The sequence below is a fragment of the Salvia splendens genome, chromosome 15, assembly GCF_004379255.2.
Source record: "Salvia splendens isolate huo1 chromosome 15, SspV2, whole genome shotgun sequence".
Classification (NCBI taxonomy): Eukaryota; Viridiplantae; Streptophyta; class Magnoliopsida; order Lamiales; family Lamiaceae; genus Salvia; species Salvia splendens.
Genome location: NC_056046.1, coordinates 14,697,086 through 14,809,194, shown reverse-complemented (window position 1 = coordinate 14,809,194; position 112,109 = coordinate 14,697,086). Strand labels below are relative to the sequence as shown.

At 37.1% G+C, this 112,109-nt stretch overlaps 10 protein-coding genes and 1 pseudogene across 17 annotated transcripts; 5 read left to right on the top strand and 6 right to left on the bottom strand.

Moving 5' to 3' along the window:
- Positions 1 to 2,373: 2,373 nt before the first annotated feature.
- LOC121768260 (puromycin-sensitive aminopeptidase-like) lies at positions 2,374 to 10,692 on the top strand. Of its 2 annotated transcripts, none has more exons than XM_042164699.1 (33): positions 2,374 to 2,556; positions 3,415 to 3,489; positions 3,593 to 3,637; positions 3,742 to 3,882; positions 3,980 to 4,055; positions 4,816 to 4,892; positions 5,101 to 5,214; positions 5,334 to 5,408; positions 5,491 to 5,598; positions 5,673 to 5,885; positions 5,977 to 6,038; positions 6,134 to 6,161; positions 6,237 to 6,323; positions 6,437 to 6,462; positions 6,548 to 6,611; positions 6,699 to 6,779; positions 6,903 to 6,950; positions 7,095 to 7,113; positions 7,278 to 7,282; positions 7,389 to 7,400; positions 7,547 to 7,603; positions 7,707 to 7,816; positions 7,896 to 7,976; positions 8,056 to 8,239; positions 8,518 to 8,666; positions 8,749 to 8,887; positions 8,979 to 9,125; positions 9,232 to 9,313; positions 9,411 to 9,586; positions 9,791 to 9,901; positions 9,992 to 10,108; positions 10,217 to 10,288; positions 10,378 to 10,692. In XM_042164699.1, exons 4-33 carry the CDS (start codon positions 3,820 to 3,822, stop codon positions 10,456 to 10,458), a joined length of 2,664 nt encoding a protein of 887 aa, XP_042020633.1. In that variant the 5' UTR covers positions 2,374 to 2,556; positions 3,415 to 3,489; positions 3,593 to 3,637; positions 3,742 to 3,819; the 3' UTR covers positions 10,459 to 10,692. The 2 variants fall into 2 exon arrangements, with proteins under 2 accessions (XP_042020633.1, XP_042020632.1); XM_042164698.1 differs by lacking the exon at positions 2,374 to 2,556 and adding an exon at positions 2,690 to 3,019.
- A 1,779-nt stretch (positions 10,693 to 12,471) lies between these two features.
- Positions 12,472 to 17,361, bottom strand: LOC121768724 (110 kDa U5 small nuclear ribonucleoprotein component CLO-like). Its single transcript, XM_042165264.1, has 11 exons — positions 17,181 to 17,361; positions 15,934 to 16,689; positions 15,773 to 15,841; positions 14,464 to 15,657; positions 14,276 to 14,374; positions 14,037 to 14,195; positions 13,797 to 13,882; positions 13,530 to 13,728; positions 13,162 to 13,272; positions 12,869 to 13,075; positions 12,472 to 12,741 (listed from the first exon to the last, which is right to left on the bottom strand). The coding sequence occupies exons 2-11, from the start codon at positions 16,675 to 16,677 to the stop codon at positions 12,643 to 12,645; spliced, it is 2,967 nt and encodes a 988-aa protein (XP_042021198.1). The 5' UTR covers positions 16,678 to 16,689; positions 17,181 to 17,361; the 3' UTR covers positions 12,472 to 12,642.
- A 7,888-nt stretch (positions 17,362 to 25,249) lies between these two features.
- Positions 25,250 to 27,086, top strand: LOC121769319 (BTB/POZ domain-containing protein At5g41330-like). The gene has a single exon (XM_042166088.1). It carries the CDS (start codon positions 25,494 to 25,496, stop codon positions 26,880 to 26,882), a length of 1,389 nt encoding a protein of 462 aa, XP_042022022.1. The 5' UTR covers positions 25,250 to 25,493; the 3' UTR covers positions 26,883 to 27,086.
- A 9,191-nt stretch (positions 27,087 to 36,277) lies between these two features.
- On the top strand, positions 36,278 to 40,110 carry LOC121767977 (annotated as a pseudogene).
- A 7,752-nt stretch (positions 40,111 to 47,862) lies between these two features.
- LOC121768943 (cytochrome P450 86A22-like) lies at positions 47,863 to 49,981 on the top strand. Its single transcript, XM_042165560.1, has one exon. The coding sequence runs from the start codon at positions 48,070 to 48,072 to the stop codon at positions 49,681 to 49,683; it is 1,614 nt and encodes a 537-aa protein (XP_042021494.1). The 5' UTR covers positions 47,863 to 48,069; the 3' UTR covers positions 49,684 to 49,981.
- Positions 49,982 to 52,679: 2,698 nt separating this feature from the next.
- On the bottom strand, positions 52,680 to 60,461 carry LOC121768942 (short-chain dehydrogenase TIC 32, chloroplastic-like). Of its 3 annotated transcripts, XM_042165558.1 has the most exons (9): positions 59,986 to 60,461; positions 59,790 to 59,908; positions 55,919 to 56,150; positions 55,740 to 55,819; positions 54,875 to 55,028; positions 54,438 to 54,516; positions 53,316 to 53,400; positions 53,177 to 53,223; positions 52,680 to 53,084 (listed from the first exon to the last, which is right to left on the bottom strand). In XM_042165558.1, the coding sequence occupies exons 3-9, from the start codon at positions 56,083 to 56,085 to the stop codon at positions 52,923 to 52,925; spliced, it is 774 nt and encodes a 257-aa protein (XP_042021492.1). In that variant the 5' UTR covers positions 56,086 to 56,150; positions 59,790 to 59,908; positions 59,986 to 60,461; the 3' UTR covers positions 52,680 to 52,922. The 3 variants fall into 3 exon arrangements, with proteins under 3 accessions (XP_042021492.1, XP_042021493.1, XP_042021491.1); XM_042165559.1 differs by having other exon boundaries at positions 59,790 to 60,461; XM_042165557.1 differs by lacking the exons at positions 59,790 to 59,908; positions 59,986 to 60,461 and adding an exon at positions 57,086 to 57,428.
- LOC121766738 (probable aquaporin PIP-type pTOM75) lies at positions 59,786 to 60,451 on the bottom strand. The gene is made up of 3 exons (XM_042162994.1): positions 60,315 to 60,451; positions 60,065 to 60,212; positions 59,786 to 59,908 (listed from the first exon to the last, which is right to left on the bottom strand). Exons 1-3 carry the CDS (start codon positions 60,449 to 60,451, stop codon positions 59,786 to 59,788), a joined length of 408 nt encoding a protein of 135 aa, XP_042018928.1.
- An 8,825-nt stretch (positions 60,462 to 69,286) lies between the features above and the next one.
- On the bottom strand, positions 69,287 to 74,008 carry LOC121769376 (UDP-N-acetylmuramoyl-L-alanyl-D-glutamate--2,6-diaminopimelate ligase MurE homolog, chloroplastic-like). Of its 2 annotated transcripts, XR_006043541.1 has the most exons (6): positions 72,099 to 74,008; positions 71,368 to 71,484; positions 70,787 to 70,962; positions 70,044 to 70,189; positions 69,714 to 69,896; positions 69,287 to 69,603 (listed from the first exon to the last, which is right to left on the bottom strand). XR_006043541.1 is itself a non-coding variant. In XM_042166168.1 (5 exons), the coding sequence occupies exons 1-5, from the start codon at positions 73,933 to 73,935 to the stop codon at positions 69,878 to 69,880; spliced, it is 2,295 nt and encodes a 764-aa protein (XP_042022102.1). In that variant the 5' UTR covers positions 73,936 to 74,008; the 3' UTR covers positions 69,287 to 69,877. The 2 variants fall into 2 exon arrangements, 1 of the variants encoding a protein (XP_042022102.1); XM_042166168.1 differs by having other exon boundaries at positions 69,287 to 69,896.
- A 6,186-nt stretch (positions 74,009 to 80,194) lies between these two features.
- On the top strand, positions 80,195 to 83,246 carry LOC121768796. Its single transcript, XM_042165348.1, has 7 exons — positions 80,195 to 80,342; positions 80,425 to 80,556; positions 80,664 to 80,704; positions 80,855 to 81,953; positions 82,038 to 82,150; positions 82,246 to 82,423; positions 82,609 to 83,246. The coding sequence occupies exons 2-7, from the start codon at positions 80,430 to 80,432 to the stop codon at positions 83,193 to 83,195; spliced, it is 2,145 nt and encodes a 714-aa protein (XP_042021282.1). The 5' UTR covers positions 80,195 to 80,342; positions 80,425 to 80,429; the 3' UTR covers positions 83,196 to 83,246.
- Positions 83,247 to 83,283: 37 nt separating this feature from the next.
- Positions 83,284 to 86,570, bottom strand: LOC121768797 (transcription factor EGL1-like). Its single transcript, XM_042165349.1, has 9 exons — positions 86,414 to 86,570; positions 86,170 to 86,316; positions 85,762 to 86,016; positions 85,399 to 85,495; positions 85,226 to 85,240; positions 85,069 to 85,125; positions 84,148 to 84,969; positions 83,614 to 84,054; positions 83,284 to 83,499 (listed from the first exon to the last, which is right to left on the bottom strand). The coding sequence occupies exons 2-9, from the start codon at positions 86,289 to 86,291 to the stop codon at positions 83,431 to 83,433; spliced, it is 1,878 nt and encodes a 625-aa protein (XP_042021283.1). The 5' UTR covers positions 86,292 to 86,316; positions 86,414 to 86,570; the 3' UTR covers positions 83,284 to 83,430.
- Positions 86,571 to 88,639: 2,069 nt separating this feature from the next.
- Positions 88,640 to 92,629, bottom strand: LOC121769559. Of its 4 annotated transcripts, none has more exons than XM_042166409.1 (3): positions 92,494 to 92,629; positions 89,792 to 91,390; positions 88,640 to 89,532 (listed from the first exon to the last, which is right to left on the bottom strand). In XM_042166409.1, exons 2-3 carry the CDS (start codon positions 91,355 to 91,357, stop codon positions 89,209 to 89,211), a joined length of 1,890 nt encoding a protein of 629 aa, XP_042022343.1. In that variant the 5' UTR covers positions 91,358 to 91,390; positions 92,494 to 92,629; the 3' UTR covers positions 88,640 to 89,208. The 4 variants fall into 4 exon arrangements, with proteins under 4 accessions (XP_042022343.1, XP_042022342.1, XP_042022340.1 ...); XM_042166408.1 differs by lacking the exon at positions 92,494 to 92,629 and adding an exon at positions 92,058 to 92,393; XM_042166406.1 differs by lacking the exon at positions 92,494 to 92,629 and adding an exon at positions 92,063 to 92,393.
- Positions 92,630 to 112,109: the final 19,480 nt, after the last annotated feature.

Genomic DNA, 112,109 nt, shown 5'->3' with positions numbered 1-112,109 from the left:
AGTTGTTCTCTATTTCTCGTTGTTGATCTTATACATAAATTAAGATAGAGAGAGTACTCGTTAATACAAGTGTTGCGAATGAAAATGACGTCCAAAGCGCGTATATATAGTGTTTCGAAAAATTTTAAAAAAAAAATAAAATTCTGACGCCGATTCGGGACCTACAAATGGCGCCGTGAGAGTCAGCGTCAGAATCGGCGTCAGTCCAAGAATCGGCGTAGGCGCGCCGATTTTGACGTCGGTTTCGCTGACGCCGGCTGCAATGGTTCGGAGTCAGCACCGGCGTCTGCGAAAAATCGGCGTGCCTACGCTGACGCCGCCATTAGAGATGCTCTTACTATTTGATGATGATACAATTACAAACAACATACTTTTTCAACATTCGCCACTCACTCTCACTCATCATCTCTTTTTCCAATTAATTAGCTAGTGGACTATTAGTACTTTTTTTTATAAAAAAATATGTAATAATTATATTATTTTACTGATCTTAATAGTTTGTGTGATGATTTTCTTATTGTCTTTATAATGAAATTCGATCATTCCCTCATTATCCTTGACTATGTGTTGAACGTCATCAACACTCTCGCCAGGAATTACTATCATTCGATTTGGAATATGCAGTAATCAATTGGAAGAGCTTGTCGTTGATGCTAAGACAACAGTGGACCTCATAAACGTCTCAATTATTGAGAAATAAGTCTACATGTAAGTATTTTTTTCAATAGATGATCACGGACAATGTCAATGCTTGTTGAGATCGGCTCTCCTCCCACACTCTATACATTGTCCAACATTCTCATTTGATGTTTCTACTGCAATTATCTTCTCGCCTAAATCATTAATACAGACTAGTGTTATTCACCAGTAGAAGTTCAGTTACTTGAATTTGGCCATCACAAAAATAATCAAAAGAATATCTCGTATTTCTAATTGCATCGGATATTAACAACCGAAAATTTATATATAAACATCACTATTAATTAATGAGATAAACAATATCATCTAGTCATGAAAAAAAAACTTCTTTAGTTGAAAATTATCAACAAAGCATTACACGTAATTGTAGTCTAAGTGTCTATCATTAATTCCAGTAGTCAATCTCAATCAATTAATTTAGTGGATCATTTAATTTCATTAGCCAAACCAATTAATTAATTTCATTAGGGAAAGCCATTTAGGATAATTAATTACAATTCATCGATCCACGTGTAAACAATTTAATAGCTAATTTATGATAAATTAAACAACCAATGTTAGGTTCATTTTGGCTAATTTATCACTACTATGTGAATATGTCTATATGAATTCAAAAAATAAATATATGGCCCGAATAAATAGCCTAATATATTCACCCTTCAGAGCTTGCGCCGCTAATTTTTTCTCGTTTTGTTCACTTCTTCTTCACCCAACTTTGAATAAGCAATTTCTATTTATTTTGTGTTTGTGAATAGTACAAGCACAAAGATGCATTTTGTGATTTGGCAAACGGTTAGGGGAGATTTTTCACTGCAAAAATGCGTTTTGAGAAGGGTCGAGAAGAATTAAGCTAAAGCAAGAATTAAGAAGATGGTGTTAGTAAAATTTAACAAAATAGATATACACTTCGACAATACAAAAAATTATTTTTCTTTGGAAAAAGATACTAGTAAGTAAAGTATATATAATTATTTTATTTTATCTTTATTAATTATTCCATACAATATTTTCACAAAAACTATAGTATTAATTTTTTTTTATCTAAATAATTTTAAATAGAAACCAACTATATAAATTTAGGGACATTTCAAGAAAGGAAAATTTTAGTGGAGACTGGAGATGAACTATTCAAATCGAAGACGCACTTAGAACAAAAATATGTATTGAATTTAATTCATAAGTTAGACAATTTTCTACTTTGAAATAGCAAAGGCATAATACATCTTCCGATTCCTACATTTCTATTAATATTTCGTTAAAGTCTTTATTCATTGTAATAGATTCTCATACTTGTACTTTTTATCAATCAATCAGTCAATCCTCATTAAATAAAATTAAAAGTGCAAATGATTTTTTTATTATTCAATATGAATCTATTATATGCTAATTTCAAAATTCTTGGGTAAAAAATATTTTTAAAAATTTTGTGTCATATTAGGACTAACGGAAATGGGCCTTTTTCCGCCTAATATAATGTAAATGGGCTTAAATCTCGTTATGCCTGTGACCTTTTTTTCATACAATTGGAGTGGAAAAAATAATGTATTGAAAACATTATCTGGAAACTAAAAATAAAAAATAGAAATATAATCCCGCAAAATATCAACAAAATATCTGGGCTGTTGTTAATAAGGAGTAGTATCCTTTTTGTATTTATAAACATATCTAATATGGGAGTTTTTATAATAAATTAATGTTTTTAGATAAAATCTCAAAGATAGCATTATCTTTTATTTTGACTATTTGATTTTCCATTGTTTTCCATGTAGGTAAACATATATAATAAGGTGTTTTTGCTGTGAGATCTTCTGCTTATCAGTCATCTCAGATCTTTGATTTCGTCCACAAAATTCCAAGGTAAAAGAGAGTAGAAGAGCGTCAATTTCGATTCAAAAATCATTTAGTTCTGTATTTCAAAAATTATTATTCGTCAGATAATTTGAACCCTTTGTAACCTTAATATATGTGAGATATATACACTCTCTTTACCACTCAACCCTCATTTCATCTCTACGGGTTGTTTCAGTTTCTTTAGCTGATTTGCCTTTTTATTGAAGTTTTCTAGTTTTGAGCTGTTGATTTTATTTTGGTGGAAGCTTGAATCTTTTATCGTAACTCACAGAACTAGTAAAAAATAATCGAACGATTTTAAGGGTTTATACAGATTTGACCATCAAATTGGTATTTTTGTTATCTTTATTAAAATTAGATTATTTAGGATTCAAAGTTTTGTGATTGTAAGATGTCACGATTGATTCTACCCTGCAATGCTTCGAGCTTGTCGAAGACATGCCTCTTGGGTTTGGTCTCCTCTGCACCTGTGACTACTTTCTCCCTTAATCCTCTCATTCTCTCTCACTGATGTGCGTGTGTTATAGTAAAAGTTATCGTTTGATGCTGTACGAACTGTCATTGAATTGTTGATAATTTGATACCTTTTTTGGCATAAAGTTTCAAATTTGAGCACTCCTAGGTGGAAACTTTTATAAAATCTTTATATTTTAATGATATAGATATTTAAGAAATTAACAGCTAATCAAATAGAACTATAATTCGCATGCAAAAATTGGATGTTATAAACCTTATTTTTTTATCTTTATATTTGTATAAGTTTTGTTTTAAAATCCATCACGGATGTTTCTTTGTTTACAGCTTTATATGTATAATGCCTCCATAATATGTGTAGCTTGTTTTAACGAGCATCTTTGGTTTCAGCTGCGACAGAGCGCCCGTGCAACTGGCAATTCGGTAAAGAAAGTTTATAGATACAGACCATTTCTGTGCTCTGAGGTTTGCATATTTCCAGATGTTATATCACTCTTCTATACTTTAGTTTCTCTGTTAAAGTTTATGGCATGGGTTCTTTTAACTTTCTATTTTTTGTTTTCAATAGAGTATCAATCGGAGAAATTGTCAGACACCATATTACTCACTGCCTGTAAGGCCACTTCTTGTAAAGATTATAGTTTTCCCTAAACTATGACATTGTTTCATTAATAACTACAAGCATATTTTAAATGAGCTTTTGATTCCTTTTGGTAGAGGCCTAGAAATATTGGAAGGAGGTTCATCTGCTCTGTGGCAACAGAACCACTAACGAAGCAAGTCGAAGAAAATAATATGGATGCACCAAAAGAGATATTTCTGAAGGATTACAAAGAACCAGATTATTTCTTTGAAAAGGTAATTACATTCATGTCTTGGTTTCTGGACAAAAGATTCTTAATTTTACAAAATAATATTTTAGCAAGCTTCTAATCAATGATATGTTTCGTCATAGGTGGATTTGAATTTTCAGTTGGGCGAGGAAACAACTTTAGTTTTTTCCAAAATTTTTGTGTCTCCCAGGGTTGAAGGTACTTCCTGTTTCTTTTTGTTATAAATGTATTTTTGTCTGTGACTGTTTGTTGGGTGGGAATTGATGCCAGAATGGTAGAAGGAAATTTCTTATATGGAGTTTGTTAGTGTTCAAGGTGAAATTATCTGATCAGTGCCTTCAAATTTTCTACAAACGATATCAAAGAATCACGGTTCAGATAGTTTAAGATCTTACTTGCCAATTTACATGTGACTCGATACCATATACTTTAAGCCACGTAGGTGTTCAGGCTGACCTTTTCTGATCACTTACAAGATGGACCGATTTCCATTATATCCATCAAGGGTGGAATTTTTCATGGATTAGGTTTATCTGTGACCATGACCAGAATATTCTGCAATTTCTCTTGATATAATTGAATGACACTCCATAAGAACTAAAACATGAGAGTTAATTGCTATTATAAAATGAAATTGGGCTTATTAGTTACTGTATAAATCCCGATTAGATTAATGTTTCTCTGATATCATTTTTTAATGTATCGGAGGCACTGTGAATCTGTGATAAGGCTAAAACTGAAAATGCGAAGGTAAAATTTAGTCATTTGCTCACTTGTTGCAACCAATATGTATTCCAGTTTAAGTGTCTTTCAATATATTTCTCCTATCTGAACACCTCAGATATGTGTATCAGTTAATTACTTAATTTTCATATTCAGTTCTGGTGCTACAATCTGTCCCTACCGAATACCTTGACAATCATTTAAAAATAAGTTGCATCTTCATTTGATCCTGCAGGTTGTTCAGCACCTTTAGTCTTGGATGGGGCAGATCTGAAACTGATTGTTTTGAAGGTGAATGGAGAGGATGTGAAGGTATGTGGTGGAATATTTATTTCCTAACCTTTGTGCAAAGTAGCATTTATTTCCCTAGATCATGCGTATAGTGTCCAGTCTTCCTAATTCCATTTTAGTTTTCAGTACTTAAATATTTCCAACAACCTTACATATTATTTGCTGTAACTTATTTCCGGTTCCTTGTCTCGCCTATCTGTCACCTGTCAATGAGTTCTATTTATTTCAGGGAGATGATTTCCATGTTGATTCACGGCATCTGACGCTTACCTCTCCTCCAAGTGGTAAATTTACTCTTGAGATTGTCACTGAAATTTGCCCACAGAAGAACACATCTCTAGAGGTTAGTACCTGGATTTTATATTAATCATTTTGTTCCACGAAACAACTATACTAATGTCTTGCAGGGATGTATAGTTGTTTCGATTTCTATTCCACTCTGATGAATTATACTTGATGCAGGGGCTCTATAAATCATCAGGGAACTTCTGCACCCAGTGTGAGGCAGAAGGTTTCCGCAAAATTACATTCTATCAGGTATTGTATCTAATACTTATGCAGCTTTGATGATTGTTCATCTTTTCCTGGGCATCCATCTGATTTGTGGCTAAAATTTTAGGATCGCCCTGATATCATGGCGAAGTACACTTGTCGTATTGAGGGTGACAAGTCATTGTACCCTGTCTTATTGTCTAATGGGAACCTGATAGAGCAAGGAGATCTGGAGGTAATTTTTTTCTTCCTTGTGATTGGAAATTCTTACAAACTATTTCATCTGAAGCTCAAGATGCATTAATGCAGGGAGGGAGGCATTTTGCTCTATGGGAGGACCCTTTTGTGAAACCATGCTATCTTTTTGCTTTAGTTGCAGGACAGTTGGAAAGCAGAGATGATACATTCATAACTCGTTCTGGCCGAAAGGTGTCACTCAGAATCTGGACCCCTGCACAAGATCTACCAAAGACAGCTCATGCCATGTATTCCTTGAAAGCAGCTATGAAATGGGATGAAGATGTAAACATCTCATCTTAGTGTTGTGTTTTTGGTGTTTTTAATTGGCTCGAATAACTTTAGAATTTAATATTGTTCTTTTTCTTCTATATAGGTTTTTGGGCTTGAATATGACCTGGACCTCTTTAATGTTGTAGCTGTTCCAGATTTTAATATGTTAGTTCATATTTTTGTTGCTGGATCTTTCATCCTTCTGATATCTACTATATTTTTTCATATTACTAAATCTGTTTCGTTGTGCTGATTGACAGGGGTGCTATGGAAAATAAGAGTTTGAATGTATGTATAAAGTTATGACATTATTTGATTATTTAAGATTGTTTATAGTTCTAAATTGTAATATTCTTCGGGCAGATCTTTAACTCCAAACTTGTCTTGGCATCTCCCGAAACTGCCACAGATGCCGATTATGCTGCCATATTGGGTGTGATTGGGCATGAGGTGTGTCATCTTTGCATGAGTAGTTGATTGAACTTTTTTTTGGATTAAGTTCTCTTTTCTCTTTCCTCCTGTTTGAAGTTTTAATTGTATTGATCATGTGCCTGCATTTGCAGTATTTTCACAACTGGACAGGAAACCGGTAAGCATATGTTTCCTATTGTGTTTGTTTTATTTTCCTATTCTCTGTGTAGTTTTTGTCAAATTGATATTAATGTAAATTTCAGAGTAACGTGCCGGGATTGGTTCCAGCTTAGTTTAAAGGAAGGTCTCACTGTGTTCCGGGATCAGGTGGGCTACATACTAGCTGGAAAGGAAATTACCATTATGTTGGTATCATTTACATAAATATTTGTTTTCACTGACTCTCGCTTGCAGGAATTTTCATCTGATATGGGAAGCCGTCCAGTAAAACGGATTGCTGATGTTTCAAAGCTTCGTTCGTATCAGTTCCCGCAGGTGCGGGGAGCAATCTTGTCCAATTGTTTGTCATTTAGTATTAATGCAGTGGCATGCATCACGACAGTTTTCAGTTCGACTATTCTTATCTTGTATTCACAAACCATTATCTTAATTTTCCAGGATGCTGGGCCCATGGCTCATCCCGTGCGTCCCCACTCGTATATTAAGGTTAAGTTCTTTCTCTTTGTCCTCATCTGTCACTGAAAATTTCCCTTTTAATAATTTGTATCTGTGAAGCTTGTGCTAGACTGCAAGCCCCATTTATTTGGAAATTAAGCTAATATACATTTTTCCTTTTTATTTTATGGGCAGATGGATAACTTCTACACAGGTGACTGCTTTGTTTCCATTATTTGATAATAGAAGTTTCCTTGGCATGTTGTTTCATTTTATATTATTCACTTTTTATGATGTGTGATTTTTTTTACTTTCATTTTGGCTGTTGCTTTACTGATGCTATGGATCTGATTGGTGGCCTTACTCGATAATTTGCAGTCACGGTATGCCTAGAGCAATTTTTATCACCTGTCCCTTGTTTCCCTCTAAATTTTTTCTGAAATTGTATAAAGTACTGACTTTGTTTTTTCTTGGTTTCTTAACTGACAGGTATACGAGAAGGTTGGTTTTTTCCCTTGTTGACGAGTTTGTTCTTGGCTAAGGAGTGGTGTTAATACTCGAATTCCATGTGCTTTTATGAACATTGGCTTTCAGAGTACTAGACTGTTGCTATCTTATTCATAACTTATCTCATATTTCTGTTTTAGGGAGCGGAAGTGGTTAGGATGTACAAAACCTTGTTGGGAGCTCCAGGATTTAGAAAGGTCGGTTAAACACTGATGCTTGGCTTATAACAATAAGTTAATTTTCTTTCCACTTCCCATCTTTTATACAGATAATATAACTGGTGTGTCTCTTTATCTTTAGGGTATGGATCTATATTTCAAGAGGCATGATGGACAAGCTGTGACGTGTGAAGATTTCTTTGCTGCTATGAGAGATGCAAATGGTGCTGATTTTTCCAATTTCTTGCTATGGTATGTCACAAGGGAGCTGATGAAATTTTCAATAATTACTAATTTCTGGTGGTTAAGTTCTTCAAACTGAATATTTCAGGTACTCCCAAGCTGGGACTCCTCGTCTCAACGTTGTTTCCAACTATAATGCTGAGGCCAAAACTTATTCTCTCAAGTTTAGGTATGATCTATTCTCATGATTTGCGCTGGAAATTTATTTCATACTACAGGATGTGTGACCTAACATGATTACCCTGCAGTCAAGAGGTCCCCCCGACCCCTGGTCAACCTGTTAAAGAACCCATGTTTATTCCCGTGGCTCTGGGCCTGCTTGGATCCGATGGCAAGGACATGCCTCTATCCTCAGTTTACCATGATGGGATATTGGAGAGTATTTCAAACAATGATCAACCAACTCACACTACGGTCCTCAGAGTTACAAAGGTTAGTAGGAATCATACAAATTACAAAACTCGTATTTACTATGTATTTATTAGGTTTGTGTCAAAATTATTGCGAATGATTCTTATGATGTTTGGGATAGTTTTGTCAAACAGTATTAAGGTCAGTGGATTAAATTACTAGTGTCTTCACATTGCAACATATCCGCATTAATAATGTGTCTTTTAATATTTAATGTTTAATATCGGATTGGCTGATGAAGTTAATGTTTATCCTTCTTCAATATTCTTACTGATCAAGTAGTTGTCTTTTCCGTGCAGAAAGAGGAAGTATTTGTGTTCAATGACATGCTAGAACGCCCTGTACCATCTATTCTAAGGGGTTACAGTGCTCCCGTTCGCATGGATTCTGATCTAACTGATGCTGATCTCTACTTTCTTCTTGCTAACGATTCCGATGAGTTCAACCGGTATGTTATCAAGAAAGATTGAACATGTATTACTACCTTTTAAGTATTGGCAGAATATATGACATCTCTCATGCTTCCTTAGTTGGGAGGCGGGACAGGTACTGGCGAGGAAATTGATGCTCACCTTGGTATCGGATTATCAACAAAACAAACCGCTGGTTCTGAACCAACAGTTTGTAAACGGAATCAAAAGTGTACTCTGTGACTCGAGCTTGGATAAGGTATGTTTGAAATATATCTCGCAGTTGAAGGGGGGGGGGGAATAAAAGGTGAATTTACTAATTATTCTTTAATCTGTTAATGTCTATTCAGGAATTCATCGCAAAGGCAATAACTCTGCCCGGTGAAGGGGAAATCATGGACATGATGGAAGTTGCCGACCCCGATACTGTCCACGCTGTTCGATCTTTCATCAGAAAGCAGCTTGCTTCTGAGTTGAAAAACGAGCTACTTATCACAGTATGTAGTTATTTTGGACGCATCTAATATACAAGCGTGGATCATTTTCATCATTTTCTGTTACTGTCTTGATATTTTTATGGAATAACTACGTATTCTTTTACAGGTGGGAAACAATAGGAGCTCGGAGAAATATGAGTTTGACCATCAAAACCTGTCAAGGCGTGCTCTCAAAAATATTGCCCTTGGTGAGCCTTTTTTTGCCTTGTCTTAACGCCAGCTGCGATTATTTCTTTTTCTCTTTCGTCTTTGTTGATTAGTAACATGTTTACTATTTTACTGCAGCATATCTTGGCTCACTTGAAGATGCTGAAATAACGGAGCTTGCTTTGCACGAATATAGAACTGCTACAAATTTGACTGAACAGTTTGCAGCACTGGTAGCCCTTGATCAGATTCCTGGTAAAGTGCGGGATGAGGTTTTGGCTGATTTCTATGACAAGTGGCAACATGAGTACTTGGTATGTTTGCCATCTGATACAATCTTTGATTCGCTTGTCTATATTTTTTTTGCTATATGCGGAAGAGATTAAACACATGACAAAATGGGTATAAAAAACTTAATAAGCCCGGTGTCCTAATTAGAAATCGCTGATAGCTAATCTACGAACATTTAGTTTTTAGGATATCTACGAATGTTTAGTGGTTATCTTTTCTGTTTCCAGGTCATTAATAAGTGGTTTGCCCTCCAAGCCATGTCAAATGTACCCCGGAATGTTGAAAATGTTCGTAAACTGCTGAACCACCCCGCTTTTGACTTGCGTAATCCCAATAAGGTCAGTGAAGTTTATTTCTTTAGCACGCGACAGTTTCATTCTAAATAAGGTAACACATCTTTCAATAACAATATATATAATTGTAAATAGGTGTACTCACTGATTGGAGGATTCTGTGGATCACTGGTCAACTTCCATGCGAAAGATGGGTCCGGCTACAAATTTTTGGGAGAACTGGTGGTACAGCTTGACAAGATAAATCCTCAGGTACGCTCAAGACGAACTTTTCCTCCAAAAGCTGATCTTGTATTAATTTTTATGTGCCATCTCGATCTCTTCCAACGATAATCATAAAATGTGCTTCACGTTGAATAGGTGGCTTCTAGAATGGTATCAGCCTTCTCCAGGTGGAAACGCTACGATGAAACTAGGCAAAATCTTGCCAAGGTAGTGTGCCTAACGCGATTTGAGATGTTCGAATTTCTGGTTCTCCTTTGGCTTTATACTAAAATTTTAGTGCTTGTTGATTCTGGTAGGCTCAACTGGAAATGATACTATCTGCAAACGGGCTGTCCGAGAACGTGTTTGAGATTGCATCCAAAAGTTTAGCAGCTTGACGCCCACTTTAAAACTTGTCTGTTTCCTGCAACATTGCTCTACTTGGATTCACAGTGACGATACAGTATTCCTATATGATGATTTGTTTTCTTATTTATGCTATAAATCTTACTATTCATATATGTATGCTTATAACGGCGTGCTTAAATTTTTGCAAAACATGACCATGTATATATTACTATGCAGGAAGGTAACCAACTACATTTAATAACAAGAAGTTTATTAGTATAAAATGATGTATGACTCTAATTATACGAAGTATTGATTGGCAATGGCCAACAATAGATTTGGATTTAAAGTGTTTTACAAAAGGTAAAATACCATGCTAGAAAGGCACAAAACAATGGTTGTATCTAAGAAAAATTAAAATTATACTTCCGTCCCATATTCTTTGGGTTGGGCACGAATGCTTGATGAAGTAAGACGGAGGTAGAAAGAAAAGTAATTAAATTATTGTTAGTAGATAATGAGTCCCACTTTTGAGAGAAAAGAGTTTTTAAAATTGAAAAGTGTATATTTTTGTGGGACGGTCTAAAAAGAAAAGAGTGCATAACTGAATATTCTTGTGGGACGGATGTAGTATTTCTCAAAAAAAATAGATTGGTTACTATTTTGGGTTGTTTTCCAAAATTAGACCATGTCTAAATATGGAAAGTTTTTAACCAGTTACATATCACTAATAAGGTGGATCCTACAATTTACTGCTTCCACTATTTTTACCTCCCTCTTTCTTACTCCTTGTGTCCGCCATTGGGAGTCTCATTTGAGTTCGACACGAATTTTAAGAAATATGAAGAAAAATGGATTTCAAAATGTAGTAGAATATGTGATCCATATTTATATACTCCTTCTGTCCCACTCTAAGTGAACCCTTTTTATTTTTGGGATGTCTCTTTGTTTTGTCCATTCTCTTACTTTATTCTCTCCATTTAACTCATAAAACACTACATAAAATTTCGTGCTGAAATAGAAATGTTCCACTTTAAAAGAGTAAACTACAAAAATGGTCCATGGACTATGGGTTTATCTCGCCTACAGTCCCTGGACTTTAAAAATATCACCAGACATCATCTCAAATTTGGTCCGTTTGCCATTTTTTGATACGAAAATACCCTTTTGAGCATTGGGCAATTTGGTCTTTTTACACTTTTAACATTTTAAATCTAATATTATTTCAAAATTATCATTCTTCTTCTCTTTTGTCATCCATCACTTTGTTTCTGTCAATATTAGATTTAATTTTATAAAATTAAATTTAAAATTTCACTTTTTAAATATCAATAAATTTTTTTAATTAAAAATATTAATTCATAGACACTATAAATATTAATTAAAACTATTAATTTTTGTTATTTAATAATTTTAACAATTAATAAAAATTTATTGATATTTAAAAATCAAAATTTAAAATTTAATTTTATAAAATTAAATCTAATATTAAAATAAAGAAACAAAGTGAAGGATGAGAAAAGGGAAGAATGATAATTTGAAATAATATCAGATTTAGTATATCATTAAAATAATATCAAATTTAAAATGTTAAAAGTGTACAAAGACTAAATTGCCCAAATACTCAAAAGGGTATTTTCGTATCAAAAAATGGCAAAATGGCCAAATTTGAGATAAACCCTTAGTCCATGAATGTCTGACAATATTTTTAAAGTCCAGTAGCTATGGACGAGATAAATCCATAGTCCATGGACCATTTTTGTAGTTCATTCATAATAAAATGTGACTAGAATGAATTAGTAGAATCTAAAATCTACTTACCATTTATAGTAAACGTAAATTATGACCCCTAATGACGGATAGACTAAAATGGTAAACCGAGATTCCTAATAGCAGACAAAGGGAGTACTTTTTTATTATCCCTCTTAATTTACCAATTGCACATTAAAACAAGTTGCCTTTTTTTTCAGAAAGGAGGAAGTATAACGGTTGTGCTATATGATAAGGGATACTTATGGTACAAAACCCTTGAAGTTTAAATTGAGGTAAAAGTCAAAAAACCATTGAGGTTTAAATCCTTTTAAAGTCATTATTAATTTGGGTCGATGTTTGCTTGACAAAGCACACATGAACTCATTAAAATCGCAGAATTTGAAGTATTACAACAAAATATACGTAGTTAACAAAGTGTAGCATCTACCAAACCGCGAAATCGAGTCAAACAAATGAAAAGTTCAGATCATTTGTTGATGGAGATCGGCAGCCTGCTGAGCCAGTTCAACAACCATAGCCTCATCGAAGAATTTGTTAATGCTCACATCTTCCGACATTCCCTGTCAAATCCATACAAATATTTAAGGAATAAAATTACTTCAGGAATATATTCACACTCAAATCAACACATTTAACCCTGTGAATTTCAAGCCGTAATTAAGTCGAAAATGAAGGGAGATGCTGTACCTTGCGGCGCCTCGTCTTCACCATAAATTCACGAGCTAAATGTTGAATTGGGGCTGGCTCCAACGGACGTAAAACTATACTTTTATCCAAAGGATCTCCGGGGACGATAGCCCAGTGATCAAATATGGATACGCAAAATGCCTGCCCTTGAGTATGATACCTCAAGTCTGTCTCAAATCCAAACGACTCTATCACTGGTAAAAATGCCTACAAATTTTAATAATGGAAGTTATGGTAAAAAGAATAATGAACATCACTAAGACACCTGGCTACTTGAAATAAGCGCCTCAAACCTTAACAATGTAGGCTGGGGTCCCTGCCTGTGGAACGTCGGCAGTGACGTGACCACGCCTACGCGATAAAACTGTGTATATTGCAGAAACACAGTCTATTGGAGTTTGTATCTGAAAATAATACCCATTAGGATACAGTGATGAAGAGAGAAAAAAAAAAGAGTTGCAACAGGCAAGAAATTAGTGGTCCGGAAGCAGTAGGTTTTTGCTTACTATTAACCAATCCCTAAAACCAAGCACTCAGAATACATATTATTTCTGTGTATGTCAGTGGGTGTAATGGCATATACATAACCAACCAAACAATGCTAATCTTGGTTTGACTTAGGGTTTCCGTAACACAGCAAAGGGTAAGAGAAAAATATTACCTCCACATAATACACTGGTTCCATGAGCCTAGGTGTAGCCATAAGGAAAGCCGAATAAGCCACGCGTCGAGAAGTTGGAATGATCTGGCCGGATTGACGGTTCAGTGGCTCAGGAGCAACCTTGGCATCCACTATTTTAAATTTAACATTTCTGATTGGCTCGTCGCATAGAGGGCCTTCTCGAGCTCCCCACTGAAACCTGTCCGGCATACATTAGTGCAACAAGAACACATAAATTACAAAAGAAAAGCCACCAGAAAAACTTACCCTTGCACAATAGAATCTTTAACTGCACTGAGCAAACTCTTGTCAACTTCACTAGACAGTGTATCATCCAACAAAATATTAGGACCCTGTTAACGTAAATATGTCATGATTTTAAGTAAGAACAAAAATTTCAAAGGAACAGCTAGATCAAGGAATTAAAGGAACATAATGAAGTCTGAAATGGTGCTATTGTGGAGCACATATGGTTGGCTAAACACATTGGACGGACGCATTACTTACCTGCTTCTCAGGACCAAATGCCCAAATAGACCGCGCAGCTAGCAAATCCCAGTCATACTTTGTCTGGAAGAAGTCGCCAAGCTTTTTCCTTGGCCAGTCAATGCTTACAATGCCATTTTCAATGTCCTCTGCAAGTCCTCTCTCCAGTGGCTCAGCAATCTAGAATTTCAAATAATGACCAGAGATATAAATAAGTAAAATTTTAGATAGTGAGTTTCTAAATTAAAATAAATGCTTACCATTGTAATTTTATTTTTTTTGTTTGGAGTTTCAGCAAAGCATTTCATTGAAGAGGATTCCACAACTGTTTCACAAAATGAGACGACAGGATCTGCCACCTTTTGACACAGCCAAAGCAAGTTAGAAAGCTTGAAACCCTCAAACATAACATAATCTGTAAAAGTGGGACGATGAAAGAGATACAAACCTTTACTTCCACTTCTGAATAAAGCTCCCTGAGGTCCTTCATTATGGAATCCAAGTACAACTCTCCAGTACCCAAAATTGTATGCTCCCCAGATTCTTCAACCTTTGTGATAGCTAATGGGTAGCTTTTGCTGATCTTCCTAAGACCCTCCACCATTTTTGGCAGCTCACTGGGATTCAATGGCTCGGTAGCAGTTTTCACCACAGGAAGAGTGTTGAACTGAAGGGGTCTAAATATATACACATCTTCATTATATTCCAAGTTGCAAAGTGTGGCAGTCTTCATAATGGAAGCATCCACACCTTCAATTAAAACCCAAGAACCAGGAGGGGCTCTGCTAATAGCAATCCTATAACGAGCTTGGTAGACCCATAATTTGGTCGCTTCTTTCACTGTCATGTCTTCTTCATCATCGGGAGAATACCCTTCTCCCAGTACACGTACCGTCTGGCCAGCCATAATTTCTCCACTGTAGACCCTGCCGAAGGCATCAAAGACGCTGCAATCTGATTTAGGGTACAGTTTGGTAATATTAACCATTAGAGGACCTGATGCATCACAGTTCTCCATGGCCTCATAAATTGGGGAGTCCTTAGGACCAGTATAGATGTGCTCAACCTTCCGCGGTGCAGCATCTTTTGCAGATGGGATGTGTTGAACCAGCATGTCTGTAAACCCTGTGGCACTACCAAAAACAGAGCTACACGCCAATCTTAACAGTGGCCTAACATTCAAGCGATAAGCTGCATTACTCAAAGTCACTCCGAGTTCAGAGAGTGTAGCCTCTACACTCTTTTTATGTTCTCCAATCACTTGACTATATAATTTATAAAGAGGTTCAAGCACAAACTGAACAAAGGACCGTTCTGCTCCACTTACAGGAGGTTTCTTCTTAAAACTTCTGGTATCAGGTTCGTAGTAATAATCACCCCAAAGGCGAGAGGCAAATTTGTTAGCATCAAATGGAACACCATGGAGTTTAACATATAGCTTAGCAAATGATTGCAAGGTAAACGACCATCCAGCACTGGAACTTGCGAAACAAACATTTCCAAGGGCAGGGTCAATAACTTGAACATTTCCAGCAGTTGAAGATGCAGCCATAATGTGGTTGTTGATGACTTCAATTGTGTGCCTTAGTTTGTGGTACGCGTCCTTTGGAGGCAACTTGAGCTCAGTTATTAATCTGTCCACCTGAGAATACATAAATCAGACATGTCAAAGAAAAAACCTTCCAGCCAGCATTAAGTGAAATAATCAGAGAGAGTACCAACATTACAAAACTTCACCACTGGGTTTGAGATATCACCTTGTTTATCACAACTACAATGGGGATGCGGTCTTGGATTGCGTGGCGTATTGCCCTTTCTGTGTTTACCTATTAACAAATGGGAAACTAAATACACATAGATAGAGGTGGAATCCAAAGTTTGAAAACACACACACCTACAATAAATAAGATAAGCTTACCAGAACTCCTTCTCCAGCATCAACAATTAACACCGCACCATCAGCAAGTCTCAGAGCAGCTGTCATCTCATCAGAAAAGTTAACATGACCAGGAGTATCCATAACATTGCAAAGATATGATTTCGAATTGCTATCCTCTAGAACAAGTGACATTGGCACCGCCTTGATGGATATCCTCCTCTCCTGCTCATCAATTCTAGTATCAGTATATCGCATATGTTTCTCGCTGTTCTGATCAAAGGTTGATATGTGATGTGTCTGCTCGACCAACATGTCCATGAAAGTCGTCTTCCCACAGTGCAGGTGGCCTACTAAAGCAACATTCCTCACCAGCATAGGGTTTGACATGAGACCCAAAAGGAACTGTGTTGATACATAGGTAGTTGAATCCTTAACCCCCAACTCAAACTTGAGATTTCGCACAGGCTTAATAATAGGCTGTTCAAGTGGCTGCTCATCTTCATCCATAACTAAAGTTTCGACTTCTTCGCCATAGACCTCCTCAGCAGTTGGGTAGTATTTTTTGTCCTCGGCTAGGACAATTTGGCCATCCATATCAACATCCTCAGTCGTTGTTAGCCACCCATTTGGTTTTCCAGGGCCATGTTCATCATCAGACATAGCCTCCTCATCCTCGGTCCGGTCAGGCAGTTCCTCCTCTTCCTCCTCCCTATCACTCTCCTGATCGGAATCGATTTCAGGTCCAATATAGTTGCCAAACTCATCGTAAAGATTATCATCCATAGCTCTATAAGACTGCAAAATGCAATCCTAATAATCAGCCAAATGTAGCAAGCTTGCAGCTCAGTAGATAAAATTGGAAAGCAGTTCATAACTATTTTTCATACGCAAGCAGAAAATGAACAACTCAACCCCCAATAATATCTATCTTTGAAGTTTTTAGAAACCTAGGCTATCTCACACAAAATCTATACATCTATATCTATTACATACACAAAAACTGAATAGTTGAAAGAAAATGCAACTATGCGACTTTCCGGCCAAGAGCAATACTATCATATTTTCCACCCCAAAGTTCCTATGTAAACTCCTCTCGGTAATTTACTGACATTTTAAAAAAGTTTACTGAGAACTCTATTACGCCGAATTGCGAACAGCAAAAACGAGCATTTGCAATTCTAAGATCAATTCGAAGTTAAGACACTAGCCTTTGGATCCAAAATTTAGCTTAGTTGTCTATAAATAACAAATTAGGGTTTAGGGTTTAGAGAGAGAGAAGGGAAAACCTCGACGAAGACGCGCAGGACGGGCGGGAGGCGAGAGGCTGCCTCGAAATGAGGACGGAGAGATGCGAGAGGTGGCGTTTGGCGAGGAGAATCGGTCGGGAGGAATTGAGATTCGCCGGAAATGAAAGAAGAAGAAGAAGAAGAAGCGGGAGGAATTTGAGCGAGGGTTGGATGAGGTGGGTTGGGCCTTTGCTGAATGTAGAAAATTAGCCCATTTTAAAATTGGGTCTCTAATAATTACTGACATTTGATCATCTAAAATCCACAAGTAATTAACTTAGCTTTGCTCTTCATTAGTCTATATATTTCTTTCTGTCATATTGTATAGCTTTGTAGTGTATCACAATTTAGTTGAGTAATCTTCAATAATAAAAAACAAAATATCTAATCAATCTTACTTTATTCTCTCTTCTAATTTATTCTATCTTATCTTTCTTACTTTTTTTTATCTCCACTTATTGAATTTAACACAATTTATTAATCTTTGTGCCCAAAAGAAACGCTACAACTAAGCTGAGACGGATAGAGTACTATTTAAGCTACCGTTCAATTTTATTTTGAATCGACGGTTTGATTATGGAAATGAACGAATTTTGAATTTGTTTCCTTTGTCTTGACTTTAATATAATCTACATATATAAGCAAATTCTTGGGGAAAAAAAAGATCCTTATGACATTTTCCCGTTCAACTGGAGTGAGCGCAATAAGATGTACAATTTTGCTCGATCTAGGGGATTGAAAGTTGATAGGCCAACAGATTGGGAAGTGCACGTAGATGTTGTATCCCCTACGTTGACGGGGCCAACGACAGAAATTGGCAATTGTCGGCGGTAAATACCGACGACTATGAGGTTTTCGAGATAGAGACAAGGTCAAGTCGGAGGAGGGGCAATGGGAAGAAGCCAGCATGTGGGGATGGGCCAAAGCCCAAAGAGTTTGCTTTGGCGCAGTACTACATCCACATACCCATCCCGACAAACATGTTTTAGAATTTAAAAGTTTTTAATGATTTTTTGAATTTTAAATTATTAAGATGTGTAAATTTAACTATTTTCAAAGGAAGTAATTTTGCTATATATACTGTTCTTTTGTATTTCAATTATTTAAAATTAAAATATTGAATATAGTAATGTGAGATGTTTGACTAGAGGAACAGTGAATATAGTAATGTGAGATGTTTGACTAGAGGAACGACTCATATTGTGTGTTGTAGTCTGGCACACATAATGTTGTAGTCTGGCACACACAGAAGAGATTGGTTATTAGAGGGAGATGATGAGAGGTACCTATTGCGGGTGGTTCTATCAATCCATTTGGGTTTCACTATCCACTAAAGTGGTGTTTGGTTGCCTAGATAAAATAATACTAAGATATAATTTAGGATCGAATTGTGAGATTATTTTAGTCATAGGAGGTTAGCTATGACTAATAATCTCATGATTATCCATCTAGGATTGAGTTGAGAACTAAATCTCATGAACCAAACACATTACTAATTTAATCCGGGATACAATCTTGCAAACCGAACACCCCATAATATTACTTTTAATCTTTCTTTTACTCTCTTATTTTACCAATTTTCTCTTAATTTTCATGCCATATCACATCCTCATATTTTCATGGGACGAAGGGAATATGTTAGAGCATCTCCAATAGCTGCGAGCGCACCGGCTAGCCGATTCTTGGCGCTCGCCGGTCAGCTCGCTGAACCATTACAGCCGCGAGCGCCAAATCAGCGAGAAAAACGGCGAGCGCACGCCAATTCCCGAGCGCTCGGTGATCTCCTGGCCGCCATTGCAGGCTCCAATCGGCGAGCGATCGGCGAGCGGGATTTTTTTTTATTTTTTTAAATTTTCGAAACACTATATATACGCGATCTGCACGTCATTTTCATTTGCACCACTTGTTTTAACGAGTTTTCTCTCTATCTTAATTTATGTACAAGATCAACAACGCAAAATGAGTAATGCGGGTGGTAGTAGTGGTGGTAGTGGTGGGGATGCTGAGGGGTTCGAACGGCGTTTTAACGAACAGTTGGAGGCCTATACGTCCTGAGAGATCGACCGGCTGATACAACGGGCCTTGCAGTCGGTGGTACCTCGACCTCGACCCGTTGTCCACCGCCGAGCAATGATTGATCGGGATCACGTAGCTGCACATCAGCGACTATTTGACGACTACTTCGCACCGGAGCCGCGGTTTAACGCCAACATTTTCAGGCGGCGTTTTAGGATGAGCAGTGCCATGTCTATGCGTATTGTTGACGCTTTGGAGCGTCGATATCTGTGTTTCCGCTTCAGGCACGATGCGGCTGGCAGACCCGGCCACACACCTATTCAAAAGTGCACTGCGGCAATGTTAAGGACCTAAATCCCTAACGATCCGATAAAACGGACAATAACGAGATAAAGATAATCCGGCACCCGTGAGGGTCGGCGGAGATAAAGATCTGGGCGGCTGTGCGCGGGTTCCAACCCGTCGGGCAACGGCTACAGATCAGATATACGTTCCGGCTGTGCGCGGAGACCTTCCGTCGGGCAGCAGGTAGCGTAGGGAATTACGGATTCAAAGCATAACTCGGGGCATTCGGCCAAAATAATAATATTCATTAATTCATTGTTGGATGATTAAATATGATAACAAGCTCTCCTATTTATAATAGTAGAATACTACCCTAACTTATTGAATAAGAAAACTAAGATATGGCGAATCAAAAGATACTAAATAATTGAGATTTCCGATCACGATGAAAGCACCAGTTGTTAAGGACCTAAATCCCTAACGATCCGATAAAACGGACAATAACGAGATAAAGATAATCCGGCACCCGTGAGGGTCGGCGGAGATAAAGATCTGGGCGGCTGTGCGCGGGTTCCAACCCATCGGGCAACGGCTACAGATCAGATATACGTTCCGGCTGTGCGCGGAGACCTTCCGTCGGGCAGCATGTAGCGTAGGGAATTACGGATTCAAAGCATAACTCGGGGCATTCGGCCAAAATAATAATATTCATTGATTCATTGTTGGGTGATTAAATATGATAACAAGCTCTCCTATTTATAATAGTAGAATACTACCCTAACTTATTGAATAAGAAAACTAAGATATGGAAAAGATATGGCGAATCAAAAGATACTAAATAATTGAGATTTCCTAGATGTTAAGGGGATCGTATCAGGCAATCAGGCAGTTGGCCTACGGAGGCGCGGCAGGCATGTGGGACGAGCACCTCCACATCGGCGAGTCGACTGCCCTTGAATGTATGAAGTATTTCTGTTAGGGCGTGGTTGAAATATTCGGTGACCAGTACCTTCGAAGCCCTACCCCCGAAGACTGCCAGGAGCTGATGCATATGCATGGGGCGAAGCATGGGTTCCCGGGCATGTTAGGCAGCATAGATTGTATGCATTTTGAGTGTAAGAACTGCCCCGCTGCCTGGAAAGGGTTCTACACGACCGGCTACAAGGGAAAGAATCTCACGATGATCCTCGAGGTCGTAGCTGATTACCGGCTGTGGATTTGGCATGCATATTTTGGGGTAGCCGGGTCGAACAACGACCTCAACGTCCTCAACTCGTCCCCCCTTTTCAACGAGCAGTGCCAGGGCGTCAGTCCGGCCATCAGTTTTGTCGCCAACGGGAACCAGCATGATATGGGCTACTACTTGGCGGATGGGATATATCCTAAGTGGCCCGTCTTTGTGAAGACGATCAGATACGCATCAGATGAGAGGAAGGCCTACTTTGCGGAACGGCAGGAGTCGGCGCGCAAGGACGTGGAGCGCGCATTTGGTGTGCTCCAGTCTCGATGGGCGGCAATTAGGGGTCCAACGCGTTTGTGGCATGTCGATTGCATTGCTGATATAATGTACGCATGTATTACCATGCACAACATGATTGTCGAAGATGAAGGTGTACAACTGACTAGTTGGGCCAAAGACGATAATGAAGCCGGTCCAAGCCACGGCGTGGCCACTCCCAGCGTACGAAGTGGGGTACCTCACGATGAAGTCGGCCGCCTCCAAGCACATGCCGACATGCGCCAAGTGGAAGCTCATATTCGACTCCAAAAGGATTTAATTGAAGAGTTGTGGTCGCGGAGGACTGCACGACGTTAGTTTTTTTTTGTAATTTTGTAGTTTTTTAATGTATCTTTTGTTAATTTAAATGAAATTATTGCATTTTCTCGTATCTGTGTCATAAGTTGAATTCTGTATTTTGTGTGATTGTTATTTTTATAATTTTTGTTTATGATGGCTGGGCTATGGCTTATCCAGTTGCTTGCCCTGATGATGTGACGGGAGGAGTTTTAGTGCTGATGATGTAGTAGGAGAAGTTTGTGGCTGGGCTATGACTGGGCTATTGCTATTGGAGATGCTCTTATTTTTAATTTGTGATATTTTTCGTTATATACTAGACCGATTCTTCTGACCACCAAAACATAGCAATAGCAGATAGAGATCACAGAGGGGGGGTTTATTCATAGAGACAGAACTGCCCATGTCTCGTTTAGCTCGCTTTACATTTTCTTGTATATGTAATATAAATAATATATATAGTTGTTGCATATTATAGTTGTTGCATTTTTTCTTTGAACGCTGCTGCTATTCGACATAAATATGAATAGCTTTATTTCTTTGTTTTAATTAGGTTTGGTGTAACTAATCGTAGTAATAGTTAATAAGTGAGCAGGTGCAGGCGCTCGGTTTGACTAATATTTTTCTACTAATTTCTTTTTCTGATGTTTCCCCTATATTGTCGACTGAGCATATATACACCTGGTTTATTACAAATTGAATCAAAATAAAATCTGAAAAATATTTCTTATTAAAACTTGTGCAGTCACGAATAAGACTATTTATTGTTACGAAGAGGAAGGGAGTATTATAAGAACTTTAATATCCTTGTTTGAGAATTACTGTTCTTTTTACTGCTTTCTAGCGTCACCTTGTGATGATACACTTACGAAATGTACATTGGGAGGACCTTTTTGAATATAAAAAGTTTTGAACTCATTTTACCTTAAAAGGCCAAAAGGTATAAGTGGTGGCTGATATGGGAATCAAATTAAATGAAAAAAGAAGAATGACTACAGTAATGAAATAAAGATGAGAACTCTTTTTGCGATTGCTATTTTTGATCTTTTGTTCTATACATATTCTTCAAGCAAGTGATTAAACATTTTCCCTAGGGTTAGTATCATGGATTTTTTTATTATAAATATTCAGTGAAATTGTTTTATTCGAACAGTTTCATACTACTCCTACTATAAAGTATAAGCTCCAATCCATTAACTTTTGAGACTAACAATTTTGTAGAGTTGCATAATTACACGCACACTAAATGATTCTAATCTCAAATTTATTGATTAAAAAAAAGGTTTATCAGCTGAGATAATTAAATATAATAGTAAAATAGTAGTAGTAACTAATTAACACGAACAACTAATCTTATACTGTTTCAAAGTTGGATGATTTACATAAAATAAAAAAAACAATACAGTTTCTTAACTTTGAAATAAAGTATTCCAATATTAATTATAAGAATTAATGTTGAACACAGATCTACATTCTCATTTGAACCAAACAAGAATAGTTTCATATCAGAGATTAGATTTACCAATAAAATTCAAATACACTTCAATTTTCAACTGTTATTGCTTATAAATTGTCATCTTGCGTTATGACTAAAGAAATTGGTCTTTCCTGTTCAAGTCTTTGACCCTCTATTTTTTGTACTCCATTTGTAAGAGCATCTCAGGTGGTCGGCGAGCGAGCGGCTCGCCGAACTATTGCAGCCGGCAAGCACCAAATGTTAATTATGGAGCCTAAAATATCTCCTACCATATTTAGGATTTGTTTCCTTGAAGTATATTTCCTTGTGATAGATTTATTCCTTAAAAGATATTTCCTTATGGAATATGTTTCCTAGTTTGACTAGAATTAGGGCTCTCTAGTTACTTATAAATAGAGGTGCTCCCTCATTGTTAAATCATCCTGAAATTATATAGTGAAATCCCTGGCTTGGCATCGCCCCCAGACGTAGATACACATTGTATCGAACTGGGTAAACAACTTCTTGTGTTCATTCTCTTTCATATTCGTGATTGCCTGTGTTTATTTCCCAACACCAAATCGGCGAGAATTTCGGCGAGGGCACGCCGATTCTCTCGTCGATCGGCTCGCCGCTATTGCAGCCTCCCGATCGGCGAGGAACCGGCGAACCAATTTTTTTTCGAAACACTATATATACGTGATTTGCACGACATTTTCATTCACACCATTTGTTTTAACGAGTATATGTGTCGTAAATTTAAAATTTTAATATTATTAGAGAATTCTCTCGTATATGTGTCGTAAATTTAATTCTGTATTTTGTATGATTGTTTAATTATTTGTTTTTAGTGCTGATGATGTGGCAAGGCTATGGCTGGGCTATTGCTTGTCTAGTTGCTTGTCAAGCTGATGTGGCAGGAGGAATTTAGTGCTGCTGATGTGGCATGGCTGGGCTATGGCTTGTCCGCCGACCACTGGAGATGCTCTAAGTGAGATTCATATGAATTAAGTTAGCAACAATGTTATTAAAAAGCGGCCATGGCGCCATTGCGTGGCAGGTTTCGGAAAAAACGCCATCGCCACGAGCTGCCACAAAACTTTTTTATGGCGACCGCCATTTGCCGCCATGAGTGAGGCGCCATGGCAGTTATGGCGTCACTTTTGGTTTGGCTGCCCCAAACCTCAGCCCAATTACCAAATAACACGGCCCAAATGATTTTTAACCCTTAACCCGGCCCAAATTCGGCCCAAATAATGAAATAAAATGCCAATTAAGTCAAAATCTAGGGTTTTTTTCATAGTATCTCTTTCCCTCTCAAACAAACCCAACCTGCTGCGCCCCCAGTCCCACTGCCCTAGTCACGTCGCCGCCGCCCGCCGCCGCTGGTCCATCTAGAGCAGCCCACTGCCCAAATTTTGAAGGTAACCGAAATTGTACCAGATTTTCTAATTTGCATGCCCTTTTAATTATCAATTTTCTAATTTGAATGCCATTTTAATTAGGAATTAGGGTCAGATTTTTAATTAGGATCAGATTTTTATAATTAGAGTTGGATGGTGTTGATGGTGAAGGCAGTGATAGAGTTTTTGATGGAGATTCACTTGATTGGGATACTCTCTACGAGTCGTCGGGGATTGGAGAGCCTATCACATGTACTAGGTCTAAGAAAAGAAAAGAAGCTTTTACATCATCAAGTTATAGGAAAGCCTCAAGAACCACAACCACATCTAGAAAATGGAAAGGCCAATTAGGGAAAGGCAGATTGGCGACAGTGGTTGAAGAAAGAGAGCTTGTGGATGAAGAATTGGAAGATGAAGAAGTTGGGGATGAAGAAGAAGGATCTACTTCGTTGGAGGTCGATGATATCGATGAGGATGAGGATAACTATCTGGTGGAGGATGACTATGTTGGGAATGGTGATGATTGAGAATGGTTTTAATTTAGATTTGATATGTATTATGAATTTGTGAAGATGACTTTATATTTTGATTGTTGAACTAAAACTTATTATGGTAGGCATATTATATAATTGCTTATGACTTTATGCTTTATTTATTGTTTTAATAGTTGATAACTTGATATATTATAATTTTTTATTATTTTCTAATTTTTTAAATTTATATATACATATATTACTAATATTTTATTAATTTATTTATCGACCGCCATATCCCGTCATACTGATACGCCATATCCTGTGGCGAATTTTGGGCTCACTGCCATACGCCATCCATAACATTGGTTAGCAATCATTACCCTTTCGGACAAAAGATTCAACACACCCAAATATCAGTCAAAATTGAAATTTGACATACTTGAACAACATTTAGCAAAACTCGATCGGCCAAAAAAACGGTCCAATTGTGACTGCTGTTTTTTATAATTTAATATTATTACTAAACTCATGTTACATTTGATTAAATATAATTATATATAGAGAATCAATTGTCTCCTACCTTCGTTGACCGAACCCATTGCTGACCTTCTAGATATTCTCATTTGTGATTATTTTCAACGACTCTACCCTATTCCTTTCCTATCTCTTTACAAAACCAGGCTGCCATACTTTTCTTCCTCAATTCCCCTTCAAAATTTTATTCTTATTTTAAACTTTATTCCATAATCAAAGTTTTCCTTTTTCCAGTAATCCCGTTTTCTCAATTCACAGTCATCCTTTTTATCTCGCCAAGTTATCATATATTCTTGCTGTAGCTTTACCACTTTCTGCAAATTTTCTGAAAAAAAGAAACAGAGAATCATGCCGCGATTTGAAGGATCCAAGAACGGAGTGCACCACGATTCCAATTTCAGTTCAAACGTCGTGACAATCGATGTTGGCGGCCAGCTTTTCCAGACAACCAAACAAACTCTATCTTCAGTCGGCTCCAAATCCTTCTTCTCTAAGATCATTTCCGACTCCAGCGCCGCCATCCCCTTCATCGACAGGGACCGCGAGCTCTTCTCCCTCTTCCTCTCTCTCCTCCGCACCGGAAACCTCCCCTCCAAGGCCAAATCCTTCGATATGCAGGACTTGATCTTCGAGTCCCGCTTCTACGGCATCGAGGATCTCCTTATCACCTCCCAATCAAACCCTAACCAGTTCGACGCCTTCAACCTCGAGAAATCGCTAATTCTCCCGCTCAACGGCCGCGATTCGCCCTCAGCGATCGCCACCACGCCCTACGGCTCACTCCACGTCGCCCACGGCAGCAAAATCACCTCCTTCGATTGGTCGCTGCGGCGGAAATCCACAATTCTCACCCAATTCATGGCCGTCGACTCGCTGCTAGCGCTCTCCCCCGACCTGGCTGCCGCCGGCGCCACCGATTTCTCCGGCCTGCAGATTCTCGATCTCGATAAAGGTACAGTCACAGAAACCCTAAATTGGGAGAATGTGACTAGGTCAGGATCAACAGTGCAAGCAATTGGCGCATCAGATGAGCATTTATTCACTAGCTTCGAATCAAGCAGGAGAAATTCCAATTGCATTATGGTGTACAGTCGCAGAGATGATCTCCGACCAGTTGCCACCATCGGCCATTACGAAATCTTCGGTGCTGACCTCGATTCCGCCATTCCTGCCACTAAATTGCAGTGGATATCGAGCCATAATCTGCTGATGGCATCTGGCTCTCACAGTGGACCTTCTGGAGTCTCGGGTAACATCAGGTTCTGGGACATCAGGTCAGGCAATGTAGCTTGGGAAGTGAAGGAAAAACTCGATTGCTTCGCGGATGTTACAGCTTCGGATGAGCTTTCGTCGATGTTCAAAGTCGGTGTGAGCACAGGGGAAGTGTTCATGGCGGATTTGAGGAATTTGGGGGGTGAGGAGGAGCCGTGGCTCTGCCTCGGTGATGGGAGGAAGGCGGTGAATGGGAAGAAGGAAGGGTTAGGATGCAAGGTGGAGAGGCATGGGGGGCAGGTGTTCTGCAGCAAGGGAGGTGATGTGCAACTGTGGTCTCAAGTGCTGATTGATTCGAGTAAAACAGAGGGCGATGAGAGGGTTTTCAGGAAGAATTTGATGGGGAGAGTGAAGGATTTGGGAGGGAAGATGATTGGGAACTTGTGTTTTGGAGGGAACAAGATGTTTCTCACCAGGAAAGATGAGCAGTGTGTTGAGGTTTGGAATTCGGTTAAGAGCTACTGAGATTGTTACTTATTGCAGAATGGTTCAATTTATTTGTTACTATAAACATGAAAACACCAGTATTTTTGAACCACTAGTTTTACTAGATTTGATTTTTGAGTATTTTTCTGATAAGATGAGGTGTAATCAACGGAAAAGCAGCAGCATTTATCTGTAAAGGCTGCTTTTGGGATAAATCATAATTCAAAGAATTGGTTGTGATTATTTTGATGTGGCCTCTCCTCTTTGCAACCCTCTCTCCCCGCACTAAAAGTGGAGTATATAATCTGCTAACGTTAGAGCATCCACCATGGTGCGGTGATCGGGCAGACAATAGGTCGAAATCGAGCTCGGGCGTCCTCGTCCAACCATTGCAGGCGCCCGAGTGAGACGACCGAAATATTGGTCGTCCCACTCGGTCGCCCACTGCAGGGTTGAGTCCGATCTCGATGATTTTTTTTGTTCCTTATTAAACCAGTATTAATACTATTTTAAAATTTGTGGTGTTTAATATAGTATATTTTGGTATTTTAGTAATTAAAAACAAAAATAAAAACAATAATATTAAAAATTAAATGCAAATTGAGTTTAATTGATAGGGCGAACACTATGGCGAAACCATTGCAAAAAGAAGGGGCGGACTAAAAAATGTTGATATGGCAACCACTAGGGCATCTATTGTAGATGCTCTTATCAATTTCAGATTATAACTTGTGAGTTTACGATCAATCTACAAAATTTTGAGTGAATAAGAAGGCAAAATAAGGGATAAATACATGACTTATACAAAATGTTTCACCATTGTTTCATATTAATACAAAAAGTTTGAAGTTTACATAAATCATACAAAAAGTTTCATTCGTGTTTCAATTTAGTACATTCCGTTATATGCGTTTAAACGCCGTTAACTTTTTACTTATGTAACGCACAAACTATAAAACACGAATTTTTCTTACCAATATGAAAAAATCATAAAACTTTTTGTACCAACATGAAACAATGATGAAACATTTTGTATTTCAAAAGATAAAGAGTTAACGCCCGTTTAAACACATATAACGGAAGAGGAGTGATCAATTGGTAACTCATCATTTAATTGCTAACTACAACTAATTTAAGACCATAGGATTTTAGAAATCTTGTGGTCTAAAATTTGCCACGTGTAATTTTCATTTTTATTAATTAAATCGAAAAAGATTAAAAAAATCAAATTAGGGTTTTAGATGAAAATGTTAATATAATGTTTCGAAAATATCAATCAAATGCTTTGAGAATGTCAACACAATGCTTTGATAATGTTAACACATTGCTTATATTGACATTGTACATGTATTATATTATATACTATGTTGTCATTTGTTGTTGTATGAAAAAATTAAAAATTTTGGAATTTTTTTTCAAATTTTGACATCAGAACATATGCAAGTGAGATTCCGTTAGAATCCTTATGAAATTATCTTTAATTTGATATATGTTGTGTGAAAACATAATTTAAATCGAGAAAGCTATATGCGTTTTAAAGTTATGACATATTTTTCAAAAGTTAGTTATAACTAATTTGTTGTAAATTGACTTTAATACCCTTATTGACGTTTTCTGTTGATCGTATTGACATTCCGGGGCTGATGATCTAGACCCTTGATTTGAATATCTAATGACTATTATTTAATTGTAGTTAACAATTAAGTATTGGGTTAGCAATATAACACTCCCCTATAACGGAATGTATTAAATTGAATCACGAATGAAACTTTTTGTATGATTTATTTAAACTTAAAACCTTTTTGTACTAATATGAATCAATGGTGAAATATCTTGTACTATGAGTTATGTATTTATCCCGCAAAATAATACATAAATTTAATTACCTAACTAAAGAAGAATCCAAATACTAAGAGCACTCGCAACGCGTCCCGCGGGTGTTTCTTATCTCTTCCCTCCGAGACGAGACGGACGCGAGACGCGTTGCAGCGTCCCGTCTCGCCGAGACGCCCATCTCACCGAGACGGCTGGCGCGCGCTAGCGCTATGTGTGATGCCCACTCGCCGGCCCGCGAGTGGGTCTCGTCACGCTGATGCAATAAATTATTTTTTAAAAAAAATTAGAATTTATTATAAAAAAATTAAAAAATTATTTTTTTTCTTTTTATATTCTATAACCTTTCACAACACAAACACACATCTATTCTTCTCAAAGCATCTCTCTTTCCTCTCCAATTTTCATCTCAAATAATCTCTTTTATCCTTCTCCCAAATTTAATCAATTCATGGATCCATTTGAACAAATGCGTCGAATAATGGAAGAATCGCTTGAAGAAGATCGACGTAGGGAGGCAGAGGAAGTCGCGCCGCCCCAACGACGATCCCGGACTTACATCTATCGTAACCGGGAGGAAGCCGCCGCAAGGTTAGTACGCGACTACTTCTGTGATAACCTGGTACGGGGAGAGACCTACTTACGTTGTCGTTTCCGCATGCGGAAACAACTATTTATGCACATCGCAAATACATTGGCAGTCCGGGAAGAGTTCTTTCAAGAAAGGTTCGACGCCGTTGGCCGTCCCAGCCACACGACGCTGCAGAAATGTACTGCAGCAATCCGTCAGCTTGCTACTGGACAAACGACAGATTTGTTCGACAAATACCTCCACATTGGAGAAAGCACTGAGAGAATGTGCTTGATGAACTTCTGCAAAGGCGTCGGGCAGCCATCACCGAAGAATTTCTCCGGAAGCCAATCATGGCAGATTGCCAGTTTCTGCTCCACCTTCACGAATAAGTGCACGGATTCCCTGGGATGCTTGGCAGTGTCTATTGCATGCATTGGCAATGGAAGAATTGCCCTGTGGCGTGGAGGGGGTCATACACGAGCGGCCACAAAGGCACCCACCCCACCGTTATACTCGAGGCCGTTGCCGACTACCGACTATGGATTTGGCATGCGTACTTCGGGGTCCCCGGATCGAACAACGACGTCAACGTGTTCAACAAATCCGACCTCTTCGCCGAAGTTTTTGGATGGTAAAGCGCCGGCCATCAACTTCATCGCTTACAACCGGCGGTATAAAATGGGGTAGTATCTTGCCAACGGCATCTACCCGAAGTAGCCAACCTTCGTGAAGATGTTCAACATGCCGGTGAACGAAAAACATGCTCTTTTTGCGCAGAAGCAAGAGGCTGCTCGCAAGGATGTGGAGAGGGCATTCGGGGTTCTCCAAGCGCGCTTCAACATTATCAAAGCCCCGTCTCGTACGTAGTTTATGGCGAATATGGTCGACATCATGTATACGTGCATAATCTTGCACAACATGATTGTCGCCGACGAAGGACCTGAGGCGGGAAATTGGTTTGACCCTGAAACCTCGGGAAGCTCTACCGCAAATAGTCCGCCTCGCAGTGGAGTGCATCCGTCTATGCAAGATCGTTTGTCTATTCGGGCAAGGACACATGATTCTACCGCTCACACCCAACTCCAAGATGATCTAATGAGGCACATTTGGGCAAACTTTGGCAACCAGTAGAGTGCGCAGAAGAAATTAAATTATGTATTTTAAATATTTTTTTAGGATTTTAATTATGTGTTTTTAAAATTTTTTTAGAATTTGAAGTTGTAATTTTATTTTGTTTTATTTAATGAAGTGTCTTTTTATTAATTGAATTTGTTGGAAATGAAAATAAAAAATGAAATTGAATGAATAGTTAAGGGATGAGATGGTTAAGAGACGGATAAGAGAGAGATGGTTGCAGGTGCTGTCTCTTAGTTAAGAGATGGAGTGAAAAGTACACTGTGACCCATGAATAGTTAAGAGATGAGACGGTTAAGAGATAGTGTTGCGATGACTATTCTAGGTAAATTAAAATTCACTAGAAACCCTGGGCCTCTTCCAATCTCCCGTCTTCTCCCCCTCTCTCTCTCGTTTTCTTCCAGTCTCTCGCCATCTCCCTCTTTCTCTCTCGCGTTCTTCCTATTTCTCTCTCGACCGGCGGAACTTGCCTTGCATCAACCTGTCTCACCCACGCCCACCACTGCCCGCTCTGCCTCACCGACTCACCCACCGCGCTGCCCCACATGCACAGTCGCATCATAGGGGACCGACGGCTCTGATTTTTCACATCGAATGTCGATAACAGTAAGCTCACATTTCTAAAGCTTTCACCTTTTTACCTGGTTGATTTTTCCATAGATTTGGGGAATTTCGATTTTGTTGTTATTGTGGATTTTTATTATCCTCCCATGTTATTTTGGTTTTGAAGGATATCAAAAAGTAGTTGAAGTGTTAGAGCTCGTAGGGAAAATATTTCATGTTATTATTTACGGAAGAGACGATTACAATGTTATATAGACTATGAATTCTACACCTATAAGGTAACCCTAATTTACAATTAATTACAATATATTTCCATATAGTTTCCTTGATTTGGTGTAATCTTTTCCTTGACCAATTCCTTGATTTCGTGTATCTTTGACACTCCCCCTCAAGCTAGGTAGTGGGATTCCCAATGCTTAGCTTGCACAATACTTCGTGAAAGGACTTCGAGTTCACAGCTTTCGTCAAGATGTCGGCTAGATGATCTTCTGATTTAACATAAGGCATTTCTACTACCTTAGCTTCAATGTTCTCCTTGATGAAGTGTCTGTCTACCTCCACATGCTTTGTTCTATCATGTTGTACTGGGTTTCCGAGATACTTATGGCAGCCTTATTGTCACAAAACAACCTGCATGGAAGAGCTGGTCGAAGATCCAATTCTGTCATCAACTTTTGCAACCACAATATCTCTGTTAGCCCACTCTTGATTCCTCTGAATTCTGCCTCCGCACTTGATAGAGCTACTACCTTTTGCTTCTTGCTCCTCCACGTCACAAGGTTCCCCCCTACAAAGGTAAAGTACCCGGCAGTGGACTTTCTGTCATTTGGATTCCCTGCCCAATCTGCGTCAGTAAAACCTTTATCTCCATGTGTCCATGTTTTTCAAACATTAGACCGTGTTCTGCCGTTCCCTTCAGATATCGAACAATCCTCAACACTGCTTCCCAATGTTCCTCTTGGGGTGCATGCATAAATTGGCTCACTACTCCCACCGCATATGCAATATCTGGCCTCGTGTGAGATAGATAGATGAGCTTACTCACAAGTCGCTGGTATCTCCCCCTGTCGGTTAGCTTTGCTCCATCCCTGATCTGTAGTCCGTGATTTTGTACCATAGGAGTATCTGTAGGTTTGCAGTCAACCACCCCAACTTCTGCAAGTAGATCAAGTACATACTTCTTCTGATTTATGAAAATCCCCTTTCTCGATCGTAGCACCTCAATTCCCAAGAAGTATTTGAGTGGGCCAAGATCCTTCATCTCGAATTCGTAGAACAGATTCTTCCTCAACTCGGCTATCTCTTTCTCATCATCCCCGGTAATGATCATGTCATCCACGTATATAATCAAACACGTGATCTTGCCATTCCTCTTTTTGATGAACAACGTATGATCTGAATTGCTTTGTTCGTAGTCGTATTTCCTCATCACCTCTGTAAACCTGCCGAACCACGCTATAGGGGATTGTTTCAACCCGTACAGTGTCTTCTTCAACTGGCACACTTCCCCATCTAGAAAGTCTCCGGAGAAGCCTGGTGGAGGTTCCATGTATACGGGCTTTGGTAATTCCCCATGAAGAAAAGCGTTGGTCACATCGAACTGATGAAGTGGCCATTCCTTGTTGGCGGCGACCGAGAACAGTACTCTGACGGTGTTGATTTTTGCCACTGGTGAGAAGGTCTCGTCATAATCTACACCGTGAGTCTGAGTATACCCCTTCGCTACAAGACATGCTTTATACCTGTCGATTGTCCCATCTGGTCTTTTCTTTATCGTGAATACCCATCTGCACCCTACTGTTCTTGCTCATTCGGGTAACTTGCTTCGTACCCATGTATTGTTCTTCATTAACGCCTTCATTTCCACCATCATTGCATCTCTCCACCGCTTATGTTTCATTGCCTCTTCAGCGATTTGTGGAATTTCTTCCTCTTCATATAATGCAACCTCAAAAGCTCGGGCCATTTTGGTCAGATTTCCTTGCACGAAGTTTGCCACGGCATAGCGGCTCTTCTTTCCAATCCTTTCAGGGGAGTAACGTTTCGGTGGGATGCCCCTCGTGCTCCGATTGGGAAGGACATATCTTCCTGTGTCTCCATCAACTGTATTGTCTTCCTCAACTGTTTCAGCAGGGTCAGTGGTAACAGGTAATTCAGCTGTGCCAGTATCAAGAGTTACCTCGGATATCGTCGGAGAAAGATCTCCGGGGGTGGGCTGAGATGACTCTCTTGATGAGACTGGCTCGACAGAAGTGACGACTGGATCAGTTGGTTCCTCAATCGAGGAGCTTGGAATTGGCACAACCCAACTTAGATAGTCCGTGGACTTATCTGCATTCTCCCCCTGACTACTTAGGTGGGTGTGGTAGAACAGTTCGGTTTCCAAGAAATTACAATTCATGGTTGTGGTGATTTTCTTGGTATTGGGATCAAAACATCTGTACCCCTTCTGGTTTACCCCATATCCCACAAAGACACATTTGATGGCACAAGGTGACAATTTCGTTCTCTCATGTTTAGGTATGTGGGTAAAAAACAGTGCAGCCAAAGACTTTTGGTGGAAGGCTAAGGTATTCAAGAATGTGGGCTTGTTTAGATAGGATATCAAGGGGTTTTTTCATGTTTAGGATTTTAGTCGGCAGGCGATTTATGAGGTAAATGGACGTGGCTACGGCTTCTGGCCATAAGTGTTTGGGTACTTTGGATTCGATCATGAGGGCCCGGGTCATTTCTAGGATTACCCTATTTTTCCGTTCTGCTACCCCGTTCTGTTCAGGTGTATAGGCGCACGAAGTTTGATGGATAACTTCGTTTTCTTTACAAAATTAGGTCATAGCTCTGTTAACAAATTCCCTCCCATTATCTGACCTAAGGGTTTTGATGGTGGTTTGAAATTGTGTTTGGATTAGTTTAAAAAAGGATGAAAATTTATCAAAGACTTCTGACTTGTGTTTTAAAAAATAAATCCACGTCATTCTAGTACAATCATCCACAAAAGTCACAAAATAAAGAAAGCCATTTCCACCAACAAAAGGCGCAGGGCCTCAAACATCAGAATGCACTAAGGAAAACATGGATATCATTCGAGTATTTGTAGGTTTAAAAGTCTGTCGGTGGCTCTTGGCCAAAACACAAGTCTCACAAGAAAAATCAGAAGGAATTGAAAGATTCGGGTAAAGCAATTTAAAGTAACCCGGAGAAGGATGTCCTAGTCTTCAGTGTCAAAACCAAGTTTCCTGTTTCGCGGATCCGTGATCCAGCATTGCACTTTCAGTTTGAGCTATCTCGTCCACGTAGTAGAGTCCGTGCTTCTCAGTGCCACGCCCAAGAATCCTCCTCGTCAGAATATCCTACAGAATACAGAAATCAGGGTGCATCATTAGTGTGCAGTTCAACTCTTTCGTCAAATGACTTATAGACATCAATCTCTGAGATAGGGTAGGAACATAAAGACAGTTCTTGAGCCGTAATGTAGGTGATATTTCGATCGTGCCAGAACCCACAACAGTAATCAATTCCCCATTTGCAGTTCGAATATATGACCTATCTGAGTTTTCAGTATAATCAATAAAGTCATTTCTATCCGGGGTCATGGTGTCAGCGAAAATTTCTCGTAGGGGTGAAAAAATATTGTTTGACACAAAATTGGGGTGTTTTTCGGTTTTAGTGATAGCTGGGGGGCCTTTTCTAATTTTCTGAAAACCTGGGGGTTCATGCATAAAAGGGTGGGGTCGAATTTTATATTTTATAAACTTGTGGGGAGGCAAACAATAATATTAGGGATTCAATTTAGGGTTTGGATTATATCCAAACCCTTTACCTCATTTCGTCGCACCGCTTCCCCCGATTCCTCCATTCTCCGTCCATTCGGCGAAATTGCCGACGCCCCTCACGTTTCCGCCGGCCGATGGAGGCTCCTGACGTCCCCCGGTTCCGGCTCCGGTTGATTCCCCATGGTTTCCAGCTTCGGTTCGTCGTGTGTCTCCTTCTCCACTCACGCCTATGGCGATTTTCGCCTGGGCTGGAAAGGTTTTCGCCTTCTGTCGTTCTTCCCACCATTCTGGGTAGCCAATCCTCTTGAAACAAGTCTCCTAAGTGTGCTTTTGTTTTCCACAGTGGGAGCACCACAATTTTGAGGTGTCAGTTCTGTTTCCCGGCCGGCTGGCGGCCGCGGGTCGTGACGGTGGTGGCGCGCTGCTTCGGGGTGGTGGTCTCTAGTTCTGTGCAGCAAACCCGTGTCCGATTCCCTCGCCAAATGACGATTCGGTTCCACCGTTGGCTTCGTCGGTGGGTGATTGCGATGTCGGTGGCATGATTCTCCGTCGAGCCGCCTCCGTCTTCACCCAGCCGTACGCCGCCTCCACTGATGGCGCCGGTTCCTCCTTCAATATCTCCCTCCGAATTGAATCATACTCCTGGTTTAATCCGGTCAGGAACTTGATAAGCCGTTTTGAATTTGAGTAGGTTTGGAATTGCTCGACTCCCTTGTCGCAGCAGCTGATGGGTTGTTTCTGGCTTCGGTCTATATTATTGATCCACAATCCGTGGATCTTTCTGTAGTAAGTCTCAAGATCCATACTTCCTTGTTTGATATTGATTGCCTTCTCTTCCAGGTCATAGATGATGTATCGATCGGCCTTGCTTTCGAGCGTCACGGCAAGGTTGTCCCATAATGCCTTTGCCGTCTGATGGTGTGCGAAATCGGCGATTAGGTCGGTTTCAATGTTATCGACAATCCACGAGAACACCACGAGGTTGTTCTCTTCCCATTCGTCGTAGCCTTTACTCCCTGGTTCGGGAGGTTCGTTCTTGATGTATTGGTATGCGCCACTGCCTCCAATCTTTACTTTGATGAGGCGTGCCCACAACGGGTAATTCTTGCCATTCAACTTGAATGGTACTGTGATACTTTTGCTGTCTCTGAGGTTCACGGTCTGGTCTGTATCTTTCGTTTCCACATTCTTCGTGTCTTCCTTTTCTGACATGTTTGGTGTAGGTTGGAGTATTTTCGGCTGGTTCAAATCTGGTCGAAAAAAAAGGTCGGGAAAGGTATTTCGGGTGGCTTGATTTCGGCCAATCGGGGTCGGGAAAGGTATTATCGGCTATGATGAAACTTTTCTGAGCCAAGTTCAAAAACTTGCTCTGATACCATGTTAGAGCTCGTAGGGAAAATATTCATGTTATTATTTACGGAAGAGACGATTACAATGTTATATAGACTAGGAATTCTACACCTATAAGGTAACCCTAATTTACAATTAATTACAATATATTTTCATATAGTTTCCTTGATTTGGTGTAATCTTTTCCTTGACCAATTCCTTGATTTCGTGTATCTTTGACATGAAGGAACATCGCATCGACGGCGATGCAGAGAAGGATTTCGGTGACTGCACATGCCGGCTCTCTTTCTCCTTCCTCTCCTTTTTCTTCTTCTCACCTTTCTCTCTCGTATGTCTCTATGCTGCAATAAAAAAATCAATCCACAAAAATAGTCCTCAAAATTGCAGATTCAATTAATGGTGTATCTATATACTATTAAGTGTTTGATCTTCTTTGAGAAGCCACCATTTTATTATACCAATTTTTTGCCAAATAATATCGTCTCTTTTTGGTCCAATGAGTGGCTTTCCCGCCTAAAATGCTCTCTGAGAAGAGTGTCCACAACTCTCTCACTATAGAAGTATAGATATAGATATAGATGTGGAAGTTTTTGATTTGCTCAGAAAGAGTTGAATTTTGTATTTTGCAGCTAAGAAGCTGACAGTGAAAAGTGAGGTGAAAAACGGCGTGAAAATGGAGAAGGAAGAAGCTAAAGAGCACATTGGAACCTTGAAAAAACTTCAAGAGAAGGTCCCCTCATTTCCCCTCTTTTATATTTTGATTAAAATCTGGTTAATTTGATGAATGTTTTGAAATTTGTTGCATATCTTAGTTATATGATGTGCTAGGGTTTAATTTTGTGATGGTTTACTGTATGCAGGATCCTGAATTCTATGAATTTTTGAAAGAACATGACAAGGAGCTTTTGGATTTCGATGAAGGGGATTTGGATGTGAGTGAGGAAATTCTGCTCCTTTCTGATGTGTGACTATTTGATGAAATTGCTAATTGGAACGATTGTGTTTTGATTGTTTTAGGATAACATTCAAACTGACGCAGAAGATGAAGATGATGAAGAGGAAGATGCTGACGATGTTGCGGAGTATAGTGATCTTGAATCTGCAATTGAGGAAGAGCCTTCGACAAATGTGATAACTAGTGCAATGGTTGATTCTTGGATCGAAGCAATCCGTTCCGAGTTAAAATTAGCTGCTGTTCGCTCAATTCTGAAAGCTTTCCGGAGTGCTTGCCATTATGGCGATGATAGTGGTGACGACCCTGCAGCAAAGTTTAGCACCATGTCGAGCAGTGTTTTCAATAAGATAATGCTGTTTGTCTTGAATGAAATGGATGGGATTCTTCAAGATATCTTGAAATTCCCATCCTCCGGGGGAAAGGATGAGATGGTTAAGGAACTTATGGCTACGAAGCGATGGAAGAAATATAATCTCTTGGTGAAGTCATATCTTGGAAATGCTCTACATCGTTGAACCAAATGACCGATAATGAAATGATTGCGTTCATGTTAAGGCGCCTGAGATACTCGTCTGCTTTTCCTGCTCTTTTGAGGAAGTACATTAAGGTTGCGCTTCATTTCTGGGGTACCGGGAGTGGTGCACTGCCGGTTGTCTCCTTTTTGTTTCTGAGAGACTGTTGCATATGCCTCGGCTCTGACTGTCTGGAAGATCGCATCAAAGGGATGTATAAAGCCTATGTCTTAAATTGCCACTTTGTTAATTCGACAAAATTGCAGCATATCCAATTTCTTGGTAATTGCTTTGCTGAACTTCTTCGGGTTGACATTCCAGCTGCGTATCAGCATGCTTTTGTTTACATTCGGCAGTTAGTAATGATACTAAAGGAAGCACTCTTTTCTCCAACGAAAAGGAAAAATAACAGTAAAGGGAAGGATGAGCCTTCCAAGAAAGAGAAGGGGAGAGAAGCACGTTCCAGTTCTTCAAATAAGGTATGGTGTTGGGAACATGAATTATATTTTTCTTCATCCTGTCACAGATCACAGAAACTATCGTTCACTCTGGCAGGAAATTTTTCGAAAGGTTTATCAGTGGAAGTTTATAAATTGCCTGGAGCTATGGACTGGAGTTGTTTGTGCATATAGCAACGAAGCTGATTAGAAACCAATTGCATATCCGTTGACACAGATCATAACTGGGGTAGCTCGTGTGGTTCCCTCAGCTTGTTATTTCCCACTTAGATTGCGTTGTGTAAGAATGCTCAACCGGATCAGTGCATCAATGGGTTCATTTATTCCTGTATCTCTACTTCTGCTGGACTCGCTAGAGTTTAAAGAATTGCGTAAACCTCCTACAGGGGGAGTAGGCAAAGCTGTTGATTTTAACTCAATCCTAAAGGTAATAAAAGTGGTTATCAATTATCATCCATATTTCGTGATGTGATACAGCCTTTAATGAGAAATCTGGATTTGTCTGCAACAGGTTAGCAAATCCACCTTGAAGACCCGGGCATTTCAGGAGGCCTGTGTTTTCTCTGTGGTTGAGGAACTCACCGAGCATCTTGCTCAGTGGAGTTACTCTATTGCGTTCTTGGAATTGTCTTTCATTCCTGGTGTCCGGTAGCGAAACTTCATTAAGTCCACGAAGGTTGATAGGTTTCGTAAAGAAATAAGGCGCCTCACTTGCCAGGTTTGTCATACGTCCCTTGAGACCACTTCTTCCATTTTGCATTTTCAAATATCAAATAAGCTTTGAACTTTATGATCTCTACTATAAAACATAAACAGTCGTCCTTCCTTCTGGTTGGATTAATCTCTGTGCTGCCATCTGCCACAGATTGAAGCGAATTCCGATTTTGTGAATAAAAAGCGAACGACAGTTGCACTCTTGCCAAATGACACTGGCAGAATCTTTCCTTGAGGTTTGTTGCCTGCATGCTAAGCCTCGACTGCAAATTGTTGCTTAGCCTGTTAATTTATGTTTTGCTGATATGTAATTTAATTAACTGAAACATTTTGTATAGGCTATTAGTCTATGTTCATCTCGTTTATCTGTTTTCTTGTTTTCCACCAATTTTACCAGGACGAGAAAAACTCAGGCACGAGCCCCCTGTCCCAGTATGCTGCCACACTACGCCAGAGAGCCCAGGAAAGGAGCGGCACGTTGACTGAATCCAGGTTAATCACATATACCTTTTATTGAGTTATTCTACTGAATCTCGAGGTTTTTGTATCTATGCTGAGAGGTGCAATTTTTGACCAGTGTGCTCATTGGAGATAAATCATCCAAATTCGGGAGCAAGATATCAAGTGACGATTCATCCAAATTCGGGAGCAAGATATCAAGTGACGATGATGAGCATGGTGATTCTGACATGAAAGAAAATGCCAGTGCTGCTCTCTGATCACTATTCCAAGTACATTTCTCTCTCTCTCTCTCTCTCTCTCTCAAATAAAGGAAAAGAAGGATGTATAATATATTTGTTTGGTGTATTAGGCAACAGAAAAGTGTCAACAAGAAGAGTAGTACTACTAAGCACACAGAAGATATGGCTTTGGATGAAGATATCATTGAGGACTTGGTTCTCAGCTCTGATGAAGATGCTCCGTTGAGTGACAGTCCCGATGAAGATGACGATGATGATGATGAGCCTGAAGATGACCAGCAGGAACGGAGCAGCAGCAAGAAACGGAAACATGGTGTGGATATGCACAAAGGGAAGCAAAACGGTGGAAATAGAAAGTCGAAGAAGAAGAGGAAGACACACGGTAGGTAAAACATACATCTTCGTTGCAAATGCAATTTGGATGTTTTTGGAGAAGAAGAAATCTGAATTGAACTGATATCGAAAATGCAATCAATTATGAATGTGGTTTGTGTTTTGGAGGGAGTTGGTAAGCAAATGTTTCTTGAAATGTGATCAAACGGAACTAGTTGTGTAATAGGATCAATTTTGATTATGGATTTTGAGATTTTAGGAGATTTTGTGTAAATAGGATTGGATGAATAGAGCTGTCCCCAATTCTATATTGATTTAATTGTATAAAAAAATTGAGAGATTTGTAGAAAATCTGTTTTGAGTTTAGATGTGTTTCTGATTTATGGTTTAAAAATTAAAATAAATGCATAAAACTATTATCAGAATATCTAAATATATTTCTATTCCTTGGAAAGATTTTCAATAATCCAATAAACACACAAATCATTTCTTACATTCATTAAGTTTATTTCAAGTGTTATCCGCCGTTTATTACCATAAAAAAAGAGAGAAAGTAACTCTCCTATTGAAAATTTATGCAACTATTATCAAAATTCTAAATATATCTATTATTCATTCCAAATGCAGTCACATCATGTTTAAATGATCCGAATAAAAAAACACAAAAACTGCGAACCAAAAACACAAAAATTGTGGTGGCCGATTCTCGGCCGCAATGGGGCCGATGGGGGAGCCGATCAACGCACGCCTCATTTGATCGCCCCCGTAGTGAATGCTCTCATAATTCAAATTTAACCAAGAGTGATGGACTGAGGTCTGTTTCTTCTTAAGATCTAACCTTCTGTAAAGAATGTTTATAATTTCAAATAGACATAATTCGAATATTGACGATTGTCACTACTAAACTCAAAGTTCAGCTTCTAACGTTTCAGAAATCACAAATCACGACTCCCCCCCTATCACAAAAAAATAAATAAATTATAAAAAAAGTGGATTAGAGAAGCATAGCGAGATTGCTCTAGAAAAAGAAATAATTTAATTTGGTCCACACGTACATAATACATAATTCATTCAATATAATTTTGAAATTTTTTGATAGAGTTGCACACTTTTATTTGTAATAAATGTTTTTTTTCTTTGATTTCTTATATGTAATAAAATATTTGTGTATTTCTCTGCTCCATAAAAGTCTCTATTTATAAACAAATTTCTTTTTCCTATACATCGCTCTGTGTTGTTGATCTGTTTCATATATATACTTACATTTCATGATTGTTGATTAATTCTATTCTATGTTTGTTGATTAATTCTATTCTATGCTTTTTGATTGATTCTATTCTAGGTTTTACATCACATTTCACGTTAATGATAATAAGCGCATAAGACATCATCTTATATACCGCAACACAATTATCACAGTGTGGATAACATGAATTTTAACAAAATAATTGATAGTATATGGCTATAACAAAAGTATGACACTATTATAAAATCAATAGTGGATTATTTGTTTAGTAAACGATGATTCCCTACATTAGATTTTCATACTAGTTGCCATGGCCTAGATTTATAGGACTACTTTATATGGATTTTATTAAATTTTTTTACTTTAGGTATATGCTTATTTGGTAAATTTGAGTTGTACACATAATTTGGACTGATGTAGCTCAGTCCCCCACTCATTAAATTAGATTCGACTAGCCAAAATTATGGAACGTTACTTTTCAACATTCGAGAGCTCATATTCGATCACCAAAATTATTGAACGTTACTTTTCTTTTATTGGGAGATAATTTTGTGTTGTAGCGTTGTGTAGTGTATTTACTCTCCTTCCGTTTTTGGGGGAGATAATTTTCTCAAATACATGAATTTTGGTAATGTTTAGTTTAGCATATAAAATACAAGAATTTTATTTATTTATTTATTCTTTATGTATTTAAGCGATTAAGCTTATTTTTACTGTCTACTGATTCAAAGATTTGAGATAATGAGGCATAATTGTATTCAATAAAAGCAGTGTTTTGAAAACTGGTGGACTAACCAGAAAAATCGGTTGATGAAACACTTCCAACCAGAAAATCAGTTTGTTGAACTGATTTTTAGATTTTTAAAACATTTCTCAAAAATAGATTTTCATTTGTTCATAGTTGGAATTTGATCTCTTTAACCCATGAACCATTACGATAAAAGCGCTTTTGTAATATAGTATATATATTACGGTTCAAATTTTTGGTATATAAAAATTGAGTTTTTAATCTACAATAGATAATAATTCGTGTTTAATTAGTTATAACCTTTTACAATCTTTTTAAATAATTGATTAATTTTATACTTAATTATTCATTAAATTTTAGTAATTTCCCATAATATATAGTTTACATATGAACCGGAAGCTATACCGGTTCGTGCATATTTTTTCATTCTGAAATGATCGAATTAGTTAGAGTGATTGTTGCATAAGTAGACATCCTACTATCCTAGTAATAGTAGTAGCATACTTTGAACTCTCGATATTAAATAATCATCTTTTGCCTTTAGAAATGATAGATTGGAGGTAATTATTTTAGTGGTCCGTCTCATTGATATTTCAATAATTTTCCTCTATGAATTAATACGTGAATTATGATTGACTATAGTATTAGAGGTGATTGCAACAACATTGGTATGAAATTTGCATTATAATCAGCAACACATACATATAAATTGTGTAAAATTGTTACAAATATATATGACCCAGGTACATAAACTGGAACATAAAATTTAATTTTTGGATTTTATGGTTAATTAAAAAAATTTAGATAAATTCCGAATCATATTTCTTATTTTCTGAGTTAGGTTCAAAAACATCACATAGAAGAAAAGAAAAATCACAAAAATAAGAAGGTGAGTCGTTGAGAGTCAGTGAAAGAGAAATAGCACTCAATTCAAGTGAATGGATGAGTAAATATCATAATCTTATGAGTTTCAAGTTATGATGTTGTCTCATCCATTAAAGAGATCTTTATAATATAGTAATATCGTAATTTTTCATGATTTAACAACGGTAAATGATATTATTAAGAAACTAGAATTTATATTTTATGAATAGATTTGGAAGGGTTTGATTGACGAGGTCAAATTTGTAAGTGTAATAAATAGGCATTCATTTTGGTGAAGCAAAAAACCCTACGATGTAAGTATGTATAGTTGTTGAAAGCAACTGTTGCGTATGAAAGAGGCATAGTTTTTTATTATGAGATAAGTTTTTTCACATGAGAAATGAGGCCCACCATATGCACTTGTAATATAGTCTTCCACAATTTCTTCATAAACCGTAAATTGCCGCTCATGAATTATCCTCCACCTATGCCCCTATTATTGCAATTAATTTTTTTGATAGACCCCAAATTGACCAATCCGATTTATTCTCTACCCATAACTGATAACAAAACAAATTCAATTCCCATATTTCTCGCCACAAATTCTATATGGTGTTTATTTATTCAAGTGCCACCTTAATTGCTAGTTCACATATGACATTCAATCTAAAGCGTGCACATATGATTATTGTGGTCTTTATTTGAATTAGGGTCACATTAGCCAAAAAAAAAATGAAAGTTGATATATTATTTGATAAATAGGTAATTACTATAAAAAAACAAAATTTTTGTCTGTGTATTTATATGCAATTAAACAACTTAAATATTGAATTGGTATGATGTAATGTCGCGGACAGGGGTTGTGGGCCACCTGACCAGGCCCGTAGATGTCTTGACACGTTTCCATGGCTCTGGTTAAATGGGCTTTAGTGAGTGGCCCAACAAGGCCTTGAATATCTAATTATCGATAAAACCATAAATTAAAAACGATTAAACAAAATAGCTAGACGTGAACTAATTAGTACTTAAATAAAATAAAATAATAATAATTAAAAAAAAGTGAACTAATGAGCCCAGTACTTGTTCGAAATTATTGACTTAGCTACCACATTTTTCAAAAGGTGTAATTTTCTAAAAGAATTATTGGCAGAATTAACAGCTAGTTGATTGATATATACAGTATACTGGAGGGTGAAAATGAGTAACATTTATTAGGGTATACAGTCCAAACAAAGGTGAAAATTAGTAACATTGATTAGTATATACAGTCAAACAAGGTGTAGGTTACTGCTGCTAGACTTAACTATAATTATTTGCTAGCATTAAAAATAGTGTTACAGACCACTTCGGTGTGTATTACTACTACTAATCTACGTTCAATAATAATACATTTAAAAGCTCAAATTTATAGAGATTTTCATACCCAACCTGGAAACCTCTTCCCTCATAACCACTCAATCAAAGAAATATATGTCGGCGCGCACTAATATAGTTATAATTACACAATGTAGACTAATGTTGTTGGCATTTTCATTTTTTACAAAATTCATAAAATCGAAGCTGTTATTTATATGCACCCATTTATTTCTTTTCTTTTTTCTTATGCATCCTTTTTTTTTACACATCTAATTTTTCTTTTTTAAACCGTAAATATCTATGCATTTTTTCATTTAGGCTCCACCCGAAACTATTTTAAGTGAGATTCTTATACATCAAAAACTAAGAATGATCTAAAAACGAGACTTATTTGGACATATTAGGAGCAAGTTCACAGATTAAGTCTTTGCCCATAGATTTTAAATGTGATTACGTCTTTGCTCACAGATTTTAAGTGCAAACCTATTGTTCAGAAATGATATAATCAGATCTTATTAAATAAATACTGTTCGGAAATAATATGATAAGATCTTATGAAATAAATAATAGGAGTACTTCTTACGGGCATCAAATTGTCCAATAATAAATTATGCTAGAAATATATATTCTTAATTTTCTTTTAATTACTTACTCTTGTTCGATTTCTGCTAGAAATATATATTCTTAATTTTCTTTTAATTACTTACTCTTGTTCGATTTCTAGCATGTATTTTAAAAAGACTGCCGTAGCCCTAGAAATATATATTCTTAATTTTCTTTTAATTACTTACTCTTGTTCGATTTCTAGCATGTATTTTAAAAAGACTGCCGTAGCCTCTTCCTTGTTACTGTAATTATTAACTGAAGATGTTTCTCTTTCACTAATAAAAAGATACTCCATTCGTCCCACAATAAAAGTCGCACTTCATTTTTATCATGAATAGTAAGTAGGTCTCATGTTCCACTAGTAACTCACTCCACTCACTTTTTATTATAAACCAATACAAAAAAGTGAGTCTCATATTTCATTAACTTTTCTAACTCACTATTCTTTACATTTCTTAAAACTCGTGCTCATAATAAGAATGACTCCTATGAGACGGAGGGTATCAAACTTGTCCTAGTAAAAAGATTTTAAACATGCATTTCATATTCTTAGTCACAAGAATCTACACGTATTGTATATTTCTCAGTGTTTTCTATATCATCATACTAGTAGTAATTGCTTAGAGTATATTTTAATTTATAATCCAATCTTTTGACCGAATTGCCAAAAATGATTTAACTTCCATAAGATATGAATAACATTTTCTAATCTCTAGAATGAATAATCAATTACTACACTCACAAATGGGATAAAAAAAGTCAAAGTGAATCTTACACGACAAAGATATCAATTGTTTTGTAACTATACATCATATTATTGGCTGGCTAGGACTGAATAACTTTTAAGTTTTTATTTTGGAACAAATTTGATTTTATCCCATCCTTATATACATATTAATTTATGTAAGACGATGCAAATTAATATGCGTGCGACGATAGCTAAAGTTCAGCACAATCATGCTTCCTTGCCTCTCTTCTCCCTAAGTACTACTCAATTTATCACATCATAAACGAGTAACTTCCCTTTTTGGGTGGGGCCCATCATAAGTGAGTTATTTCATCTTTTAGCAAAAAAAATAATACTCCTCTACTTTTTCTCATATTTACTATCTCCACTTAACTTTTTAAATATCAATTTCTTAAATCTCATGCTTAAAAGAAGCATTGTTCGTCTTGCCTATAGCAGAACATGAATATAGTGATCTAAACATGCAAAAATATTTTCTATCAATTATAATTACAGAAATATATTCAATGTTTGAGGTCGCCATATTAGAGCATCCGCAGCGGTGGGATTTTTCCGTCCGTGCCAGCGGCAAGAACACCCCTGCCCGCCGCTGGCAAGGCTGCTCTTAGCTAAGAGCACGTCCGTGCCAGCGAGCAGGGCGACGTGACACGTTTCTATTGGCTGTTGGCATTTTTTTCTTTTTTTAAAAAATCGAAATTAATACAAAAAATTAAAAAATAGATATTTTCGGATTCCCAAACATATAGCCGTTTTATTACTGTTTTTTTAATTTTTTTTTGAAAATTAAAAAAAAAATCCCAAAATCATCTATAAATACACACATTCATCATCCAGTTGGACGAAATTCGGCCACTTATGAATTTAATTATGTAATTTTTAATTTATAGGATTTAAATTATGTAATTTTTAATTTTTAAGACTTTAATTATGAAAATTTTAATTTTTAGGATTTTAATTATGTAATTTTTTTTTAATTTGTAATATTATTCTGGTTATTTTTAATGCATTTTAATATTGTGAAAATGTTTTTATTTAAATTGAATAATAGAATGGTGGGACCCTTGAGCATGTCCTAGCGGAAGAGTACGGATGTGGGTGTTGTGCTCTTGCCTAAGAGCAGAGAGTAAAAGTGGGTCCGGGCCCACATCCGTGCTCGTTGGCAAGAGCTCGGATGTGGATGCTCTTAAGTCTCTCATTAAATATCTGCATTTCTTTGAACTCATTTTAATTTATGGACTATCTTTCGACCGAATAAGGCAATAAAACGGATAAATAATTACACCCTTTTTAATTTTTTTGCCATTTTCGACTCAAAATATAACCAACCGCGTTGACTTTTATACACCGATATAGTATATAACCGTCTATTAAAAAACAAAATATCCCAACAGAATATAAGTCTCTTAACAATAAAACTCCCAACTCACACCCAACCATATATAAACATTTATGTAAATTAAAGCAAAGCATGTTCGGATTTTCCAAACCACAATTTTAAATTAAAGAAACCGAGCATGTGGATTTAATTCAATGCTGTTAAAAGTCGAAATTTATTGTATACCAAATTCAAATTGTTACTAATTAATCCAAATTACCATTACATTAATTCTTAAGCTAACCCAGCTTTCACTCGTCAATATAAGCAAATAATACGATCATTTTATCAATTGATTGGTATGTTTACACAAAATCGTAAAATTGACAGCTATGTTTACACATTCTTAACCTACATGTGTACAATATACTTAATATCACATTAATTACGAACCAAATAGAAATAATAGTCCTTGTATCTAAAATAACTTTCACCCAATTATAGTTTTGCATATGCACTAAAATTAAATCTACTTCTAATATACTACGAATTTTAATTGCTTTTCTTCTTATTTTCACATAATTATTAATCGTCTACAAATATTAACAGTGTGAACGTTTTGAAATGTCTATATGACTAAACTGCTAAGGTACTAAACAATGTATGTAGTCACGGTGAAATTAATTTGTCAATAACTTTCCATGATGCATTAATTCGTTGAAAGTTCATGTAGATGTAATCACTTGAAAGAACAAAACATAGCTTAATCACGATTTTTTGCAACTTATGTCATTATTGGTTAACATATATTAGCTTTAATAATAATAATTTTTGTTATGCAACTCTAATTCTTTGGTAATCTTAGTAGTGTGTTTAGTTTTCATGTTCTTCACAACTGGATTGTCTCTCTTTATCTGTGTATACATGTGTGGTGTACCAGTTGTGGAGTAGTATTATACATGCACCGTTTCTCAACTAATCTCATTAACTTTTTAGCTCTCATTGAATGCGTGAAATTAAAGAGGAGCTTACTTCCTGCCAAATTAGGTGAGCAACAATCCATAATTTTTTGTCAAAATAAATTATTACAAAAGAAAACACAAAATTTAATCCTGCTCAACGACCTCTGCTACCATTTAATGTTATGGGTGTTGTGAAATTGCAAGAACATCTCGAGCTCGACCCCCATATTTAATGCCGCTACTTTATTTCTCTATAAATCACTTTATTTCTTCACCACTGTCACTCACAATCCCCCCTTTCTTCTACCTCTAAATTCTCTACTCTTACCTTTTCCTTTGCTTTTTCTAGGGTTTTTCCCCTATACTTTCACATATATACCATCACACATTTTTATACTAAACCCATGTTTCACACAACTTAGCTGCTACTTCACACATTTTGCAGGTTGCATTTCCTCTTTTCTTGTTTTTTTAGGAGAAATGGGAGTTTATGGTATGTTGGTGGGCCCGGTAATGGATTTATCAACGGCCATGATGATAGTAGCCTTGGTGTTAGCTTATCTCGTGTGGTTCAGATCGACCACGAGGTCTTTAAAAGGGCCCAAGGGGCCGCGGCTGTGGCCCGTTTTAGGCAGTCTCCCGGGCCTAATCCAGAACAATGGCCGCATCCACGAGTGGATCGCCGATAACCTCCGAGCCTGCGGCGGAACCTACCAAACCTGCATTTTCGCCCTCCCGTACCTGGCTCAGAAGCAAGGGCTCGTGACGGTCACGTGCGACCCCAAAAACCTAGAGCACATTTTGAAGGTTAAGTTCGACAATTACCCCAAGGGCCCCACCTGGCAGGCTGTGTTCCATGACCTGCTCGGCGAGGGCATCTTCAACTCAGATGGAGACACGTGGCTGTTCCAGCGTAAGACCGCCGCACTGGAATTCACCACCCGCACGCTGAGGCAAGCCATGGCGCGCTGGGTCAGCCGGACTATTAAGAACCGCTTCTGCCCGATTCTCGAATCGGCTCAGCTCCAGGGCAAGCCGGTCGATCTCCAGGACCTCCTGCTTCGGCTCACTTTTGACAACATATGCGGCTTGGCTTTTGGGAAGGATCCTCAAACCCTGGCTCCGGACCTCCCCGAAAACAGCTTCGCCTCCGCCTTTGACAATGCCACGGAGGCGTCACTGCACCGGTTCATTCTACCCGAGTTTATTTGGAAGTTTAAGAAATGGCTGCGGGTCGGAATGGAGCTCAGCTTGAGCCAGAGCCTGAGACACGTGGACAGTTACTTGACCAATGTGATTAATACACGTAAGCTCGAGCTGAGTCAGCAGCAGGAGAGCGGGGCCCAGCACGACGACCTGCTATCGAGGTTTATGAAAAAGAGGGAAACATACAGTGATAAATTTCTGCAACAAGTTGCTCTTAATTTCATCCTCGCCGGCCGAGACACTTCGTCGGTGGCGCTCAGCTGGTTCTTCTGGCTGCTCACGCTCAATCCGGCGGCGGAGGAGAAGATCCTAATCGAGCTCTGCACGGTCCTCAAGGAGTCTCGCGGCGGCGAAATCGCCAAGTGGCTGGCCGATCCGCTGGTGTTCGAGGAGGTCGATCGGCTGGTGTACCTCAAGGCGGCGCTGTCGGAGACGCTGAGGCTCTATCCATCGGTTCCGCAGGACTCGAAGCATGTGATCGCCGACGATGTGTTGCCGGACGGCACGTTCGTGCCGGCGGGATCGAATATCACATACTCGATCTACTCGTCGGCGAGGATGAAGTTCATTTGGGGAGAAGATTGCCTCGAATTCAAGCCGGAGAGGTGGTTATCGGAGGATGAGAAGAAGTTCGAAGCCAAGGATCAGTTCAAATTCGTGGCGTTTAATGCGGGGCCGAGGATATGCCTGGGGAAGGATCTGGCGTATCTGCAGATGAAGTCGATCGCGGCGGCGCTGCTGCTCCGCCACCGCCTCGTGGTGGCGAAGGGGCACAAAGTGGAGCAGAAGATGTCTCTGACGCTGTTCATGAAGGACGGGCTAAAGGTAAATGTGCATCCTAGGGATTTAACCCAAATTATGGACAAAATTGGGAAAAACGGATATTGATTGATTAGGATAATGAATTCCTACTTTGTGAATAGGATGATGATGCATAATAATTTTATAGAATTTTAAGTAATTTCGTGATTCACTGTGATGGGTACCTTAATTAGAAGCCTAATAAGATTGAGGTTGGGTGACTAGTTTGGCTATCGTTTAATAAATAGAAAGGTGCCCCTCACAATGAATCAAACAATTTGGGTCTATTTCGTCTTCATCGTTTTTGCATTTGTCAAATTAAGTTGAATTTGGCAAATTAAATTACAGTCTTTTGTATTGTTTTTTTTAGATTTATTATTATAATATAAAATGTAATTTTCTTTATATTTGAAATAAGGAATAAAATGTTGATCGAAATTGACCTGTTCTGGCAACGCCTGTGCTGTGAATTGATTGTTATGAGTTGCTATTAGAGGTTCTTTTTCTTCACATTTATGGTTTGTGTATCTCTGTCTTTATTTTCTATATTTAGTTGAGTCGTGTTATTCGTAATGATTGATTTTGGTAATGGATCCAGATTAGGATGCAATCATTAGTGATCACAACCGTTTTTTAAACATAAGACTACTTCAAAACTAAGGAGTTTGCAAAAGAAATAGACTTTGAGAGGGGGAGGAGTGGATTTGAACTTTATATCTCGTTGCTTATTAATTGATGTTCGAATGCAGGAATAATAAGGATCAAAACTTGTAAATTTAACGTGTTAAAAAGCGAAAATATCATTTTGTATATTCGACATTTGAATTGTTCAATTTGTTATATAAACATTTTCTAACGTGTTAAAATCGAAGTAAAATTTTAAGTAATTAACCTTTAAATTATGCATATGAAATGGTTTAACTACATCTTAGGTCATTGTTTCTTCGATTGATGATCAAATGATAAAATGTTGGACAAGAAATTAATATGGGACTGCCAACCATGCTATATATCTCTATCAAGTGCTATTCGAAACATTTTTTTATATTTCCCGTTATAGTTAAATTTTTAATTTACAACTACTACATACGAATATACGATCATTAATTTAATTACATAATAAATGTCTTTCTATCCGACTTAGGTTAGTGGTCCAACTAGTAAAACTTAAATAGAGCGATCACTGTAAAGTGTAAAGTTTGTGGATGTGAGGGCGTGAAATTCATGTACTATCATACCATTAAATCTGATGAATCAAATTACCCGGATTAGTGGGGTAATATAGTACTAACATTATTTCTCATTAAAATGTGCGTCTAAAAGTAAATTTTAAATATAATTTAAAACCTTTCTATTAATGTTATGAAATTACCAATGCTTTATTAAACATATAATCGTTTTCACTAACACTAGCCTCCGTGAGTTGATCTCATCGGATTAGTAGTAGATCATATTGTATCGTCGACAATTGGCTATGAATTTTTATAGATGGGGCTCTCCCATCATATACGTAATTGAATAGAGGTAATTGGTTCAAAACGTTGATGTTATTGATCAACCCAGACACACCACAATACAAATGATTAGCTCTTTTAGTGCTTACTCCTACGGATCAAGTATTACTACTATCTTTTATGCAAATCTTCTTCTTTTTTTATAGAAGAGGGCTTGCAACTCCCATCACTCTATTAGTTATTGCGTGGATAATAAATTATCAAACTTCTAACTTTAAGGGAAAAAAATATACAACAAGTCCTGTAGAGGAAAATTTTGTTCTTGTGTATGAGGATAAATATATTCTAGTCTGATTCTCTTTCTATATTTAAAGTGTATTTATTTGGTTTGGCTAGGGATTCAAGGAGATTTAGATATGTTTTATTCTAATAGACTTCTGGTAATTAAACCAAGCTCAATTTAATTAAATTCTTTAAAGAATACTCCATCCGTTCCGCCCTAATAGAGGCGTTTCATTTTCTGCACTTGTTTTGAAAAAAAATAAGAGTAATATATATTTAAAGTGGAGAAAAAATAAAGTAATAGAGAAAAGAAAATAAAACGCCTCTATTAACATGGAACGGAAGGAGTATTAATTAATCAGTGCACTAGTGTGATTAGCCTCTGATTTTGACTTTTTATCTCCAATTTTGACATTTTAATCCAATTTTGACTTTTTTATATCGAATTTTGACTATTCAGTCCAATAACTAGGGACATGCCTAATTAACCCTTATACACTTACTCATTGACCCATAGCCGGCCCAATTTTAAATTAAAAAAATACTTAATTAAGTTAAAATCTAAAAAGTAACCCCTATTTCCACTAGCATTTTATTTATTTTTATTAATTGTCTTAAGAGTTCAGATGTTATTATTTTCTAATTTTTTGGATTATATATAATATATATGTATTATTTTATTTATTTAATTATTGACCGCCTATTCTGTCATACCGATGCGTCATATCCCTATGGTGGTTTTCGGGCAGACCACCATAAGCCACCATACGAGATTGGAAACATTGGTTGGAACTAACTACGAGCCCTTCCCCGTCTACCCCTGTTGATTGGTGGTTATATTTGGCTATTTGATGAAACTAGTGAGTACCAACACTAGCAATTCCACGTCGGAACAATTTAAGTCGCATGCATTGCTTGTTTGGTGACTCGAGGTGGAGTTGGGCCTCAGAGAAAAATAAGATTTTAATTATGTAATTTTAATTTTGTGGATTTTGTAATTATGTAACTTTTGATATTTTTAGTTAACTTATGTATTTAAATTAAATATTTTTGATTAATTACATTTTTTATTGAAAGAAATAAAAAGTAGGACTCAGTGAATAAATGGTGGTTCGTAGGGGTATATATTATTTCTTGACTAAGAAATGTGGTACAGAAGTAATGTGCAAATTGCAATCCAGAAACACTTGATTAGTTTAATAAAAAAATAAAGTAGTAAAGGAATGTGGCTGATACTCCAGAAATGCACTATTGACTCCAGATATATTAAACTTACTTCTCATTTCTGACCAATTAAACGGGCCCTTATGAAAGATGCATCTTTTCATACATTTTTCACAAAGGAGAAACATAAAACTATTTCAGTCCTCATCATAATAAAACCTTAAAAAATGTGAAAACATACATATATTTCTGATTAAATCTCCCACACACGTAAGATTTGAATGCATCAGAACAACCTGCCGAACTTGCAGTAAAAATTCACATGGTCCATAAACACACAACTGTCTTGATGATGTACAAATATTTGACACAATATAATCATGTGTGGCTCTTCTTGGTTTCTGAAATGAGCTTGTCTCAAACTATTTAAGAGTTCGCCATTTTCAAGCTGAAGTCCCACAATTTCTTAGCCAGCTGAATATCTGAAGAAAGATTTGACGGTTGGCCAACGTTGCTGTTTAAAAAGTACTTACCACTCACGCCTTCAACCTCTGGATGCAAAGCTACATAGCACGTAGTGGCTGCTCCCTGCAGGAACAAGGAAACGGGTTCAGTTGAAGGCGCACTGTATGAATTACACGTGGATCGTGCAGTTGAAATGGGAAATGGTATTAACCCACCTGAGGAATGTTTTTGATGAAGTACTTACCAACCCAGTTAACTAGGCCTGCAGAAAACACATCACCCCAAAAATTTCCAACAACCAATAGATAAATCTGATGTTACTGGAAGTAAGAGAAGTATGAAGTCGATGGTTACCCTCGATGATGCCATGATGCCGCAGAAGGTTGGTTGCGATTGCTCCTGGATGGAGTGAATTGGCAGTTATTTTAACCCCTTCTTCCTGTAATAGCATGAAAAACCAAATGTTACACTGCTTCAGCTCGCAAAAAGCCTTACAAATTGCAAAAGGAGCACGCTGCAGAATAGACCAAGTGTTAAGATGAATATCAGCATAGGCAGACCAGCTTCAAGTACTTGCATAAACTTAGGCTATATCTTGGTAGGCAGCGAACTTGGGCTGATTTAGGGAAATTGATGCCCTGGCTTGTATATATACTGAAAAATACTCCATCTGTATTCTAAAAATAGAAACATTTGAAACGGCACGGGTTTTAATGTATAATTGGTAAAGTAAGCGAGAAGAATTGGTAAAGTAAGAGAGAGGAAAAGAAAAATGTATAAAGTAAGAGAGAGGAAGAGAAAAAGTAGTGAAAGTAGAGTTAGTGGATTGTGGGGTCCATGTCCTAAAATAGAAATATTCTAAAGTTTCTATTTTTAAGGAACGGCCCAAAATGGAAATAATTGCTATTTTTAAAAAACAGAGGGAGTATGAAATAGACATCGTGTACATCCAGATTTACTCAAGTCGAGAAACGGTTGTACTTTCACATCAAAGAACATCAAATTGCTCTGTTGTTTGGTGATGCATCTGAACTTTAAAGGTTATAATTTAGGTCCATTAATTTGCAGGCAAGTTCAATAGAGGTTGAAGGTCATTGGAACATGAATTAGCAGGCAAGTTTTAAAGTGCTATATGCCATATTCGAACATAATGTCAAAGTTAGTACTACTAAACATGACTTTTATTATTAAATTCAAGTGCAGGTATGTCAAACCAAACACTACAGTGTCATGATTTGACTTTTGGAGTATGAGTTAGATAATGGCCCATTTAAACCAGGCATGTGTTGTTAGGGTTACGGCCGCCATATTAAACCGGCCAGGAACATATAACTCGTAGCTCGTTAAGGCTAGCCCATAATTTGTAGGGCTACCTGTTTAACATACGAACACAGGTAACAAACAGAATATGCAATGACAATTGAATTCTAGGCTTAGCGAGTTTAAATTTTGTATTTCGGCCACACCATTGATTACCTGAAACAGCCTTGTAAGTTCATTAGCGTGCAATACATTAGCCAGCTTGGACTGTCCATATGCCAACATGCTATTGTAACTGTAGAACAATAATACAAGAAATAACCTTTACCATATTGAGTTAAAGAAATAAATGAGACATTCTATACTGACTTAATAGTTGGTGTCATAAGAGATTAAAGCTGTTACAGTATCTGAGGTATATACAATTGGAGTTGTATGTTGCAGTTAGGATGTTCCCAAATTTAAGGAATAATCCATCCTTATTTTCTGTTTACTGATGGCTACAGCAGCAATAATAAATAATTGGCTTACAAAGTCTTTAACAAGAAATAAGGTAATCAAAATAACTCATGTCTCGAATATTTCTTTTAATAACTTTAATCCAGCATCGCTAGTTTTGAGAAAACTTTGCAATGATACTTAATGATACATACCTTGAACTATCATTGATCTTGTCAAAGCGGATGCCTTCACGATACGTATACCGATGGGCCTCTGATGAAACAATGACAATTCTTCCTTCTTTCCCACTTTCATTTGCAGTCTTTTTCATATTTTCCAGTAGAAGATTTGTTAACAGAAAATGACCTGAGACAAGAGTAAAAGAGGGATATAGTCACATAGTCAATAATAGTTTTATTTTTTCATAAAACCATAAGAAGAAATCTATTAGTAATCCAGACGAAGAAAGCTTATAACACAGGATAAAAGTGAATGTAACATGCATCATTAGGCCCTAAATACTAGCTTTTGTGTTAAATTTAACAAAAAGTTGACAGAATGATTAACATCTTTGTTAGAAGAAAACCAACTGAAACAAAGAAAAATAGTTTAAAGAGCTACAAAACATGTTTCAACAGTATCATGGTTTATATGTGAAAGTTTCAAACAAACCAAGACATCTTTGTAATTATCCACCATGTTTGGAAGAAGCAAATATAAAAACGATACACATGTACTAGTAAAAACTTAAATCCATATGCTATGCACATTAAGATATTTTTAAGTAAAGGTCAATCTGACATAAACAAAACTTTGAATGTAATGCATAGATGATAGATTAAGATGCATTTGTCAGTTTTCGTAATCCAAAATAGTCAAGCCATGGTTATTAATTATAATATGGTTATAATAAACGAAATGGTCCAAATCTGTTCGCTTTTGATACGGGATAAAGCACTGTCATTGTGTGAAATTAAAGAATCCAAAAGCTCATGTAAAACAGAGCATCACCAAATGCTACAAGGATAATAAAAGGTACACTTGAATTTTGTGGGAAAGAAGTACACGGAAGCATACCTAGATGGTTAGTTGCAAATTGCATTTCAATATTGTCTTGTGAAAGCATGAAGGGTGTAGCCATAACCCCTGCATTGTTACTTTTATTTAAGAAAAGATATTAGTTCACAGGTCTTTAATAATGAAGAAACATAAAAAGACATAGTGGTGTTCGAGACCATAGATCAAAAGAAACTCACATGAGGAGGTTTAAGGGAAGCCCCAAAGAGTTATATTCGGATGCAAATTTCCTAACGGATGCCAAAGAGGAAAGATCGAGCTCCATAACCTCAATCTTAGCTTTAGGGGACTCTTTGAGTATTGTTTCTTTGACCTTTTTACCGCTCTCCACATTACGCACTGCCATAATTACATCAACACCACGTAATGCCAGGACTCTAGCGGTTTCTTGTCCAATGCCACTTGATGCTCCTGATAGACGGACAAAAAAGCACTATAAGTCACAACATCAAGCATCAAGATTTTCATCCCTGTACAAGCCACATACTAGAAAAATTTCTATTCGATCAATAAATATCCACACAGATCAGTTTAGCCCCATTCACTTATAAGCATGTGTGAACAAAGGTGTGACAACTCAGGGTACTCGTTAGCAACCAATAAAATGTGAGATTCAGTTCGGTATTTTAGAAATCCCACAGTTTAATTCACAAACTATGTTATATATAGAACTCAATCACATCCTAAAGTTGCACAAGAGAAAAAACACCCAATCAGGTAAAAAAAAAGTATTGACATGTGAACAAAGATAGCCGCAGAACCAATGGCACAGCTTTATAAGTCATAACCATGACAGAAACAACATACAAGATGCAACTACTACTCTCTGTTATAGTTATAGTTTAAGCTTCTATACTCGTTCCAAATATTTTGTTCAATTTTCTCCACTGTTTTTTATATACTTAAAGAGGATCACCATTGGTTCCCTTAAACTGAAAAGATCAACTTTTTTTAGCCTCAAATAATCCAAGCCAAAAAAAATATTTAAACTACAAGGAATGAGCACACTTCAATATTTTGAAATCCATAATTCTCAATAGTCAATCACACATAAATTTCTCAATAACCAAGAATCAAGAAACGTTAATCTCAGATTCATTCTATAACCATGATCTAATAAAAAAATCAATGCAACTTAAACACACACAGACACACACACTCCGCCATATAGAACAGTGAGCTCGACCAAGATTCAGAACACAAGATTAAAACAGAGGAAACCCCAAGTCCATGATAAACCCATCTCCAAAAAAGGAACTTTGCAACATAGTGAGGAACCCAATAATTTTATTTTCGATGAAAATCAATAAATCTTCATGTATGATTTGAGAGAAAGAAAAATGGACCAGTAACAATAGCGGAGAGGGAAGAGCCATCAATTCCTTGAGTAACATCCTGTGCAGTAGAGCAGGCTGAAAATCCTGACGGCCCTCTCCTTCCGAAAATCCACATCTTCTTTCTCTCTGTCGAAGATTTGGAGCGAGGAACTCTATGTAATTCAATTATGAAGTGCAAGAACTTTTTTGGCAATATATGATGCGTTTGTATTTTATTTTTTTAAATCTTCATAAATGTAATCAAACTGAATGACTGTGGCATTTAATTCCGTCTATTAAGTAGCCCTTATTCTATTAAATAGAAAATTAAACGCACTCATTAATACTTTGTTTGAATATTATGGTTTGATTACAAATATATGCGGATAAGAACAGTGAAGAAACAAAAAGTAATTAGATAACTTTCCTGATGGTGGAAGCAAGAATCAAAGGGAATGAAATTCCAAAAAGCTGACTCCTGATACCAATAACTCAGAGCCACAAATCAATGCATCTAGATGAATTATACATTAGTCTTAATAGTAGTTCTTAATTGTGATTAATAGTTTTCTTAATATTATACTCCCCAAAGAATATGCACTTCGGGTTCGGCACGATTTTTAATACTCCCTCCGTTCCATAGTAGTTGAGTCATTTTGCCATTTTGGTACATTCCATAGTAGTGGAGTCATTTCCCTTTTTAGTAAAAGTTAACACATTTCTTCATACTTACTTTACTCTCTCTTACTTTATTCTCTCTTCATCTCTCTAATTTCTTAATCTCCGTGCCGAAAAGAAATGCCCCACTACTATGGAATGAAAGGAGTACAAAATTGGTAACGTAGGAGAGAGATAGAGAGAAAAAGTAAATAAAGTATTGTTGGTGAAGAATGAGAGAAAAGAGTTCAAAAATTAGAAAGTGCATATTCTTGTGGGACGGAATAAAAAGAAAAGAGTGCATATTCTTGTGGGACAGAGGGAGTAGTAAAACTTTAATTTGACCCTAATTGGTTTGAATGATCATTCATACATATTAAGAGTGGCAAATCGTGCGTGTTGAGTTGTTATCAGGTTAACATGTCAATGACTCGACCTAATAAGGACAAACAGGAACACAACCTGCTAAGAAAATCCCAAATCCGAACACAACACGAATTCATTAACGATACGAACCACCTTGGGTCAACACGACAATTGCCAACCCTATAATATATGCATTCTGTGTATGGCTGACAATTTGACACGACACGATAATCCAACACGAATCTGCTTGAAATTATTGGGTTTGGATTAAGCCTTATTGGGTTTGTTTCCTTATCAGGTTGACCTGTTAAGAATCCGATAATTCTGGGTTGGGTTCGGGTTGGATACGGGTAACTTATTAAGAAATGATATTATTATTTTTATTATTATTAAAAAGATATTTTACTGTAATTTTTAAATTTATTGTAAATCGGGTTTAAATCATATAAAACATATTTTAATTGTGTAAATTAGGTTGAAAAATAAAGTTTGATCGTGTAATATTTGATTTAATCGTGTAATATTAGGTTATAATCGTGTAATATCAGGTTCGGGTCGTTATCGTGTCGTGCCAACCCAAATTATATCGTGCCGTTAACGGGCTTGTGTCGAATGCGGGTCGTGTTCGGATTTGAAGGTAGCAGGTTGGGTTAGTGTTCGGGTTTAGAGTTTTCTTAACATGTCAGATTCAGATTAGACATTTTTGGGTTGAGTCATTATCAGGTTGACCCGATAACGCCCCAAGCCGACGATTTGACACCCCTAATTCTGTGTTTTGCCAAAAGGGCTACATTTAGGTACATTCGGTGTAACCATCAGCATTAAATTACTAGTACTACTTATATATTTTAAATCTGAACTAATAAAAATGAAGATTAGTAAATCCTACTTAGAAGCTAATAAACTATAACCGACTTGAACTAGAATTGGATGTATGGTACGTTTGGATGAACATAAGAATTTGACAACATACTATCCAATAATAAGGGTGTGTCGATTTGAAATTCACAATTAATCTCTACATTATTCACAATTTTTCATAAAACATAAGACGTAATTGATGAACAAATTTATTTAATCATTAGTTTATTAGTTCCGGTATTTAATGAGTTTCAATATAAATATGTACTATCATATATACAGTACATTGTTAGTTGAAATATAACCCTTTCGTTTGGTCCAACGTCAATGCAAATTGTAACACACTTTACAACCACTTAAATTATAGGAGTTATTATGAGGTGATAGTTAAACATATTTACTTTGCTAGACTAATATAGAGGAAATTATAAATTTATAAATATAACAACATTTGAAATTCAAAAAGATCAAATAACCACATGCTCAAAACCCCCCAGCTGTAAAGTGAATTCTTGTTTCGGAAATTTGGTAGGAAGGCAGGCAAGCAATAGGCCAAGGCAAGCTAACCATTAGCTTAAAGTTTTATCATATGTTTTTGTTACTATACCAGATAGTATGAATGAAGAGAAAAGGGGAATCAATCAGTAACATAAGATATACCAGTACATAGAGTAGATAGCCTCATAATATACACACAAATTTCAGTAGTATTTATAAACACACAGTCTGAACTCTGAAATCAAGCCCTGCTCTTTCTTGAAAGAAATGGCTATCTGGTGGTACACCGCGGCCAGAGCTGCTCCCCACCCAAATAGTACTAAAATTCACACATTTAGCAAGAGTTACTTACGTGGTCATCCCATGCGTGATCCCAAGGCTCCGGGCAGGGTTGATGCCGGTTCCAGTGATGGGGATGGTTGCCAAATGAACGAGGAAAACAGCGAATCCGATGGGGAGAGGAGCCAAAATCTGCACCATTACTAACTAACATGTTGCTTCATTACCAATACCAAATTTGTTAGTAGTATATTGAAGAGGACACATACAGGGACATGTGAGTCTGTGGTGTAGACAAGGACAAAGGTGGCGACAATCTCAGCACCAAGGCCATCACTCTTGGCTGACGAAGTTGGCACCTCCTTTGAGTGGCCCCTTCATGAAAACCTTCACCACCCCAGCTCCAACACACTGCATCACCATGTACAACAACGACACCTTCCTCACCAACAACATTCCAAACGTCACAGCCGGATTGATGTGCCCAAGCAATGCCCTGAGTGCCAACAGAGGCGCACTTGTTCTTGTCTCTGCCCACGCCCATCACCGAAACAAGAAAGTGGCCACCAATTCTGCGATCCCAGCCCGGTAAAAAGACCAAGATTTGAGCTCTCCGGCTTCGAACAGAGGAGCCGGCGGCGCCTCCTTGTCTGACTGAGCGGCGGTGCCCAGCGGCTGCCTCTCTCTGAACTTGTTTACTCCAACCTGAACATCCTCCTCCTTGCTCTCAGCCATTGTATTTGAAATGGAAATAACACTTTCTATATAGAAGAATAATTGAGGCAAGACAAAACGGAGGCTGTGAGTGTCATTTTATAGTTGAGAACCCATTGTTTTAGGTAATATCTTAGCTTAAAATAAAAGGATTTTGTTGCTTCATTTGTCGAATAAGTTTTTTATGACATGTCTGCTTTAATTTCTCGGAATTGAGTTTGTGTTATCTAGTACTACTCCCTCCGTTGCCAAGGAAGATAGATCAATTTTTGATACTGGATTTTAAATACTAGTTTTATTCTCTGTGTGAATTAAGTAGTTTTATTCTCTGTGTGAATTAAGTAAGAAAGAGTATAAACTACATTTGAAAATATTTTTATAGTAATGAAGACGACCTCCATTTAAGTAAGAAAGTAGGTCGTCTTCATTAGGACAATGAGAGTATTACTTTAGTTGGAATCTATCTATTTATGCATAATATCAAAATAGAGTTTTGAGAAAAATAATTAGATTCTTGATTTTTTTTAAATAAAATTACAGAAATGAATATTTTCATTTGTTTTTGCGATAGTTGAGGGAAATGGAAGTAAAAAGGGGTTTTTATGGTAAATTAAATGGGAAAATGGAAGTGAAAAAAGCTAGATAAATAGTATCTTCTTCTTTTTTTGTCTTCCACCATCTTCTTCTCTTCCGACTCTTCCACCATCTCACGCCAAGTTAGCATTTTCATCTCATATTTTATTTTATGTTATTTTATTTTAGTTAAAAGACAAAACCCATTTGGTGTTGCGGAACTTTAAAACAAAAAAAAATTAAATTCCAAGTACCTTATTTGTTCATTCTTTCTCTAACAATCAATACCATCTAATGATACAAATCCAATCTTATTCTAGGGGGAGAGAGAAACACGCAATTCTCTCTTCCTCCTTCATCTTCCTTCACACGGCCTTTGTAGCCCTCGAATAAACGAAGTTCGGCGTCTGACCTCCTCGGCATGGCGAATGTGGTGATCAGGGGGCCGGCCGACTTGGAGGTGGTGGTATGCCTCTGCATGGCCATCAAGGCGAACGTGCTCGGCACAAATAGTAATTGCCTCATAATTATTTAGACCTTTCAAATAATGTTGGTCGACTAAATTGAAAGATCAACGCTAGCTTAATTATTTTGAGTACTCTAAAAAAGTGGAAAATAAAGATTATAATAATTTCCACTTCTATTTTTATGCAAGCTTATGTTTTTATTTTATTTTCTGCTGGTTGTGATTTATTTATTACTACTAGTATCAACCATGCGCGTTGTACAATCCATTAATTTGTTTTCACACAATATAAAAAATGTCAATTAAATAAATTAAACAACAAAGAATAAAATTATATAGAGTTTATAAATCACAAATAAAATTATATAGAATTTATAAAATTATAAAATATTTATAGATTATAAATTTAACAGCACAAAAATCAAATAATAGGGACTTTAATTTAATAATACCACTATAATGGTAATGACTTACCATGCAAATTATATAGAGTTCATAAAATACGTAATATTTATAGATCATAAATTTAATAGTAATACAACACAAAAATTAAATAAATAGTATCACTGGTGATGACTTTATAATAATTTTGGGACATTTAAACTCAAAATATGATTTCAACGTAGGTTGAATTTTAGTTTTTCTTTTCACATTTTATAAAAGAAGTTTTATTTAAAATATGTTGAATTTTGAAATGTTGATTTATAATTTGTTTTATTAAATTTATTAAAGATATACTAATAAACTTATTTTGTATTATGCCTTTTGTAATTCTAGTCGACCTGATAAAAAACACGCCATTCTCTAATATTATTACTTATTGTAGTTGTAGTCGACTAGTCGTCAATAGCCAGTTTCAAGTAATCATTTTGATTGGTGACGTCTCTTTACCATAAACATCGATGAATTATTTTTTCTTTGATATTTTATTTGAAAATCTTGTGAATCTTATCATGAGTTTTTGTACGGGTAATAAGAGCACGAGGTGGTGTACGTTTCACATTGTAACTAGATTCATGAAGAATTTTTTATATCCGCACCCCCCAATTTCTCTACCCATATACTTTGAAACCAATAAAAACTTTCACCGGTATCGACAATGTTATATCTAGAGAAATCACTAGTGCCATTTACTTTGAAATCAATAGTATTTCTTTTTGGGTATCGACAATGTCATATCCGGTGAAAATTACTACTAAATGGTAGTGAGAGTTTTCACCGAATATGGTATTGTCGATACTTGTGAAATTTTTATTGGTTTCAAAGTACATGTGGCATAGTCGATACCGGTGAAATGCAAAATGATAATTTTGAATTGTGATAAAGAAATTTGATCAACACTTGGTTATTTTTCTTGTCGAACCCATGCCAAAGAGGACTAAGTTAATTATTTGTTTTAAAAAACACTATACTTGTTTAAATTCAGAAGTACATATTTTATTATGTTCAATGTTTCTTTCTTTTCATGCAGTTATTTGTTGGGCATTAGGAACTGTGAGTGGGATTAAGGCATGAACTCATCACGTTCAACCTGCACGTTTAGATAAGACATGCAGGGGACTAGGTATGGCGACCCCGTGTGGATTAGTAGCGACTCTGACTCGGACGACGATTGTATGTAGGGTTAGATCCACGGATTTTAAGGTTTCTGTAATAGCATAGGGTTATTTTCGTGTTTGTTTTCGAACCATTTGATAGACTATCTTTTATGTTCCTCCATATGTACTAGATATTAAGTCCTCTTTGGAGACAATTTTCCCTGATCTATGAGATGTTTTTCAACTATGTTATTCTATAATTTTATTTCTTATTCAATACGTACAAAAGTGATGCATGAGAAAAAAATCCAAACTATACGAAGCATAATGACAAGTATAAATCATTTTGTTAACTCTTATGTCCTTTTGAACTCTGCCTATTTGTTTGTCTAGCAAGGGCGACGTCCCTACTAGACCAGTTCAATTTAAGCGAATTCAGGTATGTAAGTGGGGTGAGCCCATGCACAGAGAAATGTAGATTGTCAATACAAGAGTTCAGCTGCGACAAAAGATCCAAAGAATGAAACTAACAAATTTGATGATAGATTCAAGTTTTACAAAACCCCAAGCATTTAAGTGGGTCAAAAGAAATGGAATCCAATTAGGAGAAGACTACAAGTTGGCGGGAAACTTGGTATGTGTAAAACGAAGAAATGGTTAGTTCTTGAATATCTCATCACTACAAGTTTTTCGTATCTAACTATCTATTCTAAATAAACAATTTTTTTCTCTTTAATGGAATGCGATCAAACAAGATAGCCACAAGATTATTTCTGCTAAGGAGGAGAGCTTACTTACTGCTCTTAATAAAGGCCCTGTCGTCGGTGCCGTTTTATTCAATCCATTTATATCAGGCCTTAAGAAGGTACAAAATCTTTCTGAATACTAGTGATTAAATTTTAATATAGTTTTCTTGAATTATAACTAAAAACAGAACAATTAAATCAAAATTTCAATGTAACAATAAAAAATAATTAATTTCCAGAATAAAAAAATCTTTATTCTAATAGGCTAATGGCCCAACCATTAGACATTAGCTGAATAAATAGTGGATCAATATATCCGGTGAAAACTACCACTACCATGTACATTGAAATCAATAGACATGTTCACTTGTATCAGCAATGTCATATTCGTAGTGGTAGTTTTCACCATATATGACATTTTTGATACCGGTGAAAATTTTGTTAGTTTCAAAGAGCATATGGTAAATTTTTATTGATTTCAAACTAAATTACAACCTTGCTCACTTTCTCTCAGTTCACTTTCTATCTTATTTTTGCGTCTTTTTCCACAATCCTCTAATAGAAGTCTAATTTGACATTACACACCACAAGTGGCTTGAGTTATTCATTAACTACAAAATTGTGTTTGTTTACTGGTACTCTCGTGCATAAATATGAATTATCGAAACTTGTAGGGTATATTACCGATTAAGTTGCCACTAGTGGTGGATCTAAGAAATGAAACTCGTGGAGTTGAACACGTGTTATGACTCTAATGTCTTCCTTTTGACATTTTATCTATTGTCGGTGTTCTCATCATCCACACTAAAGTAATCAATTGTACATCATATATACAATGTAAAATCTCATTTTCCTACTTACAATACACCGTAAAATTACATGGCGTGAAAATCACAATTCACCTCTAACACGTATTCTTTCATGTTCAAATTATAAAAAAATTTAATATGTTAAGGTAAAATCATGTGCAATTCTTTCATGTTCAAGTGTATCTTCCTCTCACTTACTTTATTCTCTTTCTTACTTGCTCTCTCCACTTTTACTTTGACACGTCAATTTTATAAACCCCATGCCCAAAAGAAATGTTTAACTACCTTGGAACAGAAAGAGTATTAAGGTTTTTTTTAAAAATCGATAATAAAAAGCAGCGTCACGGTGGATTCAAACCTAAGACCAAAATTTTTTGTCTCAGGCATTAACCTCAATAAATGTGAACTTTGTTAGAGAAAAACACATCCCTCAAAGCTTGTCTCACACGACATAACATTTTGAAAAGCTTTATGGGCCATTTATAGCCTATAAATTGATCTAAATTTGTGTTTGAGGCAGTGAATGCATTTTAAACATTTTTAAATAATCTTAGTTTAATTTTATGTATTTGTTCAATTTTAAACAAATGGAATTAAAGAAAGGATAAACGAAATAAGATGAAATGTAAAAATGAAAAATATAAACAAAACAAGCAGCGTCGTAAACCTGATTAAAAATAGAGTGAACTACAAAAAATTATCCCTGAACTATGGGTTTATCTTGATAATAGTCCCTAAACTTTAAAAATATCTACAATAGTTTGAACTAAGGGTTTATTTCAAAAATCGATCCTTTTGGCATTTTTTCACCTGAAATGCCATTTTGGGCTGCTGGACAATTTCGTCTTTTCATATTTTTTTAACTTTTTCAATCTGATTTTATATTAATGATGTACTAAATCTGATATTATTTCAAAATTATCTTTCTTCTTCCTTTTGTCATCCTTCATTTTGTTTTATTTTTTAAATATCAGATTTAATTTTATAAAATTAAATTTAAAATATAAATTTTTAATATCAATAAATTATTTTAATTAAAATTACTAATTTATGTATTCTTTCTTGACTTACAACTATATATATATTTCTTGACCTACAGCTATATATATAGAAATAAAACTATACAACCAGCTCACACAAAACTCTTTTATAATAGAATACATAAAGTAATAAGTTTAATTAAAAATATTTATTAGTGTTTAAAAATCTAAATTTTAAATTTTCTTTTATAAAATTAAATCTAATATTTAAATAAAGAAACAGAATGAATGATGGCAAATGGAAGAAGATAATTTTGAAATAATATCAGATTTAGTACATCATTGAAATAATATCAGATTGAAAAAGTTAAAAATGTGAAAAGACAAAATTGCCCATCAGCCCAAAAGGGCATTTTTGGGTTGAAAAAATGCCAAAGGACCAAATCTATACATATATAAAAGTTGAGTTTTGGTAGGTTTTGAATAACTATTTTATTCAAGGGATGTAAATGCAATAAACAAATATGATAGGAATTTATTTGGACGGTTATGGACTTATGGTGATAGGAATTAAATTGGTTAATTGATTAGAATCATGATCATAATCATATACTCCTATATATTTGGACGGTTATTGTGATGGGAATTGAATATTTATAAATTTTGGATGCAATTATTTATTTAATTTGTGTGTCAACTTTTAATGCAATAACTGAAAAAATGTATTTGTTATATCTAATAATTAGGTCATGTATTGAAAAGAAAATGGAATAAATGGAATGTAACTCCTGTTCTCCGTTTTAAAAAAAAGAAATCAACTCCTGTTGTGCGTTTCTGTAACTATTTCAGAGTCCATATAACCTTAGAATTAAAACAATAGATTACTCCATGTTGTGGCGTTTTTTAACCCAATAATATGATATGATTATACTATAATTTCTCTACGGCTCACAATTTAGTGAATATGAATAGGTTGTCCATGTCGTGCGATATACGTTTTTAAATTGCCAAATTAATTACTCCATATAATAATGATTTGATATTCTTTTGTCTATATACACTTATTTGCTAGCTTATATTTCACTTGCACAATTCTTTCCTCCGTTGCGTCATGAATTTTCTACCAAAGAAGACTTTATTCTTAGTATGGTTCGTACTCTTTTGAATATATTAATATTCATCTATTTTAACCACTCTTTTGTATTATTATGTTCCTAATATTGTGATCTTACTAGAGGAAGAAAATTGAAACAATGAAATTAACATTCTTCAATGATCTCAAGCCTAGCAATACTTCACCGGTCATCAAAGTCTGGTATGTGCATGTTTTTTAAATGACTAAACGTGGATCCTAATGTAATTTCCTTGGAATGTGTTTTCCTTGGCTGTACCGTAGAAGCGTTGTTTCGTATCTTAGTACGTTATGTAGTTATTTATCTAAACTATTAATTATTAAAAAAATTCATGTAGGGCAATAGGATTCAAGGAACATTCCCTGCATTTTATAAAATAAGTTAAGTGATCAAATTAGGAATGATCAATCGTTTCTATTTGCTTTTTTTTGTGAGAAATAGAGTCCATACTCCTATGACAAACTATTGTTAATATGCTTTGATTTTTATTATTATTGTTATTATTATTATTATTATTATTGTTGTTGTTGTTGTTGTTGCTGCTGCTGCTGCTGCTTAACATTGTGATAATCATCTAAAATTGCAAAAATTTAACCTATTTTCTTTTATTATTGTAGTAATGTATGAAAGTATGTATGTTGCAATCATTTCATTCTATTTTGAGTAAAGGTCAAAATTGGTCCTGAACATATGCTGATTTTATCATTTTGATCCTAAACTTTATCTTTTGAATTTTTTGGTCATAGACATTTCAAATCAGATCACAATTGGTCCTCCGTCAACAATTCCGTTAATATTTAACGGTCAACGATTTTAACCACAATTTTGACAGACTTAAACAATTTTTAATTATTTAATCATCAAAATTATTTTTTAAATAAAAGCATAAATTATTTATTAGAAATAATTAAATAATTTTTAAATAATTAAATGATTTATTCCAACTTAAAAAAATTTTAAATAACAAAATTATTTATGACTTTATTTAAAAAAACAATTTTGATGATTAAATAATAAAAAATTATTTAAGTTGGTCAAAATTGTGTTTATCATAAAAAAATCATAAATTATTTATTACAACTTAAACAATTTTTAAATAATTAAATTATTTATGATTTTATTTAAAAATAATAATTTTGATGATTAAATAATTAAAAATTATTTAAGTTGGTCAAAATTGTGTTTATCATCAAAAAATCACAAATTATTTATTACAACTTAAACAATTTTTAAATAATCAAATTATTTATGATTTTATTTACAAAATATTTTTGATGATTAAATAATTAAAAATTGTTTAAGTTGGTCAAAATTGTGATTAAAATCGTTGACTGTTAAATATTAACGGAATTGTTAACGGAGGACCAATTGTGATCCGATTTGAAATGTCCAGGACCAAAAATTCAAAAGTTAATGTTTAGGACTAAAATGATAAAATGGGCATATGTTCAGGACCAATTTTGGCATTTACTCTTCTATTTTTACCTACTAAAATTTTTGTGTAATATTTTGCATTATATTGAAAACTGTTAGAAGATTTCGTTAATAATTGAAATAATTATAACCTATTTTACATTATGTTGCAATCATTTTATTCTATCAATTAAAAGTAACGTAACAATAATTATAACATGCCCAAATTGCAATATATACACCAATGCAATACAAAAACTTGCGGCATTTATTACTTTATATTTTTTACATTTATTACTTTATATTTTTTACCTATAAATATGTCTCATTTGTTATTTTTCTTTTTCACAACTTCATTAGCTTCTCCGGTTACATTATTGGATTTTTCTCCAACAAGATAAAATGTTTTCAATATGGAATTCACATTCCTTAATCCCTTAATGAGTTGTAGCCTAACAATATTGCATTGGTCATCAAAGTAAGGTTTGTATGTGTTTTTCAGATGAATGTGAAATTACGCTATCAATTTTAAATTTTATTTTGAGGATCATTCTCTGTTTGAGTTATGTTAGTTAATATTTAAACTTTTTCTTAATGTTAATTTATTTTATTTTTTTGTTAACTTTGTTTTAGTTTCTTCTGGTGATCAACAAATTAAAATTGAACTGGGACGGAGGGAGAATTTTATTGATATTTGGCTCATTTGTTGGTCATGATGAGTATATTTTAAAGTTAAGGGTTTAGGATTTAGGTTTCTAGGTTTGGGGTTTTAGTGTATAGGATCACTATATTGCAATGAAATGAAGCTCGCTAATTTATAATTTCTACTAAAGTTAAGGGTTTAGGATTTAGGTTTCGAGGTTTGGATTTTTAGTGTATAGGATCACTATATTGCAATGAAATGAAGCTCGATAATTTATAATTTCTATCTCTATTATAGATTAATTGATAAATTATTTTTCATTTAATATTTATGCTACATAATTATTTGGTATTATATATATTCTAGAAAAAAATATAATGTGCCGTGCATAGCACGGGAGAGATACTAGTTTTGAAATAAACCCTTAGTTCATGGACTACAATTGATATATTTATAGTCCAGACACTATTGGCGGAGATAAACTTATAGTTCAGGGACCATTATTATAGTTCCCTCTAAAAAGTAAGGCAAAAAGAACATGGTGGCTGGCTGATATAAACAGTAGAAAAACCAGAGTTGCAAGATAGATTAGCCACAAAAGTTAAAACAACATGGCACAAGGAGACTACTGCTTTAGCTCTTCAATTTAGTCTCAAACATATGCTAATAATCTACCTCAACATTTAAGTGGGATAATGATAGATATATGGGATATAGACTACAGTAGTAATATGGGCAGTCACAATTACTTTACATTAATATACTTCCTTGTGAAAATTGGAGCTTCTCAGTTCGCCTAAGAACGAGAGTGTTGTCGAAGTAACCACACAACCTAGTTACGCAAGAAGATGGAAATCGGCCCAGAATATCTCCTGGAACAGAGGAGATAATTTTTTGACTGAAGCCTTTAAAGGACGAATCACATCTTGAACAAAGCGTAGCCAGATAAATTACATCAAGGGGGACAAGATCAGGTACATACCATCTGCTTGTTGGAGTGAAACTGTTGTGTCTTTGATTGCATGCTCAGACTTTTGAAATATGTGTCTCATCAAGATCAGGTGCGTTATAATCGGCTGATGTTTATAAAATGGCCTTTTTCCCTTTAGCTAGTAGCCTCAATCATTTTCTGTTCATTGGAATACACTAATGACTCTCTGGCAACCTGTAGCAGAATACAAATATATAGCTAAATTCATATCTTCCTCGTTTGTGCATACACAATTTATCGACTAAACAATTAGGCGTGAAGTAATTGAACCAGAAAACTGAAATTCATAGATACTATACAGTATATTACTGGACAAAGTACCTCCATGGAAATTCACTTGTATCGATTCCAGCTTGGTGAAGCTCATCTACATACTGTAATGCTTCTCGGCATTCCTCCCGATCATCAAAGAACTCCTTCTTTTCGCCTTCTATTTGATATGTTTCGTGGCCTTTACCAGCCACCACCTGTCACACGCAGAGCTAGATGAGTAAATATTAAGGCAAATGGTTGCAAAGGGGTTTTCCTCATGCCAAGAGCTCAACTTAGAGAGATAAGCAGACAAAAAGGTACTATATTTCATTCATGCATCTCAATACCAAGACAAATACTCTTCATTCACGCATTTCATTTTGCAGCCCTAAGGCTGAATAACACCTATTTCAGATGCAATGGTAGCTATGTTATGGCATAACTTAAATCATAATAATCTCCTATAAGCATTTACAAGTTAAGAAATAAAAAGCATGGTTCACCAAATGTACGTGGTATGCAATGCTACAGTCGTCAAGAATTCATCCTTCAAGTACCTGACCTTTTTACCCCACATTCCACACAGTGCATTTTGCAGAAAAATTGGAGATACAATCTCATTTGTGAACAGACCATATATTTTCTCAAATAACATGTTCCTTTTGCTTGGACAAGGTAAGTGGGATGACTAAGTAGCTTCCTTGTTTATGTAATCTCAATTATCAAAATAGTTGTTTCAGAAATTGGTTTCTCATCCCAAATTTGTGCCGAAATGCAAGCAAAACCAAGCAACATAGTGTCTGAGAACTTACAACCATGTCACCTTCCTCGCCCATGGCTACAGCACATCGTACAGCTACCCGTCTAATATCATGTAAAAATAGTCTATGTCCATTAGGAAGAGGCGGATAGTAATCATTCTGTCCATGTTTCAAGTAATCTTGCATGGTCCAACCTACTCCAGCCAGCATATCATCCAAGATGTCCACTGGTATAAGTATTAATATCAAGAAACAAAAGATTGGTAAGAGAACGGGTGGATGGCAAAAGATTTTTTTACAAAAAATATCGAAAATACTTTTAAAAGTGTAGAAACAAGTAATACAGCAAATTTAAGCATCTAAACCCCTGAGCATATGTACAATATAATTCATCCTACATATACATTTGGGTATATTCAAACACTCGTTGGCTCTTTTATGCAATTGTGTGGTCCTTCAATTACAGAAGCTAAATTTTTTGGCACGATCCAGATGATTCTTTCCGCATATGATATATGCTATATATTGAAAAGCAAGTCAGGGAAAACTTCTCAAGAAACAAAAGAAAAGGGTTAAATGATATTGAAGTGTGTCGTAATCTCTCAGAAACAGTAGCAAAGGTATTTACTTACAAGGATCTTCATTTTTTGGATTGTCTGATGTCAAGATAGTAATATCACTTTTTTCTGTGGCTATCTTTGTCATCATTGGCCTCTTCCCTCTGTCACTTTCACCAGCACACCCACACACTTTAAGAAACAGAAAAAGAGATGGGTCAAAAGTAGAGATACAATCCCAACAGAAACTACAAAAGACTCAAGATAAATCTTCCCATCTTAAACTTGTTTCTTACTACTAATATAAGCAATTCTTTAAAGAATATCCAAATAAGTTCCACAAACAAGAACATGCTTTTTATTTCACAAGTGGTAGAGCAAAAGATAACAAGAAAAACAAGAACACGATTCAAACTTTCTAATACCTAGAAGCTTTCATGAGTCTCATCTATTTTATCATTACTGTCGAGTTTACTAGTCCTCTACATGCTATGCAGTTTATTTAATTTTCTTAAATCATCTAGCCAAGTGGTAGAGCTTAAAAGAATAACCAGGGAACATATCCGACTTTCCAAAAGGATCATGTTTCAGCAATTGCAAATATGATAAGAAACAGAGTCAACAAAGCGCATTCAGAATTCATATTCACTCGTATACGCATTCTACAGGTACCATATAGAAAGAGGATAAAACGGGAGTGAAAGAGGAAGTGAGGATTAGTAGATAGCGCAAATGGATAACAAACAATATAAGCAGAAAAACATAAAACTGGATGCTTTTGCACATCAATGCAGAGAGTGAAGTACCAGTTATAATTCTCCTAGGGTTAAGCTCTCTCACGTAATCAAGGAGCCTTGATAATGCATCTGGAGTATGGGCATAGTCCACAATAACCCCAAAAGCCTGTTCCTCATCTATCAACTCACACCTGCCTGGCACTGCATCGACCTCTTCAATTCCTCTGACAATGTCCACCAAAGGTGCCCCAACTGCAATTCCAACGGCTACAGCTGCAAGAATGTTGTATATATTATGCCTCCCAAGCAGCCCTGATGAGATCTCCAATATACCTTGAGGTGTATTCACTAAAACCTGAGTCTCAAACAAAGATAACTCAAATTTCAAAGGATGCACATCTGCGTTCTTATTTTCCATTGCATAGGTCACAACGGGTACATCAGGATTACCCTGTGCAACAAAAAACATTGCATTTGGGTCATCAATGTTCACAATCTTCCGGTGGCGTGATGGATCTACCATCCTCTGGAAAAGCTTAACCTTAGCTTCCCTATACTCCTCCTCCGTCCCGTGGAAGTCCAAATGATCCCTAGTCAAATTTGTGAAAACCGCAATATCAAAGTCAATCTCATCACACCTCCCTAACGCCAGCCCGTGAGAAGAGGCCTCCATCACCAATGCCTCGGTACCATTATGCACCATCTTGGCCACCAGCTTCTGCACCAAAACTGCATCGGGAGTAGTCTTACTCGACTCCAGCTTGGTATCCCCGTGAATGTAATACCCCACCGTGCTAAGCATACCTGTCCTCAACCCCATTGCCTCATACATCGACTTTATCAAATGAGAAGTTGTCGTCTTACCATTTGTCCCCGTGACACCAATGACCGACATGCTCCTAGACGGATGCCTAAAAAACGAAGCTGCCAACGCAGCAAGAACAACATTGGTGTCCTCTACAAGAACCAAAGCCTTACACCCCAATGTAGCCTCTATATCTATCTCCTTACTCGCCACAACCGCGACAGCGCCTCTCTTATCTGCCTCCGATAAATACAAATGCCCATCAGTCTTCGTCCCCACACAGCACACAAACAAATCACCACTTTCAACGACACGAGAATCATGCGAAATCCCAATGATTTCCACCTCTAGGTTCCCATAAACCGAAATAGGAACAACTTTACTCTCATCTAACAGCTCAGCTAAACTCATTTTAAACTTAGGATCCACGATTCTAGGTTTAGTTTTCCCAAATTCATCAAAATTGAAATCGAAGGAGCTCGATAATTCAGCTTCACTCACCTCGAGATCAGACTTGTCCACAATCCCTTCATCGCTCTCATCACCTGAGATCTCAGTCAGCCCGTGCAGCTCCTCAATTTCCTCCAAATCGACAACCTCTTCAGGCTCCAATTCATCAGCAACGTCAATTTCAGCTTCCGGCTCGGGCTTCTTCTTCGAGCTCGGCTTAATTAACCCTTGCTTGATAAATTCGCGGCGTTTCAAAGCAATCGCCTTGTCAACTTCGCCGAAGGGATCATCTCCAGTGTCGGCATCGATAACTGAATCGGGAATGTCCTCGGTTTCCTCGAGCGCCTTGAGGAATGTAGGCTGGTCCTTCTTGTACTGCTCTTCCTGGAGCTTGCGGGCGCGGGCGGCCTGGCGCTGGATTTGCTGGAATTTGTTGACGCCGTGCATGGAGTCTTCAGGGGCTTCGGGAGGGTCCTCATCGGAAGGGGTTGGGTAGAATTTGCCGTCGGGGCCGAGGGCGGAGATGGGAGTGGAGGCAGGGAGAAGGGGCGGCTTGAGGAGAAGGCTGAATGCGGTGGGTCTGAGCTTAGAGGAGTAAGAGAGAAGTGGCGGTGGAGGGAATGGCGGAAGCGAGAGGAAAGATAAGGGCATGTTTGCTCCTCTGTAGAGAGATAGAGAGAGAGAGGGTTTAGCTTTGGTAATGGAAACGGATAAGGGTTTTAGAAAGGAGTAGAAATTTTAGTTGTTTCCAATTCCACGATAAAAGACAGGAGATTAAATTTATTTCAAAATAAGTAAATTTGTGAATTAATTATATGTAATTAGTGTTTATAAACTTTAAACCTCTTTTTTAATGTATAGAACCTGGGCGGACATCCCAAAAACACCTCCTGCCACATCACTAGGACATCCCACTGCACAATAGCGAACATCTCAATAGTCTAGCACTAAGACATCTCATTCACATATTCACAAATACGGAATTAAAAATTCGACACGAATACGGAGAAAATGCAACCATTTCATTTAAAAAAAACATACATATTTAAGTTTAAAAAAACACATAGTTCACTAGGATATCACACTGCACAATAGCGGACATCCCAATAGCCTAGCACTAAGACATCTCATTCACATATTCACAAATACGGAATTAAAAATTCAACACGAATACGGAGAAAATGAAAACAATTCAAACAAAGTACGTGTTATGTTTTTTTTCAAAGAGGAAATTATAATAAACTCCTATAGAAATGAGGAAATAACAACTGATGTGGAGAAGGCTCGAACTCGGCACCTCATACAATAATGTTTAAGCTCCTTGCCGCTAGGACAAAGGCTCTGGACTCTACAGAGTTTGCTGCTACCCTGCGGTATGGTATGTTTTTTACGATCATGTTGTGCATGATAATACATGCGTTAGCCGGTTGCCCATCTGTGGTGCAAATGAAACGAAGTGCAACGAGTCATAAATATAGAGTTTTGAAAAAAAATAAAAAATTGGGATGTCCGTCGGCGTCAACTGAGTCGCCACAATAGCGGACGAGACGACGGACGTCCGCACATTACCGCGGACGGCCACTCGTCCGTCCAGGATGTCAGTCGACCTGACGTCCCGATCTAAAGATTGCAAATGTAATTGACATCTCAATGGTACATCACCTCAGACCTTTTAATTTCAAAGAATTTATGTCGTTAAAATATTTATTTAAAAAAGGTAAAGACGGCTTTGACATTTCGTGGTGTAATGACCTTTTTAAAATGGAGAGGGCGAATTAACAGAATATGTTTAAGCTCTACCCTGCAGAATTAATTGAAAAAAATTCAGTTATGGTAGGAGCCCAAACAAGCATGTCATATGCATCAAAATCCACATAAGACTCTTACGAGATTAAAATTTTGAACTCCTTGGCATACCCTCCTCCCTTCACACAATAAAAATATGATGGGAATACAAGATCATTTTTGTTTCTTTTTTCTATTTAACTTCCTTCCCCAACTAAGTCTGATTAATTTTGATTTTGATTTTAATTTTAATTTTAATTTTAATTTTAGTTTACAACCAATCATTCTCAAATTATAATATTAGTCTTGGTCCAATTAAGATCTAGCCCAAAAGCAAAATTAATTTGAGACCAAACCCATTAATTTAGTTGAGACCCAGTACCGAAAAAGGAGATCTCATTTATTAATACATCTGGATATTCAATCAAACCAAAATGGCGTGGCCTGTTTTGTAACAATTTGGGTTCTCAAAGGCTACGGCCATACAGTATGCCCCAAAATAGTATGGTTTTAAACTCTGTACATATTAGAGTGATTTTTAATTTAAACCAAAATATTTTCACTATAGCCTCTCAGTTTAATTTTATAATCACACAAAATTATGATTAAATATAATGGCAGAAAAAATTAATAATAATAAATATACTGTAAAGTACTACAGAGTACAGAGTCCATTTATAAATATGCGGAACACTGAAAGTATACTAGTAAAACCAAAATAAATTGGTAATCAAAAAATAAAATTACCGAAAATCAAAAGGTGATGTCAAATTGGCAAATTATATAAGTCTTGTCAAATTTTAATTTTAAATAATATGATTTTGGTGCAATTAACTCTAATCACATGCTTAATCATGTAGATATTAGTCATGTTTTATATTATTGTCATTGTTGCCCGTCACTAATGATCAATTCTTAAGATTTGTTTTTATTTTTTTTTATGGTGGGATATAAACACTTATTTGTACACCACATTGATATCTCTTATTTAGCCACTTCCAGAAAAAGACAGTAGGAAGGAAGGATGAGCAAAAGCCAAAAGCCAGCTACTCGAAACATAGACGGCCTTAATCTGCCCAAAAAAACATAATTCTCCCAATTCGGATTTACATGTTGTACGTTCATTATCACTATGTCCCAAATTATACCGTTATATTATGAAAACTACAGTTTTCCAATAATTTAATACCCTCTCCCTCTCTCTCTCTCTCACAAAAATGAATATTGGTCTTGCCATTTTGCAAAATGGAAGAAAAGGCGATAGTATTTATGTATCCACTTTGTGCACCTTCTTTGTCAATTATTATAGTCACCATATTATGCATGTACATATGATGTCAACATTAAGCGGATGTTTAGTTTTTCGAGATTAAATTAACTTGAGATTATTTCAGATTAATTTTTCACTCATAAAGTAAGGTTAGTTTTTCTATGGCACTGTCTCAATATCAACTATCGGCCCATTCATTTAATCGAATCATTATTCATATTCATATTCATATTCATATTCATATTCATATTCATATTCATATTGCTAAATCTTGTTGAAACCAAATGTGAACTCAAAAGAGATGAATGGTGAATCCAAATGATGTTACTCTCTACATTTACAACTCTACAAAAATTAACAATATTTTTACTTTTCAGTGTCAATATTTTTACTACATTTAATACTAATTCCAAATCATCACACGGATGGTTTTTGCCATAGGACGAGAGTTGTTTGAATGGTTCCACCAGTAGAATAATTAAAAAATGGAAAGAATGAGTAGAAAACAAGAAAAATGAGAGAAGGGGCCTCTGCATTTCTAATCATTATTTTAGGACAAGTACTAATGGTATTTTGGGAATTTCCACTTATTATCAAAGTATATGTTTCACTGAATTTGCAACAATGTTGTTGTAACTTGTAACCCTTGAATTGGGGAAAGGTGGGATTTCAATGTGATTTATATCTTCGTAATTATACTTCATGTTCCGTAATAAATATTTGTTGACAGCATGTTCCTAAATATATTTAATTTCCAGAAAATATATCGTTATACAAGTATAAACATTTCAACTTCGATAGTGCCTATTAATTGTTGTCCGTAAAATATAATTACAATAGAATAATCTACATTGCATGTGATACATACGTATTCGGACCATGAATTGATTGATAATTTTGGCATATATTTGAAATTAAATGCTACAAATGACATGATACGATGAAGTTAAATACCCTATCGATTCGAATCTAATGTTGTGTAGCAACAGACAAATTCAATTAATAATTGAAATTGTAAAAGTTTTTCCGTAAAGATCCGAGGACGTTTGTCTCCCCATTAATTTTCTTACTTATTTTCGCTATGGAAGATCACCAACTCCTAAAAATTAAAAGCCGTACATATTAATAGCATACCTAACAAAAATATTTAATAGTTGCTCGTATTAAATAAAAGTAAGTATGGATCATAATAATATTAGCTACTATATTCAATGCTCAATCTAGTTTAACTTTAGCTTCTTAGGGCATTCGCACTAACGCCCCAAAATGAGGCTAACGCATCGGATGCATTTCGGGGCATTATTGCGAGACACTTTTTTGTGGCCATCGGAAAAACAACTGCATCTGCAGCGACCACCTAGCCTTACGGTTGTTTTTCCGGCCTTATTGCATGCCGTTTTCAATCGCAAAAAAAGGCTGAAATCATTTTTTTATTTTAAAAGAATTGCTAATACATTATTTTATCTTTAAATACCACATTCTTCTTCTATTATCATGTGTGTTATAATAGAGGTTTAATACAAAAATTTTAATCAAATACTCCCTCCGTATTAAAAAAACTAGAGACATTTGAAACGACACATGTTTTAATGCACAATTGATAAAGTAACTGAGAAGAATTGATAAAGTAAGAGAGATGAAAAAAAAATGAGTAAAATAAAAGAGATGATAAGAAAAAGTAATGAAAGTAGAGTTAGTGGATTGTGGGGTCCATGTCCTAAAATAGAAAGATTCTAAAGTTTCTATTCTTAAGGAACAATCCAAAATGGAAATAGTTGCTATTTTTAAAAAACGGAGGGAGTAAAATATTTCCTTGTAGTGTTTTTTAAATCCTATTGGTATTTTAATCTATGTTGTTAATTTGTTTTCTAAATCGAAAATTACAACAAAAAATACTATGAAAATAGTGACATAAATTGTGACTGATTTTAGGATTGCTTAATTGCATGTGTTGAGGATGAAATTAAAAATGCTGGCATGACAAGAGAAAATTGAATTGTGACTGATTTTGGGGTCATTATTTAAAATGCCCTTAGGCAGTAGATCGCAATATTACATATTGTATGTATCCTGATTTGATTAAAGATTAATATTTTTATCACATCATAATTTATACTCCCTCCGTCCCCAAAAAAATATGCACTTTGGGTTCGGCACGTATTTTAATACATAATTGGTTAAATAAGAGAGATGTAGAGAGAAAAAGTAAATAAAGTATTGTTAGTGGAGAATGAGTCTCACTTCAATAGAGAGAAAAGAGTTCCAAAATTAGAAAGTGCATATTCTTGTGTGACGGACTAAAAAGGAAAAAGTGCATATTCTTGTGGGACGGAGAGAGTAATATATTTTGCAGGTAGTAGATCTTCACTAATTGTCAATGTATAATGTAGTATATAGAAAATATAATGTACACAGTAAGATAAATCTTTTTTGATATTATGCAATAGCAAACAATAATTTATATCATTATCATGCTCAAATCTTTGAGTAAGAATAATGATATATCAAAAATTAGAATATATATTTATTTCAATATACTTTGTGAAATTGTACGTTGCACTTTTATTGAAGTTATGCATCCTTAATTGATACCTACTCTCTTTGTTAAGTGATTGATTTCTTTTAGGTACGAAATTTTAAAAAATAATAGTACTCTTTTATTAGGTTAAATGGATAAAAAGGTATAATAAAATAAAATAAGAGAAATTAACCACTTATAAGAAAAAATAAATAGTATCAATTACTTGTATTTATTAAGTATCACGTAGAAAAAGCCACGGAAAATAAAAAAGAAAATAATGTTGTTGAAAATGTTGAAACCCTTGACGGCAATTAATTGTATTTCTAGCTAGAGCATTCGTTCACTCACGGGCAAACTTAGCGTATTTTGAGTTAGACACGTCAACTATTGAATTCTTCTTTACAGAAGCAATACGCCAAAATAAATACGACTCACACGTCACCTAATCAAGTTACTCCACCATCCTTTTTTTTTATTTTACATTTACGTTGCAAATATTCTCTTCAAACTCATCCTACCTGAAACGTTACAAATTAACAAATCTTTACCGGAGAGAGAAATAAAAAATAATTGGTAAACGTAAAGTATTATGCAATAAGAAAAACAGATTGAATATGTTGACTTTTATCATAAAGTAAAATGACGTGACGAAGAAAAAGAATACGACTCACTTATACTCATACAGATAAATACGGAGTATATTTTATTACTACTAAAATGAAATTCCATTTGTCATATAACATATCAGTATTATATTCCTTGATAAACTGTAATTAAAAAATTTATAATATGTTGTTATTCATTGTTTGATAAAGTGTATTAAAATAAGTAGACTTAATACTTTGTTAACTGATTTTGGCTACTTTAGGAGTCGGTTAACCAACCAATCGGTACCAGTTTAACCGAACCGACTGAATTCCGAACCCTGTTAGTATTGTAGTAGCATATTGTAGTAACATGTTTATATATTATGGCATGAACTATCTAAATTTTTTTACCATGGTTAGAAGTTAGAAGAATCTAAAGTGAAAGTAATGAGTAATAGTTGGATGCGACACCACACATAGCCACTGCACATATCGTCACAAGTGTTTTGTCCACTAAATGCAATGTGATGGGAGACAAAAAGTAAGACAACAACAACAACAACTACCTTATTTTTTTTTACAAGATTTATAGTGGTTAAACCAAAATCATACACTTAACCATATACTCCATTTGATTGCTCATGGTGGCCATATTCACATATGTCACACCCTTCACAATTTAATGCTGCTTATAGTAATAACAAATCTCTACATACATACAAATTATATTCTTTTCCTCTTCTTCATTCCCACTCTCATATACGACAACCCTTCCAATCTCACAACCCCAACTGCAGCTACCCCATCCTAACCACCCCCCTAGAAAGCAATATATCATTCTTGTTTACTTACTTGCAAGAATGCATATATACTTTCTTGGGATCTTCTCATCAAGGTGTGTTCAACAAGATTCCAAAAATTCATACAAAAGATAACATTTTTAGGCTTCTTCATTACTCTTCTTTTACTATTTTCAGTTGTGATGGCAACAAGAAGTGAAGAAGAAGAAAAAGAAAAAGAAGTAAGAAGCACAAGTGAATTCAAGTGTATGCATCCATTGTATTATGTTCTTGACTCCCAAAATGGCTGCTTCTCTTCTGAGATGATGGGTAATAATATTTCCTACCTTTTATAGCATACATGTTTTAGGCCAATGCTGATTCTAATTTTTGTCTGATCATCACTTGGTTGTGGTTGGACCTATGTATTGCACCAGCTCCTCGAACAAGCTTTGACGAAGAATGTCGAAAAATTCAAGTAAGCATAAGCAGTTTTACTGATTGATACTGAGAAAAACAGTTAAAAGACCGATCTTTTTAACCTGCGTTGCATTTGTGGTGATGTTTTGGATCCATTCTTGAGCTCTCTCTGCCAAATCTTATGTTGCATTGTGTGTTTTTGTATCAGTATGAAGCGGAATTCGCAACGAGTAGTAGAGCTAATGCTAGTGGTAGAAGTTTGAGGGGTCTAACTCAAGAAGAAGATGCACACATTCTGCAGCAGAGAAACAAAGACAGAACTGATTCTCATCTCATTGATCATCTGATGGAGAGTGGTCACAAGTCAGCAACGAAGGTTCACCCGAGAGCTTATGAGTCGTGCTTGTGTCACTCGGATGATTCAACGAACTCAATCCACAAACGCCCTGCTGCACAAGTTGGGGCGAGATTCGAGCCAAAACCTTTCTCTAATGCATTGGCAGTTCTAAGTTCGGACAAGGACTTGCTCGTTGTGGAATTCTTTCCTGAGACATACTGTCTTCCTAAGAATTGCATCAAGGATCTTCAGACTGAGAAACAAACAGTAACCTTCAAGGCTGAAATTCAAAAGACACAGCATTCAGGAAGATTCGCGTGTCACTGCTCATCGAGGGAGGTTGGTGATAGATCGAGGTTGAACAGGAGCCTCGTGTCTCTCTCTGTGGGAGAAATAAAGAGGAAACTGAAGCTTACATTTGGAAGCAGAAGAAGAAAAGGTTCAGAACATTGGCCTAGGTTTAGACTTCTCCACAACAGATCAATTTTTGGATATGACTGCTTTTATAGTGGAGTAGAAACTAGGAATCGTTTGAGTTCTAACACTAATGCAAAGGCAAAGAAAAATGTGGTCAAGAAAGAAGGCCTCCTGAAGGGGGAAAGGAAGTTTCTCGCGGCTGGAGAAGCTGAAACTGCACGCACGAAAATAGATGTCTCAAGAGATGTGCTGTCTGAGAAACATGGAGTTGATGCTTCTGCAACAACTAGGTTACAAAATCCATGGAGGGTTATGTCTTCACTAGATATGGAGTCGTGTTTTAGCCCGAGAAGGGAAAGCCAGTACATTCCTGGCTCTGCACAAGCGAGTTTGATCAGTCCTTCCAGACAGAGCATTTACATGAGTCCGATGAGAACGTGCAAAGACATTGCACCATGTGATGGCACGGCGGGTAGTGTGAGGGCAGAGGCGAACTCCTCTCTCGTTGACGAAGAAGCAAGGATCACTCCATCTCCAAACATCAAGTTCATTGGTAGGTGATATCCTCTTTTTGCATATTCTTGTACACTTCAGTCAAAATGCGTTTCTTGAATCAGTTTTTTTTGTGTTTCTGCAGATACGCCTAACACTGTAGGTTCAGGAAACGTTCATCATTCAGAAGCACAACATGATGCAATGATCAACAATGCCAAAAGAGCTGAAAAACTCAAGTTAATGCATTCCATAATGGTAAGTGCAGATTCATCTCCTTCTAGTAGTCTAGGCACAGGCCATCAACAATTTGCACCATTGTTCCTGAAAAAGAAATATTCATGATTTTGCAGGATTCAATATCAGAGAATAAGACATTTTCAAATGCAGCTGATGATTTTCCATCTAGTCCCACATGTGACATACGTGACAACAACAAATATCAAGAAGAATATGAAAGCCCTGTTTCGGTCCTTGGCCACTTCTTCGCAGAAGACTCCAGCAGTCCATGGAACGTGACATTTCAATCCGGTAAGAAACAAGATCCATACACACACTTGCCTAAGGCCGTTGATAAAATCCATCGTTTGAGCCAATTTTGGTTGCCTAAGAAACTATAGCTCTGAGGATAAAAATGCTCAATCATGTATTTTATCAAAAAATAAATGTCTTCTGTTCGGATGCACAAACTCATACTCTGTCTAACCATCTTGCAGCGCGTGGAGCCCTAAAACCACGTCGCCTTCACTTCGAGGGGCACAAATCAGCATCACCCTCACAAGCCACAGCAACAGGGTCCGGACCGTGTATGCACGATCAAGACTACACTATCACCAACTACGTACTTATGATTCTCAAAGCTTCTGGTCTAAACTGGGATCAGCTATCAGCAATGAGGCTGCAGTCTGAACATCTGCTTCATCCGTCCTTGTTCGGTCAAGCCCAGTATCTGGGGTTCGCCCCTCACTTCGACACAAGACTTCTCTTTGATCACATCAATGAAGTCCTGCTCGAAACGCAGCGATCCCACTTGTTATCTCCATATTGGCCAGCATTTGCAAAGCCAAGAATCTGTTGTTTTCCACTGGAAGAAGCCGTGGTTGATGAGATCATGAGAGATGCTGAGTTCTATCTGCTTCCTTGGACACAGAGAAGGACCTTGGAACAGCTTATAGCCAAAGATTTATCGGGCGCTCGATCATGGCCCGATGTTCGGCCCGAAACAGAGCAAATCATCCATCACATCTCAGACTATATTCTGGTGGAATCAATTATTGATGTAATATTTGAGCTTCATTCTTGAATTAGATGTATATTTATGCCTTTTATTTTAATACTATGACCTTTACCCCCACATGTACATTTCAAGCAATTTCTTTAAGAGTTAGTACTTAAAAGTAGAAATAAAATACAATAACAATTAAATGATTTGTTTAACATTATAATTGTTGGAGAACAACTCTAGAAAACTCCCTGCAAAATTAAATATTGAAGTAATTTATACAACTTTGTACAATAAAATAATGTACCACATAGCACTATTTTCTGATAATTCTTTGAAGAGCTTGTTTGATTGCACCAGCTGATGCACCTTTCACTCCCTTGCTCTGCACATCATAGAGTAAAAAATAAACTAAAATCAACATTTATTCAAAAGTTCCAACAAATTTATACTAATCTGATAATGGATTCAAAAGTCAATAATGCTAAAATCAACAAACCTTGGCATTGATCGAGAGGGATAAAATTCCATCAGTGTTGGAAGATTGAACAGATTGTGAGTCCAGATTCAGTTGTGTCAAAGCTTCCATAACTTGAATTAATACACACTGTCTCCAAGAACATCTCATCTCAATCAGCACATCCTTGTCTGTGATGCTGATGGTTATGCTGTCTGTTGATGAGCTCGACCGAGTCCTCTTATTTTCAGATGTGGTTCTCTCCACATCACTAGCTCTCCTCTTGTTCCCGAGTAGCTTCGGGATGCTTCCAAGCTTGCTGTTTCCATAGTTGTCTGAAGTCCTCTCCATGGCATCGTGAGCCTTGCTCTGTGTGGTCGACTCTCGTTCCATTGCCTCCTTGTACGCTTCCAGATCCTGCACCTTCCTCTCCAGTTCTCTCAGATACTCTATTGTGTGATCAAGTACTGAAACTTTATCAGCCTGCAATCACAAAATTGAAGAGAAAACACATCTTCTTATAACAATATGTGTTTTTTAAGAGATGAACTAATTGAAGACCATATGTTTAGCTACCTTGCCACCTGATGGAACTAGTGATCCAAGAATGGTGAATCTCTCGCTTATCTTCTCTCTCCGTTTCCTTTCGGATAGGACGTGGTTTCTGTCGACTTCTTCGCCTTCTTGCTGACCAGAATGGTCAACACACATGTCCTTGTTTTTGGCAGATTCAATCTTGGCATTTTCATGCATTCTAGCTACTCCAAAGACTACTTGCTTCAGTAGCCTCTGTGGCGACGTGCTCTGGGACAACCAAGGGGTCGATTTTCTGTCTTTCCAACTGATGAAGCTCGACTCTTTTAAACCGTTTCTGTAAGGCCCCAAAATCAGTTGGTGGGAGCTCTTCAAAAGGCTTGAGAGCACACTTTGGTAATGAACATCACCACCACCAACACCACCGTTGAAGTTAGGTGACGTCTGCCGGTTGGATTCTTCACTGACGGGCACACAGTTAGCAGTGCTAGCTTTCTTTCCCTCGAATTCTCGGACTTTCTCCTCTGGATTCCCATGAGATTGAGAAACGCTGTCGCTAGAGCTTGTGGCATTGTTTGTGCCATTACCGACAGCGGTGTCCTTGCACTGCCAACTCTGCAACTGAGACGCCTCCCCATCAGCACCATCTGCTAGACTCGATCCCCCTATTAGGACATTGTCTGCGAATTCATCCGATCTGGTGTCGGGAGAATAAACTTCCACTTCATCAAGATTGTTTTCAGGGATATTAGACTGGTCGAGCACTTGATAGACGAGGTCTTGGCTCGGATTTATGACAGTATCTGAAGAGCTCCCCAAGAACGAAGTTTTTATATGCTGAATCAGACTCCGATCCTCTCGAACCTTCAAAAAAGCATATATACAGCCAACGACATTAATATGCATATTAAAATAATTTCTATGAAGTTAATAAACAGAAAGAGCTAATTCCACAGTGCTTACAAGTTCAGTTGTTCCCAGCTCAACCACACCTCCCAAATGCGGAAAGCACACTACTGTCTGCAAACGAAAAACATGGATTTGTACAAGCATAAATTTTATTCGTGCCAAAGTTCAGTACTAAACGATTTATGTAAGGTTTGGAGCTCAGTATTACTACCTGAAGAGATGCACTCTGGTAACAGTAACGCGAATCCAGTAGCCAGCCATAATGATAAGCCATACAAAAGAGAAGCAACAAGCAGTCAGAAAGCATTCCCAGTAACCTACCAAAGCGCATATACAGATATCTAAAACAGACATTATTACAAATTTAGAAACCTCAACACTTGCCTTAGCAAGCAAAGAACGAGAGAAGAGTTTCGTGTCTGCAAGATGAGCATTGCGCAGCCAGATCGTCTCATTCTCTGCATACGACCTTCCAGGCAACCTTCCAATCCCAATCAATCAACATGATAAGTGCTCTATACTTGATTGAAAGGTCCAAGAATCACACAAATCAAATTCGAAATTTTCATATCTTGAAAACAAAAGATCAATCCCCCACATCAAAGTTCAAAACAAATCCATGTCCAAACTCAAACAACAAGACCACATATCAACAAAGTACACACACAACTCCTAGTCCATCTACTTCACACATCATCTCAGTTCAATCAATTCTCAGACCACAAATAGACGAGCAGAGAAAATTACCCTTGGCCGACATTGAAGACGAAGGACATACACACCAGAAAATACCACTCTGTGTCCGTGAGATCTTCAGGGGATAATGCAGCAGTTGGTCTCTTAGGTTGTGGGCTGCTTTCACCTAATGAAAGAGATTCAAACAATTCCCTTAGCTGATCAGTTCTCTGCAATCCCAATGGATCCGAGTTCAGCTCAACAGCTTGAACTGTTTTCCTAGTCTTGATATCTCCATTGTAGTATCCCTCAGTCCACCCCAACGCCCTAAAATCCCACCAAACACATCTTATCTCAAGTCAACGCCTTAAACAAGAAACTTAGCTAGAATTTTGAAACACATAAAGATTGGGAGTAATAAAAAAAAGAATATTCGAATTTCGATTCTGTGCTTTTTGAACGTAAAGATCACAACTTTACCCAGATTGTTTAGCAGAAAAAGACCAAAAAATTGCATAGCTCCACTGGGTGCTTCTAACTGCAAGAGCAAGCTGCTTTCCGAGATTATCTGGAAAACCCTTTTGATCTGCAGTAGCAGCCATTGTTGAGCTCTGACCCTTTCCAAATCTAGTAAGGATGAGAGGAAAGATATAAACTTGGAATGCGTCATCTTGAGAAGATAATATCAGTAAGGTATAAAAATGATTGAACTGCAAAAACTTACCAAACTATGGCAAAAAAAAGGAAGTTGTTTTAGTGGACCAATGAGCTCTGAATCTTGAGATTGTTCAGTAAAATAAGCTGGCTGGAAATGGGCACGGCAAGAAATATTACATACCACAGTAATTACTAGTATTTCGTTGATGGAGTATTCAATTAGTACAATCCAACTCATATGTTGATAAGTTAGAGCAGTAGTAGTAATTTTAAAACGCGATTTCTTGAAAACGTCCACAATTAGGCATGGGTTGGATCGCCATGTGGGACTAGGGTGGTGGGGGGGGGGGGGGGTGTCTATATACAAAAATTACTTCAATGATAGCATTGTTCTAAAATAAAGTTAATGGAATGAACAAAAGGGATTTATGTATCATTTCAATTATGGGTATGTACTATGTAGGAAATGATATTTTTCAGGAACTGTATATTTTATTTATTTGTGGATTATTTGCCACGGCTATTTCCAACGTGTTAATATATCACATTCTACAATAAGGCTATAACATAAGAACATTTTTGTATCTTCAAAATTAAGAATATGATTCATTTATCTAAATTTAATATGTGTAGCATCTAAATTCATAACTCTTGCGTGTGAGAATATTATTTTATAAAAGTCTAATTGACTACTATGCAACATAAAAGGTTAAAAACATAGAAAAGAGAGACGTGGGATTAACAAAGCTAGAGAGGCTAAAAAGTTACAGGAAGATCAAAGATGAATAGTAGCAGTAGTAGTATTTTAAATTGGGTGTGGAAATATTGGATCCAAATCATCCAATGCACAACATGGACTGCTTCTACAGTGTTGCCAATAAATAACATAGTACGGATTTTATTTTTATTTTTTTTTGTCAATCACATTAAATAATACGGTAGACAAACATAAATCAATACTAATATTATACTAGTATGTATGCATCTCATACTAATTTCATTCAAGACACTTTTAATGATTTATACTACTCCGTTTGGCGTTTGTAGTAATGATGAATCGATTAACCCCCATTATTTTGACTTTCAAACTGTCAACCGTGTCAAGTATATTGGGCTAATTAATACGAGTAATGTGTATTCTATTAGATTTTTAATAGTTTTGCTAATTGAGTAGAATTTTTATTTAATTTTATTTTAGTTGGAGATCAGTTCTTGGGTTTATTTGAGGTCCTCAAATTGTTGAATCGTTATTAATTCATTTAATTGTATTTTTACAATATACGTTTGGGCTATAATTTGTTATAGTAATAATATTTGATATAATTAATTTCAAGTATTGATGATATATTTTTTTACATATTTTTAGTATAAAAAATTGCAGATGATTTTTGGGATAATTATCTTATGTTGATGTTTTGAACATTATACTATTACTCTCACGCTCCCTCCCTGAAAAGTATGAACTTTTTTGAATTTTGGAATAGTTAAACAACACATTACTCTTACACTTTACAACTTATATCAATACATTACACTACTAATGTTGTGGAGCTCATTTTCCATTAACATTACTTACACTACCTCCTTCTCCCCTCATTTTTCTCTTACTTTACCAATTATATATTAAAACTCGTGCCAAATCAAATGTTTATACTCACCTCGTCAACTATTAAGAGTCTCGGTTTATCATTTTAGTCCGTCCACCATTAAGAGTTCCGGTTCACTTTTATTATAAATGGTAGGTAAACCTCATCTTCCATTAACTCATTCAACTTACGTTCTATATAAAAATGGGTCATATATTCCACTATTTTTCTCATCCATTTTTCTTTACATTTCTTAAATTTTGTGCCGAACTCAAATGACACTCCTAATGATGGACGGAGGGAGTATTTTTTAGGGATGGATGGAGTATTAAATTTTTATTACGATGAAATTGAAATTAGGTTTACAAATTAAATTTAGGTTATTAGTATGTAAATCTTTATTAAAATATGGGTAATTTTGTATTTATATTTTACAATTTTAAATATGCTTCTCTTTGCACATATATTTATAAATTTTCATTAAGTTTTATTTATAATTTTTTTATTTCTTGGTGATGGCATTTCACTATTTAATTGTATACATATTCTTAACTATATATTGTTGGTATGTGTTTCCAGTTTTTGTATTACATATCTAGAGATTTTAATTAATATTGTATTTAAGAGCTAATTTGAATAAATAATTTATAATTTATTTTTCTGGTGCATAATTATTTGATAATATAATGTGATGGGGTGAGACATCGTTCATATAAAATTGTAAAGTTCAATCTGCAAACTTACAATAAACATTTGCTACAAAATAGATGCCGAACAAAAACTTGGATGCACGCACCTCCTCCCGTCGTCTTCTTCTCCGATCTCACCATGCACGGGAAGTCCAGCTCCAATTACAATGCCCGTAGAGAAGGAAAGGAGCATTTTTGAGTCACGGCAGTCGGGTCGGGTCGGGTCGGGTCGGGTATATCACCATATGGTATTTCATCTTGTACTACAATACATTCTACATGTACACTCCCCTATAACTTTATACATGTGACATAATACATTAATACTAATAAAACATCTCCAATTCTACCAGCAATTCAGCAGTAACCAAGAATGAACACCTCAAAGTTACACACTTCTCTTCGACCACTACTCCTAATGTGTGTAGTCTTATCTTCAAGTTTGGCCACCAAGAAAGGCTGCTGACTATACCATCAAAGAATGCAGTGATATATCACAAACAAAACCATCTCTATCTTCAAGCTTGCCCTCACGGATTTCCACTTCCTCGAAGATTTTTCTTAGTCGTCATTGCTCGTTTAGAAGCCTACACTCGAGCTATTGGAGAGAATGGTGGGTTGAGTACAAAAGATGGCACAACTTGTTCCATCTTCTTGACTTTGGACTTCTCTAGCTCTGCTATTGCATCTACCATGCTCTTGATTTCCTCCTCGGTGGATACCTTGAGTACATCACATTCAAGTGTCGGTTCTCTCCTCTCCCGCCCAGAGGGGGAGGCCTCAGTAGCATGCAGAGTGGCAACACAGATGGAGAATGCTTGCAGGGATGATAATTGAGCATGAAAACCGACTGCGTATTTCCCACCCTCGATCACCTTCATGGAAAATGCCGGTGTATTGTCTTTTCTTCCCTGAGAGAGTAGGTAAAGCAGAAGTTCTTAGGGATCTATAGCACTTTGAGTAATGTAATGATTTTTATAAGATGATATGTACTAAAATATTGCAAAAATGTATGCAATGGGAACATAAATGAAAGGACTCATGCTCATGTTTGCCCAACGAGAAACGTAACATTCAATTTTGAAGTATCAACAATGGATCCACGGTAGAGCCACATCAACTACGAATAGTGACAAACCGTGTGATGTTAAATAAAGACGAGGCAGTTACCTGAACAAAGAGCTCAGTCTGATGCTCCTCAGCAATCTTGTTTGTGAAAACACTGAGAGGGCAGGTCATGTCCCAGCCACCACAGTCACATCCACCACCCAACCTCCATCTATCGAGTAATGGTGAAGGGCCACAGCTTCCATTGGCAGGCAAACTGTGGTTTCCAGCTGGTATCACAACATGCAGATTTCCCGGACTTGAAGTATCAGAAACGCCTTCTTTTGCTTTTCCAAGCCGACAGTGATCTAGCAAGTTAGGAGACGTCGCATCAATCTTCTTATCTCCACTCTTAAATTTGAGGCTCTCTCTCTTCTCCAATGGGACCTGCATAACAATGGCTGCAATTTCTAGCTCAGGGGGTAATGTAGCTGCTGCAGATGACACAAATTGACCAGTGCAACCAGTGCTTTTCCTTGAATGTAAAACATCGTATAACACAAACTCTGTCATCATGGAATCGTTCGACTCCCCTGCACCTTCAAACTCTGTATGCAGGCGACATGTAACATGCATCCATCCAACCATAGATGATTCTCTGTTGCATTCTTTAAGCCCCCATCCACTAGTACCACGTTTTCTTTTATTAGGAAGCATATGAAACGTGTAAACCCAAGTTGAAGCATTTCCAACTTTCCATATCTTTGCCACATAAACATCTTCGGGCGACTTAACTGAAAACTGGAAAAAGGGCGTTCCGTGCTTACTTCCCGTCTTAAGAAGGCCGTGTAGGTGTGCTGGAGAACACTGGGGGGCTGAATTATGGTTTTCTTTCTCCTCATATTGATGATTGTGTTCAACATGGTGTGGCTTCTCTAATATGCCACTCAACGTCGATCTACCACTCGTTAATTCTCCATGTAAGTCATTGTAATTACTCAATGGACTTCTGCGAGACATGGACTTAACAAAAGGGTCGAGCATATTCTTAACGTGACTAAACCTGCCCCTCGAACTGCTGCTGGATCTTGAGCTATCACGCCCCGTATTGGCAGGTGAACGGGGCGAACCAAATCTTGCAGATAACGACCTGTGCAAACTGAAAGATAGATCTTTTGCTTGAAGACTACTAGCTTCTTCAGTAGCAGCAGTGTCGAACTCCAGAGTGATGGCAGAATCATCATATGCGCCATTTCCATAACCAGAAGCCGTACTTTGTTCTAAGAAAGACATCACAGAGCTCTCTTCATCCGAACTGCACAATGAATCAATGATTCCTATTGGGAATGCGGATGCAGTTCGTGGAGAGAACTCAATCTTCTTCCTCCCAACAGCAGCACCCCTTTCCTGAACCAGACTAGTCTTTCTGGAACTCTGATACACCGATTCTCTCTTCAGTACTTCACCACCTTCTCGACTAATTCCCTGGAACAGGACATCTCTACAGGACCCACTATAGCAGTCACCAAAATCAGTCTCAAACTCTCCAGTGAGGCTTGGTGTCTCATTTCCAAATCCGGGCTTTCCACTTGGTTTTCTACTCACCACACACGAACGAGGCCTAGGAACTGGTAGCACGGTTGTGGGACTACCATCTAGAAGACAGTACTTGTCGAAGTTTAAGTCCATGACTCAATTTAGCATCACTGATAGATAGGCCTCCTGAACACAAAACATACAGATCAGAGATTGCATAAAATTAATAGCCAAAATTCAAACTTATTTCTTTTCTTCTCTTGAGGAAAAGCAAAATTTCAAGATTATATGAGAAACAATAATATAAAAGTACAACTGCAAATTCTTGCCAGAATGACAAAACTGAATATGTGAGAATGAAGACAAACATTAACCATAAAAACAAGAATCACACAATGGACTCAAACACAATCCTCAACACACAAGGTGAAATTTGGATATCAAGAAGCATACAAATAACAGAGAAACAATAATGGAATTTCATACCCATATCTTCAAGAAATTTGCAGCTATCAACTACTAATAAACTGGAAGAACAGAGAAAAAAGAATTCTTTTCTGCATTTGCGAGGCGCAATCAAGATCTTATACCACAATGCCAACAAATTATGGACCCTACTTCTAATTCGAAAACAATCAACCATCCAATTGTTCATCCCAATTGAATTGAGATGAATACGAATTCCCAACAGATAAGCAATCTAACAATCATAACAAGTGCCTAATCCGGGCCGGGCCATATTGCAATCAATAAAATATCACAAATGACACACATCATTACAAAGACAGCATTTTTACACACTTGCACTCCAAGACAAGATAAAAGGTGCAGTTACCACAGAAAACAGCCTTACCCCACCTTAGAACTCACAGAAGTGAAGCAAAAGAAAGAACCCCACGAAAAAAAATTGCAGAACCAATGCAATCATTTGCTATTTCTCTTGAGCTCAAAGCCTTGTTTGGTAAAACCCAATGTCACATGCCAATCAAGAAAATCCAAAATTCCATAACCAATTCTCGGGATAAGCGTACTCAAAAAAAAGAATTAGAAAACTAAAATCGAATCAGTTTTTAGATTTTTTTTTCTTGTTTTCCTACTCGGAGAGACAAAGAACAGGAGTGTGGAGTGAGAAAAAGAGAAAAACATTGAGGACCAGCCCACCATATAAAGTTAAATAATTTGCACAAGAAAGAGAACATGCATGCCAAAAAAATCTTTCTTATTAACAAGAAAATAATTTTTGTTTTAATAAGTATTTCTTGTTGAGACAAATGATCCTTAGTAATAACCTTATTCCCAAGAACAGTAGGAGATGGAGCAGCCAGCCATGCTAACTCTCTCTCTCTCTCTGGATAAAAAAATAGAGCTTCTTTGACTCGTCATACGATTCTGTTCACCATGCTCACTGTGTGTTATGTGTGTGCGACCAACTTTTTGGCGTTTGCTTTTTTGGGGGCTCCTGATTATAGGCAGTGGTGGAATGCTTCAAAGACGGAAATGCCCCTCAGTGATGCTTCTTTCTTGTCTTTGTTGGGGGTAATTCGGGGATCTCAAAAGAGACAAGTGGAGAATCATTATTGAGGGAAATTACATTCTAAAATTAGAGGAATGAGATAATAGGGAGTAATTATAGATAAAGTGAGATAAGAGAGAAATAAAGAATGTAAATGTACTAAAAAGAGTGAAAATAACACAAAAACTGAAAATAGTGAAAAAATACTTCAAATGTAACTTTGTCTTTGTACAAAGATTTCTAGTGATATTCATGTTATGATGTATCGAAAAAGAACTCGTGCATTCAGTGTAATTATTTATATATGTAGAAATCTGATATTGATGATTAGTTAGGAAATTAATTTTGTTGTTTATTCCAAGCAGAAATTCATGAAGTGCGTCCATTTTGTTTTCTATTTATTCATCATAAAACTGACTTTTTTTTTCTGTTCTTAAAAAGTTAGTGCTTACTATCTCTAATCGAAATTTTGTTTTATTTGGTCTTCTCTAAAAATGTCTGCCATTAACATGTATATTCAAGTTAGTATTATTAAGTAATACTAGTAGCATATCGTATTATTATGTGAGCCCGTTGTCTTAATATATGCTGATGTTAGTTTTTTTGTTTTATCTATTTAATTTGATTCTATTTATATCTTAAAAATAATTATTTACATATAAGAGCGTAGTTAACAATCCCATAAAAATAATACAATTATAAATAAATAAAAATGTGTCATTACATGGACCTATTTATGTTTCATATATTCCATAAAATTAAGCTTTTTTTTTCTTTTTAAATATAGCGGACATTTTTAGAGGTACAACAATGGAAAAATGTAAACCCCCACGTGAAAGCTGCTAAATCTTTGCCTCTATGTATTAAGCATTTAAGCTTACTGTCCGTTATTACACAAATCTGTATACAATATTAAATATTCAATTTTGATACAAAATAATACTCCCTCCGTCCCGCACTACTCGCACTTTTTTTCCTTTTTGGGCGTCCCAAGTTACTTGCACTCTTTCCATTTTTAGTTAAAAATTTCACCTACAGCCGTCATTTTTGACTTTCCTATACACTCATTCCTTAATCTCCGAGCCGAAAAGGAAATGAGCGAGTAGCCCGGGACGGAGGGAGTATTATGCTCAATGTAATCCAACTTCCTCATTGTATTTAACTGAATGTTTATGAAATTAAGTGTCAAACATGAGGCTACCATCTTTATACAATTAAGTTTCGTCAAAATAATATCATGAGGCTACCATCTTTATACAATTAAGTTTCGTCAAAATAATATTTGTGTAAAAAATCATGGATTAAATATGCCCGGTCAATGGATTTTGACCAAATAATAAATGTGACGAGACATTTAATTTTGTGAAATTAAATGACATAGCGTCGATCTACATTTTACGTAGGTAAATGTAGTATATTCACTTTCTCAAATCCGATTTCCGGTGAGTGAGAAATAGTGGATTAAAGTTGGGCATAATTAGCTTTTAATTAAAGCTTGGAGATGGAGCTTAGGGAATAATTAACTAGTGTTAATTATCCCACATTGGAGGATTAACACATCTTTAATGTGTATAAATTAAGTGACTTTATGTTACTTAATAATTATAGTGGACCAAGATGGGTGAAAGAGCCCACACGCGCGCACACGCGCGCGCCGCCGCCGCCCGCCCGCCCGAGCCCGAGCCCGTGCTCGTGCTCGTGCTCGTGGTCGCGGGCGCGGGCCGCGGGCCTCGGGCCTCGGGCCTCGGGCCCGGGCCCGGGCCCGATCCCGATCTCGATCTCGATCTCGATCTCGATCTCGATCTTGGACTTGGATATTGGATCTTGGCAATTGGTCTTTGGGTGGTCTTTGGGCTTGGTGCTTGGCCCAAACTATTCTTTTTGGACCACCGCCGAGTCAGCAATCCAAGTGGCTTGACACGTCGTCAAGCGAGGCACAGTCACGGTTGCCACGTGAGAAATCCACACGCTCCACACACGGATGGCACACTCCTGCCACACGTCTGTAACCGACGTCGGTTACGAATTGCCATGATGACAGCCATCATGGCTGTTGACCCCCTGCAGTGGACTGAGCCTATAAATAGGCCAGCCATTCCATGCATCACTACACAATTCAAAAAGCATTCTGCATCATAAGCTCTCTCCCTCTCCCTGCATAGTTTTTTCTGTCGAAGCTCTGCCCTCTCCTCCATCCAGTTCGCCGGAGCTCTGTTGATTGCGGTGCTGCATCAATAGAGACGTAGCCGTTTTACCTTTGGGGACGACACGCCAAACCGAAGAGCACTACCGGGGCGTATCTCGTCTTGCGGGAAGAGGCCTCCTCGACTCGGCTAATCACACTGGTTTAGTAGTTTCGATTATACGTTGTATTTTTAAGTTCAGTTCTTCCTTTCCTTTCTTTTGGGTTGTATTACGCCCGGTAGTTATCTTTGTAATCCCAGAAACCAACAATCGCAAGACGAGATAACTTGCCTTTGAAGGAATTTGGACTTCTAAACTGAACTAAAACTTTCGAAATATTAAACACCTTTGCTGGAGATGTCTACCGACTCCACCACCGCCGCCGCAATTCCCTCCACCATGGCGACCACTGGACCGGTCAACACTTCATCGATTCCCTCGATGATGCCAACTTCTGGCTTCCCAGCCGCTTCATCCACCGTCCCTTGGGTTTGGGACAACCCCTTCGGGGCGTCCACTGGTTCCACCTTTGGTGGTTCGGTTGGTTCCACTTTTAGTGGTTCCTTCGGATCCTTTAATGGATCGAGTGTTGGTGCCTTCGGGCTCAATACTAGTGTTGGATCTTTCGGGATCAACACGAATGCTGGGGCCTTCGGGTCTCATGCGGGTGCTAGTCCCTTCGGGGCTGGTACGACCATGGCGGGCTCTATGCCCAACATGAATGGTGGGGGCTCTATGCCCAACCAAGTTGTTGGCTCCTTCGGGGGCAACGGAATTGGTTCCTTCCAAGGACCAACTGCGGCACCTTTGGCACCAAGAATGATGCCACCTGCCGAGAAGCCACCAAAGTTTGGAGGATCTGACTTCAAGCGGTGGTACCAGAAGATGTTGTTCTACTTGACAACATTGGGCGTCGCCAACTTCCTCACGGAGAACGAGCCGCCCGCGCCAAGCGACCAAGAGACTAGGCTCGAAGTCATGGCGGACTATGAAGCTTGGAGAAAAGGGGATTATCTATGTAAAAACTTTATTTTAAGTGCATTAGATGATAGCCTCTATAATGTATACTCCAATGTAACCACATCTAAACAAATGTGGGAAAGCCTAGAGAAGAAATATAGCATAGACAATGCTGCAGGGACTGAACAGGTTGTAGCATCCAAGTTTATGGACTACAAGATGGTCGACTCTCGACCCATCATGGAGCAAGTCCAAGAGCTCCAAATGATCATCCACTCCTTAGTGGCTGAAGGGATGACCTTGCCCGATAAGTTCCTAAGGTGCACGATCATTGACAAGCTCCCTCCAAGTTGGAAGGACTTCAAGAGTTATCTCAAGCACAAGCGAAAGCAGATGACCCTTGAAGACTTGATCGTGAAGTTGCGCATTGAGGCCGACGTGCGCAAAAGTGATCAAAAGGCTAAGGGCTTCACCCCAAATGAAGCCAAAGCCAACCTGTTGGAGCGGGGCGGTCCCTCCAACAAACGCCCTCGCCCAAACCGTCCAAACGACAAAGGGAAGGGAAAGCAGCCTTCAAAGAAGTTTGAAGGCGACTGCTACAAATGTGGCAAACCGGGCCACTTTGCCAAAGACTGCCGCAGCAAGAAGAAGAAGCCGGCAGCCCACGTCGTTGAGAAGGAGTTCAAGGACTGGGATGAGAACGACCTCATTGCAGTGGTCACTGAAGAGGTTAACCTTGTTGATAACAAGGGAGGCTGGTACATCGACACCGGCGCTACTGCTCATGTTTGCTCCGACAGGAGCAAGTTTGCCTCCTACACTGCTGTTGAAGGGAGGAAGATCAACATGGGGAATCAAGCATCGTCAGAAGTCCTCGGCGTTGGCAACGTGATTCTCATGATGACGTCTGGCCTAACTATCACTTTGAAGGATGTGCTGCATGTCCCGGACATCCGCAAGAACCTAGTGTCAGGATCAATACTAGTTAATAAAGGGTTTAAACTTGTATTTGAGTCCGATAGGTTTGTCTTGTATAAGTTTGGAAAATCCATCGGAAAAGGTTATGTAACCGATGGGCTTTTCAAGCTTAGTGTAGCAACTCGAAGTGTTGCGAAGCCATTGGCCAATAAGAATAAAGCATCTACTTCCTCTTATTTGATTGAGTCTTCAAATTTGTGGCATTGTAGATTGGGACATGTAAATTCAAAAGCCATTAAAAGATTAGTAAATTTAGATTTACTAAAGGCTAATGAATTGGATATCCAAGATAAATGTGAAATTTGTCTTGAAGCAAAAATGACTAAGTTGCCGTTTCACTCGGTTGAACGAAGCACAAAACCCCTTGAATTAATTCACACGGATGTATGTGATTTAAAGATGTTGCAAACTAGAGGTGGTAAAAAGTACTTTATCACTTTCATAGATGATTGCACAAGATATTGCTACATTTATCTTTTAAGAAGCAAAGATGAAGCAATAGAGGCGTTCAAAAATTATAAGAACGAAGTTGAGAATCAACTTGGTTGTAAAATCAAAATGATTCGAAGCGATAGAGGAGGCGAATATGTAGCCCCGTTTGAGGAGTTATGCAACGCAAGTGGTATAATTCATCAAACAACTGCTCCATATTCACCACAATCCAATGGTGTTGCAGAACGCAAGAATCGAACTCTAAAAGAGATGATGAATGCACTGCTACTCAGTTCAGGATTACCACATAACATGTGGGGGGAAGCTGTTTTGACAGCAAACTATATCTTGAATAAAATCCCTCTCAAAGGAAAAGATGTTACTCCTTATGAGTTGTGGAAGGGAAGGAAGCCATCCTACAAATACCTCAAAGTGTGGGGGTGTTTGGCAAAGGTGATGGTTCCTCCGCCCAAAGAAGTTACAATCGGACCTAAGACGGTTGATTGCATCTTCATTGGATATGCACTTAACAGTAGTGCATATCGATTTGTTGTTCACAAGTCTGAAATATCGACTATCACAGTAGGAACAACAATTGAGTCGAGGAATGCTGTATTTCTCGAAAATACCTTTCCTTGCAAAGATAAGGAAAAAGTATCAACCAATTCTGAGACAAGAATTGAAGAAGCCACTAGTTCTAAACAAGTGGAAGAAGAAGCCACTAGTTCTAAATCAACAGATGCGGAACCTGAATCGCGCAAGCGTGCAAGGCCCGATCCAAAAGATACAGTACTAAGACGTGGTAATAGAGTCAGAACACCAAAAACTTTTGGTCCTGACTACATTGCTTTCATGTTGGATGAAGAACCAACATCGATAAAAGTAGCCTTTGCTGGCCCAGACGGGCTGCATTGGAGAGAAGCTGTTCAAAGCGAAATTGATTCAATTTTGCTAAACCACACATGGGTGTTGGTTGATTTGCCCGAAGGTGCTAAACCTTTAGGATGCAAATGGGTTCTTAAAAGAAAGTTTAAGGCCGATGGAACAGTTGATAAGTATAAAGCCCGATTAGTAGTAAAGGGTTTTAAACAAAAAGAAGGACATGACTTCTTCGATACCTATTCACCTGTAACAAGGATTACATCTATCCGGGTGCTTCTCGCTATTGCTGCATTGCACAATCTCGAGATTCATCAAATGGATGTAAAGACCGCGTTTCTGAATGGTGAACTAGAAGACGAAATCTACATGGAACAACCCGAAGGGTTTGTAGTACCTGGACAAGAGAAAAAGGTATGCAAGCTCGTGAAATCCCTATATGGATTGAAACAAGCGCCATTGCAATGGCACTTGAAGTTTGATAATGTGATGTTATCAAATGGGTTTAAAATCAACGAGTGCGACAAATGTGTCTACATCAAGAGCACTAATAACGGTCATGTTATAGTGTGTCTCTACGTTGATGATATGTTAATCTTGGGTAGCAACACTCAAGTAATTAACGATACAAAGGCCATGTTAAAGAGAAACTTTGACATGAAAGACATGGGTCTAGCCGATGTAATTCTTGGAATGAAGATTTTAAGAACGAATGATGGAATCATCTTAACACAATCACATTATGTTGAGAAGATATTGAATAAATTCAAAGCCTATGATGGCGCGCCGGTTAAGACTCCAATTGAACTCGACGTTCACTTGAGCAAAAACAAAGGCGAGCCCGTTGCACAAGAAGAGTATGCACGGGTCATCGGGTGCATTATGTACTTGACTAATTGCTACTCGACCTGACATTGCTTGTGCCGTGAACAAGTTAAGTCGTTACACGAGCAATCCAAGCAAAGAGCATTGGAGAGCTCTTGTGAGGGTTTTGAGATATTTAAAACACACTCAAAATCTTGGGCTACACTTCTCGAGATACCCCCCGGTGCTTGAAGGGTACTGTGATGCCAATTGGATATCCGATAATAGAGACTCACTTTCAACAAGTGGATATGTCTTTACTATTGGGGGTGGTGCTGTATCGTGGAAATCCACAAAACAGACCTGTATAGCCCGATCAACAATGGAATCGGAGTTCATTGCCTTGGATAAGGCTGGTGAGGAAGCCGAGTGGCTTAAGAACTTCCTTGAAGACATTCCATGTTGGTCTAAGCCAGTGCCACCAGTGCTGATTCACTGCGATAGCCAAGCGGCTATTGGAAGGGCAAACAATGGTTTCTATAACGGTAAGTCTCGACATATACGTCGACGACATAACACCGTGAGACATTTGATCACAACAGGGGTGATTACAATTGACTATGTGAAGTCAATAGATAATCTAGCGGATCCGCTAACCAAAGGGTTAAACCGTGATCAAATGAATAAGTTGCTAGAGGGAATGGGTTTGAAATCCACAAACTAAAGAATTGTCATAGTGGTAACCCAACCATGATGACTGGAGATCCCAAGAACTTGGTTCAAAGGGACAACTAAGCTATGAGAGTTCATGGAAAAACACTCAAACTATATCTATTCCCTAGAGAGCAATAGAGTGTTGGAGAACTTGCCTCGTGGTAAAGGCTAAGTCTATGACTTTTAATGGTTCTTAAGGATCTCAAAGAGATGGAATTCTCAAAGAGACCAAGTATGGCAAGGTACTTGACTAAGAATCACCTACGTAAGTGCGAAGTGTGGTCGCTTCATAAAAAACGCACTTATGAATCCAAAGTGGTGTCCAAGACCGCAATGGACACAAAACGTGAGAACGGATGAGGTTGAGGTGTTTAAGTGTTAACACCATTGTCTCGGTGCACGCCGTGGGGGATTAGTTCAAAGCATCGCGCTACTAAGCCGCCTGTGTATCCGATGGTGTCGACTATGGAGGGTTCAAAGTCAACAACTACCTATCCTTATGCTTATATACCTCGCGAGGGTTGAGCTTGTGTCTGCATGCATATGCATTCGGCTATTTCCACTCATGTGGGGGATTGTAAAAAATCATGGATTAAATATGCCCGGTCAATGGATTTTGACCAAATAATAAATGTGACGAGACATTTAATTTTGTGAAATTAAATGACATAGCGTCGATCTACATTTTACGTAGGTAAATGTAGTATATTCACTTTCTCAAATCCGATTTCCGGTGAGTGAGAAATAGTGGATTAAAGTTGGGCATAATTAGCTTTTAATTAAAGCTTGGAGATGGAGCTTAGGGAATAATTAACTAGTGTTAATTATCCCACATTGGAGGATTAACACATCTTTAATGTGTATAAATTAAGTGACTTTATGTTACTTAATAATTATAGTGGACCAAGATGGGTGAAAGAGCCCACACGCGCGCACACGCGCGCGCCGCCGCCGCCCGCCCGCCCGAGCCCGAGCCCGTGCCCGTGCCCGTGCACGTGCTCGTGCTCGTGCTCGTGCTCGTGGTCGCGGGCGCGGGCCGCGGGCCTCGGGCCTCGGGCCTCGGGCCCGGGCCCGAGCCCGATCCCGAGCCCGATCCCGATCTCGATCTCGATCTTGATCTTGGACTTGGACTTGGATATTGGATCTTGGCAATTGGTCTTTGGGTGGTCTTTGGGCTTGGTGCTTGGCCCAAACTATTCTTTTTGGACCACCGCCGAGTCAGCAATCCAAGTGGCTTGACACGTCGTCAAGCGAGGCACAGTCACGGTTGCCACGTGAGAAATCCACACGCTCCACACACGGATGGCACACTCCTGCCACACGTCTGTAACCGACGTCGGTTACGAATTGCCATGATGACAGCCATCATGGCTGTTGACCCCCTGCAGTGGACTGAGCCTATAAATAGGCCAGCCATTCCATGCATCACTACACAATTCAAAAAGCATTCTGCATCATAAGCTCTCTCCCTCTCCCTGCATAGTTTTTTCTGTCGAAGCTCTGCCCTCTCCTCCATCCAGTTCGCCGGAGCTCTGTTGATTGCGGTGCTGCATCAATAGAGACGTAGCCGTTTTACCTTTGGGGACGACACGCCAAACCGAAGAGCACTACCGGGGCGTATCTCGTCTTGCGGGAAGAGGCCTCCTCGACTCGGCTAATCACACTGGTTTAGTAGTTTCGATTATACGTTGTATTTTTAAGTTCAGTTCTTCCTTTCCTTTCTTTTGGGTTGTATTACGCCCGGTAGTTATCTTTGTAATCCCAGAAACCAACAATTTGGACCCTTTTTTCTTTATAAGATATAGTCGAATATCAGATTTGAACAGTCTTTGATTTCATGTTTATGTTGTAGTTATCGAATTTGGCGTTCTACTAAACGAAGCTCACATACATACGTAATCTCGGTGAAAAGTATATTTAAATTTGATTATAATCCATACACGTCTACTGACTACTATAAATCTTTAAATTTCAATTTTAATAATATCAGTATGTGCAAAGTAATAAGTGCATGATAAATAAACGATTCGATTTAGGTGTGTATATTAATATATATATATTTATTGTCGCCGCAGTTGCACACTTATATCAGTTTGGAAATAATAATAATAATAATAATATAAAGATTAAATAGAAATTTTGAATTTGAATTCTACCTTTGCAAACATAAGGTTTTTGAATCCTTGCACGCAGCATTTAAGTAGGCACTAAGGCAATTCGGATGGGAGTAATTAATAATTTCAACTACCACAAAGTTTTTAGAAATAAAAATAAAAGAACAAAGATGATACAAGTAGTTTCTCAGTAGCATTTGTTGGTTTGGTATAATTAATTTAGAAGTATATGTCTAGAAACAAAATTATGAAACAAAGTAGTACTATATTAATGTTAGGGCATCAGTAACGCAGCGTGAAAAAATGGTTAGTGTTGATAATTGAAACTAAAATAATATATTTACAACTATCCCACATCGGTGTTCACATAGACTTGAAACCACTATATAATTCTAATGGATCACTCCTCCTATCACCAATTGGTTTTATGATGGAACCCATGAATTTCTATCATTTAGACGAGATGTCATGTTGGAGACGGTTTATCGCGTAGTTTTAGTACGTGATGGCGTGCGTTTCTGGTCGAATTTTGATATTTTTTTATTATTTATTCATAAATTATACTTCTAAATAACTGAAAATGACCAAATAATACTATGCGTTCTAGATGACAATAAGAATAAATTATCGATTGTTTTATATGAGTATGAAATTACGAATACATGCACATATCTTATCCCATTCTTTTTTAACCCACATTCCATCTTCTTTTATTAATTCATATCGCATCTTATCTCACTATTGTCTTTTTCTTTTCTTTCTTTTATTAATCCATATTATTTCATTTTATCCCATGTTGGTGTATTCTTTCTTTTAGTAATTTTTATTATATCTTATCCCATGCCTAACAATTTTCTTTCATTCGTTATCTCATTCCTTTACTTTCTTTCTTTTACTAATCCATATTACTACTACATCTTATCTCATTCAATTCCTTCCTTTTCTTTCTTTTATTAATTCATATTACTACATCTTATGTAACAACCCGAACTTTCGTACCTTATTATTATTATTAGCCTAAAGATAAATAATAAGTGATCGTTGTAGTATTCGAAATCTGCCATTTTCATGTATGATAATTTATCTTGGAATTATAAATAATCGTCGCTTCGTTCTCGAACGAATATTTCAAGTAAAAAAAAAAAAAAAAACTAATAACACCAAATAAAAATTTTAATGTCCGATACATCCAACAAAAGTCCAACAAAAATTTAATTTATACATCGTATGGAAGCGGGTACTTCAACATGGACGGCCACAAACTTGAACCGATTATACCTACATCAAATTAAATGATTAAGTAAGCAAATACTCAAATAATTAATAAAATAATAATAATAATAATAATAATAATAATAATAATAATAATAATAATAATAATAATAATAATAATTTAATCAAACTTGGTCACCAAGTTTGTAAATCAAGTATTTAATGATTCTTTGATATTTTCCACATCCTTCCCTCTCTCCCATGAATCTCTCTCCCACTCCCTAAATCTCTCCCACGTCTAAACCAAATCATCTTCCTCTGCACAATCAAATTTCTCTTATTTGTTCTCTGCAATCAAGAAACCAAGCTTCATTCTCTCAAGAAATCAAGAACCCAATTCGAAGGAGGGAGCTATCGGTTATTCTCTCAAAATCCATTCAAGGTATACTTCTTTTCAATCGAGATAAATTACACTTAGTAAGCATAGTATTTTTCATACATCAACCTCGCATCTAACGTAATCAATACTCCACAAGAACCGAACAATACAACCGACACCCTACGGCAATTAATCGGAAAATATGAATTAGCATAAAAATGGGGTAAAGAACGCATCTTTGGGGTTGGTGGCGAATCTGTTCGGGGCTGTTTCGGGGTGATTCGGATTGGTTTTGGGACGAATCGGGGGCTGCGGAGATGTTTCGGGGCTGCACGACCACCGACGGAGCAGCGGCTCCTGGCGGCGGCAGCAGCAACCTGACCCGGCGGCTGAGAGGCGACGACAGAGCAGCGGCGCGTTGCTGTTCGACTGACCGGTACAGCAGCAGTGGCGTTGCGTCTCCCCGGCGTCTGGAAGCGACGGCAGACGAATCTGGACGGCGACGGAGCAGCGGACCGACAGCAGCAGCCTGACCGGTGGACGCCGAGGACGATCGACGGTGGCTGGACGCTGAGATCAAATCAGTGGCGAGCCCCGTGCGGTCAGCAGCGACGACGACGACGTCCTCCGGCAAGTCGTGGTTTCCGATCTGGAATTGAGTGAGGGAGCCGACGGGAATTTGGAATTTTCCTTTCATTTGACCGAAAGATAGGGAGAGAGAAAGAAGAAGGGCGTGTAGATGATGGAGTGTGATTTGGGCTCATTTTTTTTATTTTGGGCCTCAAAAAAAAAATGATGTTTTATTTGTTGGGGCTTGTGTTTTTTTATATGGAATTGGGCCTCATTAATTAGAACTTGATGATTTATTAAGGATGGGCTCCATTTAATGGTTGGGCTTTAATTTGTAGTTGGAGATATAAGGTGGGGAAATAATTAAGTCTTAAGCTTTTAAATAAATCTTTGGGCCGGTAATTAATTGTGACAAATTATTTAATTAAATCCCGAAATAATTTTGAAGTATGAATAATTTATCCCAAGTCCGGAAAACATGTAATTTTTCTTAACAAAGGAAAATAGTTGCGATAATTCAATTGTGCACTTTTATAATTGTTCGATATTATGATGGAAAATACGAGGAGCCAACGGAGGAATTATGGGCGTAAGCGGCCGACCGGCATCGCCCCGCGACGCCTCGGGCGGCCACTAAGGAAATGGAAAGAAAGAGGGAGACGACGTTCTCAAGTCACATAAATAATTATGTTTAATAAAGAAGTGCTATTAATTAAATTTCCCAATTTAATTAATATGCAAGTTTCTAAAATTTTCTAACGGTGAACAAATGATAAAAGAAATAAAGTAGGGGCATGCATTCCTATAAGTATGTGAGTTTCTCGAGTCTTATTAGTACGTTGTGTTGTTTCAAAAGGTTATCTCCGCAAGTAAGGTCAGAGTAAGAAATTCAAGTTAAAGGAACTAAACGATCAAGGTGAGCTTTCTTATACTAAAAATACAAATTGTATTTTATGAAAACTTGAACACATGTTCGTGATTTTTAAAGATGTTGTCTTGCCATAAATGTTTTTGTGTATGATGCCTATCTGTTGGCTACGGCCAAGTGAATTATGAATGATGATATAAGTCGAATTCGGGTCCCAGTGAGGGTGGTGTCCCCACTCGGACTAGTGTACACAAGCTCCCTCTGCAAGTTGGGCAGAGCAGGTGACCGAGGAAGGTGGCCACCTTCCCGGCACATGTATGTAAGGTGACCGTGTGAGAACACCATCTCAACGGCACAATGTGATCAGATATGGCTAAGTACAGGAAAAAGGGACTGCAGTCCAATGTGAATATTTTTAGTAAGCTCGGGTCCTTTTCAATAACACCCCCGAGTGTTACTGTGATGATGGCTTGACAATATTTTCAAATGTATATGTGTAATTTTCGGCAATGTGTTCACTGAGTACTTTTTTTTGTACTCAGCCCTGCATATATTTCTAAATGTGCAGGTTGAGCAGCGAAGTGGTGGAGGAAGTGCTATTGAGACAAGACGTTTAATTCAGTCAGATTTTGACTCTCGGAGGTTCATGTCTTCATACATGGAACCGCGTTCATTTGTTTCCGTTGTGCATCTTAAAAGACTCAGGTCTATTTTGTTCAAAACTCTGATATATTGAAATTTTTACAAACAATTACTCGAGTTTTCATGATCGAGTATCTTTTCTTCTGTGTATCAGCACTTGATTAGTCATGTCTCGCAACCAATGCTTGATTTTATTTTCCCCTTATTTCTTTCCCCGCTTCTTTAACCCTCCCCTAGTCGCGATCAACCGTGTTTTCTATCCTTAGAAAATGCGGTCGTGACAGAGTGGTATCAGAGCATTCTTTCTCGCTCTGAACCCGAGAGTCTTCTTTGAAAATCTTTGGTCTAGCCTTGTTCCACTAGACTGTCTAATCAATGAAAATGCTCTTAGCACTCCCACCAATCGCACTCAACGAGGAAAAAGGTAACTTGTTCTTTTTCAAAAGAAAGTCAAGATGTTTGAAAGTTTGAAATGGAGAAATAACTCATGCAGTTAATTTGAGTGAACAGATGAAAATACCATGTTTAAAGAAAGAGTTGATGTTTCTTGATTTGGTAGCATGCTTAAAGAAAGAGTTAGTATGTCTTTTCTTGGCTAAAGACTGCGAATGTATAAAAGAAATAATTTTTCTTGAGCGGAAAAAGGTACTGAAATATGAAAGTATAAAGTATATGAGTTTGGTACCAATTATTGAAATGATACCTCTTTTTGAGTAGTCATTGAATCATGTTGCTTGAATGGGGAAATCGAAATTTCCAAGAACTTAGAATACTTAGTTATGCATTCCTTCTAGAACACAATATGAACTCGAACTTAGAAGTACAGTATGAACATTTCTCGCTTTCCCGAGCGACGAAAAGAAAAGGACACCCGATAAGAAAGAACCTAGCTCTACAATATAAGTAAACAGAAATGGCGTGTTACGCGGATGAGCGTTTTGACGAACGGAGAGTACCAAGGAGTCATAATCTCCACATACGGTCATCTGGCGTGATCGTAAGGTGAAAGTAGCTTGTGACCAAAGTTTCCCATGACTCGTTTACCATCTTCTATAAAGAGTCAAACAACGGAGTATCACCATCGTAGTTAACCAGGAAGATTTATCAGCAACGCTCACTTGGATTACCATGAATTTCATTTTCTCGCATCCCCTTGATCAAAATACTTTTGTTGAATTAAGATCTTAAATGACTTCCTTTGCAAGGTAATGTGTCATTATTTTCCCTCTTCTATGTCAAGGTTGTGAATCACTTTCAGTTTTGAGCTTGCTCCCTCATGTTTTCTGATAACCACCAGTGACTACGGTCCTTCTTTACTCGTTCTGTATAAAAGCAATACTTTGACTCTCTGAATTCTTGCCACCAAACTTCTATACTAGGAGCTGCTTTATTTATAGCCTTCATAATGAACATGTTTCCCTAAACTATTGTCTCTTCAATGATAATATATTCTTCAAAGATCATTAGTAGATCTTTAGTGTTTTCAAATGTGCTTGCTGACACTCATTAATTTATAAAGAATAGTCACTTCTTCTTAATCCCACTATAATTATTCCATCATGCTTTGAGCTCTTTAGCAACTCCAAGTCTAAAGTAATTTGCTCTCTTCCCGAACTAGTTTGCTCTGGTTGTCTTCTCTACTAATTAATTTCCGTGACTTGGTTATAAACTTTGTAAATTCGTTAACGTGATATAGTATCACGATGTTGTTGACCAAAAAGGGTAGTTCCTTGTTATTCTTCTTTCTCAAATCCACTTGAGCCCAATCATTTTCAGTCTTACTATATTGGAGTAGCCATCTGGTGAGACCTTAAACCTTTTAATTTGACCCTTTGTGTTTTCAGACACACTTATTGACAAGCTCTTTGTTTTACATGAGTACTCTCATTTTCGGACTTCAAATATGACGGTTGTCTCTTGATTTGAGCTTTTCTGCAAGCTCCATGTTACAGTTGGCACATTGCTTCTCCCTTGGCTAGTTTCCTCTTGTTGCCCTCTTTATTAGTTAGTTTCCCTGAACTACTTATAAACTCTAAAAATTCTATTGATATGATCTTCTATCACAGTGTTGTCGAGCAAATTGCAATTGTTTGTTCTTCCTATTATTTTCAAATCCATTGGTAACCAACCATCTCAGGTCTTCATGTTATCATCTGGGGATACTGGAAACTTTTCTACTTCACTGTTCATTTTGATTATTTTGTTGGCAACCTATTATAGACATTTGCATTCTATTAATCATATCCCACTTTTGCAATTTATTCCATCTGGCAAGCTCTTCCCACAATAAAATTCTCAAGCTCTATGGGTATAGCTTAACCCCTTTGAAGTTGTATCTTTTCTTTTCCGGGAGTGAGCATAATGAGCCCAATTGAGCCTAGTCTTTGCACTTCATGAAAACCTTTGTTGCAAGCTACTGGTGAAAGTTTGTGGTGAACCAAACACTTATGTAATTGAAATAATTATAATCATTTTATTTTCAAGGCTACCTTGGAGCCTACACAAAGCAAGAACGATTCAAATATTTCTCTTGGGATCCCAAATTCGGTTCCTATCAAAGTTAAAACGGTTAGATCAACTTTATTTTTTTTCCTCGCGTGAGACCCTATGAAATTCTAGAGGAAGTGGGCCAGTAGCATATCGCTTGGCATTACTACCCAACTTTGGAAACGCACACAACGTATTTCACGTCTACCAACTTCGAAGGTACGTGTTTGACCCGGAAAAAAAAAAAAAAAAAAAAAAAAAAAAAAAAAAAATGTGATGCGCCACGAAAAATCGCTCTAGAGCCTGACCTGAGTTACGAAGAAAAGTCAGTAGAAATACTAGATTGAAAGGTGCAGCAGCTTCGGAACAAGTCGATTACAACGATGAAAGTTTTGTGGAAAAACCATGGACAGGAAAAAAGCAACATGGGAGCTAGAAAAGAAAATGAAAGAGAAATGTCCCGAGCTTTTTGTCTACATACTTTCTAAATTTCGGGACGAAATTTCTTTTAAGGGGGGTAGAATGTAACAACCCGAACTTTCGTACCTTATTATTATTATTAGCCTAAAGATAAATAATAAGTGATCGTTGTAGTATTCGAAATCTGCCATTTTCATGTATGATAATTTATCTTGGAATTATAAATAATCGTCGCTTCGTTCTCGAACGAATATTTCAAGTAAAAAAAAAAAAAAAAACTAATAACACCAAATAAAAATTTTAATGTCCGATACATCCAACAAAAGTCCAACAAAAATTTAATTTATACATCGTATGGAAGCGGGTACTTCAACATGGACGGCCACAAACTTGAACCGATTATACCTACATCAAATTAAATGATTAAGTAAGCAAATACTCAAATAATTAATAAAATAATAATAATAATAATAATAATAATAATAATAATAATAATAATAATAATAATAATAATAATTTAATCAAACTTGGTCACCAAGTTTGTAAATCAAGTATTTAATGATTCTTTGATATTTTCCACATCCTTCCCTCTCTCCCATGAATCTCTCTCCCACTCCCTAAATCTCTCCCACGTCTAAACCAAATCATCTTCCTCTGCACAATCAAATTTCTCTTATTTGTTCTCTGCAATCAAGAAACCAAGCTTCATTCTCTCAAGAAATCAAGAACCCAATTCGAAGGAGGGAGCTATCGGTTATTCTCTCAAAATCCATTCAAGGTATACTTCTTTTCAATCGAGATAAATTACACTTAGTAAGCATAGTATTTTTCATACATCAACCTCGCATCTAACGTAATCAATACTCCACAAGAACCGAACAATACAACCGACACCCTACGGCAATTAATCGGAAAATATGAATTAGCATAAAAATGGGGTAAAGAACGCATCTTTGGGGTTGGTGGCGAATCTGTTCGGGGCTGTTTCGGGGTGATTCGGATTGGTTTTGGGACGAATCGGGGGCTGCGGAGATGTTTCGGGGCTGCACGACCACCGACGGAGCAGCGGCTCCTGGCGGCGGCAGCAGCAACCTGACCCGGCGGCTGAGAGGCGACGACAGAGCAGCGGCGCGTTGCTGTTCGACTGACCGGTACAGCAGCAGTGGCGTTGCGTCTCCCCGGCGTCTGGAAGCGACGGCAGACGAATCTGGACGGCGACGGAGCAGCGGACCGACAGCAGCAGCCTGACCGGTGGACGCCGAGGACGATCGACGGTGGCTGGACGCTGAGATCAAATCAGTGGCGAGCCCCGTGCGGTCAGCAGCGACGACGACGACGTCCTCCGGCAAGTCGTGGTTTCCGATCTGGAATTGAGTGAGGGAGCCGACGGGAATTTGGAATTTTCCTTTCATTTGACCGAAAGATAGGGAGAGAGAAAGAAGAAGGGCGTGTAGATGATGGAGTGTGATTTGGGCTCATTTTTTTTATTTTGGGCCTCAAAAAAAAAAATGATGTTTTATTTGTTGGGGCTTGTGTTTTTTTATATGGAATTGGGCCTCATTAATTAGAACTTGATGATTTATTAAGGATGGGCTCCATTTAATGGTTGGGCTTTAATTTGTAGTTGGAGATATAAGGTGGGGAAATAATTAAGTCTTAAGCTTTTAAATAAATCTTTGGGCCGGTAATTAATTGTGACAAATTATTTAATTAAATCCCGAAATAATTTTGAAGTATGAATAATTTATCCCAAGTCCGGAAAACATGTAATTTTTCTTAACAAAGGAAAATAGTTGCGATAATTCAATTGTGCACTTTTATAATTGTTCGATATTATGATGGAAAATACGAGGAGCCAACGGAGGAATTATGGGCGTAAGCGGCCGACCGGCATCGCCCCGCGACGCCTCGGGCGGCCACTAAGGAAATGGAAAGAAAGAGGGAGACGACGTTCTCAAGTCACATAAATAATTATGTTTAATAAAGAAGTGCTATTAATTAAATTTCCCAATTTAATTAATATGCAAGTTTCTAAAATTTTCTAACGGTGAACAAATGATAAAAGAAATAAAGTAGGGGCATGCATTCCTATAAGTATGTGAGTTTCTCGAGTCTTATTAGTACGTTGTGTTGTTTCAAAAGGTTATCTCCGCAAGTAAGGTCAGAGTAAGAAATTCAAGTTAAAGGAACTAAACGATCAAGGTGAGCTTTCTTATACTAAAAATACAAATTGTATTTTATGAAAACTTGAACACATGTTCGTGATTTTTAAAGATGTTGTCTTGCCATAAATGTTTTTGTGTATGATGCCTATCTGTTGGCTACGGCCAAGTGAATTATGAATGATGATATAAGTCGAATTCGGGTCCCAGTGAGGGTGGTGTCCCCACTCGGACTAGTGTACACAAGCTCCCTCTGCAAGTTGGGCAGAGCAGGTGACCGAGGAAGGTGGCCACCTTCCCGGCACATGTATGTAAGGTGACCGTGTGAGAACACCATCTCAACGGCACAATGTGATCAGATATGGCTAAGTACAGGAAAAAGGGACTGCAGTCCAATGTGAATATTTTTAGTAAGCTCGGGTCCTTTTCAATAACACCCCCGAGTGTTACTGTGATGATGGCTTGACAATATTTTCAAATGTATATGTGTAATTTTCGGCAATGTGTTCACTGAGTACTTTTTTTGTACTCAGCCCTGCATATATTTCTAAATGTGCAGGTTGAGCAGCGAAGTGGTGGAGGAAGTGCTATTGAGACAAGACGTTTAATTCAGTCAGATTTTGACTCTCGGAGGTTCATGTCTTCATACATGGAACCGCGTTCATTTGTTTCCGTTGTGCATCTTAAAAGACTCAGGTCTATTTTGTTCAAAACTCTGATATATTGAAATTTTTACAAACAATTACTCGAGTTTTCATGATCGAGTATCTTTTCTTCTGTGTATCAGCACTTGATTAGTCATGTCTCGCAACCAATGCTTGATTTTATTTTCCCCTTATTTCTTTCCCCGCTTCTTTAACCCTCCCCTAGTCGCGATCAACCGTGTTTTCTATCCTTAGAAAATGCGGTCGTGACATCTTATCTCATGGCTAACAATTTTCTTATTTTCTTTCTTGTATTAATCCATATTACATTTGTTTCATGCTTACTAAAATGGATCTTTAAAATATTTAGGCCTTCGAAATTCAAGTCTAAATATTTTATCAGCAGTTCTCACATATCGAAACAGAACATTGATAGAGAAAAATTAGACCTTTGAAATTTTAACTTATAAAAAATATAACATTATGTTAGATGATACTATAAGACATTGATGATGTTGTAATCCGCAATTCCGCATGTACATAGTGAATCTTTAACTGACTCTTAATTTAACTCATGGAAATTTTATTCATTTTCACCCTTCGTTATATATCTTATATATTAACCCTTGGAAAGTAAATTTTTAATTTGCAAAATTCCTAAGATCACAGTACTTTTAAAAAAATTTCTAGACTTGATTTTTTGCATTCATTTTGCTAGTTGGCGAAAACATCATAGTAATATGAAAAGTTTGCAAGTAACAAACTGAGTATAGTATATCTTCTTATCATTAATAGACTATCTCACTATCTGCATTACTGCATCTTACATTTATAACTTACGAGATGTATTACTTTTTTTTTGTAATGCATTTAATTAGTCAATAATTCCTACTCAAATAAGAGTAATTACTTCAACAACCCAAAACCTTTTCTTGGATGAATC

Excerpts from the sequence above, each read along its gene's own strand:
- LOC121768942 (XM_042165557.1), bottom strand. The coding sequence starts at position 57,191 with ATGTGGATTTTCGGAAGGAGAGGGCCGTCAGGATTTTCAGCCTGCTCT. Across the intron at positions 53,401-54,437 it reads AACTTACAAGGCTGTTTCAG|GAAGAAGGGGTTAAAATAAC; the intron begins GTAATCAATGGT and ends ATGCTATTACAG. Across the intron at positions 53,224-53,315 it reads GCATCATGGCATCATCGAGG|GCCTAGTTAACTGGGTTGGT; the intron begins GTAACCATCGAC and ends TGTTTTCTGCAG.
- LOC121769376 (XM_042166168.1), bottom strand. The coding sequence starts at position 73,935 with ATGCCCTTATCTTTCCTCTCGCTTCCGCCATTCCCTCCACCGCCACTT. Across the intron at positions 70,963-71,367 it reads TCCAAAAAATGAAGATCCTT|TGGACATCTTGGATGATATG; the intron begins GTAAGTAAATAC and ends TACTTATACCAG. Across the intron at positions 70,190-70,786 it reads GCGAGGAAGGTGACATGGTT|GTGGTGGCTGGTAAAGGCCA; the intron begins GTAAGTTCTCAG and ends TGCGTGTGACAG.
- LOC121768943 (XM_042165560.1), top strand. The coding sequence starts at position 48,070 with ATGGGAGTTTATGGTATGTTGGTGGGCCCGGTAATGGATTTATCAACG.
- LOC121769559 (XM_042166409.1), bottom strand. The coding sequence starts at position 91,357 with ATGGACTTAAACTTCGACAAGTACTGTCTTCTAGATGGTAGTCCCACA. Across the intron at positions 89,533-89,791 it reads AGACTGAGCTCTTTGTTCAG|GGAAGAAAAGACAATACACC; the intron begins GTAACTGCCTCG and ends CTACTCTCTCAG.
- LOC121768724 (XM_042165264.1), bottom strand. The coding sequence starts at position 16,677 with ATGGATGATAATCTTTACGATGAGTTTGGCAACTATATTGGACCTGAA. Across the intron at positions 13,883-14,036 it reads CATTTGGTCCTGAGAAGCAG|GGTCCTAATATTTTGTTGGA; the intron begins GTAAGTAATGCG and ends TTACGTTAACAG. Across the intron at positions 13,729-13,796 it reads AAAGATTCTATTGTGCAAGG|GTTTCAGTGGGGAGCTCGAG; the intron begins GTAAGTTTTTCT and ends TATGCCGGACAG.
- LOC121769319 (XM_042166088.1), top strand. The coding sequence starts at position 25,494 with ATGCCGCGATTTGAAGGATCCAAGAACGGAGTGCACCACGATTCCAAT.
- LOC121766738 (XM_042162994.1), bottom strand. The coding sequence starts at position 60,451 with ATGGCTGAGAGCAAGGAGGAGGATGTTCAGGTTGGAGTAAACAAGTTC. Across the intron at positions 60,213-60,314 it reads GCCGGAGAGCTCAAATCTTG|GGCATTGCTTGGGCACATCA; the intron begins GTCTTTTTACCG and ends GTTGGCACTCAG. Across the intron at positions 59,909-60,064 it reads TCAAAGGAGGTGCCAACTTC|ATTTTGGCTCCTCTCCCCAT; the intron begins GTCAGCCAAGAG and ends GTAATGGTGCAG.
- LOC121768260 (XM_042164698.1), top strand. The coding sequence starts at position 2,942 with ATGTCACGATTGATTCTACCCTGCAATGCTTCGAGCTTGTCGAAGACA. Across the intron at positions 5,409-5,490 it reads GCAAAATTACATTCTATCAG|GATCGCCCTGATATCATGGC; the intron begins GTATTGTATCTA and ends CTAAAATTTTAG. Across the intron at positions 8,240-8,517 it reads CGGTCCTCAGAGTTACAAAG|AAAGAGGAAGTATTTGTGTT; the intron begins GTTAGTAGGAAT and ends TTTTCCGTGCAG.
- LOC121768797 (XM_042165349.1), bottom strand. The coding sequence starts at position 86,291 with ATGGCTGCTACTGCAGATCAAAAGGGTTTTCCAGATAATCTCGGAAAG. Across the intron at positions 84,970-85,068 it reads AGCTGGGAACAACTGAACTT|GTTCGAGAGGATCGGAGTCT; the intron begins GTAAGCACTGTG and ends GCTTTTTTGAAG. Across the intron at positions 84,055-84,147 it reads TAGTTCCATCAGGTGGCAAG|GCTGATAAAGTTTCAGTACT; the intron begins GTAGCTAAACAT and ends TTGTGATTGCAG.
- LOC121768796 (XM_042165348.1), top strand. The coding sequence starts at position 80,430 with ATGGCAACAAGAAGTGAAGAAGAAGAAAAAGAAAAAGAAGTAAGAAGC. Across the intron at positions 80,705-80,854 it reads AAGAATGTCGAAAAATTCAA|TATGAAGCGGAATTCGCAAC; the intron begins GTAAGCATAAGC and ends TTTTTGTATCAG. Across the intron at positions 82,151-82,245 it reads AGTTAATGCATTCCATAATG|GATTCAATATCAGAGAATAA; the intron begins GTAAGTGCAGAT and ends ATGATTTTGCAG.